Genomic DNA, 144,179 nt, shown 5'->3' with positions numbered 1-144,179 from the left:
ATGCTGCATTTTTCTTTTCTTTTCTTTTCCTGTGGTTGGCGGGGACCATTCCTGAAAGTACTGAATACCAGGTCAATGCGTGGAGTGGACGGAGCAAGCGCCTATTCCAACTCGTAGCTCCAAACATCCATTTAATGTATTGTCCTCGGATAGAGGACGTATCAGATACTAAACTGGTAAGAACAGATACTACACTTGATCTTAGCCAAAAGGCTGAGGAACGATATTCTGCTACATTTTTCTGTTGGTTTTCTGGATGAACTTATTTAGTCATCAACTGACAATTTTGATAATATTATCTGGGGTTTGGCCAACAGAGGGAACTTCTCATGCATGTCTAGTCCTAGCCAAGTGCTCAAATACCTGTTTCTGAAACATCAATAAGTCTGTGAAGGCAGAGGCTACATAGATAAGTATATTTATACCATATTCTTATTTAAAAGAAAGTTATTCTCCATATCCTGAGTGATGGATGAGACCCTCTGATGGAGAAAAAGTCAGAAGATTTATTTGATTACCCTAGTACGTAAAGGGCTTTCCAGGTTGGTAACTGGGAGAATTTGCTCTTTATAATTTGGTTCAAGAAAGAGCATGCTCTAATGCATACTCTCATGCTCTCAAAACATCCTGTCAAAAGACCCTGCCAAAATTAATGGCTTAGAACTGACATTAGGCTTTCAAGGATGCTGCAGTGATTTATTGAGTGGTGCCAGCCTCTGTCTTCGTTGGGTGGAGAGCACTTGTCTTCATGTAACAGGGCTAATAGTACCTCAAGCTGTTGTCACTTGCCTTGGTGGAATTGCCTAGATGCACTCCCCATGCAGTAGGCTGGTGATCATTGCCCTTAAGTATTCACAGAGCAGGAGCCCTGGGGAAACATCGATTAGCCACCGGGAGGAAGACGTTCCAGCCACACAAACAACCTCCCGAAGTCTCTGGGCTGTAATGAGGACCAAGCCCCAGTGACAGGCCTGGTCTGTGCTGTGCTACTGCATCAAGGCTCAGCAGTTTTCAAGGAGAGAGCGATTGGAGTCAGGCCCGGGACTGCACGGAGTCCGCTAATCACTACACAGAGACTTCTGGGCTGAGCCGCAGGAGGGAAGCGGCTCTCGTGAGCTGGAGGAGACACTGGCTTAGGCTGTTGAGGAGTCGGGGAGGAGGATTCTGCTGAAGTATTAGTGTTTAGGGTACATTGAGATCCCTTTGGTCTTTGCAGAGTTAATACCTTGGTCTCTCAGTCTCTCTCTCTTGTCTTAATTAAAACAAACAAAAAGTATAGCTTCACCCAGCCTGGCTGGCGACTGTCCCAGTGTCTGTCTGTAGCTTCCCGCTTCTTTATTCTCCATCAGGGGAGCGATGATCAGTTTGACAATAGAGAAAGAAAAAGATGGCATGAGGTGTGTGTGTGGGTGGGATGTGTGGGTCCGTTTGTTGCGGCTTCACAGCAAGAGCGTGTAAAGGTCTCCATGGTGGATAACTTTGAGGATTCAAGAGTTGATGGAAGCAGAATGGATAACCCTCCCTTGCTCCGTAATAACCGTAAAAGGTAGGAGAAGGAGGTACCATATGGATTCTGCGAATGTTTGATCCTCTCTCAATGTTGGCGTTGGAAGAAAGCAGGAGGGGCTTTTCCTCTCGCTCAAACTTTTTTTTTTTTTTTTTTGGTCTTTTGTCTTTTCAGGGCCACTCCTGCGGCATATGGAGGGTCCCAGGCTAGGGGTCCAATCGGAACTACAGCTGCCAGCCTACACCACAGCCACAGCAACAGCCAATCTGAGCCGCGTTTGTGACCTACACCACAGCTCACAGCAACGCCAGATCCTTAACCCACTGAGCCAGGCCAGGAATCAAACCTGCAACCTCATGGTTCCTAGTCAGATTCGTTAACCACTGAGCCACGCGGGAACTCCTCCTCTAGCTCAAACTTGAAAGTGACGGTCAAGAAGCATGAAGAAGGGCCATGAATACTAATTCATGAATTAGTAATGTTGAAAATGAACTAATGTTGAAAATGAACTTGGTTCCTGGATTTATAGAAGCAAAGAGAAAAGTTCACTTCCACATGGGAAAACAGTGATTTTCACCTCTTTGGGACGTAGTGGCATTCTTCAATTGACAGTAACTTTGAACTCGGGCTTTTGTTGGCGCCACAGCTAATATGACTCAGTTGTTATTTCATTTCAAAGTCCCAGAAAAAGACAGGAAGTTTTGCATTTGAGAAATAAATATGAGGAATTTTTGTACCACAAATTTTGGAGGTTATACATAATCTCCATTTAAAAAGTTTGGATTGAATATGTTTGGAATAATAGACTAGAAGTGGCTGAAATATACATGTGATATTGGTATTAAAGGTTTTGATTATGAGTTGCTATAATTTAAGAAGACGAAAACATAATAGCATAGGCACAAAATAAAAGTACTGGGATTTCCTGTTGTGGCTCAGCAAGTTATGAACCTGACTAGTATCCATGAATTCAGTCCCTGGCCTCGCTCAGTGGGTTAAGGATCCAGTGTTGCCATGAGCTATGGTGTGGCTGGGATCAGGCGTTGCTGTGGCTGTGGTGTGGCTGGGATCAGGCGTTGCCGTGGCTGTGGTGTAGACTGTCAGCTACAACTAATTCGACCCCTAGCCTGGGAACTTCCATATACCACAGGTGCAGCCCTTAAAAAAACAAACAAAAAACAAAAATGAAAGTACTGGGTTTTTGTTAATGAGAAGTAATGAACAAAAATGATTGCACATTTACCTATGGAATATTGAATAGTAGATATTAATACTTGGGTAAGTAAAATCCTTATTAGTAAAATGAAGAATGTTTAGTAGGTATCCTTTGTTGTAGCTTTGCAGAAAATCAGATTCTTTAGTGTGTTTGAAATTTATTCATAGAATGTATGATAAACTCTGATGATGCTACAACTTCTCAGGACATCTGTCTCTCAACTATAGTTTTTGATTGAACTATGTTGATTTTTAAAATTTTAGATAATGGAAGTATCTTTCAGGGTGAAATGCTTTGTCCTAATTTTATGAAATATATTTTACAATAATAAAGCCAAACCAGTTTTACTCAAGCCTTAAAATCTGATCTTGTCATCTTTTTGCAACATATAGTTTGCAGGATGTTCTTCAGGGCACTTTCAAAGAAGCAGGACATTGCATAGAGTTAAACAGGCGAGGAAGACCGCTCAAAACTGTTGCAACGGGGTCAGAAACGCGAGCGAGGGAGAGAGAGAGAGATTGAACTCAACTCCTTTGAAACAAAAAAGGCAGAGAAGTTTGTAAGGGTATGATAAACTAAGGGAACAATCCAGGAGGACATTAGAGGAGATTGGTCAAAAAGATTAGGCCATCTTGCTAATTAGTGTTTATAGGTTCCTGCTCTCCCACAGAGACTGGCAGTCAGGAAGGCCTTTCTCTATGAGTTCATTTCTAAGGGACAGCCCCACGTTCTTGTGACAGACATCCTTGGGTCGTAAAACTGGCAAGAGGCTGGGAGAAGACTGCGTCTCAAAGGCGAAGAGGAAGAATTTACAATGACAAGTTTTTAGAGCAAATGCTCCAGGAGGCCAGGGACCTCTAGTGAGGAAGAAACCTGTCTGGAGTTTGACAAGCCCAAGGGGACATTAAGGCCATTTTTTATATCACTGCTGATATAGCACAGTATCAACACCTATAAATGTAATTTATTTTCTCCAGTGTATGAGACGTGAGTGTACAATTTTTATATAATTTTATTAGGACTCTTCACTCAGCCTATGAAACGTCTACTTTTTGTATCTAATCTATAGGCATCACAGCAAAACTCTGTAAACTCTGTGGGTTTCCGAAGGTAGTTCAAAGGACCCTCTTGCAGGTGCTAAGAGTACCAGGTAATTTTTCTAGGAGGCTTTGAGCAGATATTTGTCCCTGCTGTGACTTCGATGGGTTCTCACGTGAACCAAAGGGAGGACACGCCGAATGCAAACTCAGGGTTCAGTAATTCTGTATCAGTACTGCTTTTCGCTTTAGCCGGTAAGCGGAAGTAGAGGCATCATTAACTTGGCTCTAACGATAAGCTTTCGTTTCCAATACATTGTTCACTTTTCCTATCAATGCTGCTAACAGTTAAAAGTACAGTTAAAAATACTGCTTTTAACTGACTGTGAGGACTTGGATACATTTTCAGAAAAGTATACCTCATTTAGGCTTACTATATCAAAATATTCTCAGGAGCATCATTCAGCAGGAAACTATAGTTAATAAAGGAAAGAGTTACGAAAGCTGAACACTGTGACTCAGTTCACTTGTATCTGTGTAATAGGTCGTGCTCAAAAAATTGTTTGCTAGAAACTCATCTAGTATCAACTTCTTACCTTAAGGGGCACAGTGGTGAATAGGTAGACCTGGTTCCTACCCTAATGAAGAGCGCCGCCCAGTGATGGAGAAAGGCAAGCTTAAACTTCCAGTTCCTATTTCCTGTTTTCTATTTCCAGTAGAAGTCATTGTCTTAAAAATAAAGTTAAATGATTCCAAGAGCAATTCTTCTATCAGACTTTGAAGGAAAGGTGGTGGTTATCAAGGAGAACCTGTCCGATTTAAGGTTTAATCCCTAATTCTGGTTTTCTAGCAGAAGCGTATTCACACCAGATCCTGGAGATAACTAAAAGAACACCAGCTAAGTGTTTCTTTGAATAGGTGAGGGAAGAATCGGATTCTTTTACCATCTTAATACTTTGTTGATCAGAGAACCAGGGAAAGGAAGCTATGAGTCAGTAATAGCACAATCAGTAAGAGAAAGGGTACCGGCTAGTTACAACATTAAATCTTCAGGCCAGACAGGAGGTTTCTCTCCAATAGCAGCGAGTGCTCGAGCAGCAGGCCTTGGATATCACAGCGTTATATGATTGACACTGTTGTTATTTATCATTCTAACACCTTCTTGGTTTTTCATCATTCTCAGGGCTTCTTTTTCTAAGGAGCTTCAAGGCACCTACAGTCTTTTTGTTCCATACTCGTTCGCCAGAGCTCAAAAAAAAAAAAAAAAAAAAGAGTAGCAGTGCTTTAGCATAACACTAGTAACTACTTTATTATATTCTAAGTGACTTCCGTTCTATGTTTACATTTAATAGCAGCAGCTTAGGGTAGCAGCAAATTTCTGTTTTCCCAGAGATTGTTACTTGTTCCTAAAATTGCTGAAAGATCTTATATTTTGTGTGGATCTTGAGGCTTTCTTCACATAATCCTTGGACTTGACTATATTTTAATTAGAGCTTGGAAGACCTGTTTTTAATGGTGTGTGTGTGTGTGTAATTAACCAGACAGGGTCAGACCGTTACTGTCATTTTCATTTGATTTAATTTAATGTGGCCAATTGGTTATTTTTTGGTACAGATGGGAGGGTCTGAGAACAAAACCTTTGACTGTGTCATATCAGAACACTTAAGTAAGTTTCTCCTCATTTCTTTCTAATGTTGATACTGCCTTATATTAGTCTACTGATGGATGCTGTGTGATTATCTGCAGAAATGAGGAAGAGTATTAAAATATTTAGAAATAAGAGAGGAAAAAAGGATGTGAGGAGGCACTATGCTAAACATCAAATACCTAGATCATATAAACGGTTTTAAAATGAAGACAAAAATAGTAGGAATTTAGTGGGTTTGTGCTTTCTTTCATGTGTATACTAGTACAGCAGAGAATGGTGTCAGGCTATTTTTTCATCTGTTACAACAAAGAGTTACAGTTTTTTTCAAAGCAAGAGATACCCACCCACGCCAAGTGCTTCTCTTCCAGGAAGTATAGGATCTTGTATGGTTGTTCATTTGTTAATTTTTGTGTGTTGCTGTTAATTTCCTGTATCCGGCCCCTGAGTGACTGAGTTGAGAGAGTGAATCGGTGCTGAGGCTCAAAGACTCCGGCCTGAGAAGTTCTTAGGCTGTTTAACACGTCCCATGTAATCCACTTAATTGCGCACATAAGCTTGTCAGGGGAACTTCCAGCTAAAAGAATCAATAATGCGCTCAGAGCACAGTTGGAAGACGCTCAGGATGGAGGTCTCGGCTTTCCAGAGTTTGCCGGCTGATTCATTGTGAGTCTTGGTGGCCTGGTCAATAATGAGGCCAATAGCTTTTGGAGCTTGATGGTCAGGATTTGAGATTCTGATTAAGTGACAGTGTGAGTGAATTAGGAGTCGACTGCCATACATTACAGCCTAAATTACAACAAGAGGCTCTTCTAGTCGAGTCAGTTAATTACAAAAGCCATAGCCTTAATTCCAGAAATACTCATTCATGTCCAAATGCATAACATAAAAACTGTAAGGTGACTTTTTACATCCTGTAAAACATACCTGCGAACATGTGACTCTTAAGCAAACTCTCAAGTGAAAATTGGGCCATGCATTGCTTTACTGCATGTATTGAGACTGCTTTTTGTGCTTTTTCATTCTTGCCGTTTTAAATGAGTGTTGCAATAACGTTGGCCTGCTGTCTTCATCCCTCTCTGTGTTGCTCTCCCTCTCTCTCTCTCTCCCTCTTTCCAATCCTCTGTTCTGCTCTATCTACTAATTATAGTTATTTTGGCATAACGTACATTTTTACCTCTGTGTTGGCTTACATTGAAATTTCTTCACTATTTCTGTAAAGACTTAGAAAAATATCACAGAAAATAATTAGAATGGCATTGGGAATATACAGGGCCAATGTAATATAAATTCTATTTGTATATGGCCCTAATAATAATATACATCCAGATTCCCAATGTCAGGCAGTGACGTTGACACTTACTGGATGTTCCAGATGGATTTGTGTAAAGATACAAAACTCTCACAAAAATTGCCTTTTGTTATTGAAGGTTTGCTTCTATTTATGTATATGTAAATTGCAGTTGATTTGGGTTTAGATTGAAAAAAAGAAACATCTAATCTGCAAGTGCTTGTAGAGTATCACGTGTTCAAAGCACACAAGGTGGCTGTTCAGAAGATCACATGCTAGCGGGGTGGAGTACAAGAAATAATACCTGCGTATGTGGGTACAGAAATATGTACACTCACAAGTAAGTACACAAGAGCATTTCGGATCACAAAACATGTTAATATCATAAAAAAGCGATGGGGGGTACGGGATCGACTTTCGGTAGGAAAGTTAGAGACATCCACTCTCAAGAACTGACACTGTGACCTAGATTTCAGTGATGAGAAAGAGCCAACCACAAAAAGATCCAGAGGGAGAGGACGCTCCAGCACAAAGTCTCTGAGAAGGGAGCAAGATGACCGTCAGGTTAATGGGAAAGGTGGGGTTCCCATTGTGGTGCAGTGGGATCAACATGCCTGGAGGCTTGACTCAGTGGGCTAAGGCTCCAGCATTGCTGCAGCTGCAGCTTAGGTTGCAACTGTGGCTTGGATCTCATCCCTGGCCCGGGATCTCCATATGCCACAGAGCAGCCAAAAAAGAAAAGAAATAAATAAAACACAGGAGACAGCAATGGGATTACAAGGTCAGAAAGACAATTGGATTCCCACCTTAAGTAAGTTCCTAGACTTCTCTGATGAGTTTGCCTTGCTGAACAAAGGTGCTGGCACTAGGGATTCACTAAGCACTCATCGAATGAATAAATGCTAAGAAACAAGTCCCACCAGTGAAAATGATGCATTGTTCTGAGTGTCTGGTGGGCTTATATTGTTAACCAACTGTGGAGACAAGGATAACAATGCAAATCAGTACAAGTCTAGACTGAACTAGATATCTGAGTTCCAATCTACAAACTTGTCATGGTTTCAAGACGAAATTTTAATAAAATGATGTAATACCTGTAAAAAAAGAATCATAGAATCAACAAACTTGAAACCTAACAGAAATGTCAGATACCCTCTGAACTCTCTCGCTATTTGAAATTTGATCCAAGGCCTAGCCCCAGGAGCATCACCCTGGGGCTTGAAAGAAATGGGGACTTCCAACCCCACCTCACAATGAGAATTTGCATTTCAACAAGATCCTAAGGGGACTGATGTGTGGGCACTTTAAAGTTGAGTAGTGCTGCTCTCTCTAAAGGGCAGTTTCCAAATCCTAGAAGTCTGTGCGGGCAGTGACTTGGAGTAAGGATTTTTTATTTTTAGATTACTGGACCCCAACCCCTGAAGAGTAAAATTCTGGAGTAGGGGCATGTGTATTAAACAAAAAAAATTGGCTATTTGATTCTAATTCCTTCATTTAAAGGGTTGCCAGATTTAGCAAATAATGCAACATACATTCAAAATCATTTGGCATTTATCTGAAATTCAAGTTTAACTTGACATCTGCATTTCCCCTGCCAATTTTATTCATTTGACCTATTAGCAGAGTTCCTATGTAAATGCCTTTTATAAAAATCCCATAACTAAATATATAAGAGCTAGGATTCAAGCCGAGGTCTCCAGAGTACAAGAGGTCTTTACCTATAAATGAATAAAAAGTAAGGCATTGGTACCTGTGTTGATTACATGACATTTTTCTTCATATTCTTAACGTGTTGATAGTCGTATGTAGCCCAGTGTTGTAAATTAGCTATTACAGATAGCACAGAAAAAAGTATGTTTCTCTGAATTGCAGAAGATCAAAATTTATATGATGCGGTTATTTCCTCTTGAATACTCCAATAGTGTCATTTCATGAGAAAAGCCAAGCAACGTAGGCTTGTTGTTTCTAATCCTTCTTTAATAGCATCGTGTAACTGCAGGTTTTCTGTTGATTCAACTGTGAGTAAATTTGAACATAAAAACATGTAAAAGCTATGTAATATCTATTTAGATAAAGAGCGTTTTTCCCTAAAATAGTCTGAAGCCTAAAGTCCTCTCACACAATATTTTTATACCAGTTCTTTGAAAATAGAGGGGTTTTCCCTGTTAGATAACACGACTGCTATATTTGGGCGATGCAGAAATATAGAAAAGAAGAAAGTTAATTAGGCGTAACTCAGCCACCAGAATACAGTCACTTTAATGACCGGGTATTATTTGCCAAATAGTTTTCCCCGTAAACCAGTTTTTGTTTGTTTTTCGTAGCTGTAATAATATTGTACAATAATGTTCTGTTGGGCTTTTGGACTTCACATTATATCGTAAGCACTTCCCTTCTTATTACAAATAACGCTTCTTCACTCACTGTTGATTAATATCCACTGATGCAGATACGCCCACGTTTTATTTTTTCCCTCCATTTTTCGGAGTTCGGGAAGTATGGTGCAAGTTCCAGCCCTTCGTTAATCACACCGTCGAGGACTGAGAGTAGCAGAGAACATATGGCCGCTGTACTCACCTTCGCTCTTACAAATCGTTTCAATCTCTAGAGAACCCAAGGGTGCCCCCTGGGGAAGGGGCAGGCCCTCAGTTACAGAGCAGTCACCTCAGCATCCTTGTTGTTGGAAAAATGACAGAATTTAAGCTGGTTTCTGCATGCACGTACTCTGAAAGCTCAGTGAAATTGAACCACAGCTGTCACTCCTGTGTGAGTAAGACTAGATCTAATTTGTTGGGTGGAAAGAGTTAAATGAACTTTAACTGAAAAGCTCTCTTTCTCTTCCTCTCAGGGAAGAAAATAGCCAAGGGCAACAGCGGATGACTAATGTGTAGAATATTGCAATTAGTATAGCAAGGTACTTACAGGGATCAAATTAAAAAATTCATTAACGTACGCACTTAATTAAGAAACACTTTTCAGTTTACATGATAAATTATGACACCTATTAAATCTTCCAGTACAAGCTGTAATGGCTTCTTTGCTCCCGGGTAGAGAACTATCGCCTTTGAGGTCCTTTGAAACTCCCCAAGGACCGGTGGCATCAGTTACAAGTGTATTAAAAACAATGCTTTCCTCCTGCAAGGTGCAGGAGCATCTTTAATGGAAACTAATTTCAACCTAAAAAAGCACCAGGGAGCAGGAGGCTATCATGCTGGAGCGATAACAAACATTGAATGACCTTGAAAGGGAAACAGTCTTGGCTCTCCAAAGCCCAACAGGGAGGGGCAGGGACGGAGGTCTGTTTTTTGTTTGTTTTTGATTCTTTTGTTTGGTCTCCTTTTCCCTTTAGGAGTAAATATTATCAATGGAGAAGGGATGTATTGAGAGTAAAGTACATACCAGCAAGTCAGTGGGAAACATGCTTTTTGTTTTCATTCCAAGGGAAGCACTAGGAGGGAGAGAAGAAAGGAGGGGAGGGTGAGGGAGGCTGGGAGGGAAGATAGCACAAGAGAAGCGCGCACGCGGAGGGAAGCCAGGGCACCCAGAGTCCCGGGGTGCCTGAGGTCTTTCCCCATTGTGGAAAGTGTGCGTCGCTCCTGATCGTAAAACTTTTCCGTGTCCGTTGATTTTTTCAGAGCCCCTTCCTTTAATATTCTTTATAACCCTGGCATTAGCGGAGCAGGCAAGGAAAGCTGGGGAGTCAAGTCGTTTCCTCCGAGTAAAACACACGTTTGATACACTCTGGGACAGCCCTCTTTTCTCCAGACTGGAGCCTTCACAGCTCAGGCCAGGGCTTTAGTGGACCACGTGCCACTCGCTACTGGGAGGCGTTCTTCCCGCTCTGTGTGACCTCTTCGTGCCGCAGCTGTGACTGTCACCCTAGCACACACGTCACGTCACGGAGGTGGCCCTCGGCGCTGGTGGGTCTGAGTGGGAGAGTCCGACCGCCTGCTCCCCTCTCTGGTTTGGCGTGGTGTCTGCACCGACCTCAGGGAGGAAGGGGGATTCGAGGGAGGAGGTGAGGAGCGGCAGCCAGAAGCAGCTGGGGCGGAGGAGGAAGAACTGACCGAGCGGCGCCTTTCTCCTCACGCCCGTCCCCCGAGGAAGGTATGTTGTGGGGTCATAGTTTTAATTCCATAAAGCAACCCCGACGTCTGACTTCATGTGGACCATCCTGTCCTAGCATCTTCTCTTGCAGCGCCGTCTATCACTCTTCTTTAATTGTTCTGTTCCTTTGCCTACTGCAGAAGCAATATGAAATCTACCCTGAAGAACATTTTGAAAAAAAAATTAAACTCTAGCACAATTATTCTCATTTACATATAAATACATCCCGCTAGAAGCTGCTTCAGCCGGCCTTGTCATGGTCTACAACGACCAGGTGCTCGAGCAAGAGTTTTAGCGGAAAGTGAAGCAGGAGACCCAAGGGGCATGGCAGGACATGGGACTTGAAATGGTCCTTGTGATTCTGATACTCCTCCCTCGGCTAAGAACCAGGGCACAACGGGTGAGTGGCTCTCAAACCTTTGTAAATGGCAACCCAGAGTCAAAACAGACAAATGGACAAGAATTCACATTGCTGTGTTCTAACGAAGGGACAAGTGTGTGTCGCCAAACAGCCAAGAGACAGGGGTCAGCCTCTGTGGCGTGGGCCGTGGTTTCTAACTGTGGCAGAGGCCACAGCCGTCCGACTCCAGGCCTGTGTGAGCTGTTCTTAGGGTTGCCCTCGCCAGATTGTAAGGCCAGTGTCCCAGCTGAGGGACTGAGTCTGGTCCAGTCTGTTTCCTGAGGCACTCAGACCTGCTTGTTCTCATGAGATCGGAGGCTTGCCTAGAATCAGGATGGCCTCCCCTTTTCCAGGATTGCGGTCCAGTCCTTCCAGAAGGCAGTCACATCATGACTCCTCAAAGTGCTGGAAAAAGGTTAACATACCAAGCCATGCCCACTCTTGCTTCTAACCCTGACTGCATAATAAGTATGATCACCTCCCTCTTAAGTGGCCAGCAGAGGTGTTCTGATGCCAGGGCCAGCGCTTCGGTGGGCCAGAGTTGCTTGCCTTGGGGGAGCAAACCCACGTTTTTCTTCTCACGGATCTGCCCATTTAGTTGTATTATCCTTACCTGGCTGGGGTTGCTACCATTACTCACTTACTGTGAATCACTGGGTGGTGAAACAGCAAAACATCCTGAAACCACGTAGGTTTGGTCCTGCACCTCTCTGTCTCCACTGCGCAGCAGCAGTCCTGGCTCGTTGTGAAAGCCGGTGTAGACTACCTCCGCCAGAACAATAATCCCTTTCTCTGCCTGCCAGCCCACCACCAGCATATGGAGCCCAGAATGGTCAAAATAATCTGAAGCTTCCATTTCAATGGACCCTTCCTGGGACTCCAAGCAGAAGGAACATTCCCGGGAACCAAAATCTCTAAGCAAACAGTACCTAAGCTTTGTGGGCAAGAAACACAAAAAGCGGGACAAAAAAATGGAGTAATGATGACATGGAGCCAATCCCATTTCAGTTTCTTGGTTCTTACATGCTTTAGTGTTCAGTGTGTATTGGTCACTAGAAACATGCGTAAACCAAATCCTGAAGGCCCGCACGCTCTCTGGCAGCACGGTGCCCCTGAGCCAGGGTCTTAGCTGGGGCTTTACTAGGCCGTCCCACCATTCTGTCATCGCGGCGCCTTCTGGACGATGGACCGTGGGTAGGGCAGGGGATTCCACGGTCTCTTATCCCTGAGCCCACTAATCTCTTGGTCCAAGCGATTGTCGTGAGATACGATGTCGCGTGATCAGGTTTTGCACAGGTTTTCAGATGGCAGCTGTGGGGAAGGCGCTGGGACAGGAGAGGCAGACTCATCTCTGAGCGTCACTGGTTCCAGCGAAGCCAAGTCTCTCCCTTTGCTAGTGCAGGAGCTCTTACACAGTTGACCTGACAGGTGGTTGGCCTGTGTCCCCAGGGAGTGATGCCATTTGGGACGTAGCAGTGGTCTCTGTGATGGAGGGTTGGGTTTTCAGTAACATTCAATAATAACAACTGAACAAACTTCCAGCCAGTTCTCCCTCCATATAAAGTGACAATTAAATGCAGTTCTCACAACTCTGATGAACGGGAAAACGGGAGAATTTCCTTTCCCTTGGCCTTCGGGCCGCCTCTGTGTGAAGTTTTAATGAAACAGTCGTCCATTTTCAGCTCGAGCAGACACAGGGTGCCTAATCGTGAACCAGGCTCTCATCTGTCACAGAAACATTGGATGAAAACACAGGTGTCAGCTGCGGAAGAGGTACGACAACAGCAGAGGTAGGAGATGTGTGACCTATGGCCTTGCACCTGATTACGCAAATTGCTTATGATATCTGGAAGTGCCTAGGTTCAATCCTGAGTCTATTAGTTCCATTGTATAAAGGATTTCTGCTGTGACTGGGTGAATCTGGTAACATCCAGTCATGATGGGCAGCTGTTTTTTCATAATTTTGGCGATTCCATTTCCAGGTGCTTAAGTTCTATTTAAATCCATCAGCAAGGCGCAAACTATTTATGAAATGGAGAATTTTCTGCCACGGCAGGCTGTGCCTTCCTCTAGAACTCTTTTCGTCTGTACTGCAGTTTTCCTCTTGGCCTTGCTAGAGATTTCAGCTTAATTCCTATTTATTACGGATTCCACCAGCTTGCTGTCTGTGCTAGATCACATGGTCTGAATGACAAGGATGCTTGCCACAAAGCTTGCACAAAATGCAAAGCCCTCTTTTGCTCTGGACCTCATTTGAAACTGGGTGCCTTTCAAGTGATGCAGTAAAAGAATGTGATCCATTTTCCCAGGTGTGACATGCGCTGCCATTAAAAGTCCAAGAAGCCCATTGAGCCCTGGTGTGTATTTATTAGGGTAATGCTGATCAAGAGCTTAGTATTAGGGGGCCTGGTCCTGTGGTGGCATCCCTGTCAACTCCAGCCTGAAGAAGCAAAGCCACCATAGATGTCCTCAGTCCTTCCCAGTGTGCCTGACCGATGGCTCACTGCTCTGGATAGTTTTCTCTTTGATTTTTACACGACACTTGACGTCATCAAAAGCAGTAGCCCCCCACATACATTCCTTGTAATAATTATTTCCCCTAAACTGAACTCAGGTAATCTGACCCCAGAGGAGGGTTCTTAACTTCTTTCCAAGTTAACATAATCACTTTAGGACGAACATGATCTTAACGTTATCGCTGAAGGATCACTTTAGGAATTGATGGGTTTTGGAGATAAGAAGGAAAGGGGTGGGAACAGCCTGGTTTGGAGGCATCCTAATGTTACTAGTGCAACTAATGCAACTCTGAGAAGAAAAACATATTATGTTCATTTTTATTTTTAAATAAAACATGTTAAAATTACTTAAAAATTGTCCCACCCTAATCCCCTCCATTTATCTTGCAGAGCTGGAGTAATGTTATTTTCCTAGCACTATTGTCTGCATAGTCAGGCTGTACAAGAAAGATATAGGGTGAGATTTGTTCATTCGTTACTAAATTTTACTAACTTTATTTTGCTGCAGAGTGGAAATTTCAAATAAAATTATCTAATTTCAAAATCTGATTTTTTCATGAAGTCTGTTTCTTCCAATGGTATTTGGTGACTTAAAATATGAAAGAAATAGGCTTTAAGGATCTCGAAAGTTTTAAATAGATCACTGAACGGAAATGTCAGCACGAGGCTATTTTTTTTGTTGGCTGATGAGGTGTTCAGTAATAGATCATCCTTATTAGTGATTTTCTTTGCAGATTGTTTTCTGTGAAATAAGACCCCCTCTGAGTGCCCCAAAACGGCCTGTAATGGCTGCTAATCACCCACGTGTCAGCGCTTACAGCGTCGATATATCTTCCTCAGACTGCATCCGAAGACAGTAACAGTTTCAAGAAATAGTGCTTAGAACTGCCGTCAAATACGTTCTCAGTCCCATCTCACTAAATGCACACTTCTGTTTGTGACAGGGGAGGGCCGTTGTCCTTAGTCGTGAAGAAAGTCTCATTCAAATCTGACTTTCAGCTTTTCCTAAAATTAAAAAAAAAAAAAAAAGGAGTCTTTCTTGGGAAAGCGTCATTCAAGTAAGACGGTGTGGTCTCTGGGCAGAATGCCGAAGGGTCTACTCTCAGCTTCTGTGCTGTGTGGCCTTGGGCAGGGTGTTTTCCTGAGCCCAGGCTGCCTTTTCTTCCCTGGTGAACAGAGGTGGTGTTTTTTGCTCCAGCCTGTCCATTCCTGCATCTGTCAAGGTCGCCTCTCTCATCCCTGGCTTGTTCTCACCCTGGCTGTGGGCTTCCACTCGCACTGCTGATGCAAGCCAGCTGCTCTCTCCTCACACAAGCGGATAAAGACTCTTGGACTGAACGTTCACTGGTTTTCTTACCAGTGCCTTGATCCTGGCGCGTGCTCTGCCTTGCTCGGATGCACTTGAGTCTGTGATTTCTCTCGTTGCTCTGCCACCTAGAAAAGCATTTCGGTTACGGCATGTGCCTGCCTGACTTTATGAGCTTCTGATTTCTCTCATCCTCACTCTTGCGTGTCTTTGGACTGACTTTGCCCGCTTTGGTTTTTTTATTATTTAATTTTTTAATTGAAGTATAGTTGATTTACAAGGTCGTATTAGTTTCAGGTGTACAGCAAAGTGATTCTGCCATGTGTATATTCTTTTTCAGATTCTTTTCCATTAGAGGTTCTTACAAGATACTGAATATGGTTCTGTGAGCTCCGGGTGCTCGTTGTGTATCTATTGTATACGTAGTAGTGGGTGTCCGTTAATCCCAAACGCCCAACAACAGGCAGCTTGATTTGGGCCCTTGTCCTCTTGAGCTGTGCGAAAGAGACGGTCGTATATTTTCATAGATTCTCACCTGAGATGTTACTGCATGCCTGCTTTACAGTGTATAACATTCTCTGTGTCTACACAATCTGGGGTATTCTGAAAAGTAATATAAAAGTAAAAAGGCAGGTACCCTTCCATATCCAAGATGTGGAGTGGATCTGGCCTTTGGTCACCATCGCGGGCTGGGGTCCCTATTCCTAGGTCATAAGTTTGGGAGAGGGTTCCTTCAAGCAGAAGGAAAGGAAGTAAGGAAAGCTATGGACATTTGAGGTGGCACCTTGAGGAAATCTGGCTCCCAAATCTTTGAACCCGTGGTGTAAATTGAAGAAGTTAAGAACTGCAAACAAGTTTCTGTATTGTGAGAGATAGGTGACTTGAATATAACTTGGAGGCACACTGTGTGTGTGTGTGTGTGTGTGTGTGTGTGTGCATTGAGAAAAATCACCTGTACAAGACATTTAGTCATGCTAAGACAATGAACCTTTTCAGATGATAAAATAAAATTCTCAGAAAAAAATCGAACTTCCTTTAATTTGTCTTTGATTCATATAGCACATTATGGGTTTCACCTTCTCATGTACAATGAAGCACAGACTGCTTTTTTTTTTAATATGCACTAATACAGCATTCATTCCTTAGCATTTTTAACCATCTATTATGTGACAGCTACTGTGCAGTTACTGGGGACACAATTTCATATCTTTTGAGAAGCTTTCAGTCTAGTGGGGGAGTCTATAACATTTCCTAAAAGCTACTTTTTTAGAATCAGTAGCTGATAATAGAAAATTACTTATTCTTGTTTCTTATTAAAAAGAAGTTGCAGCATGCATAAATTAATCCTCCTTACATTGATTTCTGCATAATTATAATGGGTTGGATATAAGAGTTTTCTATGTAATAGTACCCATTTAAATATCCTTTCTAGTTTTTATCCTGGAGTAACTTCGATTTAAAGGCCAGAGTTGTCGAAATTTTTCTGATTTCCAGTGATGGTATTAAAATGAATTTCCTTTTGGAGTTCCTGTTGTGGCCCAGTGGGATAAGGACCCATCGTTGTCTCTGTGAGGATGCGGGTTCGATCCCTGGCCTTGCTCAGTGGGTTAAGGATCCTGTGTTGCCACGAGCTGCAGCGTAGGTCGCAGATGTGACTCGAGTCCGGTGTGGCTGTGGCTGTGGTGTGGCTTGCAGCTGCAACTCCAATTCTACTCCTAGAAGAGAACCTCCATGGGCTACTTTTTATTCCATAAAAAGAATAAAAAAGAAATGGTTTTCAAAATAATTAGATGTTGAGGCTATGGTCAAATGAGTCTTAATCATGAACGGTACAAGTCAACAATACTGTTCTCCGAGAATGAAAGAACTTGCTATCACGAGGGAAACTGACAAAATGAACCACTTCGGTCTTTTTTTTCCCCCTGAATACACATGACATAAAAGCAAAGTGCTATACCATTTCCTCTCAAAACTTCCAGTGTGACAAAAATGAATTGCAAATTAAAGAGTGATGGGCCCTGGAATATAACGGTTCCCAGTGTTCGTTTATCTTGAATGAGAAATTGACACACATATCACTTTGAAAAATTATGATTTATATCACTAGTTCATTTTTTTCCATCCACTACCATCACCCAAGACTACCTTCTGTTTGAGGGCAAACCCAGTACCAAACACCTGTGTGGAAGCTACGGTTTCTGCCTTCCTTTCAGATGATGTTAGCCTGATCCCATCTGCAAGATGAGTCTGTGTGCCAATTCTGATTATTCAGGTGGGATTAGACACTTTAGAAACTTGTAAGAATCTAAGAAACATTTAAAAAAAATAGCTTTTCTTTTCCTGCTGGCTTTCCTTGATCTAGCGTCTTATTGTTTCTTTGCTTTTTTTTTCCTGTCTTCTCTCATACGAATAGCCTTGCATATCAAAGAGGCTTTACTTGATCCAGGGCCAGCCAGTCCTTGTGGGGTAATTAATTGGCATAATGATTGGCAGAAACCGAGCCCAAATTTTTGTAGGTGATTTTTTGGCACAGCTAATTGTCTACTTGTGAATAATTTCTAAAATGGTGGTTAGCAGAAGGTAAGTGATATTTTGATTCTGAAGCAGCTGATGCATTATTTAAATTGCCATAGAGTTCAATTTTAACTTTAAAATGTGATTGATTAATCTATGTCCTGGGACTAGGAAAACTATTTTGAGTATTTAAGATAAGTTTCCAGAATACTGTAACAATGCTGCAGTTTTTACTTCCAGTATAGAAGTTTTATTGTATCTTTTGTTAACAAAGAAGTGATAGCATGGAAACATTTTTGTGGGCTTGTTTACTTGTTTAAAAACTATTTATTGAACCCCTATAATGTATAAACAATGATGTGAGTGATTGGGACTTACTCTTTGCTGCATAGAATATTAGTTATAGAATCACAAATGACAAAAAGCTTACAAAAATTAATTTAATGAAGAAGCAACTATTAAACTCATTGACTTGCACAGTTAAATTACATGCATTTTGCCGTGGGTAAATTTTATTTTACTATACATAAATTATACCTCAATAAACCTGAATTTAAATAAGAGAAGAAGCAATTGAGCATCTGTAAAATGGTCAAAATCATGTGGTCACTGGAGCTAGAGGGATAACTCAGATTTAGTCCTCATTTTCAAAAGCTCACCATCAAATAAAGAGTAAGGTAATTCATATGAAAGGGGACCTCTTGGCAGCGCAAATTACAAGAATGGAAGCATGTTAAAGGAAGAGGGTGTAGAACTAATTTTCGGAAGAGAGAAGAGAGAGACGTAGGGAGAAAAGAGTTAAATATTCGACCTATATGTAATTCGTAATCATCTTTCATTCATGCCTTCCTTTTGATAAAACCTCTTCTTGAACATCTTGCTTGAGTCTTTTTTCTGGGCTAATGGCACTTCTCCTTCTGCCCCCAAATTTTTGATTGTAGAATACTCCATTAGATTATTAGTTCCTCTGGGACAAAGTTCCATGCCTGGTCTAAGGAAGGTGATCCACACATGTTTACTCACCCAAACTAAACTGAGTAGACGTGATGGCGGAGATGGATGGTCAAGGAGCTTTTCCATTGGGACTGGGGGGAATGGAACTTATAGCAGAGGGAACTGTTGGTCCTGAAATAACAAACTATGTTCAGGCACCTGTTATCCGGGGCAGCATGTCAAGGTCCTGGGGCGGGAGTAGAGAGAGGAACACAATTGGAAGAGACCAAACTGGAGAGTATACAAGGGGGAAGGGATCTTTCCTTTTCAGAAAGCTATTTTTTGCCTATAAATGCTAGGAGTCATTGAAGAATTTTAGGCAGTGCTGCAACATGATCAGATTTGTCTTTTAGGTAATTTACCTTCCCATGGAATGACATGAGGAGGGTAATTATGGAAGCAGGAATTGAAGGTATTGAAATAACTAGGCAAGAGCTAATGTGGCCACAACTAGGACAGAGACAAGAGGAATGATGGACAAAGTCTGGATGGAAGATACAGAATTGCCAAGCCTTTGATGACTGGTCAGTCATGGTTCCTAAAAAAAGAGAGATCGTCAGGGGGTTACTACTGCATTTCATTTTGCACATGTTGAGTTTGAAGCAGAGATGTCTAGTAAGCAATTAGATACATGAGTTTTGTATTTGGAATGAAAATGTTAGTTCAAATAATAGGCGGATGAGATCCTAAGTAAAGAAGGCAGAGTAAGAGGAGAAGAGGGCAGAAGACGACCCTAATTAAGCCTTATCTCAATTTATTGTGTATACAGAAGAGAATATACTGGAGGAAGTTCAGGATGTTTGGATATGAAGAGAGAGAAACCTAAGGCACGGAGAGTGAAAAATCAACTCAAGGTCACCCAGTTATTTTCTCACAGGTTTCATAGTTCAGGAATAGGAGCTTGGCTTTTCTGCATCTTCTTCTTAGGTTCTTACAAGGTTGCTGTCAAGGTGACAGCCAGACCTGGGTTTCATGTGAGAGCTCAACTGGGGAAGAATCGACTTCCAAGTTCACATGGTTGTTGGCAGGACTTAGTTCCTCGTGGGTTGTTGGAAGGAGGACTTCAGTTCTTTTTTGACTGTTGGCCAGAAGCTGCTCTCAGTTCCTTGCCACATGGGCCTCTTTAACATTGCTGCTTGTTGCATCAAATCAGGGAAGCCAAAAAAGCAACATAGAGAGAAGGCACAGTCTTTTGCAACCTCATTACAGAAGTGCCATCCCATCACCTGCAGCATGCCATTGGGCAGAAGAATGTCACCCTTGGGAGAGGAGCACCTCACAAGAGCATGAATGCAGAAGGTGGGATCATTGAGGGGGCATCTTGCAGATCCGTTTACCACAGCAGGTGACCTTTTCCAGGACAGTGTTTAGAAGAGTGTCAGTGGAATAGCAGGAGCAGAAACCAGACCTTGAGAAACATTTGCTTGAGAAACAAACGTCAGATGAGCAAGTATAGTTTCGTGTAGACAACTGTCTTAAGAATCCTGATGGAGAAAAGAAGGAGAAAGTCAGGAGACTGGAACAAGGCAGGGCTTTCTAAGGATGGGAGCGTATTGAGTGGGTCCATCAGACGGGAAAGAACAATTAGAAGGAGAAGAAGCAGAAGAGGGAGGGGATAAGTGAGAGTTACGGCTCATTAATGTCTCTATTGAGTATCTTCCAGTGCTTAAGAGATGGTGTAGGAAGTGACTACAGCCCAGAAGAAAGAAAGATTAGCAGCAAACAGGTAGAGGAACATCTTTTTTTAGTGATAGAAAGGAAGCAAATAATTTTAGTCAATGTAGGTAAGTTTGTTAGGGAAGAACTTTGATCTAACTCACACCTGGTAACTTCAAGTTTCCTGCTGAGTTAGAAGGAAAGGTGAGGAGAAATAGTCTGCTTTGACCGAAGGGTCAGAGGCAAGCAGAGAATTGGAGAATAGCAGCTGAGCTGGATGGCAGAAGTAGGAAGAACTGAAAACAGTACCTAATTCCATCTGAGAATATGTCCTGAGTATAAGCTGACTGTAATGACTGATAGTCAGTAAGCCTTCAACTTTTATGATTAGGAGACTGACACGATGCAAGAAACTGTTCAAAGAATAACTTGACCATCTGTAAATAGTTGGGTTAGAGGCTGAGTTAGAGATGGGAGCCCTTGGCCTCATGAAGAACACTGAAGCACCTGTGGCTGTAATTTCAGGGAGGAGGCAGGAAGTTTCCAAATCCAGATGGGAAGGTAAAGAAAACAGGTGGTTATTTATATCATTTTTTTAGATTCCACATATAAATGATATATGTGATATTTGTCTTTCTCTGACTTACTTCACTTAGTATGATAATCTCTAGGTCCATCCATGTTGCTGCAAATGGCATTTTTTCATTCTTTTTATGGCTGAATAGTATTCCATGTGTACACACACATACACACACACATATACCACATCTTCTTTGTCCATCATTCATCTATTGGTAGACATTTAGGTTGACTTTTGTTCTTGGTTATTGTAAACAGTGCTGCAGTGAACATTGGGGTGCCTGTATCTTTTCAAATTAGGGTTTCCTCTGGATATTTGTCCAGGAGTGGGAATCATAGGATACAAATGAACTTATTTACAAAACAGAAACAGACTCACAGACATAATAAACAAACTTATGGTTACCAAAGAGGAAAGGTGTGTGGGAGGGTAAATTAGGACCACATATAAAATGAATAAACACGACCAAGGACCTACTGTGTAGCACAGGGAGCTTCCCTATATGGGAAAAGAATCTGAAAAGAATAGAAAGAATATGTGTGTGTGTGTGTATGTACGTGGAATGTGTATATAATTTTTCTCTACACCTGAAACTAATACATTATAAATCACCTATACTTTAGTAAAAAATAAATAAATTTTAAAAAGTTACTGACCCTTAAAAACAGCATCAGCTAAACAAAAAATGTGCTAATAAACCTGGAATGAGGCAGATGATCATGCGACTAGCATGAGGATGCGAAAGAGGGGGTGTTTGTTAATAGAGTGGAATAAGAAGTACACAATAACTGTGGAATAAGCAGTACACAAGAACTGAGTTTCGTGTCTCTAAACGAGTAACTTCATTTCAGAGGTCCTGACATTCTCCAGCTTTCTTCTTCTGCTGCATCAGTCAGCTGTTACTATGGGAGTTCCCATCCTGGCTCAGTGGCTAACAAACCTGACTAGCACCCAGGAGGACGCGGGTTCTATCCCTGGCCTCGCTGAGTGGGTTAAGGGTCTGGCATTGCCATGAGCTGTGGTCGATGTCACAGACACGGCTCAGATCCCACGTTGCTGTGGCTTGTGGCATAGGCCGAAAAAAAAAAAAAAAACAACCTGTTATTCTAAAATAAAAAATACACATAAATCGCTTCCACCATTCGAGAGATAAAGGTCATTCACCAGGAAATAAGGGAATTTTTTGGAATGTACAGGTGTCATAAAAAATCAGATTGCCTGAATGTCCTGAAATGTGAGGCTGTCTCCGGGTAAGGGGAAAATGAAATACTTCCTTGAGTGAAGCTCTAAGAGGGCCAGCCAGCCTGCCATGGTCCATGTGAACTAAGAATGTAACTCATTACGAAACGCCTTTGCAGGTTATCACTTAAGCACGGTTGGGTGTTCTAGCCTAGTCCAGAAAACAACGAGAATGGAACATGAATAGGGTAGTGTTGATTCTTGACAGATTAGGAAAAAAGGTTAGCATCATTGAAAGATGCTAAATGAAAATATAGAAAAACTTATAATAACACGAGTGTCGGAAAGAATCATTTAAATTTGCACTAACCTACCGTTTAAGTTTAAGTTTCATTTTCTGTAAGTGGGCTGGACTGCTTGGTGGCAGGTCAAAATTGTAAATAGCAAGATGACACCTCCAAACTACTCTAAGGCTGCCAGAGGTTGAATGCTTAATTTATGGTTAATGCATGATTAAGTGTTGAATGGCAGTCAGAGGGACTTTCTGAGTTATCTGATTAGCTTTTATCACCCAGAGATCTCTCCTCAGTGGAATTTGTGCTCTATAATTAAGACCCGGTAGTATAAATGTCTCCTAGAGAATTTTGATTCATTTACCAACAACACACTCACAAAGGGCAAGTTATTAGAAAGCATTTAAGGAAGGATTTGAGATTTTGAATATCCAGTGAGTTTTAAAATTTAATGTCTGACTTTGGGACTATGTTAAAAATTTATTCATTTTGTTGCTTTGAAAAATAGACAACACTTGGGAATTCCCTTGTAGTGCAGTGGGTTAAGGATCTGGTGCTGTCCCTGCTGTGGCTCAGGTTCGCTCCCTGGCCCAGAACATCCTCATGCCTTGGGCATGGCCAAAAAAAAGCAGAACACTAAAATGCACTTGATTATTTAGAAATCACTGATTTTAAGTAGATGTGTGTTTATGCCTGGCTCAGGTCACTACTGAGCTGTTCTAGGATTGCATTGTGTCAAAAATCAGCAAATTTGAATCAGCAAAACAGGGAATATATAGAGTTAATTTTGGTACAGTGGTTTTGGATTTATGCACATAATCATTAAATTTTCCATCAGTTTATTTTTTATTTTATTTATTTACTTTTTTGTCTTTTCCTGAGCCGCTCCGACGGCATATGGAGGTTCAGGCTAGGGGTCGAATCAGAGCTGTAGCTGCCGGCCTACGCCAGAGCCACAGCCACGCGGGATCTGAGCTGCGTCTGCGACCTACACCATAGCTCACAGCAATGCCGGATCCTTAACCCCCTGAGCAAGGCCAGGGATCGAACCTGCAACCTCATGGTTCCCACTCGGACTCGTTAACCACTGCGCCACGACGGGAACGCCTCCATCAGTTTATTTTTTAAATATGATTTTTAGCTTTAACATTCAGGAATGATATTTCAGTTATATAACTACTAAATTATAAATTTTGGAGGTAGAAAATACTGGGAGGTTCCTTTGTCCATTTTTTTTTTTATTAAGGTGTAGTTGATTTACAGTGTTGTGTTCCTTTGTCCATTTTTTTAATCAAAACATATTTTAATCAAACATATGTTTGTAGCCTTTCCTTGAAGAGAATTTTATGGTTAAGCAAAATTCTGCATGTGTCTTTTCTGAATGACTTTCCTTAATCATTAATATGTTACCATATATTTTATATCATAAAGAGGGTTACTTTATCAAACATTCATCTGGAGAGCCCTGCATGGAACTCATTTGGGAAACACTTATTTGTTGAACTCCTGTAGTTTACAGACAAAGTAACTAAAGCCCTGGAAAAGCAAAACAATCTTCACGTGGCCATGTACCCACTTGGTGACAGATGCAAAAAGCATAACAGCAAAGCTGGCATTTTACCCCTGCTGTCTTGCTCCTCCACGTTAAGGCCGTATCTCTCAAAGAAGCATGCTGATAACCAGTGTCTTCTGATAAAGGTATACTAATCTTCTAAATTAGTTGTTTGGGTTAAATCTCTTTGAATTTCAAAAGTCAGTATCAAGTCATGGGATTCCTTTTGGATGACACATCTGCCATACTCATTTTAGATTTTTTTTGTCATAGAGCTTAAATAAGCAGATTTTCATGAGAAAGGAGATGACTTATTTTTTAAGGAGATGATTCATGTTTATGAGATGACTCATTAAAGTTGTGGTTTAAATGATATATATGTCATGCCTTTTTAACAGTTAAAGAAAATGCTTATAAATAGATAAAGTAACAAACTAGTTCCCGTTGTGGCTCAGCAGCAATGAACCTGACTGGTATCCATGGGGATGCAGATTTGATCCCTGGCCTTGCTCAGTGCATTAAGGATTCGGCATTGCTGTGAGCTGCGGTGTAGGTCGAAGATGCAGCTTGGATTTGGCCTTGCTGTGGCTGTGGCGGAGGGCGGCAGCTGTGGTGCTGATTAGAACCCTAGCCTGGGAACCTCCTTATGTTATGGGTGCAGCCCTAAAAAGACGAGAAAAAAAAAAAGATAAATAATAAAATGCCTTTGAGATACGTCTCACTTTCATGCTTTTCCCCTTTCCAGTGAATCTGTGATAGTGCAGTTCTGTTATGGCTCTGAACACAAGCAGGTGCTTGAAGACCAGCCCCCTCTTAATCATCTCATTTGGAGGAACACGTGTTTGACACAAAGTGACAGGTTCGAGGGCCTGGAGCAATGCCACGTGACCTTCCTGTAGTTCACAGAATGCCGGAGGTGGGCTGGTGGGTGCTGGTTGGGAAAGAAATCAGGAAGAGCATGTAGCTTTTTGTTTTTAGTTAAAGCAAGAAACCTTTATACTTCAAGAAGTCAGAGCAGTCAGGTAAAACACTGATGGGAGAACTTAGCAGAATTTTTCTTTGTTCATTGATACAATACTTATAAGATACTGAAATTTTATCTGGAAAATAAAACATTTTACTGGACAGATCACCTGCCCTTGTCGTCTTTAATATGACCATGACTCTTCACGAGGCTTCTAAATCGCTTCATACTTTCATAAATCTTAGCAGCATTAATTAATCACGCAAAAATGGTTACATTCCCTGCCTTTGCTTAGTGAAGGTTTATACTTTAATCCCTTGTATCTTTTCTCTAAAAAGAATTCTTTCAAAACTCTTAAACTTTTGCATTTTTGCCCATTAAGTTTTTTCTTCTTAATTTATGAACTTATTTTCTTTCTCAAGGACACTAATTGTCTTCTTTTTTTTTGCTGTTACAGCCTAAAAACCAGTTAATTTTGTTTTTTTCAGAGATGCATTGTTCTTGGAATAGTCATGGGTTTTTCAAAGCACAGGTGGATGGAGTGTGGACCTCATGCTGCTGCCGCTTCTGTCACTGCACTTTATAAAACAGAAACACTAAATACAGCACTCAGGAAAAAAAAAAAACAAATAAAAGATGCATGATTAACATTTTCAGAAGTTTATAAAACTTAGCTTTGTAAGTTATGTAAAAATGACTAAATTCCTACTTTAATTCAAAATGTGCTCACACTAGTTATACTGGACCTTTTTTAGCACATGTCTTGTTCTGGGCCAGAGGACACTGTGAGCTGTCCTTTAACCCCATCGTAAGTATTTGAATCCAAGAACACAGAAGGAATCTGGTGAAGAGGACTGAAATGAATGACCTTAAGAGACCTAAATTGCCTTTGCTTATTTTTTACAACAAACTGATTCTATGACAAATAAGAAAGAGATAACAATTACACATCCCAGAAAACTGTAAGCCTGTAGATATTAACCCTAGAGGAAAAGTTATACAGTAAGTTTTGAATAGATACTCAAATTCCCAGCATTTCTACCAATAGCATGAAAAGCAAAATTCAGGAAAATTATACATAAAATAGTTGTGTACATTACTAACTTCCCTCCTCTAGTGGGGCAGAAATTAGTTTAGGCGGGGTTTACTGTTCTTCCATCCCCTCTTCTTCATGAACCTGTCCTCCTCTCTCCCCGTCCTTCTCTTCTTTTTATCCTGTCCTCTTCTTTCTCTTCCATGTTTTCCTACGGGTCAAATCGGAGCTGTAGCCACCAGCCTACACCACAGCCACAGTAAGATGGGATCTGAGCTGCATTTGCCACCTACACCACAACTCATGGCAACGCTTCATCCTTAACCCACTGGGCAAGGCCAGGGATCGAACTCATGGATACCGGTCGGGTTTGTCGCCACTGAGCCATGACAGGAACTCCATACTTCTCCAATTTCCTTCTCTGGTCCCCGCTCCTCTTCCCTCGTGGATTCATTCGTCCTCTCAGACCCCTACTTCATACTGGGAGTTTCCACCTCCAAAGGGATGCATAAGTAGATGCAAAATGCTGCAAATGTCTTTTTGGAATTTCTTAAAGATCAAGCAGTTCTTGGATATGTAGCATCAAGCTGGGCCATCAAGCTGGATGTCAGTTAGACTTCTAGTGAGTTTCCTGTAGCTTCTAGATTCTCTTTTCTCTTCGGAAAAAACTTAGAAAAGGGCTTGATTGCATAGTTCGCAGAAAAGAAAGTACAAATGGCTTGTGATGTATAAAAAGATACTCAAGGGTACTTGTGACTAAAGAAATGCAAAGTAAACCCTTAGTGAGATGCCCTTTCAAATATCAAGGATCAACTGTTTATCTTTAAGCAATAAATACATTTTAAAGGAAGAAAAGCTATTTCATTTTGCAAAACTATTTTGGACACAACTCCTGCCATTAGGATGACTTTTACATCCTCCCAAAGGTATGTGGGACGGAGGTGGGGCTTTGGGGAGGTGATAAGTCCTGAGGATGGAGCCCGTGGGAATGGGATTCAGGCCCCAGTAAAAGAGGCCCCTTTTGCCCTGTGAGAGGGAGAGAGTCGTCTGTGAATCACAAAGCAGATTTTCACCAGACGCCGAGGCTGCTAGTACTTTAATCGTGGACTTACTAGCCTCCAGAACTGTGAGAGGTAAACATTTGCTGTTCACAAGCCAGTTTTTAGTATTTTTTTATATTGGCCCTAATGGGCTAAGAAAAGGACTTTCGTACATATAAAACACAAAATCATTTCAAAATTACAGGGTATTTGAGAGTCACCTACTTCAAAATTCTTTCTGGATTTATAATATAAAAATAATTACCCTGCTTTCTGATAACTGCTAACTCTATCTGCATCCTCCTTAAAGACAAAGGAAGAGGGGTTCCTGTGGTGGTGCAGTGGTTACCGAATCCGACTAGGAACCATGAGGTTGCGGGTTTGATCCCTGGCCTTGCTCGGTGGGTTGACGATCCAGTGTTGCCGTGAGCTGTGGTGTGGGTCATAGACACAGCTTGGATCCTGCATTGCTGTGGCTCTGGTGTAGGCGGGTGGCTGCAGCTCCGATTCGACCCCTAGCCTGGGAACCTCCATATGCCGCAAGAGCGGCCCTAGAACAGGCAAAAAGAGAAAAAAAAAGACAAAGGAAGAGATCAGTGTGTAAATTTGACCTTGATGTTGAGCCTAATGTTTAGTGGAGTTGAAAGTCGGGTCTCTGAAAGGAGATGCCAAATGTTGCTTTTGCGCACAAAAAGTTTTACCTACAAAGGATTGGCTCAATGTGGGGAATCCCCACATTAATTGACTTTTTCAATCAAAATATTGGGAACCCTGGAAAAAAAAATACATTTCAGGGAAGGAGTCACTATATTATCATGTCTTCATTCATTCATAATCTAACCCGATTTAATTTATTAAATTAATTTAGGCGCTAGGAGGACAGACCAGTTTGGCTTGAGAACACGATTCGCTGAGAGACCAGGAAAGATCCATAATTAACCCGGTATTGGAGAGAGTCTGTTTGAATGAATTTTCAGGACACTGGGCTGATATGGGGAAGAAATTGTAATGGGCCCTGCCTTTGAATTAACGCATAGAATATAAGGAATTAGTCATTAGAGGCAGGGTTGTAGCCCAAAGGGAAGAGTCAAGAAAGAACAGATGGCCAACTTCTACTTCACAAAAGATGAGTCTTGGATAATATTATAATAGAGAAACTTCTGTCAAAAAGAATACAAAATCTGTAGTGTATTTACTGGATCCTCCTTGTACTAAGTGAAAATTAATTTGATCTAATATTAAAAACAATTACTGGAGAATCAGAATTTTTTTTTTTTTCGTTTCTGAATTGAACTCTTCAGATGCCCCTCTGTATACTTTCAGAGCCAGATCTAGGAAAGTTCTAGACTGAATGAAATGAAGCACAGGAAGCGTGCTCAAGTTGTGAAATATTTTCAATAAATTCCTGTATCCTACTGAGCTGGACGGAGCCTTGATTGTGGAATTAAGATCTTAACTTGGCTTTTTGATTTGTGACCTCATCACCTTATAATTAATTTAACCATAGTTTTAGTATTTAAGAAAACGGTTCTAAGCTAGTAAAAGATGGGTCAAAATAGTCAGAATAAATGAGATACAGGCATACTTTGTTTTATGGCGCTTCTCATACTGTGCTTCAATTGGTCGTGCTTTGCAGATACTTCATTTTTTACAAATTGAAGAACTGTGGCAACCTGGAGGTGAATAAGTGTTTTGGTGCTGTTTTTCCAACAGGATTTGCTCACTTCAGGTTTTTGTGTCACATTTTGGTAATTCTCACAATATTTCAACTTTTTTTTTTTTTGTCTTTTTAGGGCCACACCCCTGGCATGTGGAGGTTCTCAGACTAGGGGTCTAATCGGAATTATATATAGCTGCTGGCCTACACCACAGCTACAGCAATGACAGATCCGAGCCGCCTCTGTGACATATACCACAGCTCATAGCAATGCTGGATCCTTAACACACTGAGCAAGGCCAGGGATCGAACCTGTTTCTTCTCATGGATATTAGTTGGGTTCCTTTCCACTGAGCCACAATGGGAACTCCCTGGCTTTTTAATTATTATTATTTGTTATGCTGATTTGTGATCGGCGATCTTTGGTATTAGTCTAACTTGCTGAAAGCTCAGATGGTGGTTAGCATTTTTTAGCAATAAAGTATTTTAAAATTAAGGTATGCACATTGTTTTCTTAGACGTAATGCTATGATTGCACACTGGATAGGCTACAGGATAGTATAAACATTTATATACACTGGAAAACTGAAAAACTCTCGTGACTCGTTTTACTGTGGTATTTGCTTTATTGTTGTTGTCTGGAACCAAATCCATAGTATCTCCAAGGTGTGAGCCTAATTACATAAAATTTAATAATATAATAAATTGCCGAAGGTTTTTATTAGTCCTACTCTGGTTAATTTCAGGGTTTTTTAAGCACACATTTTAGGATTAAGTACTTAACTTTCCTGGTCAATAATATTTTCATTTAATTAAGTAATGAGATGGCACTAAATTATCCCTGAACTCCCTCTTATCTCTTACTTTTTTTAGTTCTGTTTCCCTCAGTTTCTCCATCTATAAAATGGATATATCCTTAACAGAATTCTTCGATTTCTTTTTTCTGTTACTGATGCCCAGTCGGAAGTCATTCTTGGTGGAGGGAAGGTCTGTTTCACCTCTGTATGGATAAGGATGATATTGACCTATGTTAGGAGACACTGGGTCCCCTCAGGTGACTTTGCATTGCAGGGAATTGTATCTGTGTTGAGTATCCTTGAAATTGCTCAGCCATTTCAGCGATGCTTACCTGGTTATACCACATTTTGGCATCACAGTTAACCTGAGGTTCTTCAGCCCTTTTGAGGTTGAGTCATCTCGGCCTATTCTCAACACTCTATAGAATTCTTCGGAGCAAAACAACATTTTAAATGTTGCTTCAAATATTTGGGGGATTGGTTTTTGATACAGTGTTTCTGCAGTTTTGTAATCAGCAAGAGCACTCTCCTCTGGGTGATAAATATGTTAGTATGCTTTTACAGGGTCGGTAAATCAGGAGCAATAATAATAATCAAAAAGCCCTGTCCATGAGTACCTTCAGGTTGCAATTTATGTAATGACATCATAGCCCTTCTTTAACTAAAGCACAGAAGTCTCATTTACCTGCTAGTGTGATAAACACTGAAATTTTTTTCATGTTGAAATTTAATACAGGCATATAATGTATGACGTTTGTATTCAGAAGAGGTAATGAAGAGAAGACGAAGAATTTAGAAGCAAATGGTGTGATAATATATGTGTCAGGGGTAAGACAGAGGGTGGACAGATGACAAAACCACATTTCTCTTTTAGACACAGTTCCCTGAATTTGGCAGCACGCGCATTTCCAGACAGTGGAGACAGGTCAAAACTCAGGTGGTGACAGGAGCGCTTCACTGCCCTGGTTTTAGCATCTTCCCTTCCCTGGGTATTTATCACAGCAGCACCACACGGAGCTCTTCTCCCCGATGCCTGCGTCATTTGCTGTGCCTGCCGCTGTGGTTACAAGTCCCTGCCTTCCTCTGTGAAGAGGCTTAAAGCATCTGTGGGTCTCAGTGCACGTGCTGCCTTTGATTTGGTGGAGACCAAGAGCAAGTTTTTACTTTCGTAAGAACAGTTTTTGACTTCTCAGAGCCGATGTTCCTTTTCACAGACTCAATCTGAAATCAACTTAACTTTTAATAGTGATCTCTTTCTAGTCTGATGTACTTATTTTATCTAAGGTGTCTGTATTAATGTAGACATACTACTATTTGCATGCATTTTTTTTTTCCTCTCATCCCTACCATGTGGCATCCGAATCTGTTTCTAAATACCAGAGTTGGCTTAGTCAAACAAAACCCCTAAGGAAGTTTGGTATAGTTGTTATAAATAAAAACTACAAATTTGCTCTACAGAGCCTATTTTAAACCTAAACTCATAAAGGTTAACCAGATTAAAGATGAGTGGCCAGCCCAGAATTGAACTTGTGCATATCAATATGGGATTTGTAAATACACATTGATAAGATGGTCAGCCTTGTCAATTTTCCTGTTTCTCAAAAGGAGTGACTACTACAATTCTAATTACCAATTGATTTCAACTATTCATAGTCACATTGTTTTGCCAAGTTGGTTGTTGTACAATTAGCTGGTTTCTATGGTAGTAATAAGACTACAATGAACAACTAAGGAGATTGTCCAATATAGGAATTTCTTCAGTCCTTACAGAGAATAATTTACTGTCATTAATTATAAATAACATTAAGTGACTTTTGTTGATTATTTTTTGGAGTTAGATTTGAGAAAATGTAATACTTCATTGAAAACAAAATCCTGTTTCCTGATTCTTCTCTATCTTCACGGCCAAGACTTTCATCAGACGTGTTTTTTTAAAAACTGCAGTGACAGTTATTAAATCATGTGGCCAGTCTAATGTGATGATGATAATTATATCCTCTCCTGAATATATTAACTTATTATTATTATTATTATTATTTTGTCTTTTTAGGGCCGCACCTGCAGCATATGGAGGTTCCCAGGCTAGCGGTCTAATAGGAGCTGTAACTGCTGGCCTACCCCACAGCCACAGCAGCAGCAACGGCAGATCCGAGCCACATCTGCCACCTACACCACAGCTCACGGCAACGCCAGATCCTTCACCCACTGAGCAAGGCCGGGGATCGAACCCGAAACCTCATGCTTCCCAGTCGGATTCGTTAACCACTGCGCCACGACAGGGAACTCTGATATGTTAACTTATTAAATGTTGTTTTGATGTATACCTGAAAGCGTATGTGAATGTTAAACTAAAAATCCTTAACAACAACAACAAAAAAACATGTTCTAAATTAGGTGGATGTAAGCCCCATGAGGGTAGGAAGATGTTTATCCTTAGTCACTATTAAATTCTCGCTGCCTGGTACAGGGCCTAGCACCTGGTAGGAAAATAGTACATACTCAATGAAATGAAATGTAGTAGGTACTTGTATCAAATACTCTTGTTCCACGCCCTTCTCCTTGCTGTTAATGCCCCCATGGTTTTGTTTATAATTTCTTCCTTCCCGAATGCCTTCCTGTTATCCCTTTATCTAGCTTATACTCATCTTTCAAAAGATGAACGATTTGGATCATGTCAGCGCAGGAGTTTCATGGTTCTTTACAGCTGAGCAAAGCGTTCCCAAGGCTTCACGCTTTCCTTGACTTTCTAGATCAAGACTAGGTTCCTAACCTCTGGATCCCTAGTATTTAGCACAATGCCTGGCACGTGAAAGTAACTCAACAAATATTCATCGAACTTGAATATCTTTAAGGATCAAAGAACAGCTCTATTTTTTGAGATGGAAAGAGAGGTTTTCCTTGTTTGTTAGTTTTTCTGTTACTTTTAGCCAGTCTAATTTTACATTTTCTTACATTAAAATGTTTTTGTTCATGCCAGTGGAAATGAGTAGAACAGCAAACTCTGCTACCTAAAAATATTTTATCTGTGATGTGGAGAGTATTTCTGGTCATTAGTTAATGTGCTTCCTATGTTATGGTGATTTAAATAATTTGCCCGCTTGTGCCCACATGACTACAGTTCTGCTCAGGAAACGTACTGGATATGACCATCTTCGTTGATATTTGAAAGAGAACTTTTCTTTTTTCCAGCTTAAGGGGATACACAAGTCATCAAATTAACCACACAATTTTTGTTCATCTCAAATGGTCTGATTGGAATTCCTTTGAATAAAAAAGTGGAATGACTATAAGTGTTAGCCAAGTAGAACCTTATGGCCTTAAGAATGTAGTTCCCATCATGGCGCAGTGGTTAACGAATCTGACTAGGAACCATGAGGTTGCGGGTTCGGTCCCTGGCCTTGCTCAGTGGGTTAAGGACCCGGCGTTGCCGTGAGCTGTGGTGTAGGTTGCAGACGCGGCTTGGATCCCGAGTTGCTGTGGCTCTGGTGTTGGCCAGTGGCTACAGCTCCGATTGGACCCCTAGCCTGGGAACCTCCATATGCCACGGGAGCGGCCCAAAGAAATAGCATGACCAACTGAACACCGGTGCTCGTCAGAAGCAGGGGAGTGAGAGACACTAGAAGGAATTAACATGCTAGGCAGTTTGCCCTCATCATGCTGCCCCACGTCTTTCTTCCTTAAGTAAATTGGAATCTTTATCTTGACACAATTTATGGACAAGAGATACAGAATAATTTGCTTGGATAACTGAAATATGTCTTAGGATGAAGAGGTTTCATAATACACCTGTGTACCCTTTAATCAGGCTTTATTTTGATTCTCATGAAGACAAAAGAAATTATGATGTCTAACAGATAATGGCTAAATCTTAGAAAGCTATTTAGACTATGGATCAGTGACCAGCCTTTGTGTTAAATGTCGCCTTTATTTACAGCCAACCTGGCCCCAAACCGTTCAGTTTTGGAGACATTGAATTCTGTGCTTTTACAGTCTGAACCACAAATATTCTGAACACAGTGCCTGCCTCGAACACTTCTAGCAACCATGGATATTCTGAAAACATTTTTTTTAAATTGAATTTTGGTAAACGGAATCACTGTTCAAGGCATTAGAGATTGATTTCTTAAAATAATAGGAAACTTCCATTTTGAAAGTGATTTTATAGCCCCTTCTCTTGAAATTTGCTCTAAAACCCAAGGAAAAGAATATGCAGAAATCAGGGGCATTTGTACCCAGGCAGATTGGAGGGATGATAACTGACTTAGCAGAATCCGGGACACCCATCCTCAGTGCCCCTCGCCAGTGAGGCACTTGCCAAAATGTAAGGGATGTCCCCTGAGTAATTCCAGAAGAAGCTCAGAAATTGGAAGAACCTGATGCCAGGAGAGGCAAGAGTAGAGAAAGGAGATGAAATCAAAGATACTATTTGAAAGTCCATTTCAGGAGATTTTCCCCCGCCTTGCTCGTGCCTTCCTTCTCTCCTTAACCAGGTAGTCAGGCAATTAACCCTCATCCACGTCTCTGGAAACAGACACTGTTTTCTGGAGAAACTGAACCAGAAAGGACATAGGCATGAGGGATGTGAAGCATTCTTTTAAAGTGAGGAGTTCCCATCGTGGCTCAGGGGTTAACGAATCCGACTAGGAACCATGAGGTTGAGGGTTCGATCCCTGGCCTCTCTTAGTGGGTTAAGGATCTGGCGTTGCCCTAAGCTGTGGTGCAGGTTGCAGATGCGGCTCAGAGCCTGCGCAGCTGTAGCCGTGGTGTAGGCCGGCGGCTACAGCTCCGATTAGATCCCTAGCCTGGGAACCTCCATATGCTGTACCATGGCCCTAGAAAAGGCAAAAAGACAAAAAAAAAAAAAATAAAATAAGCAAAAGTGAAACTGGAGTTATTCAATTATGTTTTAACCAGTGACGAATCGTAGAGCTTCATATTTTTCTTTGGTCTTAAGGAAAAAAAATGGAAAACCTGCAAATGTATTCATGTGATGCAGTAGTTCAAGTAAAACCATTTCTTACATACTTTTATTTTAAGCAAACTTCTGACTTTAAATTTTCTATTGAATTTAATTTTGGTATCTACAGAAAAGTACACAAAAATAAATGAAAATATAAATGGTTCACAAAGTTAGTGATCTTTGTGTAACCAGCTCGTCCATGAACGTGTAAAACTGCATGCGAACCTGCAGGGCCCTCACAGGCACGCCGCGCCCCAGACACCCCCAAGTGATCAATGACCGCAGATGATTTTCTGCGTTTTTTCTTGTGGTAAAAAAAGTAACATAAAATTTGCTATCTTCATTTTTTAAGTGCGCTCTTCAGTAGTCAGTATATTCACGCTGCTGCGAAGCAGGTCTCCTGAACTTTTTCGTCTTGCAAAAAAGCTGACCCGAATCTCTTTCCCCTCCCTGGAGCCCACGCTACTTTCTGTGTCTTGAACTTGACGGCAGGAAATCTCTCATAAAAGTGAAGCGTATACTGTATTTGTTGTTTTGTGACAGGCTTACTTCACCTCCGTGATGTCCTCAGGGTTCACCCCTGGTGTAGCCTGTGACAAGCCTTTACTCCTTTTTAAGACGGAGTAAAGTGCCGCAGTCCCTGCAAAGCGCAGTGTCTGTCCCTTGGTGCATCCGTGGACGTTTGCGCTGCCTCCACCTCTGCTGCAAATGCTGCTGCTGTGGCCGTGCTTAAGCAGGTGTTTCTTTGAGACCCTCACTTCAGTTATTTGTGGTGACAGGCTCTAGAGGAAGACTGCTGGGCCATGGCTCGTCTCTTGAATGTTTTCGAGGAATCGCTCTGTGCGGTTTTCCGTAGCACTTGCACCATCCCCAGTCCTGGCAGCAGTGCGCAGGCGTCCAGGGTCTCTGTGTCCTCACCAGTACTTGCTCCTTTCTGGTTTGGTTTGGTTTGGTTGTCGTGTAACTCTGCGGATGGGGGTGAGGCGGCATCTGGTGATGCTGACCTCATTTCTCCGGTGAGCGGCAACGTGGAGCGTCTTTCCCTGAACTTCTATTACTTTCCTCCTTCAGCCCTCGCGTTGGCGTTCAGCGGTTCCCACATCGGCGTGTTCCAGTGTCAGAGCTTTCTGAACGTGCGTCCTTGCAGCGTGTTGTGGATTCTCCTATGTGGTCCTGTTGCTCGTTAGTGCCGTTTATCTCAGCTTGAAGAACTCCTTTCCGCATTTCTGGAAAGGCTCGGTTAGTGCTGGCGGATGCCCTCGGCTCTTGGCTCCCATCTGGCCTTCATTCCAAAGGGCAGCTTGGTCGGGTTGGGTCTTTCCGCTTGGCAGTTGCTTGCAGTCTGAACGTACCATTCCGTTTTATCCTGGCCCGGAAGGTCTGCGTTAATAAATCCACCGATGGACGTATGGGTTTTCCCGGTAGGAGAGAATTTTTCTTATCCTTTTGCTGCTTTTGAAACTCTGTATTTGACTTGTAGACAGTTTTATTTTACTGTGTCTTGGAGAAGATTGTTGGAATTGAAGTTCTGGGGCGGTTCAGAAGGTCTTGGACCTTGTTTCTGTGGATAAACTTTACAGCCCTTTCTCCTCGCTTCTCCTGGGACTCCTGTGAGGTTACATTACTTCTCTCGATGGCATCCCATGAGCCCCGCAGACTTTATTTCATTCCTTTCATTCGTTTTTCTTGTTGCCCCTCTGATTGAATAATTTTTATAAAATGTCTTCTAGTGCACTGCACTGATTTCTTTTTCTGTGTGGTCAAGCATGATACAGGAGCTCTCTATTGAATTCTTTAATTCAGTCATTTTATTTTTCTGCCCCCAGAATTTTGACTTTCACAAATTAGGTTTATTTTGCATTTAGGGTTAAATTTCTTAAAATGAATTTTTATTGGCATTTTTTGAGTTTCTTGATTTTTTTCATTCATGCCTTTCACTAAATTTGAGGATTCAGCTAGTTTTCCTCAAAAATAATTTATAGCTCATTTTCCTGCTCCACTTAGCTGTATGTTGTATCTTTGAAATTATTCTATAGGGCTTTTAGGTTTTTATCCTTAACTTTTTCAATCTTTTTTTAAAAATAAGTCAATTTTTTATTGATTTTGCTTCAAGCGTACTAACTTTCCCCTGTCATATATTCAGAGAAAATTTCCAATAAATTTCACTTATGGCTGGACACATGCTCTAAGTTATGATTTCTAAAATCTGAGTTCTTCTGTTTAGTCTCCAGCACCTTCAGTTAGTTTTGTTTCTTCTTATATTTTGTCCAAATCTATTGATAGAAGGATCAGATTTATTTGTAAAAGGATCAGCTTATTAGATCCTCATTTTTTTCAAACCAGAAGTGAAAATTCCTGTGGTAGTTCTAATTTGCATTTGCCTCATGAATAATCTAACTGCGTGCCCTTTCATATGTTTATTTGCTATTTTTATGTCCTATTTTGTAAAGTGTCTGTTCAAGCCTTTTGGCATTTATTTTTCTCTGTTAGGTTATCTGCCTCATTGATCTGTAGAAGTGTTCATACATTCTGAATCCAGTTAGGTTTATTAAAAACACATTCATTCTGTGGCTAGTATTTTTATTCCCTTTATCTATTGGTGAGCCAGAAGTTTTTAATTTTAATGTATTCCAATGGAAACTTTTTTCCATTTGTGGAAAGTTTCCTTTTTTTTTTTTTTAATTTTTTCTTTCCTTTTGTGGTTAGTTTCCAGTTTAGGGAAACTTTGCATACTCTAAAGTCACCAAGAAATAATTTTATGGTTTTTTTCTATAGATTTTTTAAATATTATATTTTCAAAGTAAGATGTAAAATCTGTCTGGAATAGATTTTATGTATGATATGTAGGGGGAAATTTGTATAAATATGTGACTCTCATTTATTGACAAAGCATTTTTATTTGACTTGTGCACTGCAGTTTTACATTTGTCATAAATTTAGTAACTATATATACATGGGTCCATTTCTTGACTTTCTATTCAATATTTTGATCTGTTTTTCTATACTTATATAATGTCATACTGTTTTATTTACTGTGGCTCCTTAATAAATCTTAATATCTGTTAGTGTAATTCATTCATTTTTATTCATCTTAAGATTATCAAGGCTATTCTTGATAGTTTGTATTTTTATGTTTTAGAATTAGCTTATCCACTTTCACTAAATTGACTTTGGGATTTCATTGAATCTATAGATTAAATTGGAAACTTTGACATCTTTAAAATATTTAATCATCAAACCCATAGTTATGGTGTATAACTCTACTTATTTATATTTATTTTAACACCTTTATTAAGAGATGATGTACTAGGTAAGAGAAGCTCTTTACAGTGATGTGGTGGTAGGGTGTGGGCATAGAGGCAGCATTCTATAGTCTTACGATTAAATCTTAGTGCTTTAGCGAGCCTCCTCCTTTGGACTGGTAATTTCACAAGTGTTTTTCTGGGTTTTTTGCCCCCCTGTAAGTGGGACAGGATGTCTCCAGGGGGCTGGAGTTGGGTATTTTCCTTTCCCCAGGTCAGTTGTTCTCTGATAATGCCCAAGCAAGTTAAGCTCTGACTGGTTAACTAGTTTCTCAGGAGAGCAGGACTTGTAAGAAGAACAGATTGTTCTGATGGATTTCAAAATGCTCTATTTTCCTCTCCACCTGCCAGAAGCTCCAGGGGATTTTAACCCAGTACTTACTGGGAGAACCTGTTGAGCTCCTGGAGGTAAAACACACAAGTGTGGGACGTTCCTTGTGACTAGATCCTTCTCAAGTCTCTAATTCTCAGACTTGTCCAGAGTGAGCTTCTTCTAATGCATGAACTACAGTTCAGGTTTTCCTACTCTAGTACTGGTTCGCTTATACTTTCGAATGTGAATCTCTGCTCTGGTAAACCTTCTGTATTCACTTACAATAAGAGCTTTGTCTCTCTCATTGGATTTTGCTTCAGAATGTCTATGGCTGATGTGATTTGTGCTTGGCTCTCCCTGGGTGATGCCTCTCTTCTGATATAATTGCTGCTCCCCTTTTCATTGTACTTATCCTTTGAGATCAGTCAGAAATGCCGCTGAAACCAGCTCTGGGCTATCCACCCACAGCCTCTGTCAATGGGTGACACTTATACTACCATACTGCAACAAGCTCATGGCATACCTACTGGTAATTACTTCTTAGGTACATTCTGCACCAGTATTCAAGGTGATACAGGACACTTTTCACGTCTCTTTCATTTTTCCTGAAGTTAGGGACTGCCTTCAGCTGGTGTAAAATTTCCATGTGCTATTTTAAGTCTACAGAAGGCACTCCTCTGTTCTATCTGCAAAATGGAGAATGGGGGCCTTATGCTTTGGGATTTCCAGATTTATTTGGGTATCTTTCTTTATTCACATAGAGGATACCAGGGAGAGGGACTATACTAGAATCTAAATGCTCTGGATTGCCTCTTTATCCATTTTATTGCCTGAATATAGGAAAAACATTTTTTTTTCATATATATATATATATATATATATATATATATATATTTTTTTTTTTTTTTTTTTTTTTTTTTTTGCTGTACCAAGGCATATGGAAGTTTCTGGGCCAGGGATTGAAGGAAATATATTTTTCTTAATCATGCACCATCCTGCAATTTCTCTTTGGCTCTGATAAACAAATAAAAAATAAACCTTAGTAGTTTCAGCTCTTCTAGCTCTGGTTATCAATATTAAATGAGAATTAGAAGAACCGAAAATAAAAACCATTGATTCTGCATGTGCAAAAGGTGCTTGCTGTTGGAAATCTGGTTTTCAGTACTGATGTTTCCTCCAAATGCATTCTGAAAGCCAAGGTTTAGCAAGGAGTTTTTGTTCTCTGCTACGTCTTTGCTCTCAAAAAAAGCCGTAGCTGCCTCAGCTTCTTTGTGTGAGTTGTAATGTGAGGATATCGAAGGTTATTGGGGAAACATTTCTCAGGTTAGTCCTCAGAGATGATGTTCTTTCATGTATACTCCACATTTATCTGTCCCTGTATGTATGTCTGTATCTGTTATCTATCTGCAGTCTATTTATCAGCTGTCTGCTTACATCAGTGAGATACTCCATGAGGGCAGGGATCACTTTCTTCTGTATTGTTAATTGCTGTTGTGTCTCTTGCATAGACCATCCCCTGGCGCAGTGTAAGTACAATTAAGTTATAATAAATTATTGTATTCATACATATGTATTTTAAATAGGAGAAAATATTCTTTAACTCAGTATCCCTGTCCCTGACTATTCAGTTATAACATTGCATATTGTGTAGTATTCCACTCTGTGAACGTACTATAGTTTTAAAAAATGACTTACTGGTTTTCATTTTGATACTATAGATAATGGAGACAAATACTCTTGAAGGTCATACTTTACCGCTTACAGCTCTTTATTACAAACTTCCGGAAGTAAAATTGGTAGATCATGTTCCATTTGCTTTTAACAAATATTTCCAAAAAGTCTGTATAAAAATATGTACAAATTTACATTCCAACCAGCCTATTGACTGCTCATAATTAGTGGACGTTAACAATTAAAAAAAAAACTTTGACATTTTATGAGTGAAAATAATATAACATGCTTTTACTTAACCTTCTTTAACTGTTGGTAAGTTTGAATATTTGAAGTACATTTTCAAATAAGCTTTCCCATACTTTTCTCTACCTATTGGTTTCCATATTTTTGTTCCTCTGAACTATTTTTTGTATATTTTCTATGAAAATATATTTACTTGCATAGAGTTATCAAAAGTTATCTTTTTCAATTTTTCAATTTTTCCCTTTTTTGATTTTTAAATCCCCATTGTACTTATGCTTATATTTTGATTATTACTCCAGGTTTTGTTCGTTGTTATATCCCCCCTCTCTCTTTTCTAACCTCTTGGCAGAGTCTACTTTATTGACTCTTAAAGGGTACAGCTCTTGGGTTTATTGATAAAGTCTACTTTTTTCTTATCTATTATTTTTATCTTTGTTAATTTTTAAATTTCAGTTTCATTGGGCTGTTTAAATTTCACCTATATTGAGTGCTGAGTTTTTGTTTCTGCATTATTGAGACCTGTCTTATTATTTGTCTGATTTCTGATACTAAATTATCCATTTGTTTCTAGTCTTTCTTGATTAATATTATAATCACTTATGACTAGGAATTTTACTATGACTATAACTTTAGCTATATATCATTAGAGTCGATGTTATTTTTGAACTGTGTTTAATAACTGCATTTTATTTCTCTTCCATCTGAGAGTTCCTTAGGTATATGCCTTTTTAAAATCTTGAATTAGTTTGGTATTTTCATTTAGATTTTTCAGAATTAATTTTTAACTTAATTAAATTGTAATCTGTGGCAGTGATTCGTGTAATTGTCCCTTTGGGACATATTAATGCTTATTTAATTTACCTGAGACGCAAATTTTAATATTAAAGACTTTTATATCTCACCTGATTTGATCAAATAATTTTTTGCGTTATCCTTTTTGCTGCCTCATTATCCAGCTTTTATGTTTTCCATTCTGACAATTTTTATATTGAATTGTATTAAATATTACATTACTGCTATCTTGCTTTCTTTTTATTTGTATGGTATGCTTTTGCCATTTTAAAAATTTAATAAGTACTTCCGCCGTTTAGCCTTTAGTCCTTTTCTGTTTATAAAGTCTTAAAAAAGACTTTCAGTTTGGATGTCCTTACCTTTTCTTTTCTTTTTTTTTTTTTTGATGTCTTTACCTTTAATTGAGCTGCTAATTCCTTTTACATTAATTATGATGATGTTATTATTCTTACTTTTTATCTTGTCAGAGATATCTGTTGTGCTTCTGTTTCCTTTCCACCTGCATTTAAATTAATCTTTTCTTTAGAGATTTAGGAAGAAGGTATAGAAAGCATAGTTTCCTAAATTCTAAGTGTTTTAAGACTTACTTGAATCCATTTTTCTCTCATCATCAATGAGAAGAGTAAAATAGTAACAAGTATCATTCATACCCTGGTTCAGATGATACATTTAGCATGCTTTTCTGGTTTCTATTTATCATTCATGTTATGGTTTTGCTGATAGAATCTCAGCTTCAGTTCTAGTTTAGTATTAATTATTAGTTCAATATTTTGTATTTTACCTTGATAGTGCTATGTTTAAATTCTAAATAACAACTATTTCCTGAATTATTTATGTTTATTTCTTAGTTGATTTAGGTCTATACTAAATAACTTTTTTTCACAAAGAATTTTGGGGGACATTGCCTGTAAGTCTAACATATTTGAAAACAACATTTATGGGTATATGATCCTTGAATCTGTCTTTCTCCCCAAAACTCTGTAAGCATTTTTTTTAGCATTTAATTTTTTGGGAAAAAAAAGTCTAATCTGAATTCATTCTGCTGTTTGTTTCTTTGTTTCAAGGCATTGTGGGGCCATGTCACTGAGAAATGTATACCTAACTACAGGTGTTTACATTAATAGCAATAATTTTTCACACTTTTTCCTGATCTTAGATTATTCTGTAGGAGAAGAAGAAATTTTCCTCTAATTACCATAGGGTCTGTGTAACAAAGACAGAATGAGAAGAGAAAAACAGTTTATTTATTTTCGATTAATTAATGAATTAATTTTTTACGGTCGCACCCACAGCATGTGGAAGTTCCCGGGCTGCAGCTGTGACCTATGCTGCAGCTGTGGGTAAGCTGGATTCTTTAGCCCACTATCATGGTCGGGGATTGAACCTGCCCCTCTACAGTGACCCAAGCAACTGCAGTTGGATTCTTAACCCAGTGGACCACAGCAGGAACTCTGAGAATTAATTATTAATGTGTATCATACATGTAACACATGAGAGTTCCCAGAAAGGAGTAACTCAAAGAAGTGGCTTAGAATTCTGACTTAGATAGAACCATCAACAAAGAACGATAAATTTGTAGAGAAATGACAGAGCAAAGGAAAGCGGTTTTGGGTTTCGAAGGGGCCAAACCAAGACAAGTTCACTCTGTGGGAGGAAGCAAAGTTTGCAGATTTCTCTAGTGTCATCTCTGGCCGACAGTCAGGTGCTCCCTGGTGAAGAACAACCTGCATCCTGTCTTTAGGCGTAAAGTGGGGGAGAATCGAGAGAGCTTTTCTTGCATTTGCTGTTTCTGACTCTTTAGCTTAAGATGACTTTATGTGAAAGAGGTACATTTGGGGATGACATATTCTGGATTTCTCCAGTTCCTTTCATAGTATTGTCCTCTTCATGGAAATCTTTTGCATTGGGATGGCAGAAGACTTCATCACAGCAGCTCTTTGCTAATTTCATTTACCTTCTCATGCACAAAGCCCGATGACCATGCATGCTCTCTGTTTGTCTTGTGTATCTGCCAGATACTTAATGTGTCACTAATCTTAGAGTTGAAGGGCCACTGTAACCCGTCCACCTACTTTTCTCAAAGGCTGATCTTCTGTAGGTAGGAAATAGCGAGTTAGTCCTCTAGGCTTCCAATAAATCTTCTGTGTGAGTGTGAGATATAGCAAAGATTCTTTGAATTCTCTGCATGAGTGATGCTCTTCATAGTTTCCAGAGATGATATAAGCTTTCTCTTGTCTTGCTATTTGGTTAGCCATTTCCAAGGGAAAGATGTGGGAGCTGTGCTCAGATCGTCAGTCTACTATAATTCCAGCCCTTTAGAGGTCTTATTCTTAAGTCTGAAAACATTTGGAAAAGGGAGGAGAAAAGCTGCATTTCATGCTTTCTGGGAAAGAGAAGCCCTTCCGTCAGTAATGCTGTCTAGGACGCAGAGAGGGTAAGGTGGTGCATCATTAGTATGTAAAGCCTCGCTCCAGATGGATGGCTGGCAGTGTCAATGAGAGAGGGAGAACGAGGGAGAGGGCTAGAGAGAGAAAACAAACCTTTTTGGCCCTGGCATTTTTACTCTTTGGAGGAAACCTTTCAACCAAGCAGTCTGGGTCTGCTCGTCTTCGTTCTGCTGGCTCCCTGCACTGTGTCTTGCCCAGCGCAGCCTCCCTTTTTTTTCTGTGGCTCTTTGACACCCCCACTTCCCTGCCAGCCTGGTGTGGCTGATCAAGCTGTTCAAACAACTGGAAGACATCAGAAGTTAAACACTCATTATTTTAATTTGATGCTAATCATGTGTTAATGAGACTAATCCTTGCAATGATTCAGGTAATTTGCTTAATGGCTGCCCAGAGTACAGATTACAGCCATCAGTCACGTCTGATAAGACGTCTGTTGTGGAAAAGGCTGTCAGGTGAATGCGGTGGGAAGAGGCTCCGGAGTAAGGGTCTGATGGCAGGTCTGTTCTGTGCGGGAGGGTGGGGCTGAGGGAAGAAGACAGCTCAGAGATCCAAATGTCCAGCCCGAATCCGGTATCCTCGTCTTCCTGTTTAGGGGGAGAAACTTAGCGTTGACAGGCTCTTTCACAGCGACACACGTTGAAATAAGCGTGAAAGTTTGAGGAGAATTGGATGCACAATTCATTCTGTTCTGCAGAGATGATTAACTCAGTGTAATATCAGTGGTCGGCATATCCCTCTGTTGAGTTAAAATCTTTTTTCTTAACAGAATGTCAAAGAGAGAGAAAACGAATTCACTCAGAGCAAAAAGATGAATTTTTTCCCTCATGCATAGGAAATGACAGGCTGAAACAAACACCTAAACCGAAGCCTTATTTTATTACATTCAGACATTGTAAGCCCCATGGCCATATAGATACAATCACTGATGTGCTTAGAATAATCAGTTGAGTGTTAAACTGGGGGGTGTCCTGCCCTCTGCAACACTGCCGGGCCGAATCATACATATCCCTTTTTCTCTTAAAATACAGGAATTTAATAATTTCTAAACACAGACATATAGAAATGCCAAAGCATTTAGAGAATAGCAAGTTCCAAGATGCTGCCTATTATTTCTCCATAATAATAGAAAATTTTAAATTTTTTGACATGCAATTTGCTTTAGGTTTCTGAATCGTCTCATCTTCAAAATATTTTTGTGTGAAGCGGGGTGGAAAGGAACATAGATTAATGCCTGAGGGAAGTTTTGATGTTTATTTTGTGTTAACTTAGTCATCATGATACTGCTGTGGACCCTGATTTAGTTCGGTTTAAAGACTGTTTCTCCAGCGTTTAGTATGGTCTTAGTCCGTTCGAGCTCTATAACGAGACACCGTAGACTGGTGGCTTATAAACAAGCAACATTTATTTCTCACAGTTCTGGAGGATGAGAAGTCCAAGATCATGGCATTGGCAGATGCAGTGTCTGCTGAAGACCTGGCGTCTTGGACACTGTAAACCTCACCTGGAGGAAGTTGGGAGAGAGATCCCTGGGGCTTCTTAATCACAGGAGAAGGGCACGAACCCTCTTCATGAGGGCTCACCTAAGGGCTTCTCATTCAGTCACCTCCCGGAGGCCCTGTCTCCGGAGGCCACCACAGTGGGGATTAGGTTTCAACAAGGGATCTGGTGGGATGGGAGCACAAACATTCAATCCCCAGCAGTTCTCTTCCAAGAGTGGGTTGTTGACTAGGAGAAGAGGGGCAAGGATCATTCTGAGAAGTAAAGAATGTGTTTACCCTGTGAAGACGAGGCTCGGAATGCGCAAGGAGGGGAGATGGAGATCTAGCTATTTGAAGATGGGTTATCCAACTGTCATAACTCGGAATATGGATTTGCAATGTGTCAATGACATATTAGACTTTTTTTTTAAGGCTCAAAATGCTGTTGCAGAAACATCTAACATTTGAGACAGTTACCTATGGGGTGCTCTTACAAGTGCCCCGCTGACTAAAAATGGAGAACCAAAGCTTATAAGGCAGGCAAACCATTGTTTTTGCAGCAGTTATTATTTCTGTTGCTATTATTATCATCTGTCTCATTTTATCTAAGGTAAGGAGAGTGCTCCTGTGGCTTGCTAAAGATAAGCGGGAGGCAACCCCCTGGTCAAACTGGACTTGTACTCCATGGGTTCTTTATAGTACATTGCCTCTTGCACTCAACTGAGACAGGAAGCAAATCACATAGAAGATAGGAAGTGAAAAATGCTGAATAATTATATATTAATGTAAATGAAGTAGAGATTCGGGGGGATAAGGCGATGGTAACAATTTTTGATTTGTTTAAAAAATATTTATAGGGAGCTCCCATTGTGGCACAGCAGAAACAAACCTAACTAGTATCTATGAGGATGCAGGTTCGATCCCTGGCCTCACTCAGTGGGTCGGGGATCTGACATTGCTGTGAGCTGTGGTGTAGGCTGCAGACATGGCTCTGATCTGGTGTTGCTGTGACTGTGGTGTAGGCGGGTAGCTGTAGCTCCAATTTGACCGCCAGCCTGGGAACTTCCATATGCCGCAGATCCAGCACTAAAAAGACAAAATAAAATAAAATATTTATAGACCCATGATGTGTTACCCGCATAAACCATGTTAAATTTAGGTGCTTCTCTAGACGCTCTGGTCCGGGGTCTTTTCTCTTTAGGAACACAGAGTATCTTGACATAATTTTTTCCGTTCTTCCTTTTTACTTGGCCTTTACATCCTTCCAAAGTTAAGCTAAGTATAAAGATATTGAGGGGATACTTCAACTAGCCTGGCGATAGTAAAACACTTGCACTGGGCTCTTGAAATGATCCTGAACGCATTTGTTTTAAGACGAACTTTGAAATAACACTGGCCAAACCACGCATTCCTTTTAGAGGCGATTCAGTTTGTAGACGAATATTCACGAGGTTGCAAAGTCTCATAATAAACTAATCTGTTACACAAATGATAATATTTATTCATTTTCTTAATAGTTCCCATATTTTCCATGGAATTTAATGGATGATACAGGCTTACTGACCTGCTGGATTTTCAGAGTATCAGCATTTATCCAGATATTAAATTGGTTGAGAACATTTATCTTTGCAGCACCTATACTGCCAGACTCTCCAAATACAATAGCGTATTATTTTGATTAAATTATGCATATATTTCAAAGAGTATAAGGAATGTAGTGAAGAAAACAGTAGTCCCAGGTAAAAGGACAGTTTTATTTTGCCTTGCTTGTGATAAGTTGATATGGATTGATAATATTTTTATTTCTTTTTTTAAACCCAATTTTTTATTAATGATTTTTATTTCTTCCATTATAGTTTGTTTACAGTGTTCTGTCAATTTCTACTGTACAGCAAAGTGACCCCGTCACACACACATTCTTCTCACATTATCCTCCATCATGTTGCATCATAAGTGACTGGATATAGTTCCCTGTGCTATACAGCAGGATCTCATTGCTTATCCACTCCAAATGCAGTAGTTTGCATCTATTAACCCCAGACTCACAGTCCATCCCACTCACTCCCCCTCCTCCTCAGGAACCACAAGTCTATTCTCCAAGTCCATAAGTTTCTTTTCTGTGGAAAGGTTCATTTGTGCCGTATTTTAGATTCCAGATATAAGTGATCTCATATGGTATTTGTCTTTCTCTTTCTGACTTACTTCACTTAGTATGAGAATCGCTTGTTCCATCCATGTTGCTGCAAATGGTATTATTTTGTTCTTTTTTATGGCTGAGTAGTATTCCATTGTGTATATATACCCCATCTTCCTAATTGATTCATCTGTCGATGGACATTTAGGTTGTTTCCATGTCTTGGCTATTGTGAATAGTGCTGCAAAGATACAGGTGCATGTATCTTTTTCAAGGACAGTTTTGTCCAGATATCTGCCCAAGAGTGGGACTGCTGGGTCATATACAGTTTTCTAAGGTACCTCTGTACTGTTTTCCATAGTGGTTGTACCAATTTACATTCCCACCAACAGTGTAGGAGGGTTACCTTTTCTCCACAACCTCTCCAGCATTTGTTATTTGTGGACTTGTTAATGATAGCAATTCTGACAGGTGTGAGGTGGTACCTGTTAAACATTTATTTAAATGTTAAATAAATTACCCTAATTTCAAGATACAAGAATAATGCAGTATTGATTTAAATTGACTAGTTTGAAGTTCTCATTTGCTATTACTGTATTTTTTATAACTGCCTTGATTAATGTTTAAAGACCAATGTGATTTTTCAGATTTTTCCATTGAAATAAAAAAATCTGGTAAAGGAATTCATAGCTCTATCATAACTAAAATTGACAATAAGAGAAAATGGTAACAACATTACCATGGTAACATGGTAACAACTCAGTATTTGATTTTTAAAAGTTGTTTACACTTCTACTTCCAGAAAAAGAGTAGATATACTTTTCCCTGCTCCTTTCACTAGACACAATGAAAGCTTTGGACGTCAGATACAAAACAAACATTAGAAGACTTTGAAATGTGGACAAAGAAGGCAGGCCCAAGGAATGTGGCAAAACATTGTAAATCAACTATAGTTTAATTTTTAAAAAAGTTTTAGCAAAACATCCAATTTCTTTTTCTTTTCTTCTTTTTTTTGTCTTTTTTTTTTGCCTTTTCTAGGGCCACACCTGCGGCATAGGGAGGTTCCCAGGCTAGTGGTCCAATCAGAGCTGTAGCTGCTGGCCTGTGCCACAGCCACAGAAATGCCAGATCCGAGTCACGTCTGCGACCTACACCACAGCTCACGGCAACGCCAGATCCTTAACCCACTGAGCGAGGCCAGGGATCAAACCCACAACCTCATCGTTCCTAGTCGGATTCATTAACCACTGAGCCACACTGGGAACTCCTAAACATCCGATTTCATTGCTCCCAATTTATACCTTCTGTAAAACACTGAAACAGGAACACAACTCAATCCAGCTCTTTGCCAGTTTATGACAAGGATCACCTTTCCTCTGGTTTCCAATAACGCGTTCTTCATTTCCATCTGAGAACTCATCAGATGGCCTTTACCTTTCATATTTCTACAGACACTTCTCATGATTACTTAGGTATTTTAAAAAGATTGAGGCTTCCTACAACTTCCCTCTTTTCTTTCTGAGCTCTCACCAAAATCTCTGTGAAGGTCCATTCACAGGAATGTAGGCTTTTTCTGGCATGTACCTCCAAACTCTTCCAGCCTTTATCCAGTTCCAAAACTACTTCCACATTTTTGGCTATTTGTTACAGCAGCACCCCATTCCTGGTACCAACTTCTGTCTTAGTCCATTTGGGCTGCTATGACAAAAATACACGAACAGTAAATATTGATTTCTCGCCAGTTCTGGGGCTGTGAAGTTCAAGGTCAAGGCGCCAGTAGACTCAGTGTCTGGTTAGACTAATTTCTTGGTTCATAGACAGCTACTTTCCGTGTCTTAACTTGGCAGAAGAGGCAAAATAATTCTCTGGGGTCTTTTTATAAGGGCACTAATGCCAGTCCTGAGGACTCACACTTAATCTAATTACCTTCCAAAGACCTCATCTCCACATATGATCACATTCAAGATTAAGTTTCAAAATATGAATTTGGGGGTACACATTCATTCTATAGCACAGGTCAATGGAAGAAAAATAAACTCAACAAATGGTACTAGAGCCATTGGAAAACCTTAGGCCAAAAAAAAAGAACTTTACCTTGAAGCTCCTACCTAAACCACCATTTAATTCAAAATAGAGCATAGATTTAAATCTAAAACATAAAACTATAAAACTTAAAAAAAATCTTTTGGATCCAGGACTCAGGAGAAAATTCTTAAACTTGATACCAGAATCATGATTCTTAAAAGGAAAAAATGATAAATTGAACTTCCTCAAAACTAGGAATTTTTGTTCCATGAAAGACCCAGTTAAGAGGATGAAAATACAATCCATAGACCAGGAGAAATATTTGAAAGCTATAGCTCTCACAGAAGACTTGCGTCTAAAAGATATAAAGAATTCTCAAAACTCAGAAAATGGTTTTTTTGTTTGTTTGTTTTTTTGTCTTTTTGTCTTTCTGTCTTTTCTAGGGCTGCGCCCATGGCATATGGAGGTTCCCAGGCTAGGGGTCTGATCGGAGCTGCAGCTGCCGGCCTACACCACAGCCACAGCAACAGGGGGTCTGAGTCACATCTGCGACCTACGCCACAGCTCGTGGCAATGCCAGATCCTTACTCCACTGAGCGAGGCCAGGGATCGAACCCACAACCTCATGGTTCCTAGTCGGATTTCTTAACCACTTCACTACAACGGAACTCCACACCAGGATGGGAACTCCAGAAAATGGATGATTTATATAGAAACAGGAAAAAGATATGAACAGTTTCCCTGAAGAGGATATACTGTTGATAGATAAATACATGAAAATATATTCAACTTTATTAGCTGTTAGGGAAATGCAAATTAAAACTACAAGGAGCTAACCCCACAAACCAATTAGAATGGCTAAAAAAAAAGAAATTGTGAAAACACTAGATGCTGACAGGAATGCAGAGAAACTAGGTCATATTTTTTGTGTAGATGGACAGTGGCAGAGCCTCTGGACACAGTTTGAAAGATTTTTAAAAACTAAATCTGCAGTTGCCGTAAAACCTGGCACTTGTACTCCTGGGCATTTATTCCAGTGAAATGTAAACTAAGATAAAAATCTGTATACCGATGTTTATAATAGCTTTATTCATGGTAGCATGACACCATTCATGTAATATTGTCGAAATGAGAACATGAGAGAAATGTAGGACACGGTAGTTTACCAGAGATTAAAGAGGGGGCTGAGGAAGTTCCCTTCGTGGCTCATTGGTAATGAGCCCGACTAGCATCCATGCGGATGTGGGCTCGATCCCTGGCCTTGCTCAGTGGGTTAAGGATCTAGCATTGCTGTGCATGTAGCCCTAAAAAGCAAAGAAAGAAGAGAATGGATGTGCATTTAAAAGGGCAGCCTGAAGAAGCCTTTGGTGATGGACGTTTGTGCAGCATCTTGCCTCGTCCAGGTCAGTGTCCTGGTCATGGTGTTGAGTTACGGTTTTTCAAATACTGTCCTTGCCAAGACCTGGGGAAAGGTAAATGCAGTTTGTCTACGCTGTTTCTTAGAACTGCATGGGAATCTAACTATTTCAAATGAGCACTTGGTTTAAAAAAAGCTAATTTCCAACTGATTTCAACTTCACCCCCAACTCCTAAAACTCAAGCCCTTTTTTGGTGGGATGTTCACATTTTGGTAAACTGAAGTAAAGTGTTGAATATCCAACAAGCAGTTCTCAGAACATTCGTGTTCTAGACTGATCAGTAGCCATTTATTACTTTCATTCTGTCTACATTGTCCGGTACGTCTAAATACCACTTGAAATTTAAAAATGCTTCCCCTTTGGAATGTCCGTTACAGTCAGATGCCACTTTCTTTTTGTGGTGTATGCATATTTTTCCTATTATGGACAGGATGAATTCCTCTTTGTTCTTTGTCTGAAAGTTCTAAATCTATTTTTAGATTACTTGGCGAATTTTATTACATTTACAGGTGGACAACAACCATCACAACCGAGTTTTACAGCCTCCCCACCCCCCAACCTAGACCGGGTGAAGTTCTGCAAGTTTTCATAGAAAATGTACCACATTGATATTAAGTGCTTTTAAAAACTTCAGATTCTGTCTTGCCTGCCAGTGATAAGCTTTTCTATATCAGGGCTGATTTCCAACTTTTACCAAGTTTGGTAATTTGGTTTCATTAGGGGAATTATAAAATCATTCGGGGAGAGTTCCTCACACATCCTACAAGTAATGGAAACATTTTTCTATTCAGTTTTCTTTCCAGCTTCTATTCCTGAGTATCCCTTGTTCCACCCTTTCAAGTACTGTGTCCTTCATTTTCTTATACATTTTCCCTTCTCTCTCTCTCTTTTTTTTTTTTTTTCCTTTTAGGGCCATACCCACAGCATGTGGACGTTCTCAGGCTAGGGGTTAAATCAGAGCTCCAGCTGCTGGCCCACACCCCAGCACAGCAACTCCAGATCCAAGCTGCATCGGTGACCTATACCACAGCTCATGGCAACGCTGGACCCTTAACCCATCGAGTGAGGCCAGGGATCAAACCTGCATCCTCATGGGTACTGGTTGGGCCCGTTACCACTGAGCCACGATGGGAACGCCTACTTTTACCCTCTTAAATTCTCTTCATTGCTGTCCTTCTGATACAAAGCAGATCAGAGAAAAATACTTACTGGGCCCCACAGAAACAACTCAAAATGCCCCTGAGGGCATGAAAGGCCATAGGTCTAAGTCAGAAGTGCTGTGTTTCCCAAGTAATTTTAAGAAGTTTTCCATGATGTATGTGAGAATGAGAGAATCGCTTTCTTCATGCAGTTTGTGCCGGTAGGCTAGAGACAGAGAATGGGTATCAGAAACCATCTGAGGCCAGGTGCATTTCCGTAACTCTAAGACACATCTTGTCTTTATTTTTAGACCAGTGATTTGAAAAATGTCACTTCTGTGTCGAATACACTTCTCATGGCCAATTTTGCTCATTCATGTGTGTTCAAACTTGGGGTTTATGCAGCGTGTATTTGAAACTCAAGCCAGCGTATCTCCTGGAAAAGAAGGGATGACTCCTTTCCAGAGAAAAGAAGACGGGGCCTGGCATGTTTTTGCTTGAGGCCGCTGGCACCAGACAGAAGTTTATATTAGCGTCAGACTCTCCCGTAGCCCTAAAAGGTTTCCCATCCCCGCCTTCCTTTTAGAAGAGACATTGTCAGCGGAAAATTAATTACTAAAATGTGAAACAAATCAAAAGACAAAACAAATCAGGCTGTTAAGACAAACATTAAAAATCAAATTATGCTCTCAAAATAGGCAATTTACAGCTTGGAAGGGTAATTGGCAAACCTGAAATGCATACAAATAGTTGAAATTACTGACTCAAGCGGTATATTACCTATTGGAGGGTATAATGTGACAATGACTCTTGAAAAAGGATAGAGATTCTATCATTTTTCATGATTTAACAGCAAAATATGGCCTAGCACTCTGTTTAAAGAGTCTGAAGGAGGATTAAATTGAAGAAAGAGCTTTAGCTGAGAGAGAAAGCCGTGTTGAAGTCCATGCCAGGAAGAAGCATGGGCTGGTGTGAGCGGTTTACAGCCCGTGGGAAGTGAACCCTCTGCGGAGGCAACTGCTGACCACGGTGTTTCCGTAAATCATTTAAACAGGTTTCCCTTCCCAGCTTTGGGAAATAGGACATGACGCACCCAGTCTGACAGCCAAGCTGTCGAGTGTGGTGTTTAGAATCATCTCAGGGGTCAAGTTCCCTGATAATTTACACGGTCATTCACCAAGTCCCATGTCAAGTTCTAGAACAAAGAAGTCATTTGTTTTCAAATCTAGGCATTTTCATATTGCCAGTATATTTCTTTTTATGTATGTGTGTGTGTATGTATGTATTTTCTGCTGTACAGCATGGGGACCAAGTTACACACACATGTATACATGCTTTTTCCTCCCATTGTCCTGTTGCGATGTAAGTCTCTAGACATAGTTCTCAATGCGACACAGCAGGATCTCCTTGTAAATCCATTCCAAGAGCAATAGTTTGCATCCGTTAACCCCAAGCTCCCGATCCCTCCCACTCCCTCCCTCTCCCCATGGACAGCCACAAGTCTGTTTCTTTGTATGTTGGGAAAACAAGACGAAACAATTCTTCGTTTGAAATGGCATCATTTACCATTCCACTAGCAGCAAGGCAAGGCAGCAGACAGCAGTTGAAGATGGCACAGAGCATAATTTTAAACGTCAGGGCCAATCCCTTTGTGTTTCTGATAGATACTGTTTTTCCTTGGGGTCTTTCACCTGTTCTGTCAGCTCCAGTCCACTAAAATCTTCTACCTTTGTGTTTCTTTTAACCGTGTCATTCTCAGGATGTAGCAGTTTTCTGCCCTGCAGGCAGACTCAGTTACAACCCGATTTCCTCTGTTTGGGTTAATCAGTACTCTTACGACTGGTAAGACCACTGCTTTTCATGTGAGTTTGAGCTAACTTAGGTCTGAACAGAGCTGGATTTTTTTTTTTTTTCCAGCAGCTTCATTGAGGTATTGGCTAACCTGTGGTAAATTGTCTATATTTAAAATGTACAATTTAAAAAGTTTCGACAAATGTTTACAGCTGTGAAATAATCACTACAATTGCGATTAAAACACGTTATTACCCTCAGCATTTTTCCTGGTGTCTCTTTCAAATCCCTTCTTTCCGTTCCTTTTCGCTCCCTCTCCCAGGGAATCCATTAAGAAAATCATTATCACTGTAGATTAGTTTGTCCTTTCTAAAGTTGTATGCAAACTGAATCATACAGTGGACATTCTTTTCTGGTCTGGATTCTTTCAGTTGGCATGATTATTTTGAAATTTATCCGTGTTGCTGTGTGTATTATTGCTCATTGCCTTTTATTGAGTAGCATTTCATTGCATGGAAATATCATAATTTGTCCATGTATTCACCTGTCAGTAGATATTTGGGTAGTTTCCCATTTTGGGCTCTTTAAAATAAATCTGCTGTGGACTTTCATATACAAATTTCTATTGATGGGTGCTTTCTCTTCTCTTGGGAAAATATCTAGAAGTGGAATGATTGAATCATAGCGTAGTTATATTTTTAACTGTTTAAGAAACTGACAAAAATTACTTTCCAAAGTAGTTTTTACTCTTTTCCAGTCCTATAAGCAGTGTATGAAAGTTCTAGTTCCTCTGTATCTTCTCCAAGACTGAGTATGATTAGGTTTTAAAATTTTAGCCATTTTGGCTGGTGTGTGGTGATAGTTGAGTGTTGCTTTATTTGCCTTTTCCTGTTGATTAATCACGTGAAACATCTTCGTGATTTTACTTGACATTCTGTTTTCTTTAGTGACATGGCTGTTAAATCTGTTGCTCATTTTCTTTTGGCCAGATAAATATTTTTTCATCTGTCTTTCTGTCTGTTGAGAGGATTACCGGCTTTCCAATGGAAAAATCAAATAGATTTTCTAGGATTGCACTTCAGGTGTAGCTATATCCAGGGACTCCAACAGTATCATTGGGAACTTCCTTTTCTGCTCCTGGCTTTGCTTTTCTCTGTTGACTGTGGTTTTCTTTGTGACCTCACAAAGAATAGCTGCTGATGCTTCTGTATTTGTTTGCTTCCACCCTACTAGTTTTGCAATCCCAGTGGAAAGAGAACCACTCTTTCTCAATAGTTTCACCATTTCTCCCAGATTTTCATTGAAGGAATCCGCTGGGAGGTGGCGGGGGGTGGGGGTCCACCAAGAATGGAGAATGCCAGTTGGCCTGGATCATGTGCTAGCTGGCATCAGTCTCCCTGAACCCCATGGGCTAGGAGTTGGGGAAGGAGGGCTCCCCATGGAAAGCTGGGGAAGATGAACAGAGCCCATGGTAGCAAAAATGACAGATGTCTCCTAAACAGTCTAAGGTATTTTGGGAGGGAAGAGACACTGAAGATTTCCTCTAGTTTGGGGTTTTTTTTTGGGGGGGGGGGGAGTGTTTTTTTGATTGATAGTTGTAGAACCTTTGGTTAAAAAAAGAAATCTTAATACACGTGGCCGGCATGTGAAGGAGAAGGATTGCAGCCTCAGGGAAGGAGTGTGATGTGTTGTCATCCTTTTAACCAGTGCTTCTTAAACTGTGGTCCCTGGACTTGCAGCTTCAGCACCTGGAAACCTCTGTAGCCCAGGTCTCAATGCCCAGTCCCTGCCCAAGGGTCTCAGGCTGTGGCGTCCTCAGCAGTGGCACTGATGGTCTATGCGACTCTGTCTCTGCTTCACCCTCCTCTGACCTGCAGCTGCCCTTTTCTCTGAAGCTTTGAGGCTTCCCCCCCCACCCCCAATGCCGGCTGATTTCCCTGTCTGTTAGGTGGTCTCCCAGGGTGCAGATCTGTTCCCTTTCACAGCTCCTTCTCAGGCACGCTGGTCCCATCCTGATTCCTTCTTTTCTCCCACCTCTCTCTCTCTCTCTCTCTCTCTCTCTCTCTCTCTCTCTCTCTCTCTCTCTCTCTCTCTCTCTTGATTTTCCAGCTATGTGGAGGGTTTCTTACCTGTTTTTGGAGGTCTGAGGTCTTCTGCCAGCATTCAGTAGATGTTCTGTGAATCGTTCTACATGCAGACGGGTTTCTTGTTTGTTGTTAAGGGAGAAGGTGAGTGCCATGGCTTACTCCTCCACCGTCTTGATCTTGCTCTGCCTGTTGCTCATTTTTAAATTGTTTTTTTTTTTTTTAACTGTTGAGTTTTGAGAGTTCTTTATATATTCTGGATACTGTCCTTCATCAGATCTGTACTTTGAAAAAAACTTCTTTCATTCTCTGGCTTTTTTATTGTTTTCCTGAAGTTATCTTCTGAAGAGCAGAAGATGTTTATGGAGTGAGGTCCAGGGTATCAGTTTAATTCCATGGATCATTGTTTCTGCATCACATCAGGAAAGCTTTGCCTAAACCAAAGGGACGGCAGTTTCTCCCGTAAGCTTTTTTCTCAAAGTTTCATCATTTGCAGCTTTACATTTAAGTCTGTAATTTGTTTTTAGCTAATTTGTGTTTGTGAGTTGAGGTATAGTTTGAAGTTTGGGTTTTTGGTTTTTCTTTTTCCTTTTTGCATATAGATGTTTAATTGTATCAGCACCGCTTGAAAAGACTGTTCTTTCTCTCCTGAATTGCCTTCCTGGAAGAGTTCTTAGTGAGAATCCACAGCCAAAAATATGATGTGAAACAGTCTCTGAATTACAGCATAAATAAGTTCAGAAATCACATTAGTTTTTATTAGGGTGTAAAAGAAATGCTTATAGGTCTACCGTATGAGAATAAGTTTAAGTTGACCACCAAAGACTTTGATAAATGTCCTCAAGCATAACCAGCACTTAGAAAGTATTTGTGAAAAAAATCAATAAATAAATGCACAAATAATTAGCCTAATAGCATGTCTAGGTCATTTTTCTTGGTTCTGCTAAGAACTAAGCCAGTAATTCCTTTCTTTTATCTTCCTATAACTGCTTATTTTGACTGACATCATGCTTGAAATTCATCAGCCTTTTCTACGAGAGACTGAGGGTCTAGGGATTCTGTAGGACTTGACCACTTTCTTTGTAACTTTCAATTCCGTATTCTACAATGTTCTTAAGAATGTCCCCTGTGGGACTGAGTCCTAGTTGCAAACAGTGGCAAAAAACTAATTAGTATATATTTATGGATTGTTTTATTTTTTTATTGACGTGTAGTTGATTTACCATGTGTGCCAATTTCCATTGTGCAGCAAAGTGACCCAGTCGTATATATATATATATATTTTTTCTTATTGTATCTTCTATCAAGGTCTATCAAAAGAGATTGGATATAGTTCCCTGTGCTGTACAATAGGACCTCACTGATATTCATTCTACATGTAATCATTTGCATCTACCAACCCCAAACTCCCAGTCCATCCCATTCTCTCCTCCCTCCACCTTGACAACCACAAGTCCCTTCTCTATGTTTCTAAGTCTGTTTATGTTTTGTAGATATTTGTGCCATATTTTAGATTTATTTATGGATATTTTTAACCCGTCCTTGTTCACTTTCCCCATTCCTTCAGTTTTTCTTCCTGGATCAGTTCCAAATAAACTCTTTGAATGTAAATTTTGGTCTTAGAATCTTCTTTTGGGTCAACCCAAAATTCGTGAATGAATCACTCACACAATTCTTCAAAAAAGCTGCCAAACCCTGACTATGGAATGAAGTATTTAATTGCTTGGCAAACTCATGTCAACCTAGCTTACCTCAATTTTGTAATATTGATTTTAAACAAAAATGAAAATAGTTTGTTATACATACTAGGATGCTTAAAATTTATTTGTATTGAATTTCTCTGTGTGAATCTTTGTAACATAACAATGTTTAAGTGCTTTGTAAAATTTTTGCAGATATAAGAATACAAATCTTCTCCAGTCTTAAAGTAATTAGCCAATATGTTATAGTAACTATAAATGAAGTATAACCTTTAAAATTGTGAATCCATGTTGTACACCTATAACTTATATAATGTTGTATATCAACCGTGCTTCAATTTGAAAAAAGAATAAAAAAGTACTCCAAAAAAATAAGACTGAAAAAAAATTTTAAGGCTTAGAACAAAATTCTATTCGATATAAAAATACTTATTGTTATTTGATTTATTTCTCTTATTATTTCTGGGTCATAGACAGCATCTTGAACAAATTCTATAGATACTGACTTTCACAAAAGCCAGACGAAAAGAACACTAAAAAAAATAGGCAGTAATAGATTACAGATATAGCGCATAGGAAAGTACTTCTGTATTTGTAGTGCTGCTTTAATGTGTGGTATATATTACATATTTTGTATTTGCTAAACTTAATGACTGAGTTTAATGCCAACATCATGGCTTCTACTTTGACTTTGCTGAAGAGATAGGATTTGATTTCTTGGGTCGTCCACCCCTCCCTGTAACATTGTAGTGCACCCCCCCCCAAATTGAGATTTCAACTTATGTCCACTCTGAAGTTTTAATTACAGTTACTGATTTTGGCTGCTTTTGTTCGTTACACATCCTTTTTTTATTCAGTTGATAACATGTCATTGGTTTGTTCACTTTTCAGTTTTTCCAATTATTTTTATGCACTTTGGGCATATAATCAATTAATTGTCCAAGCTGTAAATTATCCACTTTGAGATTGTAATTTGTTTTTAATGTATGTCTCAACACCATGATTTGTTTCACGTTTGTAATTAATTTTGAGCTTTGAAAATAAAATTGCATGACAAATCATTATGGGCAATGCCACCACCATAGACGGCAAAGATGAAATTTGTCATATAAGCAAACTTTCTTTTTATTTTGATGCTTTTTAGGAAAGTTTTAGCAGTTAAAGACTGAGATTAAGACATGTCAGTCCAGATAAATAGCAAGCACATTTTGATATTAAAAAAGCACTATTAACATCTAAGTAATTTATAATATGTGCTGTATCAGTTATCTATTATTGCAAAACTTAGGTGCTTAAAATAATAACAATGTATTATCTTTCACAAGCCTATGCGTCAGATGGGCTGTTGGGTAGATCTGAGCCGAGCCTGTTTGATCTTGGCTGAGTATTGCGCATGCATCTGTGTTAGACTGACAGGTCAGCTCGGGGGATCTGCTTCTGGGAATTGGCTGGCGGTTGGGTGAGGCAGTGACACTGCTGTGCGGTATCTCTCTTGACATCCAGCAGGTTAGCCAGGGCTCGCTCATATGCCAGGCTCAAAGGGCAAGAGTGAAATCTCAGGAGGTCCCTTGAAAGCCAGGCTTAGACCTGGAATGTAATTTCCTCCACATTAGACTGGCCAAATCACGTTCAAAGGACAGCTCAGCTATAAGAGATGGAGAAATCACGTCCTCTCCATGAAAGCGGTGGCAGAGTTCTTTCATAAGGGACTTGGGTCCAGGAGGAGAATAATTTTAGCCATTTTTTCAATCTCCTCTCTTCAAATAAGTGCACCCTCCCAACCAGCAATTCAGTTTTCAGGCTATTCATGAATATTCTTATTCTACCTCTTCTCTCCATCTCACTCATAAAGTGTATCTCTAAAATATTTTGTGCCTGCAGATGTATTACTTATTATTTTTTAATATTTCCGAGATCTCTATATTATTCAGTTGTTTATATTTTCCTTGCGAAAATTATAGCAGTCAGAACAGTACATGGTGAGAAAGTGTAAATAAATAAACTTTGTGGCCTTTTTGAGGTCATAAACACATTAGCTGTCTAATGTGGAACTAAAATTTCTCACGCAAACCTGAAGGTGCAGTTTTACACTTGTCAGCCCTCCATTTAGACTTCATTGGTTCTAACACCAACTCCCTCACTTGCTCACCTGTGTGATATTGGGCAAGCTAATTATCCTCTTTGTACCTGGATTTACTCATCTTTAAAATGGGTAATAATCATATGTGCTTTACACTTTTGTGTTAGGAATCAAATTAGGTAACCATGTAAAGCACTTAGAACAATGTCCGACACAGAGAAGGGCTCACTGTATGAAGGGTGTTATTTTGATGATCACCCAAAGGACTGCCGTGGTCCGTCAGCCGCTCCTCCCTTACCCTGTCTGCTGGGGTGGCTGTAGCACACTCGAACTCACTGGGGGAAGAAATGTTTGGGAATTCAGTAAACAGTATGGATTGGGAAAATCAGACTCATAAAATGTTCAATTTACATTTCAAAATTGACATGGAAACAGTTAACTTTGGTGCAACAGACACCCGTCCACTCCCTGCTGTATTAGTCCTTCTGGTGGATGCTGCTGATACCAGGAGCAAGATGTGGCCCCAGCTCGAAAGGAACACAAAGCTTCCCCATAGTCACCTTTTCTCGGGATGCCGGATTGAGCACAATATTTCTCTTCAGTGGTTCCTGGGCATCTTTTATGGTTGTATATGAGGAACAGCATTTTAAATGACTTTTTTCCTGTTGCCAATGGGGGAGGAAGATGACAGTCTAAAACCTGAGATAGGCTGCGCCGTGGGAGCTGGAGGTGGGCAGTGTGTTAACCAGACCGCAGACACCTTTTTGGATGCTCTGAGGACGCTCTCCCGGGTGTCCGGAATACATGACAATGAAGAGAAGGGATTCAGGAGTGAGAACAGAGTGCCAGCCAGTTATCCAGGAGGATAGTGGGACAGAAAGGGAGTTGAGAAGGAACATTTGAATTTAAGCTGGGAAGGGAGTAGAAGGAGGGATGGTTGGTGATGGAGACGAGGTCCCTCTTGGAGAAGAGGAAGGAGACAGATGCAGTGTTCTGACTTTCATGTGTGTACATCGACTGCGGAGAACGCGGCAGAGCATTTGCACGCCGATCTAGGAAAGCCAAATGAAGGACTAAAACTAAAGTTATTCTCAACCACAGAATAATCAGTAAGAGCATTTTTGAGATGCCTTAAACTTTCTAAAATATTGACCTTTCCAAGGGTTCATTTAGTAATTGTTATTACTCATGAAGACAGCGTGTTGTTAATAATTAAGGAAAGAACACGTTAAATTTCTGTAGCGGTCCTGAGGTTACACACCACAGGCGTGGGACTTCAGTCTGATGCCAACCCCAGGCTGCTTCCCAATGAAGAGCAAATGAAAAGTTCCCAAAGAAAAAGAGCCTGCTTTCTTTGGGAGGAGTGGCTCCTGCCGCCAATTCTGAGGGTAAAAGAAGCCCAAGGTTTAGAAAATAACACAAATATTACATATGATAATAGATAACCATTTCCCAAGTATGTAATATTGCTATTTTTCAATATATCCAATCAAAAGTGAAACACAATCTAAAGTATTACAGCTGTATTTGGAAGAATTGTCATGTGTATGTGTTTCTTCTCATTTTTTACTCCATTCTTTAATAATAAACTTGAAGCAAAAATTGCATCATAAGGAAATAATAGTTACCTTATTTAATCACTTATAAAGCGGTTCACTCATTAAGTCAGAGCTTTAAATAGCTTTAAATGGAATATTTAAATGAGATATTTTTAACCTTGAACATTGGATAGCATATTATATCTTTGACAGGGTGGCAGCATTTTGGGGACGTTGGAAGGTGATTTTTAATAAGATCTGTTCTATTATGTTAAGGCTCCGTAAGATTCTATCAGGAAAAAAATTTAAATAGAAAAGAAATATAGGGATGGTAGGGAAAATGGGGAGAGAGGGGGAGGCTAGCCATCTAATTTTAGCTCTCAGATATACAGTTTATAGTTTTATTTTGATAAAATGCCATCTTTGGTACTCAATTTTTCTTCAACAACAACCAAAGATAGTGTTCACTTTGCTATAATTCTCTTCCCTTGCCTTATCTATGTTATCTTTCTCTGCCACACGTTTATGTTGGGCAGCTTAGACCTACTACAAAATAGAAATACACTTCTTAGCAGCTGTTACCATAATTCTAAAAATACACTTTTTTCTTACAGAATTTCAAACCTTCTGGGCTTCTTCCCAGTGCTAAATCCTGTCGACTGGATTTACTAGGATGAGGAGAGAAAGAAGTGTTATATTTTAAGATAATTTCTTTTCTAAACAGGCAGAAAGGTAATGATTCTTGCCTTTTACCAAGCATGTCAGTCAGCTTCCTTAATGCTTTCTCCCAAGTGTTGGTTCCCCAGTTTTAGCTTACCTTTTACCTTCTTGCATATTCATTGTTTAATTGTAGGGAGTCATGAACTCATCGGAATAAATATATATTCAAAAATAAAAAATTAGGTATATCTTTGCACAGGGCAGATCTGAATAACAGTGTCACTTATGCTTGGGGTATGCGAAGCTGAACTTGTCATCATGCTCCCATGAGAGTAACTTCTGCCCAGGAAAGGCCCAGCCTCTCCTGGGGCTTAGTGTTATGCCACCAAGTCTAGCATATTATTTTAATTTTCCAAAATAGCAGGTGTGTTGCTAATTACCTAGCGATGATGCGACGAGAAGTTCTGGGAAATGGGTGCTTCCGGAGGCGTTGTTGAGGGCCAGCCGGTGCACCGTGACGGGGTGTGGAGTCGGGAGAGAAGACTCTCCCTCCACTGCACCCCAACTAAACTCTTCCCCCAACACACACACACACGCACGCCCCACTTTGGCTACACCCATGGTGTGCAGCCTTCTTGGAGCCCTGTTCTTATGGGACACACATAATTGGACTTTAGGTACCTGGCGATTAAATTCCTCTTTGTCCAAAGAACTTTCCTTTTCTCTCCTCACACTCCATCAGTTAATCTGAGTTTCTTGTTCTGATAAAAAAGATAAGGAAAAAAAAAATGTTTCTCCGCTCTGTTTAATCCTGGGCAAGCCAGAATTGGAGCTACTGCTTCATGAAGACTGCCAAAAACACGACCGAGTTATTGCTCCTTTTTGTGGCATCTTCCCGTGTGGTTTGTGGCGCTTTGGAACACAAATTCACAGTTACCAGAAGTTAGGTTTATCGCTGTTGCAAAGCCACTGAGTTCTGATCCAGAATCTCACAAACTGGTGCCTGCCCACGCAGATCTAGCCTGTCCAGATAGACTGAACAGGAGGAAAAATGCAGCGCCAAGAGGGAAGGAACTGGGTCCTAATTAACCGGAAACAAGTCACTGCAGTGGTGATTTGAAGCGGATGGAAATGTACGCTTATGGGAACCCTGTGTCCCACCAGGGTGACACCGTGAAGTTATTATACTGCCAGGTGTTGTCACCGAGTTGTGGAATTCTGAAAAACAAGTGATTCATTTGGAGTGTGTTCTTATTTTTTGTTTTTATATTTTAATGCACTTCAAGATGTAACATGGCTTCGTGGTCTCTTATTTTTCTTTTCCTTACTCTCAATTTCAAAATGATCCCTGATTAGCAGATGGGTGGATATGGAAACAGCCACTGTAGCTGCAGAAATCAACTCTAAAAAGGTGACGAGACATGCTCGACACGCAAAAAGTTCAGGAGACTTCAAAGGCGGGAAATCCAATTCATTGCCAAAAAACGTTTAAAACTAAAGAGCTTTGACTGTCCCTGGGACTCTTTGGTGCAATAAATATTTATTAGGCGCTTGCACTTTTCTACTTCTGTTGCTCATTTCACTTCTGCTGCCTGAAATATTCTCCACCTACCGCCTTCCCCAGAAGCCCAAACCCAAGCACCATCTATATCCTAAAGCGTGCTTTAATTGTGTCTCTCTTCTAACCCCTCAGTCCTTTTATCTCCTTTCATCAAAATACTCCACTGTTTCACTTAGGCATTCATCTTCGAAACACATCCCATGCTACCACTGGGAAATCTTCGTCCCTTTTGAGAGTTAGGCCTCTCCTAGTCACCTTTGCATTTATGGGAGACTTTTTGGTTGGTTGGTTTGGTTTTCACAGTGTATTGAATCTACTAGCGGCTCAAGAAAATACTATGTTGAATTTGAATCAGTGTTCTATTTCTAGTTTTCCAGCACCTTGGTGAACACTCTGGCATGCTAAAAATGGATCACAATTTTCCTTGCAAACAGTTTAAAGTTTGCATTTTTAATGAGTCAGGGCTGACGGAATTGTGACAGGACATGAAATGATTTGGTGGGTTCAGAACGAAGCTATTAATAGCTTCTCACATAGTTCACTGTGCAGTGGTTGGAGGACCTTCACTAAGGAATAAAGAAGTTGGGAATGTTCCAATGAGATGGTGTCAGATACTGTGCCTTCTGATGGACTAGAAATGACCACTTCCTGGGAACTGTCTTTGGCACAGAGGTGTCACCACACGTGGTAGCAGTGGAGAACTCCATGGGGAAATCTGGACGTGCTGGACGTGAATGGCTTCTCTTTATGGGTAGAGCACTTGCATTAGCTTTCAGAGTGTCCAGGAGAAAATATAACTGTTTCGGAAAAGAAGTAGGGACCATGTTTGGAGAAGGGAGTAACAGAAATTATCTGCAAGTATAGAATAAAAATATAGTCTGAAAAGCTTAAAACTGGATGAGTTTCCCCAAGATTAGAGTGAGTGATTGGATCTTCTGTAGGATTTGGTTGGCGGGAATATTTTTGCAATATTGGAAAATGTAAAATGGAGCTGTTACATAGGACATTAATTGACATGCAATCTAATAAATAGTTTCAGCTACTGAGTAGAATCTAGGAATAACTTCTATTTTGTGGTTTCCATAATATTTATGAATTATGACAACGTTAGTGCCAAGCTCAAAAATATACAGGTGTTAAATATCGAGATAAATGTAGTAAAGTGAAAACATTTTTAAAGAAGCGCTCTATTCTCTTAATACCTACACTGTACTGTCACCTTATGATATTGATTTTTAAGTATTCATTGATGTTTATTTTTATAAATCTCTCTCCCAAACTATGTATATGTTATTTATCTCTCTGCAGAGCGTACTCAATATACAAGGCAGATGCTATGGCCTAGTGCATTTTATATCCTAAAGTAATGCTCAATAAGTATTAAGTTAAATAAATATTGAAGAGTACTGAGCTTAGACAGACCTAAATACCGTTTCACGTCAGAAGCTGAGCTCCGTAAAAAATAATAAATGAAATCTGAGCTGACAGTTTCAGTTTTCCTGATAAATAACTACCTTTTTTAATCACAGTTTTAAGAGGCGTTTAGAGGTAAGTGCTTTACCTATTATTTTTTACTAACACAAGTGAATTAAAATCTCGAAAGAAAACTATGTGGATGAAATGTTCAACTCTCCAGGTCTGTTTCCTGAGTTTCTAGTCAATCATGAGAGGGTTTAAAGTAGAACACAAGACCTGTGTCTAGTTTGGTTTGTATTCGAATAGACTTCTTCAGCTGTCTAGGAGACAGGCAGTTTTGCCCCATTGTCGTGGTATATTTTCTTACATTCATTCAAAAGGAATCTTGTGATCTCACTCCAACTAGGAGACATCTGTTATTGCAGCCACAAGCTGAGAACTATAATTTAATAATCAATAACTGGCAAAGGAAAATAATTTTTAAAAAATCTCCAAATAAATGATTTAACGAAGAAAAAGAAGCCAAAAAAATGACAAAATAAATCCCAGAATAACTTTTAATTAAAAAATAAAACGAACAAGTCTCCAGCAGTGTGTTTAAACTCAGCTCAGGATTTAGAAGACCCTGCTTCCTTCTTGCTCTTGGGCACGTTATGGGCCTTGGTGTGACCGTCGTGTTCCGTTTTCAAATGCAGGTGCAGGTGACATTATGTCGGCATAACAACTTACATAATATCTTTCTTAGAATAGCGTACTTTTTATATAGCATATCGGGTTTAGGTTACCCATAGGAGTGTGATAATAGAAGCATGAAGAAAATTGGTATCAGAGTTTTGTGCTGAGTTTTATGCAGTTCATTCCCAAAAGCCATGAGTCATAAGAAATTCTGACACTGAATTAGCCAAAAAAAATAGTGACTATGTTTGTAACTGAAATCCTGAATGTGTCCGTGGGTGAACCCCGAAGAGGTGGTGGGACTCGTGGTCCTTGCTTCTTGGATCAGTGCCCCCCAGATGTCCCCAACTGTTTTGGGGCAAATGACACAGATTAAAATGAATGGCATTGCACATACAGCTCAGGCAGATCATTGTGAAACACCAGATCCACTAGAGCCACAGGATGAGGAAAATGCAGAATTTGCATTAAATCATGCTGGAATTTTATACATGTTGATCATTAGGTGAAGAGTCATTATTCACACTGCTGCTGTGCGTTGAAAAGTAGGAGGTGCTATTGACTCTGACTTTTATGTACCCTAAAATAATTCTAAACTCATCTATAGAAAAAGGACTGAGAACACCTGACCAAAAACTGTCTTGAAGAGTTCCGTGAGAAAGGAGTGTTAGCCTTTAGCCACAGATGGCTGCCCTTCGAAGGAAACTGAGGTGGGGAACACTGTTTTGCTAGGTTCTCTGGGCCTCACATTTACAGTTTTGTTTGGGGGAAGTTGCTTATCATGCTCTGAGATATTCGTTCTTCCTTTCTCTGTACTGTGCGTGTCTGTGTGTGTGTAACACTGCTGAGTGCACAGTGGGGCTGTAGACATATATGCATAACATGTGGATATAAATGTGCAATTTCAGAATGGACTTTTAGGAGTTTTAGAACCAAAGCATGAAGCGATCAGTAATGAGTAGTTGGAGTGGTGGTGGTGGGTAGAGGGAAGACACTAGACCTGGCGAGGGGAGAAAACAGAAAATTACCCAGTATAAAGCAGCCTTTACATGGAGGGTGGAGTGAGAACACGTTTCCAACTTAACTGTGGCTGTTCTGCTTTGGCCCGCCGTTGCTGTCTTTGGAGGCAAGGGTGGTCAAGATGAAGCTGCATCTGTGGCATCTGGTTTGAAGTAGTTTCACTCCCAGGAAAGTCTTGTTCTATACAGGAAGGATCTGACATATCATGTCCATATTCATCTTATCATTGTTTTTATAGAATTTTTTATTACTCAATTACACTTACAGTTCTACAATGATCATCGCAACCAAATTTTATAGCATTTCCATCCCAAACCCCCAGCAAGTCCCCCCACGCCTCAACCTATCTCCTTTGGAAACCATAAGTTTTTCAAAGGCTGTGAGTCAGTATCTGTTCTGCAAAGAAGTTCATTGTGTCCTTTTTTTTAGATTCCATATGTAAGTGACAGCATTTGATGTTGGCGTCTCACTGTCTGGCTAACTTCACTTGGCATGGTAATTTCTAGGTCCATCCATGTTGCTGCAAGTGCCATTATTTCTTTCCTTTTAATGGCCGAGTAATATTCCATTGTGTATATATGCCTCATCTTCTTTATCCACTCCTCTGTCAAGGGACATTTAGGTTGTTTCCATGTTTTGGCTATTGTATACGGTGCTGCAATGAACACTGGAGTACATGTGTCTTTTCAAGTCCTGGTTTTCTCTGGGTAGATGCCCAGGAGTGGGATATCATTGGGTTTTGAAAGCTGTGGTATAAATTACCACGAGAATTGGTTCAAAAGCATTAATAGCCAATGTGTTCAACCTCTTGCCTTTTTCTCCACCCCCCAGTCTTCCCACACTACATATTCCTAATGCCATGTTGAGTTCTGAGTGGGCAGGATGCTTTTCCCTCTGTTCTGATAAGAAAGCCATGCCTGATAATGTGGGGATATTCTACAGATACTGGGAAACCTGGACTTTGTATATATAGATACTAGCGAACCTGGCCTTGCTATTTGTTCCTTGACTGATTTATTTATTTTTATTTTTTTATTAAAACATAATTGATTTACAGTGTTTTAGGTGTATGGCAAAGTGTTTCAGATATGTGTGTGTATATATATATATATATATGCACATATATTCTTTTTCAGATTCTTTTCCATTGTAGGTTCTTATGAGGCATTGAATTTAGTGCCCTGTGCTATTGACTAATTTTTATATGTATTCTCCAGAGCTGGCTATTTCCCATTCTGTTTGATGATACAAAACTGGGAAGTAACTCGTTCTACTTCTCTGCTCTTGAAGTCCACCCAATAGACAACAGCACTGCTCTTTCCCTGCCATCTGGACTTTGGAGGGCAATGGTATATGCTTGAACTGACCAAGGAGTAAGTATCGGGTCACTTCCTATTTAAGTGACGAATAGGCCCGACATAGCAAAGCATGTCGGAATTCCCAGGATGCAGACTGTGCCTTCAAACAGAGATCCTGATATCAACCCCAAAGGAACACACATTATTTCTTTAGTCTCTGTCTAGGTAATTGTGACATCTCTGCCAACCCATGTACTTGGCATGAGTCTGAGGTGAGTTTCACTTCGCAGGCTGCCTTAAGATTTTTCCTAATGATAGTGATTCTACTTAATCTCAAACCTTACGGCAGTTACTCTTTGCTCAGATCAGTTTTTAAGATTCTATTGCAATCACCAGATGAATATGTATCAGGCAAAAAAAAAAAAAAACCTATCAGAAATGAATAAATAAAACAAATCTGCCACTTAAAAACAATTAATAGGACATACAATAAAGCATGTCGTTTGCTTACTTATTAAATAGTATAAGGATATTAAACAGTGATTCTAGACATCCTTTTTTTTTTTTTGGAGTTCCCGTCATGGTGCAATGGAAATGAATCCAACTAGGAACCATGATGAGGTTGCAGGTCCGATCCCTGCCCTTGCTCAGTGGGTGAAGGATCTGGCGTTGCGGTGAACTATGGTGTAGGTCACAGACATGGCTCAGATCTGGCGTTGCTGTGGTTGTGGTGTAGGCCAGCAGCTGCAGCTCCGATTTGACCCCTCGCCTGGCAACCTCCATATGCTGCAAGTGCGGCCCTAAAAAGACAATAAATAAATAAGTATATAGATATATAGACATATTTTTTTCTGGCCACACCTGCAGCATATGGAAGTTCCTGGGTCAGGCGTCCAATCAGAGCCACAGCTATTACCTATGCCAGAGCTGTAGCAATGCCGTATTCTTAACTTCCCACGCCAGGGCCAGAGATCAAACCTGCATCTCAGCAGTGACCCATGCCACTGTAGTTCCGAATTCCTGACCTGCTGTACCCCAGTGGGAACTCCCTAGATATCTTATTAAAAACACAACTACCAGCTGCCGAAAGGATGAAGACATGATTCAACACCAGTCTCCATCAACCTGTTTCCTCAGCCCACGTCATCACAGCTGTAGGCTCTTTGCTAGGGTGGAAGAAGCACCTGATGTAGAACTAGAAACTAGTTGGGAAAATGTCTGTAGCTGGCATTGGGTCAGTTTAGGAGTGCTGTGTAGGCACAGAACAAGACCGATAATCACACAGGTAAGGAAATTTCTTTGATACATACACTCTTTATTTTCCATGAAAAGTTCTCAGTCATAACAGAGGCTATTATGCTAATGGCGCAACTGGAAAAGAAGTTACATACATATTTTTTTGCCTAAATGACTTGCATACTATGGTTCTCTACACTGCTCAGTTGTTTTTTGAATGTTTTCTTACCAAGGCCAACATTCTTTGAAGCACTACTATGCAGTATGCCTCCTGCCCTCAAAGATCTTACTGTCTATCTGGGCATGAATTGTCTTCATTAATCACCTAGAGGCCAGTCAAGCGCCTCTTATACAGGATTTTCTGCGGCAGAAACGCATATGGGCCCCCAAATTGAACAGCTCTTGTACTGTCCTTACTTTTTCAAGCAATTTCACATAATTCATTTTTTAATTTGTTTTGAAATTCCCGTGATAGAAGCAGGAAAACTATTTAAAGAGAGAAAGTGATACCCAAAACATTGAAAACATCGAGATTTACAGCTAAAGCAGAAAACATGGTATTAAAAACCAAAAGGAGACCACCTCAATGGGACTCGAGTTTTTCCCATTGTTTTGTCTCTCATCAGTGGTACCGTTTCTCTGGGTAGGTAACAAAGTATAGAAAATATTTTGAATACACATTTACTAACATGAAGCTAAAGAGCAAGCAGCTGGAACGCCGTTGTGTCCGTATACCCAGTTACCCACTGGTCTAGGTAGTTGTACCACAGTTATTTTCAGTGTAGACACGTGTGTCCCATTCTTGTGATAGAGTCACAGCAGAGATCCGAAAGTGCTCATTACTGAAATTACGTCATAAAGTGCCATGATTGAATCAAGATAATTCTTTCAGAATTGTTGAGGAGCCCCCAAAGAGAGTGTTGCTGAATTTCCCGGTGAGCCTAACAAGCACATGATGAAGACGTCAAAGCAGAGGCACCAGAAGTTTTTTTAAAAATGTTCGTTTAATAATATTTCAAAAGGAAGAGAAAACCTAGACGCTTCTGGGGGAGAATCAGCGTGCTGAGGCGTGCTGCACACCCGGTCGTCGTTCGAGGTTGGTTTCTTCCCGAACTGTTTCGTGGTGAGCAGTGCTTCTCAGTCTCTTCCATCCTTCATGCTTCTCGCAGCCCCGATAGAGTCCTGGCAACAGCGTGGATCCCTGCACCTCACGGACAGCATCAGGCACAAAGAGAAGTCTGAGAACCATCAGGGATGTGCAAGACGAGAGGAGTGAGGCACAGAAGCAGGGCGAGAGCGTGGACCAAAACTCTTGCCTGCGAAGGACTCTGGCAAGACCAATCTCTTGACTAGTCTCAACTCAATCAGCTACTAGTACTGTGACCTTACTTACTTGGAAGCTACCTTAATGCCCTTTATTCAGATAACATGGGGGGTAGCTTAAAGGGTCGTATGAAGAATTGAATGAAGCGAAGTCTACAAAGCAGTTCTTTCATGGTACCGAGTAAATAAATACTCAGCGCTGCTCACCTGCTGAGTTTCTTACTATTAATGCCTTCCAGGTTCTGTCTCTACACCCTGTGTGCCCAGAAGACAGAGCCTCTGTTATTTGGAAGCTTATTAATATTTAAAATAATCCCCCCTCCCGAGTTGGAGCAAAAAATCACAAATACATCACCTTCTATCCGCAATAATTTCTTAATTGGAATTATAGTACCTTATCATTTGCTTATTTATATGTAAATGCTTACCAATGTTCACACCCTTTCATCATTATCACATAGCAGCTCTTGTTTAACTATGAAATTGAGGCCATAAGTCATTAGTAAAGAATATGAAATCCAGAAATAATGCTCAAGCCTTCCTTTAGTTAATCGTTTTAGTCTTATTCTCCCAATCGTATCTTCTGGAGGATATGGCTGTTATCAGGTAGATATGGCTTCTGCCCTTACTGAGTTTGAGTTTATGTTGGAGCTAATTAATAATCCATGCATTAAACTTCACCTCGGTCACAAACAGCAGAGTATGCAGGTTTCTGAAAGATAATATCAAAAAAGCCCCTACTGGAAAAAGTATACTTTGGGGTTCAGTTTCCTAATTATTTGTTCAATTTGTATTTCCAAACGGCAGGAAAGTTAGCACAGTTTCAAAGACTCCCCCGCCCCAACCCTCTTTTTTTTTTTTTTTTTTTTTTCCCTTCAGAAATCTTTTCTGGCAGTTACAAGTTCAGAATGCTTTTGTGCATTCCAGGCAGTCTTGCCCAGATTCTGCCACCTGTTCCATCATTCTGGGTATATTTAGGGTATAGTTCTTTTCCATATGGGCAGTGTAATTCCATTAAGTAGCAATCCAGCACAGTTACTTTTTTTTTTTTTTTAACGTTAAACCTCGAGCGTTAATCGTCCATCTGTGTGTAATCATCAATCCCATTAAGCCTTATGGCCTTGTCAGATCATCAGACATTTTACACAGAACTCCTTTCTTCACAGGAAACACAGGTGATAACTAAGGGCACGACAGAATCTACGTTTTGAGTTGGACGCCAAGGACCCGAGGGGGTTTAAGTTAACCCTGGGTCAGGCTTCATTGCCACTGGGTCACTGAGCTTTGGCTATGACAGCAAGAGACTTGGTGACACATCAATCTGGGTCGGTCAGATTTCTGAGCAAAGAGAATATGCTGTTCAGATGGCAAAGGCAAGTCAAATCTTCCACTGGTTTTGCTTTACCTGCGAGGCTTATCTCCAGATTTCGAATCTCCATGACTGAATCACAGCGGGTATTGACAAGAACCATCCTTGGGCATAGACAGCGTGTGAAACAAACCTTGAGCTTTTTCTTGCTTGGTTTTATAGATTTCTGTTGCCTTTGGACTATCAGAGGCTAGATTTTTAAAATCTGGACTTTCACTGGGGAACTTTTTAGAAGGACATAGTGTGGACAGATTTCTCAACAAGTAGAATTTGAAGTTCGATTTTTTAATGGGGTGAAAAACTGCTAATAATTGTTCTTATAGTGTTAATCAAGCATGGATGAGAATGCGTCAAATTAACAGAAGTGGAGAAAATTAAAAGTGAGTCTTCTGCACCCGAGGTCGCAAAGCACAGTGGTGACAGCTGACTGGTCTCTCTCGAGAGGTCTTTTCTCTTTCCTTTGACATGGACCCCTCCTGACATTTTTATTAAAGACACCAAATATAGCACATACAATGAGCACATCAAAAATCTTCCATTAAGATAATACAATTAAAGCACGGCACCTAGACCCCTGGAGACGTAAGTTCTTGTATAGTTGACTGTAAGTTTTTTTAAAATCAAGGAATAGAAAAGTCCGTTGTCTCCGGGAGTCTAAATCTTAGAGACTGTCTATAGTTCTGTGTCCTGTTTCGTGTGTCTCAGTGTGGAACTGAAATGTTTCCGGCTTTGGTCAACCACAATCCAGAGAGTCCAGGTTACACTGTACCTCGTATTCCCCAAAGCAGTGCAAAGACGTTCTCCGAGATCTGGAGGATGTGTGGACGCAGGCAAAGCAGGCTTTGTGTGGTCTGCGGGCTGGACAACGAGGCGCACAAAGGGAGAGTCTTGGCCTTCGTGGAACAGCAGGTCTGGACAGCATCGTCCACCACGCGGCCAACTCAGAAGCCCTTCCGGAGCGAATCTGGCCCAGAAGGCTGCACATATTTTTGCCTGGATAGACCCCTCCACGTTCAGCGGGAGCCTCTGCGGCGATGATGAGTCCTCCGTGTTGCTCGCACGAAGCTGCAGCATGGGGCAGGGAATCTGGCTCTTTAACCCTCTGGCTGCTGCACATGACTGTTTGGCTAGCAAAGCAGAAAAATGTCGACAGCCTAAGGTTTAAATGATTAGTAACAGGTTTTTGAGTGATTTTCCCAGAATGTGCTAGTATAAATAGAGGACTGTGAAAGTGTGGTTTGAGGGATGTTTTTTTCTTCCTTTTGGTATTGTGATTTGTTTGTTTCCATTTCTTTTCATGACACATTCCCAAGCCCAGTACCCAAATGCAGCCTGAAGGGAGGCTGCCCGCCTCCAAGGGCCTCTGATCAGAGTCAGAAAAGACTCTGTTAGAACATGGCCATTTCATGCAAGATTCGAGAATCTGTCTTTTCGAAATGAATAACAGGCCCCTTATTCAAAACCAAATACTTCAGAAGCAGTGTTGTGCTTTCATTTCTAAATTTTCTTCTCGGAGTTCCCGTCGTGGCGCAGTGGTTAACGAATCCTACTGGGAACCATGTGGTTGCGGGTTCGGTCCCTGGTCTTGCTCAGTGGGTTAAGGATCCGGCATTGCCATGAGCTGTGGTGTAGGTCACAGACGCGGCTCGGATCCCGCGTAGCTGTGACTCTGGTGTAGGCCGGTGGCTACAGCTCCGATTCAACCCCTAGCCTGGGAACCTCCATGTGCTGCGGGAGCGGCCCAAGAAATAGCAAAAAGACAAAAAAAATAAAATAAATAAATTTTCTTCTCCAAGTTGGTTGTTATCACCTTTAGAGAAAGCTGAAACTGACGGGCAAATGCATGTCCAAGTGGCTCATTAGATGTCACTCGCACACTGTAATGAAAGGGTGAAAAAATAACGTCCAATCAGCGAGAGCGTCACCGACTTCTGCAAAGCTCTGAGCTTCGTTTACTGAAATAAATCAAATTATCTCGACTCACCCTAACACGGATATATCTTAAAATGGATCGTGACAACCTTCTGTTGGAAATACAGCTCTGCTCAGTAATAAAACACAGTTTTTCAAATAGACTGTGTTGTTTTAAAGATGTGTGAATGAATCAGCCATTAGCGCCTACTTGTCTTATGTTATGGGTGGAAGACAGAGAGTATGCCTTGCCCTGGCTTAGTATATATATTTTGGTGAAAAACAAGCTATTCTGCTTTTTGGGCATGAAAGAAAAATGGAGTATTGAAATATGGGAACTTCTAAGATTTATGTAAGTGAATGAAAGATACCAACAAGTCTATTTCATATTTATCAATGGTTCTTATCTACCCAGCTTTTTATGTTTGTTCAATCTCCATAAATCTCCTACTACAATAACAAAGTACCACACTTAAAGAAGAAAATCATGCTCTCTCTCAGCATATGCACAAATGCCTCCATCTCTCAACTTAAAAACTCTTCGTAGCCTGTGTTCCCACGTAGGTGGTTGAGTTTCTCACTGCCCTTTACAGATAATCCTTTTGAAAGATCAACTGACCTCACTGACTTTACTTTCACGGGCTTATTCCACCTATCTTGCACCCCCCACGCTACTGAAATGCCATGTAAAGCCTTTAGATTTTGCTAAATCATTCAGACATGTTGATGTATCTTGCCCTGTTCAATGTGACCTCACCTCTCCTCGTTCCGTTCTTCTTGACCCTTGTTTTACTTCCTTGGCTTCTGTCACACTGCTTTCTTCATGGCTTCTTAATTGATTTTTCCCAGGTTTCTTTATGGGATTCTTTCCTTCCACCTCCCTTTTCATTTTCATGTTCCTCCTGATTATACTACCTTGTTCTTTCTCTCGTCTCACTTACTATGCTCTGATCTGAGCTATGGCACTCATTCCTACAGTGTGAATTATGATTCTCCTGGTGAAAGCCCCTGAATTAGTTAAGGCTCTCTTGGATACAAATCATGGAAATGTAATATAAACAAGCATAAGGCATAAAACTCCTAATTTATTGGCTCACAGGACTGAAATATCCAGAGGAAGGTTAGCGGAAGGCTTGACTGGATCCAGTGGTTCAAAAATATCAGCACATCGCCGTCTTTCTTAATTCATTAGCTTTTCTCTCCCTCTGTATTGGCTTGGTTTGCAGCCTTTACCTGTGCGAGGACAAAGATGGTCATTAGCTGCTCTGAACGTGCTTGTTCTCACCGCGAATGATCGCCCTGAAAAGCACCCGAGTCCCTCTCCCCAGCATCCTTACCAGTACCTGGTTTTGTTTTCTCGTTGGCTTGGGTCACAACCTTGACAGGAGAGGCAAGGCCCTTGATTAATAGTCAAACCAGAATTGACGCAGGAAAGGGGTCTGTTCACAAAAAGAAGAGAAGAGCAGGTTTAAAGCAAACAAATGGAAAACCTCTATTTGAACTCCCAAATTTCTTTTTTCTATATCACGATTTTAAGATACAGACCAATATATTTATCTTCAATAATATAGATATTTCAAACTTAAATCAGGATTCCTTACGCTCCTACTTGAAGATATGTACCCTTTAGTATTTTCAGTAGTGCCACTGCTACCTAAAAAATCATCCAAAGCAGAAACAGAAAACTTTATATATATATAAAGTGATGTGTGTGTGTGTGTGTGTGTGTGTGTGTGTATGTATAATACATGGATAATATATATATAAAGAAAACTTGTGTGGGGCCAGGGATTGAACCTGAGTCATAGCAGCAGCCCAAGCCACAGCAATGACAACGCCAGATCCTTAACCCACTGAGCCGCCAGGGAATTCTGAACCATAGAAAATTTTAAACTTCTGCTTAACAGTTCTGTCTTGTAAAAACCCATAAAATATATATTTGTTCTTTTTTTCTCCTCCAATTGATTGCTACTACATTATTTCAGAAAGGCATTATCTTTGGAGTTCCCATCACAGCTCAGTGGAAGTGAATTTGATTAGTGTCCATGAAAACGCAGGTTTGATCCCTGCCCTCACTGGATTAAGGATCTGGCATTGCCATGAGCTGTGGTGTAGGTCACGGATGCAGATCAGATCTGGTGGTGGTGTAGCCGTGGTGTAGGCTGGCAGTTACAGCTCTGATTGGATCCCTAGCCTGGGAACTTCCATATGCCATGGGTGTGGCCCTAAAAAGTCAAAAAAAAAAAAAAAAGAAAGAAAGAAAACAAAGAAATGCATTATTTTTAAACTAAAGAATCTCCTTACTGCGCTTACCTCCCCTAATCTGTTGTCCATATTGCTACCTCATTAGCTTTCTAGTACATAAATATAGTAAATAGAGCTATTTTACCTATTTTCTTTAGGCCACCTCATCCACTGGTTGAATTTTTCTCCAAACTTGTTCTCTCTCACTTCACTCATATCCAAAACTTAAGCCAAACTAAGCTAGAGTTTTCCAACTGTGTCATTCTATTCTTGCTCGAGTATCTTTGAACACAGAATTCCTTTGTCCTAGAATAACCCTCCTTTCCCATCTTTTTAAACTTATCGCACAAGACCTATTTTAAATACCTTCAAGCCAAGTTGAAATGTCCCCCTTTTGAACCATAAACCTTTTATGTGATTCCATTACTGTGCTTATCAAATGTACTTGTTGACATTGTTAGTCTCTCTCAAGACTGAATTCCTGAGAGAGGAAGAAGCTTTGTTAGAGTTATTGGACTTTTTATGGGTTTGTTGAATTCTATCCGAGGACAATCCCAACATCTGGACTATTGTGTGGAAATAAATTTGTGTTGAATGAATGCATGCAGGTGTGAGTGAATGAATGAGTGTGTTGGTGCATTTCCATAATCTGACATTACGAAAACAATGGCCACTACCCAAAAGGTAATGAGGAAATTTCATTTTGGGGCAAAGTATAAAGGAACAGCTTTCATTTCTGATATTAATAATTTTAACAATATTCATAATTTACAATTGATATAAATGTTTCAAGCACTTTTACATCAAAAGCACCTTTTATCTGCATTGGAGGCCAAAACAGATACACTGCAGGGGTTCCCTGGTGGCTCAGTGGATGAGAGATCTGGTCTTTTTTCTGCTGTGGTTCTGGTTACAGCCAAAATGTGTATTTGATCCCTGACCCAGGAACTTCCACAGGCCACCAGTGCAGCCAACCCCCCCCCCCCCCAAAAGTAGATATCGCTGATGGAGAAACTGAAGAGCAGTGTAACTGTGTGGCCATCCCAGGTTCAAGCCCCAGGTTCAAGCACAGTGTTAGTAGAAGTACTGGGTCAAGAAATTTCCCTTCCCCTGGGCATTTAAAAGCATAAATGAGAGCTGTCTCCAGGATCAACAGAGAAGGCCAGAGCATCCTATTTTAATCAATTATAAAAGTTCTCCTTCTCCAATCAAAGAAAGGTATTAGTGAAATGAATGAGAGTAATTAAATCTAATTTAGTCATGCAAATGAGTTTAATTAAAAGAAATCTACCCTTTAATAACTTCAGGGGAAAATGCAGTTCCTTATGGAGTTTGAAATTTAGTTAAGCTCACAAGACACAATAGCTGAACTGATGAGACCACACTGTTGTAATCTGCTTCTGTAAATATTGACACATGTAGCATTTAGTTTGTCTCACAGTGATAATACTTGCTCTAGGCTTTGATGAAATCTGGCATTTCTAATTATTAAAAGATGCTTGTTAAAAATGCTCTTATCCATCATGTTAATTCTATGAATAAGACTGCTAATACATTGACCTCCAGAAAAAAACTTTCTTTCTAAACTAGAGTTTAAAAAAATAATCTAAATTCAACACTTGTTGAGTCTCCACTCTGTAGACAGTATTGAGCTGGATAAAAAGCAGGGTATCTTGGGGCAGACAGGTCCCTGTCCTGAGGATGCTTACGGTCTAGTGCCTGCAGTGTCTTCTGTCTGTTATGACTGTAGGCAGAATTGTTCAGATGAAAATACAAAACAAATTGTAAAAAAAAAAAAATACAAAAAAAATTGTTCAGAAGAAAATACAAAACCTGGCTGCGGAAAGAGAGGACTAGATAAAATCCCATGGGAGAACAAACTGGAACACTTACTTGGAATGACCAGGAGGAAGCCGGAAGCTCTTCCCTAAAGAAGGGGCGTTTGAGCTGGCCTTAGAAATAGGTGGACGTTTGATGGCAGAAACTGTGGTAAGGAGAGAGGTGAACAGCATAGAACAAGATCCGAAGGAAGACAAAGGCAGTGCTTGGTTGAGAGCTGTCTAAGCCGGGGGGCTTAGATCACAGTCCACACGGCGAACACTGTAGAAAAGGAGGCCCCGCAGCTCGCCAGCCGCCAGCCTGGGGGGACCGCGTGGTCAGACCTCGTGTCAGGATTTAGCTGCAGACGGCGCGGAAGTGGCAAGGGTTGGTGACCACAGGAACGGCACGTCTGCACGTCTCATTCGTCATGAAACCTCTGATTAAGGGTGAAGACGAATTTACACGAGAGAAAGAAGAACGAAGAAGAGACTGTGGGCGTTTTGTTGGCTAATCTGGCGGAGAAAGGAGGCGGCTGCGGTGCGGGGCCGTGGAATCCAAAGAGGCAACGGAGTCCCAGGCTTTTTCTCGCTTGTGCATTTTCCTTGAGTGTCGGGGCGGACAGGGGCTCTCGCCACTAAATTAGGGGCACAGGACGGGAGGAAGGGGACCTTCAGGGACGTCCACCCACACCACTGTGCACGCAGTGCAGCGCCCCGCTCTCCCAGTCCCCTGCCTCTATTCTACCCTTTCTCTCTCTCTCTTTCTCTTTCTTTCGTTCGTTTGTTCGTTCTTTCTTTCTCTCTCTCTCTCTTTCTTTCTACATGCTTGTGTCATTCTCTGTAACTTCTTTCTTTCTTAGATGTATTGTTTTCTTCTTAAATATAAGCTTCACCAATAGGGGGTGTTTGCTCAGAAAGTCTATCTTAGGGTAAATGTATCTTAACATCTGACGCATAGTAGAATCTGACACATAGTAGATGTTTGAAAAGTGTTTGCTGAATGAATACTGAAAAATTGTCCTTTTGAAACCAGGTTGTGAAGTAAACACCTAAAATTTAAAAACCATAGCTTGCGAGACCCTGCACCACCTACCCTGGTCTGCTTCTCTTCTCTCTGCTTTTACTGTTCGTCCGTGGAACTCCGTATTCCAAGGATACTGAACTCGCTTTAGCTCTGGGCATCTCTCGCGTTGTTGAATCATACCCAGAGAGAAGCACAGTTTCCAGGCCTCTATGCATCTTCCTCCTTCCTCGCGCATTTGCCTGCTGCTGTCTCTCCATTCCCTGTGCCCAGCCAGCCCTCCCCGTTGTTCAGAGATCAGCGCTCTCTCCAAGGGTCTGTCCAGGTTCACCACATCTGGTGTGGACCCTTTCGATTTGTCCCTCCCCAGTGTCCCTTCTGTCAGAGCATCTGCAGTTGTGTTCTCTTTTTCTTTTTAATGGCTGCACCGGCAGCATCTGGACACTCAAGGCCAGGGATTGAATCCAGGCCACAGCTGCGACCTGCACCGTGGCTGCAGCAATGCCAGATCCTTTAACCCACTGTGCTGGTTCGGAGATTGAACCCAGGCCTCCACAGCCACCCGAGCCACTGCAGTCAGAGTCCCACAGCAGGGACTCCGCATCGCATCATCACTGATGGGCTGGCCCTCCTCTGCTCCCTCAAACTGTATGTTCGTGAAGGAGGGTGTCAGGACCTTTCGCCAGGGCTTCCTCTCCCATAGCAAGGTCCTGGCACGTCTGTGCTCGAAGAATCAACACTGAGGTTCAGTCTTCAGAAGTAAACTTCAACAGTTTTAACATAGAAAGAAAGTGAATTGGTAAAATACCAGTGTAGTGGTACGCTTAATTAGAAGAGAAGAAAATTGATTCCCATTTAAGCAAAACATGAGGCAACTCATGGTGGCAAGGCCGGAAGAGCGTGGACTTGAGAGTAAACTGAAAAGTAGAGATAATACTTGGAGTCATGATCTGTAGGGAAGCCAGGTGGAGAGACGCAGGAGAGGACCTCACTAACTAAATCACTCAGTCAGTCAGTCAGTCAACCAGTCAGTCAACTCCTGACCAAAATCAAAGGGCAGAGGCAAGGGGGAAAGCTATTTATTTGTGACGGGCTTTTTCTCTGATTTATAAGGTAATTTAAAATTGAAAATATTGCAAGTAACTATTTTACAGGGTAATAATTAAAGCTGACAACTGATTCCATTCTTTTAAGGAAGAGGCATGACAGTGCTTTGTGACACAGAGTGAGAGGATCTGGGGTCTGTGGTGGCAAATGCAGGGCGATACTGTTTTGGGTGATACTCTAGTCACTGACTAATTAATAGTGAGAGGGAGCTTGCCCAAAGCCATCGCTTATAGCTGCACTGCTTCTGCCTCGCACAAAACTCGGGCAGGCAGTGAGTGGGGGCTGCAACACAGTTTATACTCTGCTTGCCAAGCCGTGCAGGCACAGGGCTGCCTTCCGCTGGAGAGGAGGCCTTTTTCTTGTTCTCCTAAAGGCACCAACTAAACTCGCAACAACCCTCCCCACATGCAAGAGGATAGGAGGCTTAGTTCAAGGTTAGCAACTGAACCCCAACATCTGAAAATTCTCATTCACATTACAGATGCCTTAAAACATTTGCCATCCGAATCAATTTTAGGATAAGGTGATGAGGGTACTGCTGAATGCACACATCACCTCACCTAGGATTTCTTTAGTGGAGTGATGACAGCACGATGCCACCTTAAGTGTATTGTTGGAAAGAGCTGGGAAAGGTTGGATGCAGGATTACATGCAGAGAGCACAAGGTATACCTATGGATAAATAAATACTGCCATTTTTCTTTTAAGTTCATGGCAAAGATCATCCCTCTTTTACCCTTGTTTATGGCTACATCCTATTAACTCTGAACCCCTCTGGTTTTATTGGGGAAGATTTCAGGAGGGGAGTGGAACTGGATATGCTTCCAGTGTGGATTTCTCAGTGATTCTGAGTAAATTTGTATTAGTTTCAATGTTCTCATTTTTTAAAATGAGGATATTAAAGACTACCTCCATGAAAATTCCAGGAAAAATATCGGAAAGCACAAGGAAAGATATTCGAATAACTGATTATCTCCTCATCCCATCTGGAATGAAGAAAATCACCCTATCTGTAATTAGGATTTGTCATCAAAAAAAAAAAAAAAAAAAGATCATCTCTAATTGTCTGCTTACTTACAGAATGAAAAGTAACACACACATGTAAAGTTGAACTGTAGTCAAGAAAACCTAATTCAGTACCTGTTTGTGACCATGTGTTTGGGTGTATAATCTATAACAACACATTTAACTTTGCTTATTAACTCTTTTAGAAGAAATAAACTCATGATTGAAAAAGTCTTTTCCCTGAGTCTCATAATTAAAACCAGGTTGTAATTTTAAATTCTAAATAAACTGTAGTTTCAGTATTTGGAAAAATAACTTCTTACTAGTTTTCTTTTTTAAAATTCGTGGTTTTATTTATTCAGTCTCTTTTTCCCTCAATCAATAAATATTTTTCAAGCACCTAACCTATGGTGATCTCATAAATCCTAATGCCTCTATCTCTCTCAAGTACTCTCCTGTCTCTAATTTCACTGCTTTCATTAAACTTTAAATATATCCTATCCATTGCCTGTTTTTTCCTGTCTTTCTCAGTCATATAAGTTTTCTATATTTGCAGACTTTAACCAGAAATCTTTTTCTTTTACTTTTTTTTTAAAAAAAATTTTGTATAATGATTTTTATTTTTTTCCATTATAGAAAAGAGGATTCTAGGAAAATAAATTTCCCTAGCTTCCCTTCTGCAATGCAGAGGAGGTCTTAGAAGAGGGTGATGGTGGTGGCAAGTATATATTAGACACATATTTAGAATAATGCCTGGTAACAAAAAGGCACTTAGCAAGTATGGCATAATACTTTGTTATATTTTATTAGCTGTGGACTGAATTTGCAAATCAAGTCTAGTGTGTGTGTGTGTGTGTGTATTTGTTTTCTCTCAAATGTTATATTTCTTTTTTATCAAATGTTATTTCTCTTTATTAGCTCTCTTTTTCCTTTTTCCCTTCTTTTTCTTAGTAAAATTCCATTTTGAAAAATTTCATGAATGAACTAAGAGAAAGCAAGATAAACTATAACCCCATCAAGATGGTCAAGAAAATAGTTAATGGATGGTATTACTGTTTTCTTTTCATGAATGTACTCAGAATTTTATAATTAACCTTTCCTTTCTTGATAAATCCATTAACTAGATTTTGCTTGCCTTCTAGCTTAAGAATACTTGGCAAGTTATCATTCTGTATGATAGTTGAGGTGGTAATATTGAAACTCTCAAGATTTTAATGTATTTTTTTGTGTAGTTTGAGAAATAGTCTTATGTATTCTAGAAGTGAACTTTACCCACTAGTAAGAAACAAATTAGATCAAACTTTCTTGCAGATGAAAAATCACTGCAAGGATTGTTCTATACTTTAATTTTCAATTGGGTTGCTGTTTTCTCGTTTGCATTCCCACAGTGCCTACATGGTAAAGATTGCTAATAATCACCCTCCCTCTTAGTCTTTCTTTTTTGGGCATATGGCTAAATTACACTTTTATTCCCCCTTGCAGTTAGATTAATAATATGAAGTCCTGTTTATACAATGAGTATGGTGTAATTGATGGATGTTATTTCTAGAGATCTGTCCTGTGAAAATCTTCCACATTTACTCTATCATTTTCTTCTTATTCCACAATCATTCTGGGGACATGTTAAACTTGGAGGCACTGAAATAGAAAAACCTTGTCTCTGAATGACTGATTGGAACAGATTCTACCACTGTCCCTTCTTTCCCCACATCATCAGTATCACTAAGCTATTAAATAAGCACTGAAATTTTATTGAACTACTGAGATTTCAGATTTTATTCCTGAAGCCTCGCCTAACCTAACTAAAAAATCCTGACACAGTACTGAGCATGAAAGAGGTAACTGTTGGCAAAATAAGTCAGAAAGAATTTTTACCACAAATAATCCCTCAGTTCTGCAAATCCTGCATTATACTCAGTTGGTTTCCATATTCTAGTAGTGAGTCATTGAAGCCTAGGTGCTCTGATTTGTTCAGTTGATCCTAGTCTGGATGTGAATGTGTTTTTAGGCATCTTCCATGTGGAAGGAGATACTCATCAAGTTTAACTGAATGGTCTTTTGATTCGCAGCTTGTCTTTGGAGAAGAGTGTAGGAAATTGTGTCATTTATCATAGGTAATTCCAGCATGGCTCACACTATCAATCTCCCTGACAATCTCTTCAAAAACTCAAAGTCCAATCTGTGGCTGGAAACTGTCCAGGTGATAAGCATCAGGATGCTGTGGGCCAGGCCTGCTACAACACCTGCTCTAAAGTCAGATGTACCATCTGCAGTGAATATAACCCAGCCTATGAAAGGGAATCTAATAGTGTAGCAGTGTTACAATATGCAAGTAAGAAGAGACTTGGTGATGTCTCAGTGGGTTCTCTTTATTTGAACCAAGCACTTAAGCAATTACAGGAATAATTGTTCTCTTCCTTCGTAACATGTGTAGAAAAGCCTCACCAACTTTTGGCAAATTAAAGTGTTCGCATTCTTAGTGAATAAGAATTTTAGAGATAGAAGATAGATGTGTTATGAATTGGCTGTTCCAGTTGGACACAAATGCAGAGAATTTGAAATATTTTTCTTTAATGCCCACTCTGAGATAAACAAAAAGGAGTAAATTTTTAGTTTGAAGTGATTCTGCATCCTTTTTTTGTGCTATTTTTATTTTTGAAAAGAACTGCCTCTCCCTCCCTCTCAGTTGAATGTGCATTCTAAAAGTATCCACTTTCTCCTTGTAAAACTTTGCCTTTCTTGTCAGAGTGTTTGGCTAAGGAATCACCACTTACTTCAATCTGAGCAAGTCATGGTACTCTAAATCCTTAGCTGCAGTGATTGGTAAAGAACTGGCCACATGGCCCATGTTGAGCCAAAGACCTTTTCCAGATTTCTCAAATTTGAATGACTAGGAAAGATCTTTTTCCTGGTCATAAGGTGTAAGAATTTAAGACCAGGAGATGTCAGCTGTGTTGTTTATGCAAACTTGGGGAATCCAGGCCAGCATATAGTGATGCTCCTAGAAGGAGGAATGAAAACGAAGAGCCTTGCCAACACTCGAATTCCTGATTCTCGTCTTATTCGAGGTGGGCTTCCCTTTTGCCTTTCCTGTAGTTTGATTCTGTGATTTATATATTTGGTCAAATGAGCCAATGAATTCTTTTGTGGCTCAAGTTTAAGATGCATTTAGCCTCTTGAAAGCATCAGTCTTATTAATACAACCTTTGAGGATTTTTTTTTCTAACCAACTTTGTTGTGGTATAACTTAAATAGAGTAAGAGCATATACACATTCGTGTACATTTTAATGAATATAGCTCGTTTATATACCCGTGAAACCTTTACCACAATTAAAATATAGAAAATATATGGTGTTGTGACATCATCAACATGGTGAAATCACTTTCATCTTCCCCACAAAACAACATTGATTTTGACAGTCACCCACATACAAGAGGGCCTTTGGGAGAATTTAGGAGTCCACTGAAGGTGTTACAACACACAATTGGAGCAAAAACAATCTGCGATTAGATGACTGGAAGAGGAGAAGAAGAACAAGTTCACTTTATGACATCACTCCTTCCCCAGGATGGACAGTTCAGTGCCAAGAGAGACCATCTTGGGCCATGATTTCTCTGACAGGGGAAAGTGAGAATGCTTGGTTTCCTCAGCTGTGCAGGACTCTGCAAAAAAGCCCTTTTCTTACACCATCCAGAGTAAGCTGCATGACTAGGTGGCAGTGAGTGTCTGGGAGAACAGCAGCCAGGCCTCTGAATGAAACATATCAAAGAGAGGTGGATACTACTAACTCTTTCAAAGGTTGTCATCAGGAGCCCACCAACAAGCCAGAGGATGCATTGCCTGAAGATCTCTCAACTGTCCTCAGGCACTGCAGTGTTTTGTATGCCTCCCCACGCATTCTGCCACCTGATGGCCAGCTCTCTGTGCATGTCCCTGAAGGTGGCAAGGGAAAGCCTTCGCAGACAGCAGGGTGAGTATGTGCAGAAAGCCAGCCTCACTCTGGGAAAGCAAAAGGGAAGCTGTAAACATTGGGTCTGCTTTGCAGGCAGAGAATCTTATGAAATCTCTCACACAAGGGAATAATAAGTGTAGACCGGGAGTAACCACAGAAAAGATCTGAGAAAGCCTCAGAATCCCCAACAGAGCTCAAAGGAAGTATTTCTCTCCCAAAGCCAGTCAGTAAAGACTGGAGGATATGATGGCTTCTTCAGATGTAAAGACAGCAATGAAAGGCTTTAAGGAACTTGGAAAATCAAGCAAAGATGATACCATGTAAGGAACTCAATGATTTCCAAAGAAATGGAGACCTGCAATTAAAGAATAAAGAATTCAAAATAATTTTTACAGCGCTCAATGAGCTACACTAAAATACAAAAAGATAATTAAAAAAAATCAGGAAGGCAATACATGAACAAAATGAGCAATTTAAGAGAGAGATAGAAATATTAAAGAACTGAACAGAAATTCTAGAACTGAAGAATACATTGAATAAAATGAAAACTGCAGTAAGGAGCATCAACAGCAGACTGGATTAAACAGAAGAAAGAATCTGTGAAGTAGAAGACAGACCATTTGAAAGAGAACAGCAGCAAAAAAGAATGAAAGAAGAGTGAAGATAGCCAAAGGAAACTTGAGATACCATAATTTCACCCAAAGTTGTATTCTTTAAGACATATGATAATAAAACTATCTAAAATCAAAGACAAAAACTTTAAAGCAAAAAGAAAATAATTAGCTGGTGGGTGAATGGGTGAAGGTGCTCGAAAAGTACAAACTTCTAGCTATAAAATAAGTCACAGGTGCGATGTATAGTGTAATGACTGGTTAATACTGTCGTGCATGTTTGAAAGTTGGTGAGAGAGTAAAAGTCCTCACGACAAGAAAAAAAATTTTTTTTCTCTAACTATGTTTGGTGACAGATATTAACTCGACTGGCTGTGGTGATCATTTTGCAGTGTACTCAGATATCAAATCCTTTTGTTGTACATTGAAACAGATTATACCTCAGAAAACCCCAATGAGTCAAAAGGCCAGATTGATTCTGGGGGATGAAGGTGATCTGTGTTGGAAAGTGAATATTTCTAACCCTAGACTTTATCGAGTGGACTTCTACCTCTTGAAATCACTTTCTTTCTAAGCCCGTCTTAGTCTCTTTAGAGCTGAAGCAGTTGCTGTCATTTTCTCTGCTGTCTCGTCCCTCTCACTATCAGTGGGGAATTCGGAATCTTCTGTGGTGTATGGTGGCCCCCACAGAGCTGCCAGTGACCCTCACAGTATTTGACTGGGGACATGGGAGAATAGGGGCTGCTCAGCGTCTTCTTTACAAGCTGTTTTATCTCCCCTTTCCTAGGTCAATAATAATAATGTTAGGACTGCTTCACCCCTTTCAGTTTGCCTCAGAATTTGGACGTTTTTCCCTTTCCTAGAAATGCCAGTTATTTGTACTCACAGGCCCTGACGCTGAGATTTTCCTATTTGTTCCTACTGGGAATACTTATTCCCATTTCTTTGCTTATTTATTTACAGTGTGCGCGGGCATTTACTATAGCATCTTCTTAATCAGCATGTGAGAGAAATAGATATAAAATAGCTTAAAGTTTTTTATCTTGGAGCTTCCAGTTTTGTCAAAAAGAATAGTTTTAATCATTCTTTTGTGCGTATATATAAGTGATATATAATTTTATAGAGAATAGTTTTGATTAAATAAGATTATCTAAGCATTAATGATGAGGTTTTTTTCTCTTTCCTTTGTGTTGGCTTTTAAAGTTATGCAGTGTTACCTTTAGTCCTTTAAATTTTGCAAACAGCACTGTTCATCTCACAGCATTAGTGAAAGTCTTTCCAGATGTGGATTTGATTAATAGAAGCTTACTAACTGTGGCTAATTGCTGGCAATGATAGTATCACAAGGCAGCTTCCTCACCAAAGTCACCTTGGTCTTTCCTGGTTGCTAGAAATGACAGAGCCCCATACATACTCCTCCCCCAATCAAAATGACAACAGAGTAATTCTTAAACTTTGGGATGGTTGATAATTAATGTAGCTGCCGTAATACTAGCCTTTTAATATAAGACAACGTATCAGAGGTGTGTGAGAACTTAATTCCTCCCGAATCTGGCTTCACATTGTGCATAGATGAGTCTTGTAGAACTACTGTCTGCATATTCATAATGATGGCCAGTGACCTATCCCTTTTGGATACTTTGGAGTTAAAATTCCCAATTTAATTTTTCCATCACCCAGAAACAAAGGAACAGACCAATGTGGTATGAATGGAGTCAAAATGTGTCTCTCCCTTTCCTACTCACTTCCTACAGAGGTGGGTAAGGCCCTCTAGCCTTTATTGACTTTCGATGGCTCCCTTCTTTCAAAGCTCACATAGTAGGTCATATGCCATGTCTCATAAAAGTGACTTTTAAAGTGAAATTCCCTAAAGATATAAAAATGAACAATCAGCAATCAATTGAATAACAACTTGGAGATCCCCTTATTAATATTCTAGTAGATGGACAGCAAAGCAACATAAACTGAGATGAGAAGATTTTAAAGGAGCAGGGCATAATACTTAAGTGACATTTGAAGAATGAGGATGAATCAAACAGTCTTGGGGGTTAAGGATGGTAGGGAGAGGGCTCCAAGCAGAATAAAATGGCAAAGCAAGGAGACCTAAAACACCATGGCTGGTTCTAAGAATTACACTCAGTTTGGCAGTTTCACATGAAAAGCAAGTATGGGAAATGAGCTGAACTTAGTGTTTGCCAAAAGCTCAGTAAAACTGAACAAGGGAGTACCTGTCCTGGCTCAGTGGTAACACACCAGACTAGTATCCGTGAGGATGAGGGTTTGATCCCCTGGCCTCACTCAGTGGTTAAGGATCTAGTGTTGTGGTGAGCTCTGGTATAGGTTGCAGACATGGCTCCAATCTGGCGTTGCTGTGGCTGTGGTGTAGGCTGGCAGCTGCAGCTCTGATTCAACCCCTAGCCTGGGAACCTCCATATGGTGCACATGTAGCCCTAAAAAGCGAAAAACAAAAAACTGAACAAAATCAGGCTGAAGGAAGGCTATGAAAATATTGTCTTATCCCATGCAGCGTTCTTTCACTTACTTGAATTGCCTGCAAACAACAAATCTGCCAACAAATATCCTACAATTTAGGCCTACTCTAATGTACACATAGCATCCATTACTTTGTGAAAATTAACTTGTTAAATGTTAAAGAGTTTCCTTTCGTAAATTGGTTAAGTATGTCCTCTTCTCAGAGACTCTCCTTCAAATGCAGAACAGAGGTTGCAGCCGGGGTCAGTTGATTACAAATCCCAAATTCATTGCACCTGAGCTAGTGAGGCTGCTAATGAGCCTTGTAGAGAATAGACAGGGATTCCGAAGAAAGCTGACAACAGATAATAATTGACAGGAGAGAAAAATTGGAGTCCTTTTAGCAAATTCTTGCCGAAGAGTTCACAGCAGGGCTTTTTAAGCTCTAGTGTCCTTATGAATCACCTGTGAATTTGTTAATGTTGTGGATTCCGACCGAATGGGTCTGGAGTGTGAATTTCTAACAAGCTCCCAAGTGGTCCTGATGCTCTTGGTCCTTGGACCACACTCCCAATACGAAGGGTAGAACATTTTCTCATCAGAAATCCTTCTCTGTCCTTTCGAAGTAAGAGAATCGAGAATTATTAGAAAAACTCAATTACGCTGGTGCTTTAGTCCCCTATTGAATCAGCCTGCATCTACTTATAATGGGCGAGAAGCATGCTTAAATCTTCAGAAGTAAATCACAGCATTTTCCAAGTCAACTTCTGGACGCTTAAGTTTACATTAAAGCCAAATAATTTGTATGTAGAAGATGCCCAGCCATCCCAGTTAACCAGAATGGATTGTCCCATCCCCTGGAAACTGCTCAGTCTTGGCTGAGCAGGGATGGTTCACCGTCATTCAGCAGACACATTTGTGTTAGGAGAACTGACATGGTCTGGGCAGAGTGTCACCTTGTTATCTACAAAAACATCATTAAAAATTAAAATGCTGTATTTCGAAATAATTCATTTTGTAATTTGGAAGATGAAAGAAAGAAAATTAATCTCTTTTGTGATAGTGTGATCTAAAACTTACTTGCTGATATAAGCTGTTAACTCTTGTGACTTTTCTTATTCTCTCCGTACTTAAAAACTCTGGCTCGAGAGAAAATAATGAATTTAACTTAGAAAGTAGGCCTTACTTTTGACTCTTTTATCTATTTATTTTTACTTTACTTTGTCTACCTCCTGAGTTTCCTGCATTGTTTTCTGATATATTATTACAATTATTCAAAATATTAATGGAACAGAATGTCTTTTTTTAAGTTATGAATGCAATCAATTTTGAGTCTTTAATTGTAATTTTTCCATAAAATTATTTTAATTTAGCTTAATATAATGGCACATCAACCAGTAATAGGTACATTAAATTGAATCATGAGGCTCATATACACATTTTATGACACAATCAGATATCCTAATGCATTAATTCATATCAATCAGTTAATAAAATCAAAGAGGAAATGTTTCTCTATTGCTGCCAACTGTACTTAGCCCGTTTACTAGAGAAGACGTCTGAAATACCTCAACAACTTGACTCTCAGGACTTTTCTGCTTAGATGTCTGGGATTTGACTGTAACTCTGGGTTTTACTAAGTTGATGGGTTGGTGGATAAACTAAGACTATGTCTAAAAATCCCACTTTATGCTTCGTGTTTTCTTGAAGTGAACTCATTCTTGCCACATTAGTAGCACACGGAATGATACCAATATTGTGCCCAATCTAATGGAAAAACTGGTGATGGCCCCCCAGAGGTACCTTAAATCTTGTGTATCATTGGCACACTATTAGGAAGTCATTACTTTTAGTGCACTAAGTAGTAACCCACAGTCCTGAAAAAGTTAGAAGTGAATGGTCGAAAAGCAGATTATTTGATAAGTTAATCAGTCAATACTCCTTGGGTTACTGTTTTCAGCCTGCACCCGTAGTACATTCTGTTAGTGACGCTGGTATAGACAATGAATGTTCCCTTTCCTCAGAGCGTCAGAAAGCATTTAGTGACACACAGTGAATATACAACCTGAAGCAATGAGAAGACAGTGAAGACCTCACCTGTAAGGCAGTACAAACTGTAACCTCAGGCAGATTTTATGTTCAACGTGTTGCCTTTTTTCCTTCCTTCCTTTTTTCCTTTTCCTTTTTCTTTTGGTGCTAAGCCAAGGACATTATTTTCTGCTTCTAGTTCTAAGGCAAGAAGGGAATTGGAAGAAAACCAGTGGGTATAAGGAGATGAAGAGTTGACTAAAAACACTTCAGGAAGGGAAAGGATTCAGCTGGGTCTGGTCTCAGGGACAATAAAAGCAGAGACCCGAATGCCAGCAGAACCTCTCTGTCCTCTTTGTGTGCAAGTTCTGTTGTGACCTACCTCGGACCAGCGTCCTCCATACGGTGGAGACCACGGCTGCTGACACTTCTTAGCTTCACGTTTCCTGGGTCCCACACCAGATGCTGCTGTCTTTGCTATTCGAATGCAAAACAGTACACAAAATAACTTAAACTGGCTTACCAGGCAGGTAAGGCTCCCACACTCAGACTAATAAAATATGGTCAGGTAGCCCGAGTCTTAGATGAGTGGAACCATATCCAGCAGAATTAAAATCCAGAGTGGAAGCACAGTTCTCGGAAAGGGAATGCTGTTCCCAAAGAAGGAAGCTGCTGGGGGGTCACCACACAGACCTTCACCACCCACACGATTCTCTGCACAACTTCCAACGCCCTTGAAATTAAAACAGTTTTATTCCAGGAGAAACTACTATTTCCACTTTATACTTTTGAAAGGGTTGGGCTCTTTTCTTCTACGCATTATATACCATGCTGGCTTTCTAGGTCTACAGTGCAGAATTGGTAACTTCTTAGTTTAGTTTTATCTTTGACCCTCTTGAAGCTATGAGGTCTCCTCTGAATGGCCAACTTCTGAGGTCAGCTGAATACCTTTTTTAGATCCTTGCCTCACCTAAACTCCAAAACCTTTCCATCTCCCTTTTTTGGTCCCCCTGAACTGGACCTTGACATTGGTATCTGCCTCGGAGGCCTGGATAAAGGTGTGTACCTATCCCATATAGGGCTCCTCTCCCCTGATCATCCTCTCGGGCTGGGTTTCCGCGTGTGGCTGTGCTGGCTGCCAGCTGCCCAACTCCTGGGAGTGCCATTCTCCTCATGAACAGGGGCTCCTGGAACTATGGAACGTGGCAGCCCCATCTCAGGCCTGTGGGTTGTTCTCACCACAGGCAACAAGCAGAATTGGTGAATGCTTGTTCCAACTTCTGGTGGTGTTCTTTCCAGCCTACTCCATTCTGTATTTCCCTCCCTCCATGGTGTAGACTTACTACGTTCTTCCAAAAGTTGAGTTTTTTCTGGTCCTTCTCAGAATAATGGGTATTTTATACAATAAGGTACATTAATCGGATAGGAAGACATAAAGAATTTCTTATGCAATCTATGGTGAACTCCGAAAGCCGAGATGGTAGCCCCTAATGCAACCTTCCCAATTATTTAAATGCACCATCTAATTGCAGCCACCTGGCTAACCTGGCATCTCTTCCTTGCCTTTGGACAGCCATGGCTCAGCTGTGTAGACCATGTGTTACCACTCAGGGCGTCCCATAAATTCCTCCCCCAAGCTCCGGCTAAGGGACTAGTGAATTATTGTGTGTGGAAGGGCCTAGCGCATACACATTCACGACTATAAGGACATTTAGAAATGGGTCATTTTTCCCTTTCTGAATAAAGGTAGGCTTTGCGGATTTAAATCACTAATGCTTTTTTTTTCCCCCCTCGACATTATGTTACCATAAAAATATTGAAGTGTAACAAATGGTTTGTTTATCATTACTAATGAAATCGTTGGAAATAGCTTAGAAACAGTTTTCTGCTTTTATTTAGCTGAAAAGATATGAGTTTCTATAGCTTCCGTTTTATGCAGATGAAAATGCTACTCCTCTGCAGCCGTTGTCAGGGAGGGATATCATTGGTCATGTCCTCGGGGTAATAAATAATTACTCTACTAACTATTGCTCTGAAAGAAACTGACATGAAGTAGTTTCAAATTAACCACTGCTAATTGCATGCATTGTTTGATACTTATTACTGCAATCTGATTAACATGCTACTGAATAGAACTGGCAGGAAAGGTTCTCTCTCTTCTGTCTTAACTTGTTTTAGTTAAAAACTTGACTAAATGTGGACCTTAACATTTACTTAGAAGTTTAAAAGTCTAGTGCTGAGGTCACTAGGACTAGGGCGGTGTAATGAGATTGACCACTGCCAGAATTTTTTATTTTCATGAGTTCGTGTTTGGAAAATGGAAGGATTTTCAGATTTCTAATAAGAGAAAAAGTGCCCTTTATCAAATTCATAATATATTCTAGATTTAAAAGCCATAAACTTCTAATACCATCAAGTTCAATAATGTATTGAACATAAAAAAGAAGTTCCAGTTCACAACTTAAAATGGGGTTTGTTTGTAGGAATAAAAAATAAATGTTTTGGCCTTGTTACTAATTTGCCATAAAGTTCTAAATAACCATAAAATGGAATTTTTAAAAATGGCTGTATATTTGCTACTGTCATTATTATTCCTAGTTATCGTCCCAAATTGTTGGGACGATGAGAAAGAGCAGACAAGGTCATGTTATGTTTACAAAGGTGACATTAATCACCCGGTGAGCGCGTGGGCTCGTTGCTGTCCGTGTGTGGCAACATGGCGAACTCTGTCCTGAGGTTAAAGGCCAATTATTTACTGACAATAACGTTTTGAGAAAAGTTGCAAATCTACATTTTATGTGTCTTTGTTTTACAAGCACCTGGTCTTCTCAATGCATCAGATACAGATTTTGTTCTATGCCCTTCACAGTCACTAACGCATCTAATCTTAAACAGGACACCATGGAGTTCCCGTCGTGGCTCCGTGCTTAACGAATCTGATTAGCATGCATGAGGACGTGGGTTTGATCCCTGGCCTCGCTCAGTGGGTTAAGGATCTGGCATTGCCCTGAGCTGTGGTGTAGGTTGCAGATACAGCTCAGATCCCACATTGCTGTGGCTGTGGTGTAGGCCTGCAGCTATAGCTCCGATTTGACTCCTAGCCTGGGGACCTCCATGTGCCGCCGGTGTGGCCCTAAAAGACAAAAAAAAAAAAAAAAAATTAAATAGGACACTATGATACAGGCACTATTAATAGCCCTATTTCAACAGAGAAGGAAAGTGAGGCACAAAGATTAAGTAACTTTCTCCAGATGAGAGCATTAATATAAGGCAGAGCCAGGGTTCAAGTCTGGTTCCAGAGGTCGTACTTTCCCTGTTAGCGAGGCTGCCCCAGCACACGGCCCTGGGACATTCGAACACCCTGTCGGCTCATAAGGTAAAATGTCCTTTTGTGAAGAAAGGCTTTGAAGTTGATTCTCGCGTCGTTCGGCTATAAAATGCTGGCCTGGACGCTGAGGTACAGCGGATCCTCCTTCCCAGCTGTGTGCTTCTCATTTGCCTCTGGACTCCTGGCCTTTCTCTCAACCTTTGTGTCCGGCGTCGTTGTACAGCCACGCGTTTACTCAACCAGCTCAGCCCCAGGGTCCACCTACCGTCAGAGGTGTGTCGTCACCCCTTGCCCGAGCTTGGCCTCTGCGTGTCCTCTCCCCCCCCTGCACTGGCCTCTGCGTGTCCTCTCCCCCCCCTCTGCATTGTCCTCTGCGTGTCCTCTCCCCCCTCCCCGCGCTGGCCTCTGCGTGTCCTCTCCCCCCCCCCGCATTGTCCTCTGCGTGTCCTCTCCCCCCCCTGCGCTGGCCTCTGCGTGTCCTCTCCCCCCCCCCCGCATTGTCCTCTGCGTGTCCTCTCCCCCCTCCCCGCGCTGGCCTCTGCGTGTCCTCTCCCCCCCCCCCGCATTGTCCTCTGCGTGTCCTCTCCCCCCTCCCCGCGCTGGCCTCTGCGTGTCCTCTCCCCCCCTGCGTTGTCCTCTGCGTGTCCTCTCCCCCCCCTGCGCTGGCCTCTGTGTGTCCTCTCCCCGCTCTGCGTGAGTGGCCGCGCGAGCATCGCTGGAGGTCAGCGCTGGTCGGTGCGTTTCCTGCGGGAAAGCCGGAGATGCTTCTCCCCATCCCTTGTCCCCGCCCCCCCGCTTTGGAGAATCCGGTTTATTTCCGTGACGCGACCTGCAACGCGCTGCTTGTCTGTGCCGGTGCGAGCACACGCCGACACAGGAACGTTTTCACACATCTTTATGGCGTTAGGAGTCCAACATCTGAATTCACCCTGGACCCAAAGAACCAAAACCGGCAAAAGCCTCTGCAGTGGACTCCACAGAGTCCCCTCAGCTACGGGAGGGCGCTGCCTGGGCCGTGTGCTTCCCTCTCAGGTCTGCGCTAATCGGTCCTGACATGACCGAGCCTGGCCGCAGCCCCAGAACCTTCCTCAACATGATGCTCTAGAGTCTAGACGGCCATCGCCAGCCGCTCAAATTTGGTACGTGATGTGAAATTATTTACCATTCCCCTTAGAGTCAGAAGGTCTCGTTCTTCTCTGATATTTCCACTAAGTATAATTTATAATACTTCCCTAAGCTATAGAAAGATTTTTTAAAGATGACTGCAGGAGTTCCCATTGGGGTGCAGTGGAAATGAGTCCAACTAGGAACTGTGAGGATGTGGGTTTGATCCCTGGCCTCACCCAGTGGGTTGAGGATCCAGCGTTGCCATGAGCTGCAGAGTAGATCGAAGACGCAGCTTGGATCCCGAGTTGCTGTGGCTGTGGTGTGGGCTGGCGGCTGTAGCTCTGATTCGACCCCTAGCCTGGGAACCTCCACATGCTGCTAGTGCAGCCCTAAAAAGCAAAAGAAAAAAAAAAAAACCACAAAGGGAAACTTTTAAAGTTGTTCTGATAATTTAAATATTTACAGTCTAAAGTCTAGCTGCTTTTCTGGCTGATACAATTGTGCAATACTCTTCAAGATATTTTGACATTTATAACTTTCCTAAAGACTTTGTACTCATGGACCGATAATTATCTGTGACTAAAGATATATATTCGATGTTAATATTCCCTGGCTAATCAGTGGAAATGTATGTATTTTTCGTTGGTGGAACACAACCCTGTCTTAACGTTCTGTGTCTTGGTGATCACAAGGGGAGACCTTTGTCTTACCACGTATTGAAATTTTAATCATTAAAACATTCTCTGTAGAAAGAACCGTCTAAAAAAAGTTTAAATGTTACCCATTTTTTTCACCATCCTCCTCTTTTCCATCCCAAGATCAAAGTTTTTGAAATAACACCCTTAGTTTTTTATGGCTTAGAAAAGGAAATGGCAGGGAGTGAGGTGCATTATTTCTAGAGCTCGAATAGTTTCGAGGTGGGAAGGGATCACTTACCTGTCAAACAATTAAAACCGTCTTTTAGTTATGATATTGTACTACCTGTATCTGATATGAGCAAAGTCACTTAACATCTACATGTATAGTGAAGACAGTTTATTATCTCAAGAAATTACTACCCAGCCATGTGAAAATGTATTTGCAAAATTCCCCAGTGAGACTGTATAAATGCAAAGTAAGAGGTTTACACCAAGAGCTGCTCAAGAAAATCAGTGAAAGCTGAAGGTAAATGGAAAAGTTCTTTAGGAGCAAGGTCCTGAGTCGTGAGTGAGAATCAGATGGGGGAGGAGGAGTGCGAGTGGCGGGAGAGTGAGCGGGCTGGCCTGAGCGGAGGCGCAGAGGAGGAACCGAGCGTGCCATACTTAGGACAGAGGTCAGGATACAGCACCTGCAGAGCGGACAGTCATGGAGTGAGTGATGGATTGCCAAACAGAGTTCGAGCTTTGTTGAGAATTATGTATTGAGATCAGCCCTGTCACAGTCTATAAAGCCAGTAGGTTTTTATTCATGTTTTATAAGCAGAGGTACACGAATCTAGCTGTGAATCCTTGCTATCCAAGGGTGAGTTTCTCATCTAATGTCACAGGAGCTGGGAAACAAGCATGGGACTTAAGAGTTTCAACTGGATTTCCATTCTGGGGCTACCACTTGTAGCTGATGATTTTTCTGTGCTGCTTAGCCCCTCTGAACCTTCGTTTCTCCATGAGGATAATCTGACACAGTTACTGAGGCTGGGGAGGGAGATAATTGTAACTCATCGTGTCTTTCCCCTTCCAGTCCAGTTTTGTGATCAGTTAAGTGAGCAACACAGGATTGGGAGAGAAGGAGAGCCAGATCGTGGCTTCACTGGCAGCCACTCACTCTAGATGCCCAAACAAGGTTCAGATCTGTGGCACAACAGGGCTTCCTAGTCCTGAAGTGAAGAAGTGATAGTGTCCAGAAGTTTCATCTAGAGAGAGCTGACTGCTTTCCTGAATATGTGAGACAGACATCCTCTGGAAATGACTAGAAATATTTAGGTGACGGGATGAGGCATTTCCTAGGGTTGTCTTCAGCAAGAATAATTGGGGTTGAGGGCACAAGGCAGCATATTACTATCAAAGTGGCCCCATTTTAAACTGGGGGGGGCAGTGGAAATGTACAACACCCAAAGAAGCCAGTGAGATTATCACAGAGGCAGATAGAGAGCCTGGTGGGAGCACAAAGGAGAGAGAAACAGTCAACTCTACCTGGAAAGAGGAGTGAGCAGGAAAGGTTTCAGAGCCCCGGTGGTTTAAGTAGGAAGGAAAACCAGGCTGTATCCTTTCCGTCACTTTTAAGAGCATCCAAATGAATTCTTGGATCTGGCTGCTGAGAAAATATATGAGTCATAACCTAGGATCAGCTGGATATAAGCAGTTTCCACCAGCAGTCCATGAAAACCAATGTTTTTAAGCATCTATTGGGCCACTGCAACAATCAGCAAGATGTTCAAACAGTTGATTCCATTGTCAGCCCAGCCAGTTTTTAACTGTATCACAAAAACTAGCCTGGGGATGCAGCCCGAGATTACTCCAGCCCTGCCAGAAATTCCCTTTCTGTTACAAATTTCTGCCCCAGTGGGGTTTTCATAGTTTTGGCATTTTTGTTATGGATCAGTGAATCAGCTAGCCTACAGGCCAAGGAGAGAGAGAGAAAAAATAAACCTCCCAAATGAAAATCAACCCACTTAGGATGTCTTCATCTATTTTTCAGTGGGAGAAAAATACAGCTGGGTTCAGCGATTTCTACCAAAAAGCAAGCATCCCTAGTTGGATTGGTTTGGGGTTCTTTTTGTTGTCGTGTTGTTTCTGTTTTTTGGGTTCTGTACGCTCAACTTTTGGGGGGCATAATGAAGACCAGCCTCAGCAGCATCACTTAGAAGATTTAGTTATTTTGCAAAGCTTGGGTAGTGACACTTCTGCAAAATGCACAAGCGCATGAGCAAACATAGAGATGTGTGAATTCAGGAAAGCAGCCAAATGCACATCAGAGCTGAGGAATGTCAGAGTGAAATGAAGGCAACTTGTAAACACCTATCATTATTTTTAGGTAGAGAATGTTCTAACATATTGCCAGTGGGTGCTGCCTATGCATTCATTTCCCTAAGCTTTAAAATCAGCTGATATTAAAGGTGATTTGAAAACAATGAGAAATGACAGCTTTATTAATCTAGATGGTGTAAGAGTGTGTGCGTGTGTGTGTGTATGTGTGTGTGTGTGTAGTGTGTGCAGTGTGTATGACTGGCTGCATGTATACACTGTATGTGTCATACAGGTCTTAGACAGACGAGGGAGCCCTCTACTGATTAGAAACGGAATCAAAGGTAAACCGTAGAGTTGCTTTTAGTGTCTTGCTTGTCTGTCTTCCAAAAAGCCAGACATTTTTCTCATTTCTTTGGCAGATCACAAGAGGAGACTTTTTTGGAAGGAACTGTAGCTGTCAGTCATCGTATGCATGCAAGTACATACAAGTCTACTTAAGGTAAAAGACCTTCAGGTTACTTAAAAGTGTATCTGTGTCTACTCTTCAACCTTTAGTATAAAGGTGCTTGTGCTGAAACGCTATTAAACCACAAATGTCCGCATGACTCTGATGAAAATGTGTGACAGAGAGGAGGTCACAAAAGCGTTTGTCTGTGATAGTACTTTGCTTTACCAGACGTTCTTTTTCCCTGGTGGGTATATTATTTATTTTACACATTTTTCCCAAATAGGAAAGAGGACAATTTCCAGGGTGGCAACTGCGGCTAATTCTTACGAGCATATTTAAGTGGACTATATTTTAATCACATTGCTCCGGTCGGCCTAGTTATACACTGAGACCTGTATGTAGTCGAGTATGGTATATAGTCCTTTTTGTGTTCAGAGATCTGATTTTTAACTTTATAGTTTTGCAGACTCCAGTTGACCCCTTCCATCATTTAAACCAGTGGAAGAAAATGAAATATAACCAGAAACACTGTTATTTTCAACATGGCTGCCCAACAACGTCATGGGTTGTTATGGGTTGGTCTTCCTTACCCCCCAGATACTGATTTTACTAGACTGTTTATTATTGGAGGCTAGCACCTCTAGCCTTTAGCAAAGAGTGACGATTTTTCTAGGAAATTGGCTTGAAATTGTTTTTTTATGCATTAAAAAAGGAGCCTCTGTGGCATCAGTGTTTTTCATAGAAAGTCAACGCCAGCCTGGCACTGTGTGTTGTTAAAGAGCTACAGCTGGGGCTAACCTGGCAGGATAACGTGAGTGTGCTGTAGCTTTAACGCCTGTCCCCTTCCGACCACCGGCACTGACCCGGCTTCCGTGCCCGTGCCCCCTTCCTCTCCCACCGGTCCGTCATTCCTTCTGTGGTTCCAACAGCGAAGGAGCCTTCGCCCTTCTCTCATTTGATGATGAAATGTGAAAAGATACGCCAGGTAAACGTAGATGGTCATTTTACTCTACTGAATAACAGGCACAGTTTATAGAATGCTTAACTGTGCCCATCTCTTTCCAGAACGTAACGTAAACCTTATTAGAAACTTGCAAGGCAAATGTCATCGCCCCCAGTTTCTTCGTTGGTTTTCTTTCTCTTGCAAATGATAAATCCTATTCAAACAAAGTGAAGCAGAAGAAGGGAGCTTCATTAGAAAGGTGCTGAATGCCTCACGGAATCCAGCGGTCGGGTGGTGCCATTTTTATAGGTTCATTGTAAATCAACTGTGGTTTAGGAGCTCCCGTCGTGGCTCAGTGGTAATGAAACTAACTGGTATCCATGAGGACACAGGTTCATTCCTTGGCCTCGCTCAGTGGGCTAAGGATCCAGCGTTACCGTGAGCTGTGGTATAGGCCGCAGACATGGCTGGGATCTGGTGTTGCTGTGGCTGTGGTGGAGGCCAGCAGCTGCAGCACCGATTCAAACCCCAGCCTGGGGACCTCCATATGCCACGGGTGCAACCCTGAAGAGACCAAAAAAAAAAAAAAAATCAACTGTGGTTTCAAAAAGATTACAATCTTTACTTCTCAGTATTAAACTAAATGAGTTTGGACAGTCTGTTCGTTTCTGACCCTGATTTTTATCTTCTGTAAGACATGTAATCGTTTTTGCTGTTTTTTCCTCATTTGCCACATATATCTGAGTAAAAATAAATGTCCAATTGATTCATAAACCAGCTAAATAACTTTCATGAACCTGCTGCCTAGCTTGGAATGCTCTCCGACTGAAGGCGCGCACAGCAGTCAGCCCTGACAGGTGTGCTCGAGCTTCACATTCGCTTTTTGTTTCCATCACTTGTCTGATTCCTCAGCAAAGCGCCAGCAGCGCCCCCGGCACCCTGCCCCTTCCTCCTGCGGGGAGGGGGCTGGTCTGTGCAGTGGCTAAGGAAATGGCCACGTAAGCAGCACTGGCAAGACGGTGGCCGCGAGACCATGGGGCCTGTCCTCATAGATTAAGCACAGCTCCAGCTTGCTGATGGAATGGTGACTCTGGATGTAGAGGCTTTGATTTGCCACCAGCCCTGGAATCCGCCTTTCGGTCTAGCTTGTCCGCCTTGAGATTCTGCTCCAGCGCCCAGCTCCATACGGGACCTGGTGTACGCCGAGCCTGATGGGTCATTGTCTCCAGATGGAGCGCGGATGTCAGTGCACGGGCCCTGGATGAGAACAGGCGGGGGCGGGCGCGAGGCTAAGGGAAGACCAGTTCTCTCAGGAAGTCTGATAGGTTTTCGCTCCCCAGGAGGTCAAAGTGGGACAAGGAGGCCATGGTGATGGGGTGGGGTTGAGCTGTGTTGGGAAAGGGGGTCTGGTGCATGCCGTCTTTTGACCCCCACAAGAGCCAAATAAAGATAGCCTTGGACCTGGAATACTTTCTCATCAAGTGATACCGTGTTCACACTGCCTGTGCTGGATTTCTGCCTGCTGTGGGAATATCTTTCCCTGTTTTCAAGCTCAGTGTATGCTCCTTTGTTCTGCTTAAGTGTGTGCATTAACATGGTACCTCACCAACCCTACTTCGCTGCCTGACCCGGGGGAGGGGATGGGGCCCTCCTACTATGGCATGAGAGGGTGAAGTAGGGCAGTTGCTATGCAGAGAGACCAGTGCCCACTGTGGGAGGGGATCTTGTTCCATCTCTTCTCTTTGAAGTAAAGCATTGTTCCTTCCATTGCTCGACTGTGTTGAGTTTCCCTGGGCAACTGCAATACCAGGATGCGACAGGCAGAAGTGTTTGGCCCTCAGCTCCTAGGAGTCAGCATAGTGATGGCCTTTGCTATCTGCCATGTAATTGGGGTGCTCACAGCGCAAGACGTTCTGCTCAGTGAGGAGGTTCTGCCTTTCACTTACCACAAAGACCTGCTTCTGTTAGACAGTGCGTCTGTCATCGGGTAAGACCAAGATCCTGCTGTGGTTTCCTGGGGGGTGGACAGAGTCACACAGACTATGTGTGTAGTACCCCTTAGCACACAGTCACAGACAGGACGCATGTCCGTGGTATCCCTTGGAGGTGTTTCTTGAGTTTCCTTAGAATGCTGAAGATGGTATGTGCAGGGTCTGTGCTCTGTTCGATGATCAGAAGTGAATCCATAATATTTGGGCATAGATATAAAATTTCTATAGGCAGAGGGAATTTAATCAAGCCCGAAAAAGAAATGGCTGCATGTTACTTGTTGAAAAGAATCATTTAGGATGCCACATTTCCAATGAGTTAATTTTACTGTCTGGAAAACAACCAAACAAACATGAGTATTATGCTCATGTACATTCAGCATAAACAACAGAATTATTTTAATTTAGAAGCTGTTACCCTTCGTCATTCATAACCACTGGGTGGGCAAACGGACTCTCTCGTTTATGCCCTGGCCTACGGAACAAATACAGGCAGTTAACTCTGTCACTTTCCAGTACTTTGTATCTTGTGATAAGACTGAGTTCTAATGTTTTCTCTTTGTTCTTCATGATGCTGCTGTTTTGTAGTACTTTCCAAAATGCAAGACTCTGCAAACGTTATAGCCGACTTCCCCGAAAGCACAGGGTCTCATGGGTTCACTGGACCGGGAATGTAGTTCTGGTTCAAGAGCACGGCCGGCGCAGGGATGAAGTGCGCCTGTCCTGCAGAGGCCTGGGCTGAGCCGTTCGGCCGACGCGTCCCAGCGCTCCTCGCCTTGTCCGGGGCCCTTGAGAACACGTTGTCGTCATGCAGCAGTTGGCCTCGCGGTCTCTGTTGGAGAGCGCCACCTGCTGCTTCCGGAAAACTCATTTTATGGACACGGGAAGCCCTGTTTGGTTTCCTGGATATTCAGTCCCTTGAAAACCTGATGTCTCTTGAAATTTAAATCTACAAAAAATAAACTTAAAATAGAACATCCAGGGAGGTCTGAGATTAAATAAGGTAATATGTATAAATCGTGTTCCAGGCTCAGTGCCTGGAACATAGAAACCACTCAATAGACATTATCATTATCGTCACAATTTAGAATTCAAGCGAGATTTCGCCAACTGTTCCTAAATTACACATGGAACCCATGTCAGTGTTAAATAAATTCCACTACTCTAGGTGTTAACATGGAAAATCATAAAACTGCATGAAAGCTTAAAATCCCAAGTTGGCAATTAACTCTTCTCTCTAACTGACGGAGTGAGTGAGTGACTCTGAGCTCAGTCAGCTGCCTGACTCAACTGCGTCCGCGGTGAGGGTGCTCCGCAAAGATCTGGATTCAGGGCCCCACAGTCTGGGGTCCTGAACGAGGCTTCGGGGCCTCTTCTCCTGTTCAGGAGCCGGGTGCCTCGAGGTGACGCACCTTCACCTTTTCTTGAACTGCTCTTCCTTGACAAAGACTCGCTTCCAGAAAAACAGAACAAGGGTGAAGACTGGAATTTAGCATCCGATGGGTCTAGTGGGATCCCATTTCTAACACTCACTAGCTCTGGGATCTTCGAAAAGTTCCTCCCCCTCTATAAACTCAGTTTCTTTTCCTGGGAACTGAGAATAAGGTTAGTATTAACTTCATAGTTGGCTGTGAAGATATGACCATTTAGTAAAGAAATGTTCATAGCGCAGCACTTGCAACATGCTTGAGTTTTGAAAAGTTACCAGTGCTAAGCATTATTATCTTTATTATTCTTTTGTATCAGTCTTCTCGTCTCTAAAAATGAAAAATTCTATCAGTATTGTCTATGCTGTAAGTTGTTTGGGGTATCAAAACATGAAGCAATGTGGTATGTAAATCTAGGCACATGAAAGGAAAATGTATAAATCATTTTCTTGGACAGAAAAGTATTTGGAAAATAGCGTCCAGTGCTAAGGTTTAGAAAATACCTTGCCAGAAGACGGTTAATCTTAAGGTTCTCTATGTCCCCTACTGTTAGGGTGAGAAAGTGAAATTGGAACCGTAGTTAATTGTACCCAGCTACTGCAGCCTGGCAAGAGTGAAGCTACGTTGTCTTAGGTGAGTAGGTTAATTTGGTTAAAGGTGAGCTCATTGGTGTCATATATTTAAAGTAGCCATTTCAGTCAAGTTTTTTTAATTAACAGATGGGACACTGTATTTTATTGCTGCCGTTCTCAATAGTCTCCAGATAGGAAAAAGCTCCTGTTTCTAAATATCCAGTCTCTTTTGAGATTCTCTGAAAATTAAAAATGTGAAAGACTATTAATCCAGTGATAATATTCCTTGACACCTGTATACCTAAAGATGTCTTGTTTTTCTAGACATATTTGCACGTTCTTTATATTCCTCTAAGCAGATTATCAGCTTTTCATTCTCAAATTTGTTCATGGAGGGTGTGGTCACGCCAAAGAGTTAGTTGGCGCTGTATTTATTACATGGTTCTTGAATAGTTTGGGAGGTTTTTTGAAGATATTTTCATCAAGTTACTATGTAGTTGATTCTACATTTTCTTTCAAAATTGTTAGAACTCTTGATATAAATGCAAAACAATATGCATAACATTTAAACATGTGTTCATATTGAGACTTAGCTGAAAATATTTAGTACGACTTATGGAAATGGTATTCAGATTCAAGCTTTTTTCTGTTATATGGGTCAGCTTAACTGAATCTTAAGTTGAAACTTCAAGCAAATAACAAATGTACACAAAAGGAGACACAAGTAAGCTGGATGTAATGATCAGAATTAAAATTAGCATCCTCTCATCTTCTGTCTGACCTTAAATGCAATGTTTTCTAGGAACCTATCCTTAATTCTATTCTCTTCTCAATAATGCTTTTCCATGAAAGATCATCTCCAATGCTTTTACTTTGAATTCTACTCTTACTCTCAGTGACTTTCCTTGTCTTTCTTTTCAAGTTTATGTCTATATTTCCATTGTCCACCATAAACTTCTACCTGTGTGTCCTATATGACCACCACTGAACTGTCCTTTCCACTCTTTTCCATATATGGTTCTTTTTTCCCGTATGCCTGTTCTTTTTAAAAATATGTCCTATGGCATTGAATGCCATACCGCCTTTCTAAACCTCCAAAGCAACGTTGCCAGCTTTTCCTTTTCACCCTTTTCCACATCTGTACCTCTCTCCGTACTGGCTACTCTGTCACCTATATCACTGTCTTCGTCCAGTTTCTCCCATTTCTTTGATATTGCGTGTTATCTCTGTGTCCAGTCTCCCTCTCCTCCAGCATAATCACATTTGTTAGAGTCAGGTTCATAAAATACATAAATATATACCTCCCCATGTTACGGGCTTAAAATCCTTCCTTGGGCACCTATGACCATCAAAAGCCACATCCTTATGTGCCAAGCAAGAGCTTTAATGATCAAGTCTCATTCTGTCTTTACAGACGTGGGCTTACAATTGTCCCCCGTGTCCATTTGTGTATTCTGAGTGGTGCATTTTATTTGGTATTCTCTTCTGACTTCCAGTATTAAATGCACAAATTCTTACTGATTCTCCAATATTCTGCCCAAATATTTCTGTGAGGTTTCTCTCGCCAGTCCTTTTCCCCGTTTCCTTCTTGGGTTGTACAGCATCACAGCCCTGTTGTGTGTGTGTCTTTTCTGCGTGTGTTTATAATGGTAATTGTTCTCTTACACATTTATCTCTGCTACTGAACTGGCCATAACCACTTCGAAGAATCTTGCCGTTTATGTCTTTATATTCCTGTACTTAGCTGGTCACAAAGTGAATGTCATTATCTGTTTTGAATGAATAAATGTGAGATGAAATAGCCATTCACCCCCGACTAGAAGGTGAATCGTCTTCTTCGATTCACTGTATCTACACCTTGGATATAAATTTTTAGAGTTTGAGGGGTATGAAAACTAAGTCAATCATTTCCTGTCTAAAGTGAGTATTTCTGCACAGAGTGCTTCTCCGCGTGATCACTGTTATATTAAACACGCTAGTCGGATGTGTCTGTCTGTCTTGGCTGTCCCCGCGGCGTGCAGTAGCTCCCCAGACTAGGAATTGAACTCGAGCCACAGCAGTGACAATGCCTCATCCTTAAGCGCTAGGCCATCAAGGAACGCCTCACATGTGTTTTGAGTCCACACCAGTCAAATTTAGTGAGACTCACTGTTGTTGTCACTGGCAAGAACAGACTTCAAGTCTTCTTCTCAGGTTAGTATTTTATATCCAGAAATTATGATCTCCAAGAATAAAGTTACTTCCATCATTTAGAGTTGATTTTCTCCCATGTAAATGTTGTCTCAGTTTGGTTTCCAAGTATGTGACTCATGTTCAAAGCTAGAGGGAACACTGGGTTCAACCTACAAAAATAAGTGAGCAGTGCAGAGGGATGAAGAGCACAGTGGAATATGTGTGTGGTAGGTTTTCTGATGGTCCACTTCCCACATCAGCCGGGCTCATCAAAGCATCTTGTACAGCATCTTTTTTGGACCAAACCACATTTTGCTGTCTCTGCCTGACAATTATGGAAAGTTGTCTCTTTCGCACATTAGTACGGGATGTGATTCCCGGTTGGGTTTACCATTCCTTAGTCACTTCTCATAATTCTCCTATTCCCAAGTTTTTCGGCTCAAGCCGAGAGCTACTGCTCCTGGTACTGGACTATAAAATTATGTATACATCACAGAGAGAAGGATGTTACCCACAAGCCTTTCAAAATTAGATCCTCCATTTTAACACTTGTCAGAAGTATTAGCACGTATCACATTGTACATTGCTATTTCAATAAGGCACTTATGTCTGTGTCCATATAATATAAATGTGACTTGACCCAGAAAACTATTCCTCCTGGAAAATATGTGCAATATCTGCCAAAAAGGCACTTGGCCACTTGGTTGTGACAAGACTTATTTCTCCTCTTGGGCAAGATTTGAAGCCAGGGCCGTGAGCATTTACACTGGTCAGTCCTTCCCAGACGCATTTTCGGGTAAGACACAGAGAATTTGCCTTCAGCCTCAGCCCCTTTCCATTGGGCTAATTTTCCCGCACCTGTTAAAATTGTTCTGCTTGCCGAGTGGCCTCCACGCTCTCCAGATATTTTGTCTCCGGCTGCAGGGCCGTGCTCCGTGCATGATGAAAACATAGATGGCACCTGCCAGAGGGCGTGGCTTTATTTTCGCCACGCCCCTTGTGCACTAAACTGAGGGTTAGTGGTGAGAGGTTTTGCGTGATAGGATCTCTGGCATAACTAGTCTGTTCTTTTAAGGACTGTTGTGACAGGAATGAATTCAGCCACAAAGTACAGAAAATGTTACTGAGAATGGTTTGGAAAAGGAGGCTTTCGTTTTCTTGCACCACCAGAAACCTAAGATGGGCAGTCCCCACAGGCGCCACAGGGACCCAGAATCTCCTTCCACTGAGTCACCTTAACATATTGTCTTGTGTCCTCCCGGTTTTCAGATCATGGTCGCCAGCGGGCTCTTGCCCTTCCAGGCTTCCTGTCCCAGGCGTGAAGAAGGGGGAGGGGAGCGGGCACAACGTCATTCTTTTTTATTGGCAAGGCAGAGAGAGTCTCCTGGGAGACTGCCGCCGCCGTCTCACTGGCCTGGACGGTGACGCAGAGCCATCCGCGGCTTCAAGGGATGTGGAGAAATGCGTCGTTTTCACCCCCAGGCAAATGAGGCTCTGGGGTGACGTGTGTTCGTGGGCGCAGCTGGACCACAGCTGCCTTGCAGGTCTTCGCGTCTCCTCTGCACCCTGCCTGCCGCTGCCCCCTGGCCCGCGTTGATGGCTCTGCGTTCACCAGGCCTTCGTTCTTCCCAGGGCAGGTTTTCTAGATGCCCGTCCTGAGACGGGGATCTGAGGACGCAGGACACAGCGAGAGAGCGTCTTCAGGAGAATCCAGCAGGGAGTCTGGGAGGAGCCACAGAAGCACAGGGTTTCCTGTGAAATCGAGCTTGGTAGGACCCCGAAGGGGCTCTGGAGTGTAGATTGTGACACTGAGTCTTTTCCAACTTGAGGCAAAGGGGGCACGGTCTTTGCAGCACCACCCAGTCAGTCACAAAGGACACGCAACTCCCAGCACCTTGAGGTTAGGTGGCCTCGGCCAGCCAGCAGCAATTCTGTTAACCTGATGGCAGTGCTGCTAACGACGTGGCCCTTTCACAGAAGCAACTGCAGCAGCCGAGACGTGGGTTCACCAGCCAAATCTTTGAGAGGGAGTTCAGTGCCCTGGGCGGCAACCAGCAGCTTCTACATGAGCTTTCTGGCTTCCCTGGCATTCGGCCCCTGGGGAGGTGGAGCAGGTTGTGGGCAAGAAGGGAGAGAGGGAGGTCAAGGTGTTTCCTCCCGGGGCTGCCTCCCTCTGAATCGACCCGAAAACTCTCCGGTATATAGGATAGAGCATATGTATGACGGGGTCACTTTGCTGTACAGCAGAAATTGAGCATCAGAAATCACCTATAATAAACGAAATGTATAAAAGACTGCTAAAGCAATCAGACCCCATTTAGAAAAGGCAGGAGGCTTGCTATAGAACTAAGTGAAGCAAAAAATCTCCAAACAGAGTGAATCATGGACTTGCACATATAATAAAAATAATTCAAATTTTTTCTATTTGCAATTATTGGCTACAAAAAAAGAGAGACATTTCACTTTTAAATTTTTTTTTTAATTTGGAAAAAATTTCCCTACATTGTAAACAACTGCATATAAAATGTGCAACAAAGGAGATATCCCTTTAAAATGGATAGAAAAGGTCAGAACATGGAAACATTTGCATGACTGTGAAGGAGAAGATTCACATACAAATAATTCCCAAACTAATTTCTATTGAGATGGTTTTCCAGACCTTATAGATCAAGTACAGTCTTGACTGAAGAGAAATCTGAAGAAAAAATTAGCAAGATACCACATTTAAAAATTTTAAATAATATCCTAGTATTGAAAAAGTTTAAAGCAGAGCTTAAACGCTATGTGGGCCTAGTTATAGCTTTAAGAGGAGGTAAAATTGCTATATAGTTGATAGTGATTTATATGCTACATTTAAAATATTTCACAGTAATTTCTCTGATAGTAATTTATTATCTATGACCCCATTATAATGTTAAAAAGTGATTTGTAAAATCCATGGTTAATTGCTAAATATAAAGAATGCCTTTAAAATGTCATAAAGAAATTTCAGGTGCAACTCTCAGAAAAATGAATATTCTCTGAATGGAAATGAATTAAAGCGATTCATCAAAGGGCTATGATGTCCTGAGAAAGATGGCTAATCTGTCGTGATGGACACAGAGCCCAAATTATGTGAAAATATCGATTATAACAACATAAGGTAATTTTCCTGAAATGAAGACAAAAATAAATTTTATCAAAAATACGTAATGCTTAATGAATTACGTATCTCTTTATTTTACTGTTTGTTTGAGAGTAACAGGCCAAAAGAGAACAGACTAGCACAATAATAATTCAATGAAGCTATCTTATTTCAGTCATGTAAAAAGCATAGCTGTATGTAAAAATGTACATATATTTACTGATCTCATTCCTATTAAGGTATACTTATCAAGGTAGGAGGACAGAACATGTTTTGTTTATGAATTAGTAGCTTGATTTATAAACTTTAAATATTAGACCTGTGTTATGTCATCCTCCATTTGCTGGTTTGCTCCAGGCCCTCAAATGTTGGAGGCAGCCACCTGTCTCTCTCTTGCTATTCAAGACAAGTTAAATATTTGACCTCTACCAGCACTCTGTGAAGTCTCAACCATTGCAGTAAACTTTGTTTTGTTAACAGTGATTTAGGGATGGCTTAGGACTTAGTTAACAAAGTAGTTAAGTTTTCCCTATTTCAACAGTTTGAATAATTTAAATAATACTGTACAGACGTGCGAGGGTTCCCTTGTGGTGCAGCGGGTTGAGGATCCAGCATTGTCACTGCAGTGGCTCAGGTCACTGCTGTGGCATGGGTTTGATCCCTGGCCTGGGAACTCCACACCTGGGGCATAGCCAAAAACAGACAGACCAAAACATTGTACAGGTTCAGAACCAAGGCTTTAAAATCTGGCATGAGTTTAAAATCTGACCTCATCAATTTTTATCTAAGTAAGCAAGGGCAAGTTACTTAACGTCTTTTGTCTTCACTTTCCACCTCTAAAACAAAGATAATTTCATTATTTCTTTGGGTTGTCGTGAAGGCTAGTAGTCTTTGCCCCAGTAAATAGTACCTATATAGGAACTGTGATTTATTGTCATGCCCACAGAGCACCTAGCCAGGCAGCCTACACAGCAGACCTGCCAGAGTGGCCTTCTGAGGAACAGCCTCGGGCAGCAGCAGCAGCAGGTGTACGGAACTCTGGCTGGCCATGCGCTCTTGGTCAGACCCAGAAGTCTAGTCAAGCCAGACTTCCGATCCTGGAAGGAAGACTCTTTCCTTCAGGTCCTGGGGGCTCTGAAGCCGCCTGATTACGGAAGAGCCCCCCCACTGGCTGGCCTGAGCAGGGACTGGGTGTGACAGCTGTGCGGTGGGGAGGAACCTTTGTTCCCGCTCTGCGTTGCTACCTGTGAGGCATGAACGCAGTGGCCGCAACTGTGGTGTGTTGGGGAGCTGGGTCCCAGGGCAGCTGAATGACAAGGCAGGGTTGCTGCGGGGTTTGCCGCATCGGTGTCTCTGTTTCAGGAGGCTCTCCCGCGTCTGCTGTGATGGGGGGGGGGTGGTCCCAGGCTGGGCGGGACCAAGGTCTGCTGCCTGAAGGTCAGAGCAGGGGCCGGTTTTCCGGGAGCTTTGCAAGTGGTCAGCTCCTCTTCTGGAATGGCAGCCCACCGAGGACCAGTCTTGGCAAGTAACCTGTATCCCTCAAATAGTATTAGTAATACATGAATCTAGTTTAATGATGGTAAGATGAGTTTATATTCCATTGGCCACCACTTCTATTTTAAGACTGTCTCTAGACTTGAATAATAATTCTCACTAATAGAGTTACGGTCCATTACATGTGTGTGAGGGAGCTTGCTTTATCTAGAGATACATTTAATTTTAGCCTTTGGGTGATCTTTAAAAGCAGAGTCCAGTTTATAAGTATATGCATTTTTAATTGACAAAAGTCACAAATAATTGTAATAAAAATATCATGCAAGGAAAGGAAGGTGGTAACATTAGCTATGAATTTATGGAAGAATAAAGAATTATCCTAAAATGTCCTGTTTGGATTTCCCATTATGGCACAGGGGAAACGAATCCGACGAGGAACCATGAGGTTGTGGGTTCGGTCCCTGGCCTCGCTCAGTGCGTTAGGGATCGAGTGCTGCCATGAGCTGTGGTCGCAGATGCGGCTTGGATCCTGCGTGGCTGTGGCACAGGCTGGCAACTGTAGCTCCGATTCGACCCCTAGCCTGGGAACCTCCATATGCCATAGGTGCAGCCCTAAAAAGACCATATATATAAATATATATATATATCATAAAATGTCCTGTTTTGAGAAAGAAAATGGTCTAATTGTGACCAATGGTGTTTCATTCTCTCTTTATGTGAGACCTCAGTACAACAAATACATCTTATATTCAAACACCCGTAAAACCCTTTAAGGAACTGGTCTTTTATGTGCCAAATTCAACCCCAAATTACAGATACAACCCCTGGCCAACAGAGTTTATTTTTAAGACTCGGAGAGCCTGTTCACTGTGTCATTTCTAGCAGGCACCAGCTAATGACACAGAAGAGAAAGGAGAAAGAATCAACGTGGAAAAGCATGGCGATGCTGCTGCAGCCTGATGGCATGACTGTGTCGTGCCCTTTGAGAAATTAAGAAATTTGGTTGAAAAGTACTGATCCTTGGAGACTCCAAAACAGAATCCTCGTGCTCATCTTTAAGTGTGTGAACTTGTTAGCCTGCTTTAGCAAAGAGAAAAACGAGAGTTTTGCTCTAGGATACTCAGTTATGTTCCTGTGGAAAAATTCAAAGAAGTTAAGGTTGAGCGATTTGCTCCTTTATGGAACTTGGACCCATGCTCTCAGGGCCTATTTCAGGTCAGAGGAATTCCCTCGTTCTTGCCTCAGCTGACTGTTGTTCCATCTTCTTTCGTTGATTAAACTGAGGCCTCGAGCAGTAAATTACTCTTCAGACAGGCCTGCAGAAGAAGTCAAGACTCAAACCCGTGACTACTGACTCCAGGACTTGGAATCCGTAACTTTACCCTTTTTACTTCTCTGGCTGCCTTAAAAGCGCTGTCATAAATAGGCAACAACTGGACTCACCCATCCAAATTGTCCAAACCTTTATCCACAGTACCTCAGCTCAGTCGCGCCAGCCATCCCGCCCCTGCTCGCGAATCACTTGCCTCTTGTCGTTGAAGAGCTCGAACCCCCAGAATATTCTTTCATAGCTGAAGCCAAAACTGGGCTTAGGGCATGTTCGGGTAAGGCTATCCAGACCTGATGCTTCAGTAACCTTAAGACTAACCTTAAGAATCATTCTGCTCGGGAGCTAACAGTCACAGCAAAATTTCATGTTTGTAGTGGGATGGGGAGCGGAGAGGCGCTCGCAGAGGCGGAAGGACCCGCTTCCAGCCTTGGCTTTACCACCCCTTAGTTGTCTCTGAATTTCTGTTTCCATGTCTAAAAGAAGGATGGTGAGACCTGTTTTTCAAGGTTATTATGAACAGTGATTAGCTAGTGGAGTAGGCGTTTTATGAAATGTGGTTATTATTATTCATGGCCAAGGACTTGCACTCACCTTATGCAAGAGAATATGAGCACATGTGGATTTTCTAGATAGTAAATTTCATCCTTGAAAACCATCTTTTGATGAACTGCCTCAAAATCTCTTAGAATTCCAACAATTCCTTTTTGTTCCCTAGGAAACTCAGAAAATACTTAAGAACAAAGTTAATGAAAGAATGAATGAATAGAAGGCTAGAAAGCTCTAGATTTTCATGTCATATGAAAAAGTTTTCACTTCATATATGCATGAAGTAAGTTTTTTCATCCTAAATTTTATCATACTGGTATCCACGAAAGGGCACCTTTGAGATTTGGTAGGGTTGCTTTTTGCTCCAAACTAATTTTCTCTTTATTGTTGTTTCTCCTTCTTCGCTCTGAGGCCTCCTTGATACGTCCATAAACAAATGAAACTACCTGTAAGTGAGCAAATGTTGTGTCTTTGAATGACTCTAAATTAAGGATTTCGGTAATTAAATCTTGTGCATAGGAAGGCATTTGAGCATCATGACTGAAGCCATACAACTGTGTATTTGGGTTTATTTTGCTCCCTTAAGTCTTCTTTTTGCCTAAAATAATATTTCTAGTTGCTTTTATTTATGACCCTTAATTATAATTCTTTGTAAGCGAGGCAAGTCAATGATGAGCTCACCTTTAAAAAGTGTTCATTTTAAGCAAAGAAACGAACTTTATTGCTACATGTCCCTAGTTTACTAGTGTCATTGACAAGATAGATCAAAATTTTACAATGTATGTATTTGTGTGCCCTCATTAAAGTCATGAAAAACAATAATTTGTTAATAGACAGTGGATATTCCAAAATCTGAAACTATGTTAAATACCCACATGTAGTCAAATATGAGCAGATTGGGGCTATGACATATACTTTTATGACTCAGGAGATCTAATTTATGAACATTGTTACAAGGCTTTTAATGGACTGAAAATGAAGTCAGATTAAACTTCTTCCTGATGAGATTAGAGCTCCAATCACAACACATAGACTAATAAATGTTACCTTTTAAGTAATGAGGGTCCCATCAAAGCCCTTTTAATTCAAATCAAATTGTAATTGGAAATATTTCGGACACTGAAGAAAATCATAGAATAGAAAACACACGTTGGGTCGAACATCTAAATTTTGAGCATCTAGTTTCTGCAAGCCACTGCATTCCCTGCTGAAGAAATACAGAGAGAGGAAGGAGGCGAGACTCGAAACTCCACGGGCTCACAAAACTACAACGGTGCTATTGATTGTGAGATAGACTCTCATTTTATACAACAGGAAAAAGGAGGAAAACAAAACTGTCAAGCAGATGCAGGATGTCCTTGTATTGACTGTGAGACGTGCACCTATGCTGGAGATGTTAAGTGCGAAAGACCGTCTATCCTAGACTCCGTGGGAACTATTTCTCCTAGACTGTAGTTGGGACCTCTAGTGCGAGCTCTGCGGTGATACAAACGGTAATAAAGGCGCAACCAGGCCTGAGAACGGAGAGGAGGTCCTGATGTTGACCGGAAGATCAGAGAAGGCTTATAAGGAGGAAACAGCCGTGTGAGCCCTTGAGAGAAGACTGCAGTTTGGACCTGTGTGGGGAAGGTGCAGGAGAGGGTTCCCAAAGGAGAACAGAGATGCTGAAAGGTTCGGAGAACCACATGAACCGTACACATGAACAGTTGGCCGCCTGGGAAGTAATGAGAAACAAGTGAAAGGTGACAAACTAGATATTCTGACTGGGGCGCTGAGGTGCAACAGAGGTGCTGGGCAATGAGACATTTCAAAGAATTTGGCTAAAAACCAATGACCTGAGTCTCTTGAATTTCTCGGCACATCAAACTGTAAAAGGATTGAAACACTGGTGATGGGAAGGCTGGAGAGGAGAATTCCTTTGTAGAGACCCGCACTGGGGGGGAGATTTAGCGAGGGGCTTTAACAGGGCCACTCCGAGGGCTTCGTCTGTGTGCTCTGCACTTGAGGAAGTGGTGGACCGCTGCTCAGCTCTGCCCAGGGGTCTGCGCAGCCAAGTGGAAAGTCACATGGGCATGTCACTCTCCTAGCCAGTCAGATGCTTGTCCATTTGAGGGACCAGACATGGAAACGAAGATAGGGCCATTACTTTAAAAGGGACCCTGGAGTTCCTATGATGGCTCGGAGGGTGAAGAACCTGACATGCTGTCCGTGAGGATGTGTGTCCAATCCCTGGCCTTGCTCAGTGGGTTAAGGATCCGGTGTTGCCGTGAGCTCTGGTCACAGATGCGGCTCGAATCCGGCGTTGCTGTGGCTGTGGTGTAGGCCGGCAGCTACAGCTCCGATTGGACCCCTAGCCTGGGAACCTCCATATTTTGCAGATATGGCCCCACAAAGACAAAAAAATAAATAAATAAAAAGGGGAGGGGGATCCTGCCCAGTTGGTGGCTTACAGAGTAGGTAGACAGCAGCTGTGGCAGGACCCTGGGAGCTGAAAGAAATGTGGGGTGGCCCGCTAAAGGAGAACCCCTGCCTCCACGGGGATTCACCTTCAGAAGAAGAGGCAGCTGTCAGCATCGGTCAGGACCAGAGGGAGGACGCGCCGTCGGAGCTCAGAATGAGCAGAGCCCCCTCCCTCCTCTGCCCGCCTTTCCCCCTCCAGCTCCGGCCGAGCGTGGTCAGCAGCAGCAGGTGACCGGTGAAGGAGGACGTGAGCGGCACAGAAGGAGAATGTCTCCTCCCTTTTCTACTGCAAGCGGCAGTTTGTCCCAGGACCCAGCTCAGGGGAAGGAAAGAAATTTAATTTCACACTAAATTTAGAGCTTGGCCGGGTGTATTCCACCGACACATTCGATCGCTGAAGTCAGATCATGGTTAAAACTCAGAGTAAAAGGAAAGACTAAGTCTCTGAGGAGGAAAAGGTCTTGAGATTGTCTCAAATGTGCGTTTGGGGCAGGAGATGGAGTGATGCCGCCGGCCAGTGTTAAAGGGCCGGTTAGAGACACGAGGCGTGCTACTTCCGTGGTCACACCCCAGGAATCCCGGTGTCCAGCGTGTGACGAGAGGGGTTTGGACCACGTGGCGTGGGCCTGGCTGTCAGACCAAGAAGTCTGGACTTGATTCTGTGGGTGGGTGGGGACACGCCAGAGGGCCTTGAGCAGGGACCGACTGACAGGGTCACGTCTGGGTGTGTTGTCGCTTCAGTGCTGTGCGTCAAAGTGTGTGGTTCCTTACGTCCCACGCTTAGAGAGGACCGTGTTGCTTCACCTGGTCCTGTGCAGCTTTCGTATTGGAAGTGACCATCGCGCTCTTTTGATGGGGTTGATGTGAAACCTCAGTGAAACAGCCGTGTCATCACAATCACTTGGTACAGCGTTACGGAAACCAGAAGAAGAGACCAAGCACTGGAAGGAAGTTTGCAACCCTCGAGCATACGGAACAGGACAAAGAGGTCCGTCTAAACAGGGCGGTGCTGTGATGGTTAACTGGGAGCGCAGTGATGCTGTGTAACAAAATCCGCAGATGCCCAGGATCGGGCAGCGATGAGCTTTTCCTGAGGGAGCGTGACTCGGGGTTGGCTGGGGTTGGCTGATCCAGGCTGGGTCCGGCGGGGCTAACTCAGCTGTGCTCTGTGGGTTTCTCACGCCCTGGCAGGCTACCCCAGACATATCATCTCGCAGGTATGGCCGAGAGGCAAGAGCACACGTAGAAACAGAAAAGAGCTTTTAAACCTTTGGGCGTGATGTGTCTATGAACACGGGAGGTCTGAGTAAGTCACATAGCCAAATCTAAGTTAAAGGGTGAGGAGGTAGCTCCGATTTTTAGTGAAAGTAACTGCACAGTCACATGATGTGGTTAATTAATTTTATGTGTCGACTTGATTGTCGTGGGCTGCCCGTCTAGTCAGACATTCTCAGTGCGTCTCTGTGGATGTTTCTGGATGACATTGACTCTTGAATTGGGTCGTGACGTGTAGAGGAGGGCATGAATAGAGAGAAGAGAGATCACTTACCATGTGGGTATTTTCTGTGGGCCAGTTCGGTGCCCTCAAATAGGGTGGGCTTTGTGTTCCACTTTGGTCTTCTTAGCCCCTGTCTTACAAAAAGCCTACTTTTTTCACTTTTGGTTTGTTTTTGTTTTCACTTTTTTCACAACATACCAGTGAAGGAAAGGGAGAAAAAGATGCTTCTCAAAAAAACCAAAATGACCCACCAGTATAGCTTGATGCCACAGTCCATTCCAGGCTGCCAGATCTCCTCCAAGGCTCTTCCCCTCGCTAACTCTCTGCGTCGAATTTATCTGCTGCCTGCCGAAAATCACTTGTAACCACGTAACCATCTCCTGTTTCTCCTTTTCATTTTTTATATCTGCCGTTATCCTAACTAGATTAATCTATGTCTCCCCGAAATTCCAGCCTGTGCTCCCATGTCTTAAAAGAGCCGTTTGGATAAAACCAAAGCAATTAGCACAAGGCCTAAATCCTGCAAATCCCTAAAATCCTGCCCTCTGCCTACTTAGCAGTCTTATCTTGTGCTCTCCGTGGCTCTTGGGATCAAGTCCAAATTCCCTAAGACAATTTATAAAGTCATTTTTAAAATCTAAACTTCCAAAAATTGTCCAGCCTCGTCTTTCCCTAGCCCGCACTACTTCCCTTCCCTCAGCTCCCCTTGCACTTTCGAATTTATGGCATTCGTAAGCCGTTGCCTCTTTGTGGAGTCCTTTCTCAGTTATTCCTCTAGCTAGCTCTGATTCTTTCTGTCCCTGTGTGTGTCTCCATAGGTGTATTTCCTCCAGAAAAACTTCTGCATTCCCCAGCTGTGGGTCTGGGGTCCGGCATCCTATCCTTTTTCACCTTAACATGCATCATAAACATTTTCATTTCCTGCCGACACGCTACTCCTCTCCACGCGATCTAGTTTAGTTTTTCAATTGGGGGGAGATTGTTTCCTTAAAATAATGTGTGCATAGTTCCTGAAATCCATGGCAACAAAAGACAGCCAGACTTCAGAAGTGACTGGAACCAGTAGGTGGAGAACCACTGAAAATGAAGCCAACCAGAGTTCCCGTTGCTGCACATGGGAAAAGAATCCAGTTGGTAACCATGAGGTTGTGGGTTTGATCCCTGGCCTCGCTCCGTGGGTTGGGGATCTGGTATTGCCGTGAGCTGTAGTGTAGGTTGCAGATATGGCTTGGACCTAGTGTTGCTATGGCTGTGGTGTAGGCTGGAAGCTGTCGCTTCGATTTGACCCCTAGCCTGGGAACCTCCATATGCCGGGGGTGGGGCCTTAAAAAGCAAAAAGAAAAAAAAAAGAAAAAAAACAAAGCCAGCCATCTCTTAGATCTATGCCCTCTCTTTGTCCTTGCTGTTCTCTTCCTGTCCTTAATAATTCTTATCTTCCCAAAGATTAGCTACTCTGACTTCATCACAGAGCTCTAACTCTTGACTTTGCACCTCCTCAGTTCCAATTTCACAGAGAAGCAGAACGGGAGAATATTCCGTCTGGCTCACAAAGGGCCAGTGTCCGTTACTGACCCAAACATCTCTAGCCAGGGAGGCGGTCACACAGTATGAGCTTGTGTTGGGGGCTTCAAATCTGGGGGTTGAAAAGCAAACCTGAGAAAATGGCATTCTTATTGCTGACCTAAACAGTACTTTGTGTAGAAAGCTCTGTCCCTCCCTCACAGAGTTTACTGCTAAATGCTGGGAAAGTTATTATAAAAGGCATATCCATAATAAATATATGTATAACGACTGCAAATGTTAATAATTCTCCTTAGATTTACAAGCTTCACAATGTACCTAGAAGCCCTGGTTGGGGTTACCATGAACTAAGCAGACACCTCAGATAACTTTCTGTAGTTGGCATTAGAAAGTGAAGCTCTTGTTGGTAATAGTACCTGTATTTTGCAAATTGACATAGTCAAATTTCGCATAAAAGAAAGCTACATTTATTGTATGTAATTGTGGAGGAAAAATAGTCTTGTTTACCCCAAATATATATTTGATAAAAGGAGCTAATGAAGGTTAATTGTTAAAAAAAAAAAATCTCTGTTAAATGTAATTATTAGAAAATAGTTTTTGGTTAATTTTTAATTCAAATTGTCAATCACTGGAGGAAGTACTGATTAGAATTAGAAATCTGTGTTATCTGAATTTCATGTGCACAGAGACTATCTCCAAATGACTTAGCAACTTAATTTTTTTTTTGTCTTTTTAGGGCTGTACCCACAGCAAATAGAAGTTCCCGGGCTAGGGGTCAAATCAGAGCTACGGCTTCCGACCTGCATCACAGCCACAGCAACACCGGATCCGAGCCATGTCTGTGACCTATAGCATGACAGCAGTAGCAGCCTAGAGCAATGCTGTATCCTTAACCCACTGCGCGGGGCCAGGGATCGAACCCGCATCCTCGTGGAAACGAGTCGGATTCATTTCCGATGCGCCATGCGGGAACTCCCTTCTTGTCACCTCTGGCCTCTGCCATACTGTTACCCGCTTCTTCAGATCTCTAACTTAGGAAGCTCCCTTTCAAGAATCACGTTATTTATGACCCCCGTGCTCCTCATTATGCTTCAATCAGAAGATCTTTTGCCCTTTTCTCGTGGTAGCAGATAAAGGGGTAAATAACAGCCATGAATTAGTGTATGGAAAAATCATGGTGTTGAGAAACCAAGGTGCTTCACTGGCTAACAGAAAAAGAGATGGTGGTAGATCTGGAATGTTTGAAAAGACTGTTGCCTGATGGGCGTGTGAGATGAGTATTAAGGGCTTGTTTTGCCTTCCGTAAACCCGACTCACATGAGCGTACACTCTTTAAAGAACATGGAAGCTAGCTAGCACCATGCCATAGCGACACTCGAGCACAAAACAAAGAGACGGTAATGCTCACGTGAAGGAGCAATGCGTGAAAACGAGAAAAGAGGGACTGATCAGCGGAGCTTAAAGTGAAAAGTGCAAGTAGTCAGACTAGGCTGGTTCAGGAGCTGGTGAGTCCTCCCTGGGTGTGCTCATTTTCTGTGCAGCGGTCACACGACAGACCCAGTCGATAGTTCCAGTGCCCAGACACCTTTGACAGTCCTCGCGACATGCCCCTTAGATGGACTTTGCTGGTAAAACGCAGAGAGCCTGAGATCTCCTCCAGCAGTTGTCTGGCTAAGCTTCCTGCAGTCTGAGAGTGAGAGGGTTAAGTGTTGTGATCATAAACCGTACCGTAATTGCTCTCAGACCTATTAGCAGAATGTCTTGCATAGAGTGTCATCTTGCCATTCCCCATGGGCCCTGTTCACTTACCCCTTGCATTTTGACAGTTATTAGCATCCAAGCACAAAACATCATGGCTACAACACAGAGCTATCCGCATCGTAATGTATCAACATCACCTTGGTTTCTGGGAATAATTATTAAACCTCGATTTTAATTGGAACACGGGAAAGGAAAGCCAGGCTTTTACATTTATCTTTTAAAAATGCTAACAAGAAAATTAATTTCTAATGAGATCACAAGAAATAAAACTATACGTATCTCCTTCTGAGGCCATGTTGTCACATTTACAGGAAATCAGGAGTCCTCGGCATACTTCTTGTGCTTTCACTTTGAAAATATCGTCTAGCTCTCTTTAGGCTGTTGCGACATGTAACTCATACACGGAGAAGTTCTGAGGAATCCGATTGTTTCAGCCAAATGAAATGTTTTCCGCCCGGACTCTCTTGCTGTGTTTCTTGCATTGCAAACTCTCCCATTCGCCAGCTCATTTCTCCTTCATTCCTACGTGTTTCTTCATTTGTGGGCCAGGATCCATTGGCCTGTTTTCCCACCCCTAGTTTTTTGATAGGGAGTAGCTACTTTAAACAAAGAGCTTCCTGCTTAGGGAAGCCGAATCCTCGTTCTTTCACTCATGAAATAAATATTTCTCAGAGCCAACTTCTAAAATATCTGACTAGGCTTCATTTGTCTTTGTATCCACCCCCTTATTGACCGAATGCTTACAATATTGGAACTCTCGTAGGAGCTAGATATACAAAGAGAAGTGATAATACACGATCCCCACTCTTGAAAAGCTCGCGCTGTGGCCGTGGTCGTGTGTGTGGTCATGCCGTCAACCAGACAGAGATGAGACCCCATCACAGGGATCTCATGCATATTTAGCTGCCTTTCCCTGAAACCGCTCTCAAGTCCATTTACCCATCTTTGAAGAAAACAACGCCTATGGGATATGAAATGCCATGGAAAATGTATAATTAATAAGAGGAGAGTATTTCCGATTTCAAAGTATACCTTCTAGTGTAATTCAAGTCATAATGCTATAAATTACACTTGACCCCAAACTTTAGTGGCTTAAGATAATAACCGGATGATTATTGCTCGTAGGACTTCATAGGCTGAGAGGTTCTTCTAGGCTCAGCTGGTTTCCTCGTGTGCGAACAGTGACCTGTGGGTTGGACAGGCAGCTCTGCTCGTTTCGGCGGGACACTTTCACATTTGGGGTCATTTGACTGACAGCTGGTCTAGAATAGCCTCAACTCCTCTTCAAGTTCTCATGAAGTGGCAGAGACATAGGAGTCAGTAAGCCCAATGATTACGAGAGCAAGCAGTTTGGGTTTTGTTTTTGCTTTCGTGTTCGTTTTTGTTTTTGCTTTCTTTTAATGGCTGCCCCTGCAGCATATGGAAGTTCCCAGGCTGGACGTCAAATTGGAGCTGCAGCTGCTGGCCTATGCCACAGTCACGGCAACGCTGGATCCTTAACCCACTGAGCGAGGCCAGGGGTTGAACCTGCATCCTCATGGATACCAATCGGATTAACCCTGTTGAGCCGCAACAGGCACTCCCACACGTGCAGTCTTATTAAATCTCGGCTGTCATTCTATTGAAAACGTGAATTTGTAATTCCCCCCAAGGTCTTCTTAAGGCTCATCTTGCACATGGCAGCGCTCCCCAGCTGCTTCTTTCTCTTACTTTTCTCTCCCTTCCTTTCCCTTCCCGTCTCTTCCCTTCCTTTCCCTTCTTTTCCTTTCTTTCCCTTTTTTCTTCCCTTCTTTTCTCTTTCTTTCTTGCTGGTGCTGGATTGGATTTGAAAATATCGGTGTGATTTCATTTTTCAGTGTCTTTTAATACATACAGAAAAATAAACCTAGATCTAAATGTACATACAGATATTCTCTATCTCTGTCTACTGTGAGAGCCTGGGACACCGCAGTAGCAGTTAGCACCCAAGTAATGGCATCACAAGACTATTTTATGCTAAAAGAAAACAGAGTTCCTTGGAGAAATGACTGATTCCCAGGGCTGAGGGAGAGGGAGTCCAAGAGGAGGCTGGGGCATGTCGCGGTGCTGTAAGAATGGCGGACACCTGCCAAAAGAACTCGGAAACTCACTTGAAAAAGCTCCCACTGCTGAATCTGGGATACTTTTATTTTATTTTATTTTTTTGTCTTTTTTTTTTTGCCTTTTTTAGGTCCGCTCCTGCGGCATATGGAGGTTCCGAGGCTAGGGGTCGAATCGGAGCTGTAGCCACCGGCCTACGCCAGAGCCACAGCAACGCGGGATCCAAACCGTGTTTGTGACCTACACCACAGCTCGCGGCAATGCCGGATCCTTAACCCACTGAGCGTGGCCAGGGATCGAACCCACCACCTCATGGTTCCTAGTCGGATTCATTAACCACTGCAACACGACAGGACCTCCTCTGGGATACTTTTAATATCAAAGTAAAGAATGGTAGTAATGGATTATAATGCACAAAATGAAATTGGAATCTGTCTCTACTATAGGAAAATAAATGAAAATATAAAATCTTAACGAGAAACAGGAACGATATAATCCAAAGTACCACTCCGCAAAATATGTATGAGTTTAATGAGGATGAAAATCTTTGCAGTAGAGACACCTAACAGGTACAACATTAATCATTTAGCCAAAGTGGCCTTTCTCAGCCGTGGGACACATCGAAACTGTGCAGGAGTTGATAGGCTGCAGTCAGAACACAGCATCACTTCCCTGATATTTTTGCCAATGATGCATGACACGGCTCTAAGCATGACGAAATATCAGACAAATTAAAATGGAGGCAAGTTCAGCAAGAGAACCGGCCTGTTGTCTTCCCAAGTGTCAAGGTCACGGACGACAAGGAACGACTGAGGAACTCCTGTGGTCTGGAGGTTAAAGGGAAAGACCAGATGTGACAAGAATAACCTGTCTTACTCAGAACTGGACTCTTTTACCATTAAGGACGTTATTGGAACACTGGCGGAACTTGAATAGGGTCTGAGGACTTGAAGGCTGTAATGTATCAGTATTAGCTTCTGGCATTAGAAGGTCTTGTGGTTATGTAAAAAAATGTCTTTGGAGGAAATAAATATTAACGTAGTCATGGCTGGTACATCCAGTCAGCAACTTTACTTTCCAATGGCTGGATAAAATGGAAGGTTCTTTGTACTGCATATCCAACTTTACTGCAATTATTTCAGAATGTAAGAAAGAATCCGCCTCTCCCCGAACTGTATAAATCTTAAAATTAGTGACATTTCATAGTGCCATGAGCCTGAAGGCAGATCTGCATGGAATACAATCGTGGAACAAAGGTGACCAATGGCAGATACAGTCCTCAATTTCAATCTTGAGGAAATAAAATTATAGTAGTTATTTCTTGAGCATTTACTTCATGAAGCCTGTCATCGAATATGTATTATTTCCGATCCTTGACTCGTACTCGCGGGTCAAGCCTGGGGACGTGTGTCTCAGGCAAGTTAAGTCACGCTGTCGGCAGAGAGCGCGCCTGGGATTCAAACCTCCATCTGTCTGGCTTCCAAACTCACCCCGCCCGCATTATTCGGCCACCACTTCTTCCAGGAGCTATAGCTCCCGTGTGTCATGGTTTGATGTGGGTGTTCCAAATTATTTCCTTTTTTCTCAAGTACTTCCCACATCACTGAATTTCTCAGTGTTACTGCTTTGAGATAAGGTATTTTTCCAGAAGCCCCTGGAAAGGTACTCACTAATGAACGGGATAATTTCCGGGAAGAAATGAAGAAGGAGATTAGTGGTATTTTCTAGCTCTGGGGAAATTAGAGCAAGGGACAAACCGAGGGCTGGTAATTAGAATTGGAAGAAGGGTCATCAACAAGAGACTTGGAACTTTCTGTTTCGAGTTGTGTCTCATTCATAATAGGTACTCAGTAAATAAACTTAGAATGAATGAGTAAATTGGGAACAAGGAGACTCCAAAGAAAAAAATGTGTCCCGCTTTGCGGCGTTCCCATTGTGGCTCAATGGAAATGAATCTGACTAGCCTCCAGGAGGACGCAGGTTTGATCCCTGGCCTCTCTCAGTGCGTTGGGGATCCGGCGTTGCCCTGAGCTGTGGTGTAGGTCGCAGATGCGGCTCCTAGCCCACATTGCTGAGTCTGTGGTGTAGGCCAGCATCTGTAGCTCCAAGTAGACCCTAGGCGGGGAACTTCCGTTTGCCATACGTATGCCCCTCGGCGCCCCCCACCAAAAAAAAACCCAAAAGTGTCCTACTTTTCCCATTTTGCTTAAAGGTAATTGGAGTTCCAGCCAACATGTGTTAGAAACTTTGGGAGGGTACTGTGGACACGGTCGATCCATTTTGCTGGATACTGTTCCTTAAGTGGTTCTGATTTCAGTAGGAAACATATAAGTGTATCTACTTTTCCCCTTGTGTCTGTTAATCCTAACATAAATCTTTTTGATGCTGAATAATGAATACTAATCATGGGTAAAGTATAGAGGATGGCTGTTCCAGTGCACTCTAATGTGACTTGGCATATCCAAAATATTTTTGTCCCCTGATAAAGCTCTTGCAGTAAGTGTCTGTGTCCCTGCCAGAAGATATCAAACATGACAGACAGCAAAACTATCCAGGGCAGGGCAGGAATGGCTTCCAAGTGTGGGGCTACTCCAGGTGTCTCTGGATCATCCAGGAGAAGAGCAACAAGGTGCTTTTCAGTGACGGGCGTTCTCTCGTCCAGGTGTCGGTGGCAATAGAAAACACCAGCACGCAGAGCAAAACTCCAAATTCCCATCAGTCTTTATGGATGCAGCCCAGTTTGTAAGTCTGCCCAGAATCAAGTGGGAATTAATTCTTTCTAGACACCATGTGTCAACCTAATTTGTGGATTCCTTCCCTCCTGAGTTATTGGCAGAGGCAAATACAGTGTCAGTTGCATTGTTTTCTCACCTGAGCTGTAGTTAGTGCTTGCTAGGGGGTGGGGGTTTTTTTGTTTGTTTTGGGGGTTTTTTGGGTTTGGTTTTTTTTTTTTGTCTTTTTAGGGCCGAGTCCGCAGCATGTGGAGATTCCCAGGCTAGGGGTCAAATCAGAGCTGTAGCTGCCAGCCTACACCATAGCCACAGCAACGTGGGCTCTGAGCCGAGTCTGCAACCTATACCACAGCTCGCGGTAACGTGGGATCCTCAACCCACTGAGCGAGGCCAGAGATGGAACTCAGATCCTCGTGGACGCTAGTCTGGTTCGTTATGCCAGGCCACGGTGGGAACTCCAGATCTTGCTAGTGTTAATATGAATAAGGACCAACCTAGAAATGGAGAAATGTTGATTGAAGTAAGTTAAAATTTCGGAAATGCCGAGATCCTTTGTTTAAGCCTTCTATTGCTGTGGTAATACGGTTTATTTATGAGAGAAATCAGGAATGTCCTGCTGCTGAGATTCTTCTCGTTCGTCACGAAATGCCCTGTCTCGTCCTGCCGCGCTGCAGACCGGTGGCGAATGCCATGCTTCCCGTAGTCCCTGCGCAACGCGGGGGCTGGATGTCACCCTGTGGGTGATGGTGTGTGTCTGTCTTTCCCCGTGCTTTTGACAGTGGTCGTAGATAAAGATGGGCCACTTCTAGTGAATTCTGCATCTTAATGGGTGCGGCCCCCATCTGATAAGCTCCTGACCTGGAGTCTGCGTTTCGTCACCCTGCGTGCCAGGCCCCTCCTGATCTGGCTGCTGCCTATAATCCCAGCATCAGCTCCTGCAATGCCTTTTAATTCTTTTCCTTCAAGGAAGGATAAATTACTTACGGCCCTGACACGCTGCCCTAGTCTTGTGCCCTGTCCTTCTTTGACCTCCTCTTTGCCCTCAACCAGGAAGTCTTCTCTGGTCAACCCCCTTCTCTCCCTTGCGGCCACATCAACAAACAGTTCTTTTTTTTTTTTTCCTGTCTTTTTTTTTTAGGGCCGCACCTGTGGCATGTGGAGGTTCCCAGGCTAGTGCCCAAATCGGAGCTGTAGCCACTGGCCTACACCACAGCCACAGCAACGCCAGATGCAAGCCGTGTCTGCAACCTACTCCACAGCTCATGGCAATGCTGGATCCTGAACCCACTGAGCAAGGCCAGGGATCAAACCCGCATCCTCGTGGGTGCTCTTCAGATTGGTTTCTGCTGAGCCACAATGGGCACTCCAGTTCACGTTTCTTAGACTACGGAAGAGACTCAGAATCGTCTGTGATTTAACTGTTGTCTTTATCACCTTACCCTGTAACCTTCTGTTCGAGCATCCTTCACCATCCCTAGAGAGTTATATTTGGGATTAGAGACCATAACTTACCTTGGTATCTTTAATCCCAAGCGCAGGGCTTGGTATGTTCAATATCAGCTTGTTGAATGGATAAGTGATACCCAAATTAGAGGAAAAAATGTTAAAGTTGGGATCAGGCTGTATCTATGCTTCCATTGTGTTGTGGTTTTAAAATTAAGATACTCTCTTGATGAAGCCTTTTGTTTCACTGAGCGGTGATAAAAAGTATATTAAAATTTCGGCCGTCAGATCACATTGAACTTTTGCCTTTCGCAGAACAAACCCAGGCTTCGCTAACACTTTCTTTGCTGGCATGTGTAATCAAGACATTAGCTTCCGCCCATGCCAATCACATATCACCAATCATAATAGAAATGTAAGGGGACTATTGCTTGTATCTGTGCCTTTCTCTTTCTTTGCTAAGCCTGTTTGCTGGTGTTCTGTCTTTACCGAGCAGCGTTCACACAAGCTCTGTCTGACCAAGTCGCTAGCACCATATTTCAGATGGAATGTGAAGACTTTTGTGCAGAGCTGCTTTTTAGGTGGCTGTGAAGTCTGACCTTTAATTAGCATTCCTATCTGTTGTTCGCAAAGCATGCTGTTTAATCCAATTTTTATATTGAAGACAAAAAGAAAACACAGGAGTATTTCTTGCATAGAGACAGTGACAGAAAAACATGTTCGGATTTTTTAATCAAAGGGATGTGAACCCCTGGGCTTGGACACTGATTATATCTGCAGAAGTTCTGATGAGCAGGAAACCCAAGGCTGGTGGGACTTGGGAGATGCGCACTGGGGCTGAGGCTGGAAACCCAGCTGGATGTGGAGTGTCTCTGAGAAGCATGGTTGCTATTTTTGTTAGAGGTAATTGATGGTCAGTAGCGACTGGCTCTGTCACTTCTACTCGTTTGAACTGCGCCTGATGGGCCTCTTGTTACCCGTGGAGAGGCTACCTCTAGGCCCACAGCGCTTTTCAATTCATTATTCTCTTTAGGCAAGTGATTGAGTCCCCCGGTAATACCTTTAATGGATGCTGTGCTGCTAAACCAAGAAAGCTCAGGATGGAAGAGACAGGTATTTATTTTTAATGGGGTCACCCTGTATCAGGTGAAACTCTTTGCTCACGGGTCAAATGCAAGTGTCACACTGAGTGGATGTTTCGATAAGATGAGCCGGGAGTAGAGCTTGTTCATGCTACAGTTCCTTAGCCACCTGTCTTTGAGAGTATGCACTGCTAACAGGCTTGTAAGTCATCCTTGTTGACAACTGGTGGCATGGAATCACAAGACTGAGAGACAGAACTTGGCCATTTTTTTTCAATTGACGTATAAAGATTTTGCCTTTTTGATATTCCAGACACTGATAATTCTAGCAATTTGAGCTTCTCTTTGTCTACTCTGGGGCAGGTTTTGGCAAAGTAGTCAGTTTTTCCCTGCCTGTCTGAATAGGACTGACTTAGTTGCTATGATAAAGACTCTTTGCATGGTGGATTGTGTATCTTGGAGCTCACCTTCCCCTTCTTCAAATTTATACACTTCAGTATGCTTTCAAAGATATTATCAGTAAATTAAATCAAGAAAGCCGGGGAGTTCCAGTTAGGGCTCAGCGGAAACAAATCTGAATAGCATCCATGAGGACACAGGTCCGATTCCCGGCCTCGCTCAGTGGGTTAAGGATCTGGCGTTGGCCATGAGCTCTGGGCTAGGTCACAGTCGTGGCTCGGATCTGATGTTGCTGTGGCTGTGGCGTAGGCCAATGGCAACAGCTTGGATTCGACCCCTAGCCTGGGAACTTCCGTATGCCTCGGGAACGGCCCTGAAAAGACAAGACGAGACAAGACAAGAAAGCCAGCATTGCTATTCTACCCTTCAGGTTGGACACAAGCGTTAGAAATCAAAAACATTAAGATTTCATTCTTTTTTTTAAAGAAAAAAGCAGGTAGGTCATATTAGACACTGATACCCTCTTATTTTTCCTCATTGTTCTCTTTTTAAAATTCAGAAGAATTAGTAATCTATGTATTTTATGTTTCAGTAACTCTAATTGTTGCTTACAGTTCTGCTATTAAATAGCTGGATATGGAGTTCCCATCGTGGCTCAGCAGAAACGAATCTGACTAGCATCCATGAGGATTCAGGTTCCATCCCTGGCCTCAGTGGGTTAAGGACCCATTGTTGCCATGAGCTGCCATGAAGGTCGCAGATGAGACTTGGATCTGGCGTTGCTGTGGCTGTGGTGCAGGCCAGTGGCTACAGCTCCGATTTGACCCCTAGCCTGGGAACCTCCATATGCCATGGGTGTGGCCCTAAAAAGACCAAAAAAAAAAAAAAAATAGCCGGATAAAGTATGTATAAGATTTAATGTACAGAAAATGATGGGGTGAGATGGTAGCTTTCTTACGTCTATTCTGATTTTATGAGTGTATGATCTCATGTTCTTTGGGAAGCGATAACAAACTCATAAAATAATATCATGATTCCTACAGAGCCTCTGTGTAGTATCTAACTTTTCAATGTGTATGAGATTTAAACCTACCTTATTTGGTTTCTTAACAGTTTTTTTTTCCTCAGAAAATAGTAAAATAAGGAAACCAACAAGGTCTTAGAAAGCAGCCATGTTATTAGCATCATTGAAAGGCTTACTGCAATATGCCTTCCTTGGACTGTTAGGAAGTTGCCTGTATGAGGTAGTCAGTGAATGAACCAGCCAAGTGTATGGTTCTCAGAATCTGCCCAACTCCTCCAACAAGACATACCAACTCCCCCAGTATGGAGCAATGAGCTATTTTTTCTTACTTTAAAAAATATATCTTTTCCTTTAAAAAAATTAGCTATACAGCTAAATATGTAACTAAAATTAACTAAAGTATAAAATAATAGATTTATTCAGTTCAGACTGGGACATTAAAATTGTATCAAATAGCTACCATGTCCCAGGCTTTTGTCTAATTGTTGTGGGTATAAAAATATATCAGACAAGCTGCTGTAAGATCTTACAATGTGGGTGGTGAGTAAATTCACTTGAAAAGAGGGTTTTAGTCCCATGCGATACATTGAATGTGAAGACAGAAGGGGCCTTCAGGGCAGATCCACGAGGGAAGGTTGGGCAGAAGAATCCAAGAGGGATTCCAAGAAATAGAACTTCACAGCCCTATTCTGAACAGCGTTCGGGTTGGAAGCGTGTCTCACTGACCACGGCCGTGTCTGTAGATGTGTGTGCATGGACGTGGGTGCGGGAAAAACACGAGGACGAGGCAAAAGCTTGAGTCAGAGAAGGAGCGTGTAGGGAAAGGTAATATTTTTAATAAATCCAGCAGTTAAACAGATGGGTGTCGTATAGGAAAAATATGCTTTTGGTTGACTTTTTTTCCAGTCAGTTGGTTTGCAACCAATAACAAACAACTCTTGATTCTACGGAAGCAAATGCAGTGTTACTTTGTGAGGAAGGCCGAAGGACACGTGACTGCTTATCCAACACAGTGTGTTGATACACAGTCTTTTACTTTCCGTGTAACTATTTTAATTATAATTTAAATAAACATTCCAAACACATCACAGGAAAATTTGGAAAGGGAAAGGGAAAAAAGAAACTCACTACCAAGTGACAACAACTACTGCCTTTCCTTTTTACTTCGTGAATTTGTTTTTTAGAGTACACACAGAATTCACTGATTTGGGTGTAGCTGCGAGTTTTGAGGACTGCTTAGGGCCACATTGGCATCACCGCAATTAAGATACAGCCCTTGCCCTAAAAAATACCCTTGTGCTGCCCTTTTGGAGTCAAATCCTCTGGTGTTTCTTAATGCCTAGAAACTGCTAATCTGTTCGCTGGCCCTATAGTTTTTCCTTTTCCAAAAATGTCATATTGAACAGAGTCCTACAGGTTTGCAGCAGTTTGTACCCAGCTTCCTCCTTCACTTGGCCTAATGCGTTTGAGATTTATCCATGGGGGGCGCATGGATCAACCATTCTTTTTTCACGTATTGCTGAGTATTCCATTGTGTGCCTACCACAGTTCACCATTCACCAGTGAAAGTGCATTTGCATTGTTTCCAGTTTTTAGAGGTTAAAAATAAAGTTGCTATAAACATGCATGTGCAGATTTTTTTGTGTGAATGCAGTTTTCATTTCTAGAAGTAAGACTGTTGGGCCATGTGGTAGGTGTATGTTTAACTTTATAAGAAACTGCAAAACTATTTTTACAGGGAGTTTAACATTTTGCATCTCCACTAGAAATGCATGAGAGTTCTAATTACTTTGAATTCTTAGCAGCACTTGTTCTAAGCTATTATGATATATGTATAGTACTATTTCATACTGGTTTTTTTTTTTTTGTCTTTCTTTTTTTAGGGCCGCACCTGTGGCATATGGAGGTTCCCAGGGTAGGGGTCCAATTGGAGCTACAGCCACCAGCCTACGCCAGGGCCATAGCAATGCAGGATCTGAGCCACGTCTGCAGCCTACACCACACCTCACAGCAACGCTGGGTCCTTGACCCGCTGAGCGAGACCAGGGATAGAACCTGCATCCTCATGGATGCCAGTTAGCTTCAGTTAACTGCTGAGCCACGACAGGAACTCCTCATACTGGTTTTAATTTACACTTCCTTAATGGCTAAGGATGTTAAACTTTTCTTTATGCTTATTACCATCCAGATATCATCTCTGGTCAACTACCTATGCAGATCTTTTGCCTATTTTAACATTACAGTTGCTTTTTTTATAGTCAAAATTTGAGAATTCTTGTCAAATTCTTGATAAAGTTTTTTGTTGGATATTTGATTTGTAAATATTTTCTCTCCTGTCTTTTCATTCCCTTGATAGTATCTTTTGCAAAGCAAAATTTTTTTATTCTGGTGAAATTCTGTGTCCTATTTTTTTGTCATATAGATGATTCCTAAAGTGTTAATTTTTTAATTTAAAATGCCTTTTAAAATATTTGTAGCCTTCCAGAGTTCCCTAATGGCTCAGCGCATTAAGGATCCAAGCTTTTCACTGCTGCGGCTCAGGTCACTGCTATGGTGCATGTTTGATCTCTGGCCCTGGAACTTCCGCATGCCTCAGGCATGGCCAAGAAAGAAAACAATTGTAGCCTTAGAATGAGTGCGATTTTTTCTCCTCTATGCTCGTTAAATATCATATCGTGAGGGCCTTTTGTACTTTCTGCAATCATTATTAAAAGCAACGTACTTCTCCATAGACGATAATAAACTCATGTATTCAGCATAAATTTATCGAACGTCTGTGCTTCACGAAGCATCACAACAGCAAGCAGGACAACAGGGTCCTTGCTTTACATCGAAGTCAGATGCTGGCACAACAATCTCCAAAGCTGCTTGTGTTCTTTCTTAATAATGCAGATCATCTAGTTCTCTCCCTGAAAAATCTGATTTAGCAGCTATGAAGTGCAGCCCACGAATTTTTTTTACCAAGAGTTCTTTTGTGGCACAGCAGGTTAAGGATCTGACATTGTCACCGCAGTGGCTCAGGTTGCTGCTTTGGTGTGGGCTCAGTCCCTGGCCTGGCAACTTCTTCGTGACGTAGGTGCGACCAAGACAAAACAAAAAAAGAACTGCTTTTACAAGCACCTTTAAGTCAAATTTTTAAAAATTAATGACATGAATAGTAACAATACTTTATACTACTACGTAATTTCTTTAACCTTACTGATATTTATATTGCTTTTTTGGTTTTGTAGAGTATATAATCAGGTTAACAATGTGCTTTCATGATTTTTAGCAAGTCCACCAACACAGGATGACAGTGAAGATTAAACGTTAATGGGCTCATAGACCCACACACATAAATAAAATGCACCTTGTGAAAACAAATTTCATTCCCCTTAGATAAGCCTTTTGGGAGCTGATAACAGCAATGGCCAGACTGCTTGAAAAGTGGATATGACTATCCTGTCTTTGTGTGTTCTTGAGTCCACACTTATAGAAATAAAATAACTGTTTTCACGTCTAACTCAGCTGAATAGCAGGGGTGGAATGCATACTGTTCTCCTGAGAACGCCTTCATGCAGTTTCAGACGGGAGCTCTGCGGGAGGAGGACTGGCAGGCCGTGAAAGAGCTGGGTGGTAGGAGAATTTAGAAGAACTTCTCGGCCTGGCAACTGGTGTTCTTTTCAACGGAAGTTGTACCCCAGCTATAGTCTCTATTTACTTCTTTAAGCTTGTAACTCTGTATTCACTCACAGAGCTGGGAGAGCGGGCTCCCCAGGAAAGGTAACACAATGCACATATTACTGTGATCCAGCCCGAACTGAGTTGCGATGACATAGTAATACGAACCCATTTCCTCTGTTGACCTTAGCACTGCCTCTGGCTTTGTCAAGATAGTATATTCGGAGTTCCCGTTGTGGCTCAGTGGGTTAAGAACCTGACTGGTATCCACGAGGATGTGGGTTTGATCCTTAGCCTCGCTCAGTGGGTTAAGGATCTGGCATTGCCACAAGTTGCGGCATAGGTTGCAGATGTGGCTCGGATCCCTGCATTGCTGTGGCTGTGGCGTAGGCCCCCAGCTGCAGCTCCGATTCGACTCCTAGGCTGGGAACTTCCATGTGCCTCAGGTGCAGCCCTAAAAAAAATAGTACATTTATGATCTGGTTGTGTGCTTCCTAAAACTCCAAACTCTTTAATTGGCTTTAAAGAATGTAACTATGGGGAATATGAAAATTTCATTTAATTAAGAGATTATTGGTCTCTTACTTCACACAAATTTGCGCAGTGACTCTTTCTAGGAAGAAATAAACAATTTCCAGAGCTTTTGGATTGGTGGAATACAGTATTCAAATAAACGATGAGTGAGAAAAGTGCGCTACAGGTGTATCTTTTGTTGGTTATAAACTTTGAAAGGTGTGAAAGTGACAAGTGGGACGGCCACACAAGGAACATGTTTGTTATGAAAACACGTACACTCAGTAGCTGGTTTTCAGGTCGGACTTAACTGCATCCTACATGGTGTAACTTTTTAAATAATTTTTTTCACCAAGTTTTAAGAACTCTCTCAAGTTCAACACTTTGAAAAGCACAAAAGTAATTCAGGGTCTCCACCCATTTGAGACATCTCAGCCCTTGTTCCCATTTTTCAGGATTGAAGACCCAGCCTATGTATTCAACAAATCCCTAAGAGTCCTTAAAAGTATAAAAGAGGAGTTCTCGTCGTGGCGCAGTGGTTAACAAATCTGACTAGGAATCATGAGGTTGCGGGTTCGGTCCCTGGCCTTGCTCAGTGGGTTAAGGACCCGGCGTTGCCGTGAGCTGTGGTGTAGGTTGCAGACGTGGCTCGGATCCCGCGTTGCTGTGGCTCTGGCGTAGGCCGGTGGCTACAGCTCCGATTCAACCCCTAGCCTGGGAACCTCCATATGCCGCGGGAGCGGCCCAAGAAATAGCAACAACAACAACAACAACAACAAAAAAGACAAAAGACAAAAAAAAAAAAAGTATAAAAGAGATTCAGCTCCCCAGGAGCAAAAGGAGAAAGGAGCTAACCTTTAACCTTTACCACGTTCTGGGTGCAAAAGCCATCTCGATGGTCTCCAGTCAAGCCTCACCACAGTCTTTTACAGTTGGCGTGAACGTGAACACTTTATGGCTGATGGAAGCTAAGTCACGGGAAAACCCCAAAGTGAATTTTTCAGCCTCACCATCTGGCACCTCCCAAACTAGGGTGATTCTTTTTTTGACGTGGTGTGATCAGATGACCTCATGGGTGTGGTATGAATAAATGAGGTCACATCACTGTTGTACTCCTGTCAGCCTTCGAAAGGCACTGAAGTCACGCGCATGCACTTACCATGTTTGCTAGGTGAATGCGCCTCAACGGTTGCCGCTACACTTTAGGAAGAGAGAGTGATCTCCTTGATACGGCATTTGTCCCCAGATGAAGCAGATAACTTCTCTCTCTTCAAATATTGTAAAGTGGGTGCTTTAACCCACGTGATCATCTTCTAAAAGACCCAAACAGAATTTTGCGAATGAGACTGAGGCTCAGAGGTGTGAAGGTGGTTTGCCAGCCAGTGGCAGAGCCAGGGTTTCGTCTTGGTCCGATCAGGTTTGATCAAAGCCATGACGTTGCCTTTCTACAAGTTCTCATGTCGGTGGTTCAGAATTGCTCACTTTCCATCTTAAATTCTTGCCTTTCATCTCAATGGATATCTTGGCAATTCCACCTGAAGCTTACTTTTTTCTTTTTTTATACTTGGCTCATCATCCCTCCTCTCCAGGTTGGTATCTGAGAAAATCTCCCAGTTTTACTTTAATTGGCATTGGCAACATGTGGTCGCTGATAAAAAGCATATTTTCTTTCGAGATTGCAGTCATCAGTTGGACTCATTTTTCTTGGCCCCTCCGTCAAACTGAACTTATTTGGAAAAAGAAACAGCAGCTTGTGGGTTACTAAATGCCAGAGAGCTGAACTTAAAAAAGAGAGAGAGAGAGAGAAAGTCACACAGGAAAACAACTTAAAAATACATCTAGAAAGCTTGTGAGTGTGTGTGTGTGCGCTCGCGCACGCGCACGCCCATGTACATAGATATGCATCCGTCACTCCTTCCACGTATTAATGCATGTGCAGAACTAGTCTGTGTGTGTGGAACTCTTAAAGGGCATGGTTTTACCCACAGCCTATTTATTCCAAACACAGCTAAATGAGGAGGCCAAATATAGAAAGTGATGCTCCAGGGGCCCTAGGCCTGTATAGAATTTAAACTCAAATGATTTGCAAAATCACTGCTAAGACAGCTTGCTCATACTGTCAGCGTGCCAGCACCAGAAGCTCGTCGTGTATTTTTGTCTTGGCAGATGTACGTTCTGTTACAAAGGTCTGTTCATCGGATGCCTTTCATGCCTTTCTCGTGCTCAGGTACACGCTCGGCGCCTTCGCGGGGGAGCCGTGCACGCAGGCGTGTGTGTGGCTGCTCCGCGGGCTCACTCGCCCGTGGGGCCGGCTCCCGGTTCGCCTCCGGCGGGAGTTTAGTTCTGCTGCACCAGCCTGCAGGGCACGGGTGGTCTTGTTTCTTCCATTTCACAGGATTCAGTTGGATTTCCAGGATGGGCTGGGGCAGGGGAGCTAGAACCAGCGGTAGGATCACAGCCACAATGGTTACGTTTCTGTAAAAGTCACCGTAGGTTGGAGGCGTTTTCAGTTTGGGCTTATGGGGTGTTGTTTTTTTTTTGTTTTTTTTTTTTTGTTTTTTTTTTTTTTAAGATTCAAACATGGTTTCCTAAGCTGATTAGCATAGTTTTTAAGGCACTCTGAAGTGTTTGTTAGGCTTCCATGCTGGTCTCCATATGCCTCTTTTCAATTACATGTGCCGCCACAAGGATGGCTAAACGAAACGCTTCTTTAAAAACAGAAAGCAAACTGTTAGGCTTTGTGCAGTGTAACTAGTTGGAGTGCGACGTCTCCACTGCCCTGATTTCATCACCAAACTGCTAAATGTTCTGCTTGCAGAAATAGCCAGTAAAGTGAATCTTAAATTGAGATGCTCAGCGGGACTTCAAGACTCCGAAATGGAGTTTCGACCATCGTTTAGTTGTTCTGGAGGCTCTCTGTGGAGAGAATGTTCGTTGTTGACAGGAGTGAAAACGGTAATCATTCTCTCGCGTGTTTGTTGAAGGCTTCTGATGTGTTAGGCATGCAGGAGTCTGAGGTCTTCACATCATGTGACTTTATTAACCGAGTTAATTAATCATCACACATCTATGAGGAAGCTGTTGTTACTTTACCCGTGGGGAAACCGAAGCTGGAGATGTCATCATTTTCCAGAGGGCACATAGCCGAGACCACGTCCAGGTAATGTACCTCCAGGACTTAGGTCTTTTTTCAAGAACCGAACGCCAGGATTATATTAGGAAGCCCTTTGTTCATCTGTTCCTGTGCTGCTGTAATCACCCACTAGAGTGCCTGTCATATAACCAGTTCTCAGGAAATGTTTGTGGAATGATTGAATAAATGAATGAATGATATCTTACTTTCTGGGAAGTGCCATAAGTAAACCAATTAGAGTGCAAAACAAGACATCAGTTGGACAAAACAAACAAACAAAAACCAACTTGTGAAATATCTATTCAGCTTCTCATTTACTCTTTTCTTTCCCCAGCTTTATTGAGATGTAATTGACACATGACGTCGTGTAAGCTTAGGGTGTGCGGCGCGACGATTCGAGACACACGTATATGTCTGGAAACGCTTTACCACCACGAGGTTAGTTAACACGTCCTCCGCCTCATAGAATTACCATTTTGATGCTTTTGTTGCTAAGGTGAGAAGCTTGACGCTCTGCTCTCATGGCAGTGGTCAAGCCCACACGCAGTCCCGTTACCAGTCATCACCCTGCCCACCTTAGATCCCAGGACTTCCTGACCCGCGACCTGGGAGACCGAACGCCTCGGCTGACGTCTCCCTCCTCCGCCCCAGCCCCTGGCAACCGCCGCTCTCCGTTGGGCATCGCCGCGTTCCGTGTTTAGATTCCACATGTGAGTGAGGTCACACAGGATTTGTCTTTCTTTGCCTGACTCCTTTGACTTAGCACTAGTGCCCTGGAGGTAGTCGTACGTATATATGGACACACACACATGCATACATGATACACACACACACATAACGTATATGCGTACGATATATACACATGCCGTGCTGTATCTGCACCACATTTTCTCTGTCCATTCCTCTGTCAGCACTCACCTAGATTGTTTTCATGTCCTGGCTGCTATGAATGGTGCAGCAATGACTATGAGAGTGCAGACAGCTCTTTGAGATACTTATTTCATCTTCTTCAGACATTGACCTAGAAACAGGATTGCTGGATCGTGTGGTGGTTCTATTTATAGTTTCTTGAGGAAACTTCACACTGTTCTCCATAGTAGCTGCACCAGTTTACATTCCCACCTACAGTGCATGGGGTTCCCTCTTCTCCACATCCTCTCCAGCACTCACAGCATCTCTTGTGTTTTGGATAGTAGCCCTTCAGACAGGCGTGGGGTACTAGCTCATTCTAGCTTTGATTCGCGTCTCCCTGGTGCTTAGCGACGCTGAGCACCTCTTCATGTATCTGTTGGCCATTTGTATGTCATCTTTGGAAAAATGTCTATTCAACTCCTCTGCCATTTTTTTTTTAATTTTTATTTTTTGCCTTTTAGGGCTACACCAGCTGCATATGGAGGTACCCAGGCTAGGGGTCAAACTGGAGCTGTAGCTACTGGCCTACAGCACAGCCACAGCCACAGCAACGCGGGATCTGTGACCTATACACCACAGGTCATGGCAACGCCAGATCCTTAACCCACTGAGCGAGGAGGTCAGGGATTGAACCCAAGTCTTCACGGATGCTAGTTGGGTTCATTAACCACTGAGCCATGACAGGAACTCCCCCTGCCCATTTTGAAATCAGATTGTTGGTTTTTTTTTTTTTTTTTGCTATTGAGTTGTATGGCTTCCTTATGTATTTTGAATATTAACCCCTTATTCAATGTCTTTTTTTGGAAATATTTGCTCTTATTCTGTAGGCTGTGTTTTCATTTTGTTGACAGGTTCTTTTGCTGTCCAGAAGCTTTTAAGGTAGATGCAGTCCCACATGTTGGTTTTTTGCTTTTGTTGCTTGTACTTTTGGTATCATATTTTTTAAAAAAAAATTATTGCCAAGACCAGTGTTAAGGAGTTTTTCCCTTATGTTTTCTCCTAGAAACTTTATGATTTCAGGTCTTCCATTTAAGTCTTAGTCCATTTTGAGTTATTTTCTGTGAGTGGTGTATAGTAGGATCCAATTTCATTCATTTGCATGTGTAGATTTCCAATTTCCCCAATACCACTTATTGACGAGACTTTTCTTTTTCTGTTGAATATTCATTGCTCATTTGTCAATGTTTGTTGATCATACGTGGCTGGGCTTATTTGTGGGCTCTCAATTCTGTTCCATTGCTCTGTGTGTCTGTTTTTATGCCAGTACCATACTCTGGGTTGTTTTGTTTTGTTTTGTTTTGTTGGCTGTGCCTTCACCATGTGGAGTTCCTAGGCCAGGGATCAAACTGATGCCACATGAGTGACCTGGGCCACAGCAGTGACAATGCCAGGTCCTTAATCTGCTGAGCCACCAGGGAATTCCAATATTGTTCTGAATGCTATAGTTTTGTAACATAGTTTGAAACGAGAAAGTGCGATGCTTCCAGCTTTGTTCTTTCTCAAGATTGTTTTGGCTGATTGGGGTCTTTATTGGTTCCATGTGAATTTTAGAATTTCTATATCTGTGAAAAATGAACCTGGAATTTTGATAGGGATTGCATTGAACTTGTAAATGACTTGGGATAGTAGTGACATTTTAACAGTATTCATGAACACGGGCTACTTTTCCATGTATTGCTGTCTTCTTCAGCTTCTTTGATCAATGTCTTATGGTTTTTGATGGGTAGATATTTCACTTCCTTGGTTAAATTTATCCCTAAGTACTGTACTGTTTTTGATGCATTGTAAATCAGAGTGATTTCTCTCTTTTTAAGATAGTTCATTGTTAGTGCGTAAAAATGCAACTGATTTTTGTTATAAAGTATTACTTTTTTTAGATTGAGAGGCATTGCAACATGGTGGAAAACACATATACACTAATTTGAGACCCAACTCAAGTTCTCGTTTTAGCTCTAAGGCAGTCACAAACTCACCATTTAATTTTATTTAGTTGCTTCAATTTGAATTTCAGTTTTTGCTGTTTGACCAGTACGAATATTTGTCAAACGTCTTTAGCTACACCTTCTAATTCTGATGTTCTATAATATTTTCAAGAAATTGAAATTAGAACTCACCATTTTTTTTTTTTTTTGAGGAAAGTACTTCCTGAGTGTCCATGGAATGGAACTAATATATCTATATACAAGCATGGAAAATGTTAGTTTCACCAATGCTACTAGTGGTACATGGTCTCTAAGGGAGAAGGAAAGATATTTTATTTTTTTGTACATAAAGTAAGGAAAGTTGCTTGGAAGACAGTGGAAGTTACTGAGTTCGGTGGTGTTCAGTACATACTAGAAGATCCATAAAATAGGTATGTAAAATTATCAAATTTGCACAACCCAGTGAAATCCTTTGGAACTACCATCAAATTCATTTGTCCTTCCTATATACAATGGTTGTTTCTAAAAATGTCATGTATGTTTAAGTAATTATAAAGTGATTAATATTTTAAAAGTACTGGCGACATTGATTATTTAATGAAAATTTTTAAAGTATAAGGAAGACTCTTTTGATAAATGTATTCTCAAGCTTTAAAGTTCCGTTTAAGTGAATTTCTACTCAGCAAACAAAATTGCGATCCAACATAATACAAAATCCACAGCTGCCATATCTATAGGAAACATGGGGGCAGCCCGAGAAGGTTTTATTCATTTGTGGTGTAGGATGCTGAGCTACAGGTATACCTGGTCACAGGAGCCACAGGGTACCCGGACACATGGAAAACCAGATTTATACACATGATAAATTATTTTAAGGGTTCTCTGAACACCAGTGCCATCACCCTTCAACGTGAAGCTGCTTCTACAAATGTGCATGTATTTCCTGAAAGGATTTATAATCCAGCCAATACGGTACATTTTGAATGTGTTACAGAAAGGACAGATTTACAGGAGACAATCTGCCTTCATGATGATTGCATATTGTGGCATTTCTAGTCCATATGGATCAGTAAGACTTGGATAGCAGGCATTTGACCTTCAAATTCATGCAAATGTGAAACCAGACTTCTACTTGTACAGCTGGGAACGTCAGTGGGACTTCTTCAGCTTATTCTGGAGGCACTGATGAAAACAGAATCTGACTTCTACAAATCACTGAGATTTTATTTTCATGCTTCTTCCCCCCATTGAGAAGGATTTAGTCTTCTGCACCCCGCGTCCATATTCCCTCTGGCTAACCTTCGCTCGTTAGCACCCAGAAATCAAATACCCATCATTTAAGAGAGAACTTGCTAACTCAGAGCCACAGGCTAACTGTAAACAAGACTTCAAACCTTTTTGTTCATGCCATCGTTAAGCTCAAGTAATAACTTCTGAAAATCTTCGAAAAGGTCTCCGAGTGGCCTTCTGTCAGAGGCCTTAGGAAACTGTACACTTTATCACTGCAAAACCTTGATCATGCCAGATATAATCAGACTGTTTATCTGGCAATGTTAATTTTCTGGGTTTACAGTATAACAATTCTCCAAGATTATTGGAACAGAATCACAAGAAGTTATATCTGTTAATCGGCCAATTTTTTTTTCTTTGCGTTTAAAAAATTCAGTGCAAAATGGTATCACATTTTCTAGAGTGCAGACAAGACTGAGCTTGAATAAATGCATTTTGCCAAAGCAAAAGTAATGTAAAAAAAAACAAAAAACTCAAGATTGAGAAAAATAATTTCAACAGTTTCCCTCTTTGGGATGTAAGGCTTTGAGAAGCCTGCAGGGAGAGGCAGACTAGAAGATGGAAGCATATTTGTGACCACACTCTGCCAAGCTGAAGATAACAAGCAAAAACTCTATCATAAAAGGTGGGGAAAAAAATAGGTCTCAGGAGTGTCTCTGCTTTTAAAGAGGCAAAACCTTCCCGTCCAAGTAACTCCGACCACCTCAGCTACTCCACAGTCGTCTCTAGAGGCTGGCTTGCAAGCTTCTGGTCTAGATAGGCTTTGGGCTTTTGGCTAGAAGCTTTAAAGAACTTACTTGTTTGCTGTTCTCGTGTAGTACTGTTTTAAGATGGTGCTTCAAAAAACTCATTTTAAACTTACTATGCATTCTTTATTGATAAAGGACAAATCATCTTACGTCACCTGGCTCTTGTTTCATTACTCAGTTTAACCGTTTCTCATATGGAAATGTCTTTCTGTCTTGCAGTAGTCAGTTTTAGTTCTAGTAGATGCAAAGCTTAGTGTCCCCACCTGCCTGTGATTGCTGTAATGTTTTCCACTTTTGTCTCTGGAAGGTGTAAGCCTCCAGTATACTCAGAATCCAAAGCACCTAGTACTGCCAGCAACTAGCATTTATTAACAGAACATGTTATGTGCAGTTTATAGGTTAGGTCATTCCACGCATTTCTGCTCATTTATTTCTTACAACACCATGCAGTAGGTGCCCTGGTTGTCCTAATTTTGCAGATGAAGAAAATGAGGTCTGGAAAACCTAGGCAGCTGTCAACTGTTCATCACTGGTCACATTTGACCCTCGTGAGCCAGAGTTTGAAAGCAAGCAGTCTTTCCCAAGATCTGGCAATCTTTACCATTTGCTTGTACAGACAGAAAATGAATAATGCACTGGTGAATATTTTTCTCATTGTTTATGGACTTGCTCAACTGCTATCTTCAATGAGAAAGTTCAATAGGAGATTGGAAATCCTCATAAACTACGACGTCACCCTTTTGATCAGTAGAATGATAGCCCAGCATCCTGGAAGTACAGATACCGGCAATGGGGAAGGTGATAGATGGAGATGATCAGTAGCAGGCAAGCCATCTTCTCTTACGAGGTCTCATTTCCCACCTCTATAAAATGAACAGTTGGACAGCTAAGTTTTAAGATCTCCTCTGGACCCGACAGTCATTCTAAGACCTTATGATATTTCTTTAGTGGTAGAAATTACAATTTAGCTTAGAAGGTTGTTTTTATTTATGAAATTGGAAATATACAATCATAACTCAGAATAAGAAGGACACAGACTGCCCATTCTGTTTCTTTGTAGAAAAAGAATCCACACTTGGTAGCTTTACTTCCAGCATCTAAAGAGCGCTACATGATTCATTAGAAGCCAAGAAGGGTATAATTTCTACTCCTAAGAACCAATGTGGCGCATTCAAAAGAGCCTTTTATGAAAAGGAAATTGGAGATTGCTCTTTGTAAGACTTTCCTACTTTTAGTGTAATCCTGTTGTTTACATTAATGTGCTCTATCAACCTGAAATGGTCTTGCCTACTACGTGTATTCATTTAACATCCCTTGGGGGACACTTAGAACATTGTCTGTAAATATTTGAGGGGCTTTGAACATTCCCTTAAGAAGAATACACAGGAACATAGCATCTAGCATACAATTTCTCTGTGTTCCATGACCCTGTTTGAAGCCCAGTCACCTTAACTTTGGCTAGAATCTTTGTGATCTCCAGAGAATACATAAAAGAGTTTTAACAAAGAGCAAGGAGTCTAGCAAAGAGCAAAAGAGAATTCAGTACAAAGGAGCAAAGGTGTTTTTTCACCTGAGAGACATCATCAGGCTTTGGGCGAGGTGAGGAAATCCCTTGAAATGGTACTCAAGATTTTGTTTTTTTCCATCTGCATGCTGAAAGAGCCAGCGTATTCTCAAAGAGGTCTCTATGCCTACAAACGTGTTTGCTACTAACAAAAATAACCAGCTGGTTGCTTGAGACACTAGGATCCAGGAGGGGGAACTGCTTGTTAGTGGTAAAAATATTTGTTCTACTAAACTTGTGTCATCCCTACCCTTGCTTCCAGTGTCACTGGAACCGCTCCTCACAAATGTTCTTATCTAACTTCTACTCATATATAAAGTCCTACCAATGCACTTTGGATGGGAAGAGATGGAAGCATAAAAGTTATGACCCATTTCTCTTTTTTGGGGGGAGGTGTTTTAACGCTAGCGTATTACTTTTTAATTTATACTTTTAAATTTTTACTGGAGTATAGTTGACGTACAATGTTGTATTTGTTTCAGGTGTACGGTCAAGTTAATCAGTTACACATACACAAATACCCTTCTTTCTCAGATTCTTTTCCCTTGTAGGATATTAGAGAATATTAAGTAGATTCCCTGTGCCACACGGTAGGTCCTTGTTGGTTACCTCTTTTATATATAATAGTGTGTATGTCAACCCCAGCCTCCTAATTTACCCCTTCCCTCCACGAACCCCCTTTGGTAGCCCAAAGTTTGATTTCAGACTGTTTCCATTTTGTAAATAAGTTCTTTTTTATTTGTATTTCTTTATTTATTTTTACTCTTTTTTTTTTGTCTTTTCTAGGGCTACTCCCACGGCACATGGAGGTTCCCAGGCTGGAGGTCCAATCGGAGCTGTAGCTGCCGGCCTACACCGCAGCCACAGCAACACTGGATTTGAGCCGCATCTGTGACCAGAGCTCACAGCAATGCTGGATCCTTAACCCTCTGAGCAAGGCCAGGGGTCGAACCTACAACCTCATGGTTCCTGGTCAGATTCGTTAACCACTGCGCCGTGATGGGAACTCCCAGTGAGTTCTTTTTTAATCATTTTTTATTAGATTCCACATGGACCAACTTCTCTTTATGGAAAAGAAGGTACACAGATTTTTTTAAAAAATACAGAATTTCATGTTGGGCAGAATTCTTTAATAGTGAGGTTGATGAGCTGATCAACTGCTCATTTGCACCCAGGTTCATCGCTTTCCTTTCCCCTGCTCTCTGTGTTAGGAAGCTCTATCTTCTTGACTCTCTTGTTCTCTTGCAAGTCAAGGGCCTGAAGAGGAGTGGCGAGTGACAAAGGGGATTGGAGCATCCCCCCAACCCCACCGCGTGTGGCATTTCCACAAGTGACTGGGTTCCTGCAGGTGCCAGCCTTTACTGGACAGTGGTCTCTGTGCTTCCAGCTCCTGCTGGGAAACTCTGCACAGGGTTCTAGCTCCTGCCAAATGGTTTGGCTTCTGGGTTCCGGAAACACCACCTCCTTTCCTGTTCCTCCAGTTCTGAAGCCGGTTCTCTCTGCTGTTCCTGATCTTTGGTTTGTCCCATCATTTGAGACACCTGCAATGACTTCTCTGTTTCTGCTTGGCTCTGATTGTTGCAGGTTGACTGGTTGCAGACGTGCTGCTTCTGATTCAGGAGACAAAGTCCAAACAAGTGTTCTGGAAAGCAAATACTCAGCAATATTCCGTGTGATGGTAGTGTTAGGACAATATGGGCAGTTTCCAGACTCATGACTCACTTTCATCAAAACGTGTTAGAATACCTGCTGTCTTTTATGGTCATTCCCACTTTCAAACGATTTTCTTGCCACATTTTGTACTATGGAAACTGCAGGTGTTTCTGTGTCAAGTTATGTAATCCCAGAATAATTTAAAAACATAAATTGCCTGAGGTTGAATTAAATTCTTTTTAACTTCTTTGAAGTGAAGGAACTGTGACATGAGCCTAGGTATCACTTTACAAATGCACAGTTTCAGCCAAAGAAGATGTGTAGAGAAATATATCTGCAGGTTTTCTACATTGTCCACTGTGAGGTTCAGTGGGTAAGCAGCAGTCTGGAACTCAGAAGCCTTTGAAATATCCTCTGCTCTGTCCCTCATGTTCAGTGACCTTGAGTAAGTCACTTAATGGGAAGCAGTTCTGGCTTTGGAGGAAGTGATCGAGTGTCTGGGACAGCGATTCATTTTCAGAGGAAACCGACTTCAGAGATGTTCAGTGCTAGAAAAACTTAACAAACAGAATAACATTTGGATGTGTCCGTATGTGTGGAACCCTCTAGAGAGTTCTATTAGCAAAACCAGTCCTGGTGACGCTGACGCGTGGGGATTTATGTTTCTGACGCCAGTTCCCATTAGCTCCATAAGCCCCCCAGAGAGGAATTCATTCTACACATTCTCAGCAATCACTTAGTTTTCGTTCGAATTCAATTTCTCACCGTTTCCCTCTGCACTAAGTGTCAGCTGGTTCGAGCAGAAAACCCTGAGACTTAGGTTAAAAGTATGTGCAAACAGGCCATTAGGAATTGACTAAAACAGTTTTGTACTTCTGTGTTTGATGAAGGCATCAACTGCCGTCTTCAGCGCTGCTTGCCAGACCCCAGAACGAAGGGGTCCATGCCTCTCCGGAAGGGGCACTGGATCCCTGGCCCCGACCTTTTGAAGGCAGCTGGCCATCGCCGGGCTCACACTGGAAGTCTCGTGCTCTGATCGCAGCATCAGCTGACTCAAGTCGCCCTTCGCTCCAGGCGGTGCACTGCCCCGCCCGTGGTTTCCGCTCCCTCCTCCGCTGTGACTTTGACAGGCCCTGACAATCGCTCGTGGCACTTTTTCTCACGAAACCCTTCTCAGCCTGGCATTTCAGGAAGGCTTTACCGATTGGTTGACCCTCTCATAACGGGCGTAATCCTTCCTTAAACGTGCTTTGGAAGAGTAGGATGCGAGCCCTTGAACACAGGGTTGACGTCAGGTATTTATCCTACTGTGAAGCTCGTAGACGATTTTAGCAAATTAACATCTTCCAGAAAGTATCATTGCGGGATTTTTTTTTTTTTTTTAATCTGGAAGAGAATTCTGTGAAATTTGTTGCAAGTAACTAGTATTCAAAACTTCTAGCGTATAAATTTTCTCTCGGAACAGGAAAAAATGAAAGCTAAAGGCGATGGGAGAACAGTGGAGAAGACAGGTATGTCGCGGTAATAGGGTTCGGAGGCCTGGGAGGAGGCGGCTCAGGCATCACGTCTAAGCTGGGGTCGGGCGCGTGTGGTCAGCAGGTATTTAGTGATGGCAAGGAGAAGAGAATGTGTTCGTTTGCCGAAAAGTGGACACCGTCTCACCTGACTCTCACTTTCTAAGTTTAAGAAGTCTCTTGTGCATGAGGGGAGATGCTTAAGAAGAAAATTATAACCTGATTCTTTGGGAAGATTTTAGCAACAACCTGTCTGTAGAATTGACTCAAATAAAAAGTGTATTGAGTAAGTCCTGTACTCAAGACACTGTGGTTGGCAGTGTCACCCTTGTAACACACAAGGCCATGACGGTGCTTGTCTGGCCTCCTTCATGAGATCGCTGGGAAGATGAGCAAATTACTGTGACAATATCAAGTACTCTTTTGATTACAGTCACATTTTAATGATAATTATATTTACACAAGGGAAGGAAAGCTTTACTAAGCATTCATTCTTAATACGGTAATGTGAGGAAAAGAAAAATCAATAGGGGGTTGCATGACATGACTTAGAACAGTCTGGACTTGAGGGCTATCGTGTATACTTCGAGGCCTAGCACAGGGTCTGGCTACGCAGTAAGTTTACGGAGCTGTGCAGTAAATGTTGAAAGGAGCAAATGACTGCATGCAAGTGCGGATTTCTGCCTGCGCCTCGCCCTCTAGTAACTTTGTCCCTCTA

At 41.7% G+C, this 144,179-nt stretch overlaps 1 non-coding gene across 1 annotated transcript; it reads right to left on the bottom strand.

Moving 5' to 3' along the window:
* Positions 1 to 35: 35 nt before the first annotated feature.
* Positions 36 to 225, bottom strand: LOC125110438 (U2 spliceosomal RNA). Its single transcript, XR_007130621.1, has one exon. It is a non-coding gene; the product is annotated as a U2 spliceosomal RNA (small nuclear RNA).
* Between the last annotated feature and the right edge of the window lie 143,954 nt (positions 226 to 144,179).

This window comes from Phacochoerus africanus, chromosome 10 (genome assembly GCF_016906955.1).
Source record: "Phacochoerus africanus isolate WHEZ1 chromosome 10, ROS_Pafr_v1, whole genome shotgun sequence".
NCBI lineage: Eukaryota > Metazoa > Chordata > Mammalia > Artiodactyla > Suidae > Phacochoerus > Phacochoerus africanus.
This window is presented reverse-complemented; position numbering and strand designations above follow the sequence as displayed.